At 39.8% G+C, this 121,896-nt stretch overlaps 2 protein-coding genes and 1 long non-coding RNA gene across 3 annotated transcripts in view; 2 read left to right on the top strand and 1 right to left on the bottom strand.

The window, feature by feature from the left end:
- Positions 1-401: 401 nt before the first annotated feature.
- On the top strand, positions 402-81,824 carry CD226 (CD226 molecule). The gene is made up of 6 exons (XM_082641621.1): positions 402-471; positions 776-1,114; positions 56,371-56,718; positions 72,003-72,105; positions 77,633-77,690; positions 80,691-81,824. The coding sequence occupies exons 1-6, from the start codon at positions 426-428 to the stop codon at positions 80,802-80,804; spliced, it is 1,008 nt and encodes a 335-aa protein (XP_082497747.1). The 5' UTR covers positions 402-425; the 3' UTR covers positions 80,805-81,824.
- Positions 81,825-101,565: 19,741 nt separating this feature from the next.
- DOK6 (docking protein 6) overlaps positions 101,566-121,896 on the bottom strand; it is a 419,379-nt gene continuing 399,048 nt past the window's right edge. Inside the window, exon 8 of the mRNA XM_082641623.1 lies at positions 101,566-102,456. Coding sequence (XP_082497749.1) covers positions 102,317-102,456 — 140 coding nt within the window. The 3' untranslated portion in view covers positions 101,566-102,316. The remainder of the gene's footprint in view (positions 102,457-121,896) is intronic.
- Positions 102,396-121,896, top strand: part of LOC309815102 — a 48,331-nt gene continuing 28,830 nt past the window's right edge. The window contains exons 1-2 of the long non-coding RNA XR_014295801.1: positions 102,396-102,514; positions 103,444-103,530. This is a non-coding gene — a long non-coding RNA (uncharacterized lncRNA). The remainder of the gene's footprint in view (positions 102,515-103,443; positions 103,531-121,896) is intronic.

Raw genomic sequence — 121,896 nt, 5'->3', positions numbered from 1 at the left:
ACCACCTAACTCTATTTTGTCCTTCTTTATTTTATTTTCTGCCTCCTCCCACTAGAATGTAAGTTCCATTACGGCAAGGATTTTTTTTTTTTTTAATTTATTGCTGTATCCTCATCACCTAGAGCAGAGTTGGGCCCAGAGCACGCACTCAGAGAATGTTTGTTCAAATGAATGAATCTTTGTAGAAAAAGAAAGCTTGAAAAGAAGCTATTTCCCCGAGAGAGAAGTAACTCAAATCTGCCCATCTTCGTACGAGAGCAAACCTGACTTTGAAGCTAAGACCTTTTTCCTGTGTTCATACTTCAGATAAAGAAGACACTGCTGATAGGATCTGAGAGGAAGGAAACAGTGCATCGTGCTGGGGCTCTCAATGTGACATTATAAATTGTCTTTCTGTGGACTGGCCTCCCAAACAGGTTCCAGAGATGGATTGCCTTACTTTCCTCTTGGCTATTCTTTATGTATACAAAGGTAAAGATAATGTCTTCATTTAAAGAATTTACTCCTTTTTTAGTCTTATAGTGTGACATGTTCAGAATTTATAATGCCCTTAGTTGGTTTAGATAATTTCTTACTTGTTCAGAAAAACTACAAGTTGTAAATACCAATTATCAGCAGTGGAAACCTTTTTAGACTAAGGTAGAAACTGTTAGCCTTTACCATGATCTCAATTTACTATCTTGATAGGTCTAGAGTAAGCTTCAGATGTCTGTTTGGTGTTTCAATCATCATGTCTAATTGAATTCACATGATCACATGATGGTGTGTCTTTCAGCTCAATGTGAAGAGAGATTTTGGGACACAACTGTTAAACTTGCTAAGAATATGGCCCTAGAATGTGTGTATCCATCAAAGGACACTTTAACCCAGATGGAGTGGTTCAAGATCAAGACACTGGAGAGAGAGTCCATAGCCATTTTCAACCCTACTTACCGTGTGATCATAAGAGAGCCGTACGCTGATAGGGTTTACTTTTCAAATTCAACCATGGCCTCTAACGATATGACCTTGTCCTTCCATAATGCCTCTGAGGTGGACGTTGGCTTCTATTCCTGCTTTCTTCATACTTTCCCACATGGAACCTGGGAAAAGGTGATACAGGTGGTTCCATCAGGTAAGTGAAATTTTTATTTACCTTTTTACCCATCTACAATATTTGTTTCTGTAAAGACCAAGTAGAAACTGTGAAATGTTTTATCATATTTTTGTGCCATTTTCCAATTCCATTTCTAGGTTCTATATTATTGTTTCAAAGATATAATACAATTCCATTTTTCTTAATGTGCTATCATTTCTGAGTAGAAGAAGCATCTCATGAATTCGAATGTCATGGGAGAAAGCACAGGCTTTATCTTGTCTTAATGAGAACTTGAACCTAGATGAAGCTGATGTTGGCAATGTTTGGGTTCAGGGGTCAGACACCTCCTGTGACGTAGTCCCATTTCCTTTTGCTTCCAACCCTGCTTGTTCAGAGTCCTTTCTGTAACACCAAATCTGGGTTTATTAGTGAGTCCTAGGCAGAGTTCAAGCACTGGCTCTGTTTTTAGCTTCATCCAAGTTTCACTAGAGAAGATGCTTCAGAAATTGCAAGCTGTCATTTCAGAAAGAATCGAATGATCTCTTGAAGTATTTCCGGCCATGTCTACCAGTGATTGTGGTTTGATGCTTAGTTAGTCCTACAAGTAATAGCCACATGGATTGGGTGTGGTATGTTGGAAAAACTTGGGTTTTATAGCCTTTACTTCCTTTATAACCTTATATTAGCTGCTCAGTCCCTCTGAATCTCAGGTTCCTGAACAGTAAATTGAGTTAATAATACCATCCTCTTTGTTGAATGGTTTAGGGATCATATATGTAAGGAATTTGGCCCATGGTAGTCGGGGAATGGTAGGTAATATTATTACTGTCACTGTTATTATTTCCTAGGCTTTTGATACAAAATGACTAGTGATGAAATTTTTAGTTGTCACAGATAGATAGTCTAGAGAAGGAAATAATTTGGGACTGTGTGTTTCTTGTCTGGTGTCTCTCAAATTATATCCCAAATAGACCTCCAGCAGAGTACATCATATACCACCTGATATAGTGCTTTCTTTTTAAGAAATCCGTATTATAAAAGAACAATTTAAAGTGCTATATAAGGAATATCTAATGGTCAGGAAGTAAGAAAAATTCCCATGTGTAAGTTTTCCCTTTCTGTTTAGGTGTAGCTAAGCTCAATAATAATTCTGTGTATATGGGTGAGGCTTACAGAGTGTCAATTAGCAAAATCTCTTTAGTTAAATACTTACTTATTACAGACTCCATTTTGCCACTCAAGATCTCATTTGCTGTTGTGTGCAGCCACCTGTTAAATGCTGTTTGCAAGTCTGCAGTGTAGAGTCCACTCTGATTAGCCATGCAAGTGACGGAGAGGATGGGAAGGGTCTTAGGGGTGAGCTGTTTGACACATGGCCTGAGCCACCATGGCCAGAAATAGATGCCCTTCCCCACCCTGCCTCGTGTGGTGAGCTTTTGTAGTTTGGGTCCCAAATCAGGTTATTCCGATTTCTGTAAAGAACAACCAATTGAAAACAGGTACACCTGAAACTAACACAACATTGTAAACCAACTATACTCCAATAAAATTAAAATATTAAAAAAACAAAAATGTCCATCAACAGAGGAATGGCTAAAGAAGATATTGTACATATATACATATATACACTAATATGTATAAGATAGATAACTAATAAGAACCTGCTGTATAGCACAAGGAACTCCACTGTACAGTAGAAACTAACAAAACATTTTAAAACAACTATACCCCAATAAAAAAAAAAAGAAGGAAAAAAGAAAACAGGTAGAACGGTGGTTACCAGGGTGGGGAGGTGGGGAACGGGGGAGCTAGATGTTGGTCAGAGTACAGAGTTGAAGTTATGCAGGAGGAACAAGTCTAGAGACCCAATGTACAGCATGAAGACATTAATGATAGTTAATATCATTGTCTTGAACACTGGAAATTTGCTAAGAGAGTAGATTTCAGGTGCTCTTATCACCAAAAAATGGTAACTATATGGGGAGAAGATGTGTAAATTAGCTTGACTATAGTAATCATTCCACATATCATTTTGTTGTATGTGCCCTAAACATATGCAATTTTTATTAAAAGCAAAACAAAACAAAAACAGGTAGCTTGACCTCTTGTGAAGGTTTAGGATAGAGGGTAGCACTAAATTATTGAGAACTAAATTATGGTTGCCACACCAAAGTAGGATTTTTAGCATCATGTATGAATGATTTTGGCAATATTTTCTTAATTTTATCCAGATTTATTTCTCCTGTTATTATTTTGAGGACAGGAAAAGGGAGATCTCTGCCTTATGGGGCTTTTTCAAAAACAGTGGTGAGATTTTCAGTCAGTCACCAAGAAAGGGGCGGCCAACTCTCCGTCTAGTTCAGGTTAGAATCTGATGGTATTCTTAAACACATTTTGCTGTTGTTTTTGATCATTTATATTTTTAAAGAATAGATTGCATTAACCAGCCAGCGAGAGTATTTCATCCACTTTTGAGATTTGGAGAGCTTCGTATTTTTTTAAAACTAAGAGGGCTTCCCTGGTGGTGCAGTGGTTGAGAGTCCGCCTGCCGATGCAGGGGACATGGGTTTGTGCCCCAGTCCGGGAAGATCCCACATTGCCGCGGAGCGGCTGGGCCTGTGAGCCATGGCCGTTGAGCCTGCACGTCCGGAGCCTGTGCTCCGCAACAGGAAAGGCCGCAACCGTGAGAGGCCCACATACCGCAAAAAAAAAAAAAAAAAAAAAAAAAAAAAAAAACTAAGAAAGATAGTGAATTTATTAAAATATAGTAGCTGTATTTACATTAAATATACTTAAATATACTTAACCTTAAATATACTAAATTAACCTTAGATATACTTAAATTCTTCCATGTGTGCTTTATTAACAACATATCAGGATCTACAAATCTTACATGCTTGTATAACATAAAGGGGGAGTTGATGATCTATTTAACAGTGAAAGATTGGACTTGGAATCCGGAAATCTTAATCTGTATAATAGATCGTTAAGATCGTCAAAGAGGTGAAGGAATTGAGCCACATGCTCTCTAAACATACTGATTTCTTCTGTTCACTGGAGCTGATGATGTGTGAGAAACTTGATCAGTACCTTACCTAGGTCTCTCGTTTAACGCCCCCTACACACTTGGTTGTGGACGTAACCTTGCTTTTCGAGTGAGGACACTGAAGGGAAGTAAGGTCTAGTAATCTGTTCAAGTTCTCAGACTTCGTTTGTGTCCATTGGATAGAGTTGCAATTACAGGATGGAAAGTGCCAGCTTGGGGGGCATAGGAGCAGGCGGGGGCCCTTGAATGCGGAGACATCCATCATTGCTTGTCCTTTTGGCCTCCCTCCCCCTTGAGTTTTCAGCCCAGAGTTGAAGAGCACATTGGATGTCTTATTCTGGATAAATGATATTGTTAATGCAAAATTATGTTAAAACATGTGTTACCTTCAGAACAGGCCTTTCTTAATCAGTAACTGATTTAGAGCATTTAGTGGCAAGAATGGCTGCATTTATTTCACTGCCTCATGGAAAAATACGCTGAGGCGACTTGAGAGGTGACATTTCAAAGGCAGCCCTTTCACGGCAGAGTTTGCGGTGGAAGTGGGCTTGTGGAGAAAATTACCGTAACCCATGTGTCTCTGGCTTTACTAGTCACTTAAGGCAAATGTGGTTATATTTATGGAAATGTCCCCCCAAATGTATGATGCACCCCCAAAACTCTGCTAGCTAACTCTGATTAGGTGCCTACTGTGTGTGAAGTAAATGCCTGTCCTCTCGTTTAATGCCTGTGAAACAGCAGGCGGGAGATTAGCGTGCTCACATTAGACAGCTGAGGAAACTGAAGTTCAGGGTCATTAACCAACTGAAGGCTGCTGAGCTGCTGAGCCGCAGCACCAGGATGAAACCAGCTGGCATTTCCAAAGAGCCAGAAATGAGAGGGAGCGGAGCTTGACACCAGCAGAGTGAACGTGAACAATTAAAAAAAAAAAGGAAGTAGAGTTGCTGTGCAATATTATATAAGTTACGGGTGTACAATGTGGCGAGTCACAATTTTTAAAGCTTATACTCCATTTATGGTCATTATTGAATATTGGCTATATTCCCCTGTGTTGTACAATATATCCTTGTAGCTTATTTAATACATAATAGTTTGTATCAGGAATTTTTTAGCATAGAGAGACTGGTGTGAGGGAAGAAGAGAAAAGGGTGTCTCCGGGGGTACTGATGGTGTGGAGAAGGGATGAGGAAGTCTGGTTCACGCAGAGGACAGAGACTGGATGGTCTGCCTGGAGCACAGAGCTCCAGGAGAAGTAGGTCTCACCCGGGCTCCGGGGCCCCTCACTGCCTGAGAGGCAGCCTTGAGGGTGAGGAAGAAACTGTGACAGTGGGACCCTCTCTCTGCTCTTACAGCAGAGGTGCTCTGGGGCCCCAGGTAAGGTTTTATACAGTAGATCCTATGTTTAAAAAAGAAGCCGAAGCCCATGGGGCAGGAGAGTGTCGGAGAAGAACTTGGAAAGATGGGACGGCCCAATGTTGCTGAGCCTAATGGGGTTGGAACTCGACCCTGCAGTGTAGACTGTGGGAAGTCTCTGAATGTTTTCAGATGGAGACACATAATGACCACTTTTTTTCACCACCTAGAAGATTACACTAGTTGCATCCTTATAGAAGGGGGAGAGTTGAAGGGGCAGGGTGAGCAACTATTATTTTATGGATTGGAACGCTTATCCACGGCTAGTAGGAGTGTAAGTTGGTGGATCTACTGTACTATTGGTATTGGTACTATTCAGAGTCCTCCAGAGAAACAGAACCAATAGGATGTGTCTGCGTATAGAAAGACATTGATCATGAGGAATTGGCTCATGTGGTCATGGAGACTGCAGTGTGGGCCATCAGGCTGGAGACCCAGGAAAACCAGTGATGGTGTAGATGCAGGCGGAAAGGAGGCCAGGGAGGCCAGTCTTTTCGTTGTATTCAGACCTTCAGGTGATTGGACGAGGCCCACCCACATTATGTAGGCCAGTCTGCTTACTCAAAATTCACCAATTTAAATGTTAATCTTATCCAAAACCACCCTCCAAATTCATACCTAAAATTAGCCATCACATCTATTTTGGAAAATGATATTGCATTAGCTAGTTAAAGAACCCCATTCCTAAGACCTAATCATTCTTTCTATTGTATAGTCTGGGGATTGCCCACATGTAGGAGAAATGCCTGAGGATGTTTAAGGCAGCAGATCACCGTGATAGCCAACAAATGAATGACTGATCGTGAGGTTCATCAACAGGGATGAATTTTGGGAACATTGTGTGAAAGAAAAAAGCAAGTTTCAAAAAAAACACACGGGGGCTGATTCCTTTCCTTTAAAGTTTAGAGACATGCAACTAAACAATATGCTACTTATAGATACAAACGTATGGTAAAACTCTAAGGAAAGCAGATCTCTGAAGCACAGTCAGGAAGGAGATAGAACCAGGAAGGAATACAAGGGTCTTCCAAGTTCACTATCAGGTGTTTTTCTTATACAGGTGTTTTATTTCCCATCTGTCTTAAAAATGTTTTATGAAACTTCTCTCAAATCTATTGAATTTCTAATAAAAACAGTGAAGAAGGATACAATTGCAATTGTGAGCAGTTCACAGGTAATTATCTAAGTTAAGGGTAAGATCTTCATTCTGATTTGGCCTGGAGGTCTGGAAGAGGGAAAACAAGGATTCCAAATTTTTATGATTCAGGGACTGAAAAATGATGGTTTCACTTAAAAAGATGGAAAATTAAGAGACCGGTTTGGCTTGGAAGAGAGTAAATAAGTTCAGTTTCAGATGCATTGAGTTATAAGGTAGCCTTTGACCAGCTCACGGCTGAAATTATGGAATGACAAACCATAATGAAGTTCAGGATTGAAAATACCAATTTTGGAGTCATCTGGATGATCACCCAGCACACGTGAAGAAGATGGTTAACTAAGAACGTACTTGTACATGGGACAGAAGCTGAGGCCGTGGCATTGAAGGATGCTCACATCGAAGTGGGGGGACCATTCGTGTTAAAGACTGGAGAGGGCATAGCGAGGGGAGGGAGTGAAGAAGCAGGGGAGACTCGAGATGCAGGACAGACGCGTAACTGGTGTAGGGGCCAGATGGGTTTCCTCTTAGCTCATGTGTACAGGAGAGGGTTAGATGGTCCCCTCCACACATTCTGGTGCTCTGTGTTACTGTATCACATAGATTTCTCACTCTGTGATCTTCCACACTCCAACCCCCGCATCTCAACTTTGACACGGGATGTTCCTCACTGTCTCCTTTTTAAGGTTTCATTCTTTCCTGGGTGGGATGGGGCTCCCTGTGTGTCATCCATGCTCGGTCTTAGATGGGTCTTATCTCTATTCCCATCAACATCAGTATTTGCTTTTCTCTTGCCAGTTACTTTTTTTTTTTTTTTTGCGGTACGCGGGCCTCTCTCACTGCTGTGGCCTCTCCCGTTGCGGAGCACAGGCTCCGGACGCGCAGGCTCAGCGGCCATGGCTCATGGGCCCAGCCGCTCTGCAGCATGTGGGATCTTCCCGGACCGGGGCACAAACCCGTGTCCCCTGCATCGGCAGGCAGACTCTCAACCACTGCTCCACCAGAGAAGCCCTACTTTTTTTTTTTTCTAATGTTGGGGTGATCTCAGGATTTAAATTTTATTTAAATCTGGAAATGGGGGAGTGGCCCAGATCTGGCTGTAGAAATGGGTGTGCTGATTTGTGGGATCGAATTCACTTATCCATTAATTCACTCATCAAGTCTTATTGAGAACCTACTATATTCAAGATAATGTCTGTGGTGGGGAAGCTAGAAAGACATGATCTTAGCTCTAAACAGCATGCAGAGCATTAGGGGAGATAAAAGTTGTATATCACAAATTATAACGTAAAACAAAGAGTAAGTGCTATTGTAGTTCAGAGGATAGAATTTACTTTCAACCAGGAAACTGAGGATAGATTCCCTGAAAGGGGGGAATTTGAAGTTTACCTTGAAGGAGGTAAGTCAGAATATTTGGACATGGAGTTGGGCGGAGTAGCATTCAGGAGAATTCCTTTAAATATTATCTAAAAAATAGATAACTTTGGCTCTGCTTTAACCTACTTTGCAAGCCAACACATAGGATTGATCAACAATGAATGCAGTTTATTCTGGTTTAAAATTCATGGCTTGGTTTATTTCAATGTGTTGACTTAATGCTTCAAAAGGCATAGGAATCCAGATGTGTTATGCAATTATATTTTGCAGCGTATCTTGAGAATATTTTCATGCTCTCATTTCAGCTTGTGTGTTATCTATCCCAAATTCAGAAGGAAAGAAGAAAACTGCATTACCTTATATATTAGTGAAAGGTGCAAAATGATGGAGGGGAAGCCTTTGTCTAAAAGCCTTCTTTGCCTGTCAGTGGAAATTCCAAACAGGGCTAAGAGGCCATGGAAAAAGAGTCTTTCTTACTCTCCTGTTACATGGGTCACCAATACATACCAGCATGTTTCGTCCCTGCTGGATTCTTTCAGCTTTGCCTGTCAGATGCTTCTCTTTTGCTTTGGGGTTGGGTTTGTTTGTTTGTTTCTTTGTTTTTAAGTGAGGTAGAAGAATAAGAAAAAAATTCTTTCATATCTACTGTTTAAAGAATTAATAAATAATTATTAATAGATAACAATAGGTAATATTAATAAATAATAAACTCTCTTAAGGTCCATTCTTACAAGCTCAGAAATAAATCATGAAAGTTTCCCCATCTGTATAACTGTGTTATATACATACATATATGAGAATAAAAAAGGGTTCTGTGAAATGTTACATTTCAGCAGTTTTTCATTTAAGGAAGAGAAAAGATATTAAGTAGTATCAATAAGAAATAGCCAACTGATGAAAACAAAAACATTTTCAAGGCTGAGAAGTCTCACTCCTTAATGAAATAAAATAGTACATAGAGAAGGCAAATGGTGAAGAGCATTTTAAGATTCGTGGAAGGCAAGGTTATGGTCACTGCACTTCTCAAGGGTGAAATTTATGGGAATCTGAAAGTGAACTAGTTACCAGAACCCAGGCCAAGGTTGTTTTTATTGACTTGCTTTCCGTTTGCTAAGCCAGGGAGGAGATGCTTGAGAGCACATATCACCATGAGATTCAGCGCTCAGGCTTTGGGGTAAAGCTCTGTAATCAAAAATCAAAAAGGGAGACATAAAAAACAACTCTGAAACAAGGCAATACTGGATTTATATACAAAATTAGATTCAACAACTGAATGGCAGGTAAAGTTTAACGTACAGGAACAAATACACATTTGGGTTTGGTGAGAATAGTTTTTTCTGTTTGTCCACCTGAGGGCACAGGCCTATGTCCACTGTGCTACCTCCATGCCCTGCGAGGCCGCCCAGGCTTTCCCACTTCTCAGCCGGGTCAACATCCAGAAGAGAACATTTCCCCTAGACTTGTTGGGAAATCCACTCAGGCAGTCCAGAGCAGGGGAGGCACCTGGCTGTGATCTTTGCCTGTGGTTGTTTTGTTTACTTCCACAAGCCCTATCCTTCCTTGAGCAGCTATTGTTATTTCCAAGATGACCATAGCGTAAGGGTGGCTTTGGCTCGAGGATGAACTACAGCTGAAGCAGGAGCACTGGCTCCCCTGTGGCCCTTGGAGATGGTCTTCGTGCAGCAGAGACACACAGTTCTTGGGTTTTCCTCCTTCAACCCTCAGTGATCGAGACAACTTGCACCTCTTCTATCACTTGTGACCACAACCCCCCTCTCCCCAGCACTCGGGTGGCTGCGAACTGCGGGCTCTGGAACACGCTTCCTCTGAAGAGTGGGTGCTGCTGGCGTGTGGTGTGAGTGCAGGGTGGGGATTGTGGCTTTGTGAGTAAGAGCCCCTCAGGGTAATCGGAACCTGCTGGGCCCACGCACACTGAGACCCTCCCCTGGACCGTCTCGGCTTCTAGATTCTTTCTAAAAAATTCCTCTCATCAAAGGTTGAGAACAGCCCCGATGGAGGTGTGTTCACCGCATCTTCTCTCAGAAACTTCTCGTAGGATTAGGGGGAGGCGTCAGGGACCTTCAAAGAGACCTTACGGGGATGTGCATCCCGACAGATCACAGTCCTGACGGAGGGTAAAATGATAAAAAATTTTGTAAGATAAAAATGCTGGATTTGAGAAATTTAAAAACGAAGAAGTGAAAGGAAAAATAAATAACTGAAGAAAGAAGGAAAAGGGTCAAGCTCTCAGGACCAGAAGCTTAGGGCTGTGCAGCCCGCTTTCTCTTTGAGCCGATGCTGTCCAGGGGCAGCTGCTTTAGCGTTTATAGAAAGAAGAGTTGTCTCTAAGCTCTGCTCTTGGTTGCTGGTTTTTGTTTTTGTTTGGTTTTTATAGGGAGTGGAGGTTGCAAACAGGATAGCTTTTCTGTTCCTTTGGGAACATTTCTGAAGACATTTAAGATTTTGAAACCATTAAGAATTTTAAGACTATCAAGCCCATCCTTCAGGGATCAATGAGAAATTATTCCCCTACACACCATCTCTTCTACTTACTCCACAATAGTTTTAATTAAATAACTCAGCTGATGGGGCTTCTGGCACTTCCCTTGAGAGATTACTCACAATCCAATAAATCTCAATGTGAGAAAAATTCCCCTGACTTAAGCTATTTAACCAACTTACATTAAAAAAAAAAAAAGTCTTCTGCATAATCTGTCCAGAGAGAAAGACCCATGTTCCGTAGAAGATTGATATAGAAAGCTTTCTAAGGATGAAGATGCGAGATGCAATATTCACATTTAATAGCACTGTAAATAGCTATACACGTCATACCTGCTGGGTTTAGTAGGGCCAATAAGGGTGATGTCTGGGCATGAATTCTGTGAGCACTTATGTGCATTTATTAATGCACATTTATGTGCATTTAACTAGCAGAATACTTAAGAAACTTAATATTCTCATTTCAGCAAATTACCTCTTAAGAACATATTTGTTCCATTTCTTGGCAGGCTATGTGAAATCCTATATGCTACCAACACTGACATTTCCAGAATAGCTTACTGAAGGTGTATGCATATGTTTAGGATAACTTCCTTCTTGACATATAAAGAACCCAAAACTTCAGCAAATTTTAGGTCATCCACCTAATTCATTCCACTAATGGAGAGAGTACATTTATTTCTCTTTACAAACTGGGTGCTACAATTGAGAGTGTGTATACCATTTTTCATTTGAGAAACAGCCAGGGAATTCAATACTTGTCTCTGAGGCAGAGCTCAGTAACATTAGTGCATGTCCCCAAATGAGACCATTTTGTGTCCCATTAGCTTGTGACACCACAATTCTCAAATTATGTCCCTGTTATCTTTTTTTTTTTTTTTAGTTTCTGCTTTATAACAAAGTGAATCAGTCATACATATACATCTCTTCCCCCATCCCTTCCCTCTTGCGTCTCCCTCCCTCCCACCCTCCATATCCCACCCCTCCAGGCGGTCACAAAGCACTGAGATGATCTCCCTGTGCTATGCGGCTGCTTCCCACTAGCTATCTACCTTACGTTTGGTAGTGTATATATATCCATGCCTCTCTCTCGCTTTGTCACAGCTTACCCTTCCCCCTCCCCATATCCTCAAGTCCATTCTCAAGTAGGTCTGTGTCTTTATTCCTGTTTTACCCCTAGGTTCTTCATGACATTTTTTTTCTTAAATTCCATATATATGTGTTAGCATACGGTATTTGTCTTTCTCTTTCTCAGTTACTTCACTCTGCATAACAGACTCTAGGTCTATCCACCTCATTACAAATAGCTCAGTTTCATTTCTTTTTATGGCTGAGTAATATTCCATTGTATATATTGAATATATATATTCCATTGTATATATATTTATTGTATATAAAGAAGATATACATCTTCTTTATCCATTCATCCGATGATGGACACTTAGGTTGTTTCCATCTCCGGGCTATTGTGAATAGAGTTGCAATGAACATTTTGGTACATGTCTCTTTTTGAATTATGGTTTTCTCAGGGTATATGCCTAGTAGTGGGATTGCTGGGTCATAAGGTAGTTCTATTTTTAGTTTTTTAAGGAACCTCCATACTGTTCTCCATAGTGGCTGTACCAATTCACATTCCCACCAGCAGTGCAAGAGGGTTCCCTTTTCTCCACACCCTCTCCAGCATTTATTGTTTCTAGATTTCTTGATGATGGCCATTCTGACTGGTGTGAGATGATATCTCATTGTAGTTTTGATTTGCATTTCTCTAATGATTAATGATGTTGAGCATTCTTTCATGTGTTTGTTGGCAGTCTGTATATCTTCTTTGGAGAAATGCCTATTTAAGTCTTCTGCCCATTTTTGGGTTGGGTTGTTTGCTTTTTTGCTATTGAGCTGCATGAGCTGCTTATAAATTTGGAGATTAATCCTTTGTCAGTTGCTTCATTTGCAAATATTTTCTCCCATTCTGAGGGTTGTCTTTTGGTCTTGTTTATGGTTTCCTTTGCTGTGCAGAAGCTTTGAAGTTTCATTAGGTCCCATTTGTTTATTTTTGTTTTTATTTCCATTTCTCTAGGAGGTGGGTCCAAAAGGATCTTGCTGTGATTTATGTCATAGAGTGTTCTGCCTATGTTTTCCTCTAAGAGTTTTCTAGGGTTTGGCCTTACATTTAGGTCTATAATCCATTTTGAGCTTATTTTTGTGTATGGTGTTAGGGAATGATCTAAACTCATACTTTTACATGTCCCTGTCCAGTTTTCCCAGCACCACTTATTGAAGAGGCTGTCCTTTCTCCACTGTACATTCCTGCCTCCTTTATCAACGATAAGTTGACCATATGTGCGTGGGTTTATCTCTGGGCTTTCTATCCTGTTCCATTGATCTATCTTTCTGTTTTTGTGCCAGTACCACACTGTCTTGATTGCTGTAGCTTTGTAGTATAGTCTGAAGTCAGGGAGCCTGATTCCTCCAGCTCCGTTTTTCGTTCTCAAGATTGCTTTGGCTATTCGGGGTCTTTTGTTTTTCTAAACAAATTTTGAAATTTTTTGTTCTAGTTCTGTGAAAAATGCCAGTGGTAGTTTGATAGGGATTGCATTGAATCTGTAGATTGCTTTCGGTAGTAGAGTCATTTTCACAATATTGATTCTTCCAATCCAGGAACATGGTATATCTCTCCATCTATTTGTATCATCTTTAATTTCTTTCATCAGTGTCTTATAATTTTCTGCATACAGGTCTTTTGTCTCCTTAGGTAGGTTTATTCCTAGATATTTTATTCTTTTTGTTGCAGTGGTAAATGGGAGTGTTTCCTTGATTTCACTTTCAGATTTTTCATCATTAGTGTACAGGAATGCCAGAGATTTCTGTACATTAATTTTGTATCCTGCTAGTTTACCAAATGCATTGATTAGCTCTAGTAGTTTTCTGGTAGCATTTTTAGGATTCTCTATGTATAGTATCATGTCATCTGCAAACAGTGACAGCTTTACTTCTTCTTTTCCAATTTGGATTCCTTTTATTTCCTTTTCTTCTCTGATTGCTGTGGCTAAAACTTGCACAACTATGTTGAATAAGAGTGATGAGAGTGGGCAGCCTTGTCTTGTTCCTGATCTTAGTGGAAATGGTTTCAGTTTTTCACCATTGAGGATGATGTTGGCTGTGGGTTTGTCATATATGGCCTTTATTATGTTGAGGAAAGTTCCCTCTATGCCTACTTTCTGCAGGGTTTTTATCATAAATGGGTGTTGAATTTTGTCAAAAGCTTTCTCTGCATCTATTGAGATGATCATATGGTTTTTTTTCTTCAGTTTGTTAATATGGTGTATCACATTGATTGATTTGCATATATTGCAGAATGCTTGCATTCCTGGAATAAACCCCACTTGATCATGGTATATGATCCTTTTAATGTGCTGTTGGATTCTGTTTGCTAGTATTTTGTTGAGGATTTTTGCATCTATGTTCATCAGTGATATTGGCCTGTAGTTTTCTTTCTTTGTGACATCCTTGTCTGGTTTTGGTATCAAGGTGATGGTGGCCTCGTAGAATGAGTTTGGGAGTGCTCCTCCCTCTGCTATATTTTGGAAGAGTTTGAGAAGGATAGGTGTTAGCTCTTCTCTAAATATTTGATAGAATTCGCCTGTGAAGCCATCTGGTCCTGGGCTTTTGTTTGTTGGAAGATTTTTAATCACAGTTTCAATTTTAGTGCTTGTGATTGGTCTATTCATATTTTCTATTTCTTCCTGATTCAGTCTTGGTAGCTTGTGCATTTCTAAGAATTTGTCCATTTCTTCCAGGTTGTCCATTTTATTGGCATAGAGTTGCTTATAGTAATCTCTCATGATCTTTTGTATTTCTGCAGTGTCAGTTGTTACTTCTCCTTTTTCATTTCTAATTCTATTGATTTGAGTCTTATCCCTTTTTTTCTTGATGAGTCTGGCTAATGGTTTATCAATTTTGTTTATCTTCTCAAAGAACCAGCTTTTAGTTTTATTGATCTTTGCTATCATTTCCTTCATTTCTTTTTCATTTATTTCTGATCTGATCTTTATGATTTCTTTCCTTCTGCTAACTTTGGGGTTGTTTTGTTCTTTTTTCTCTAATTGCTTTAGGTGCAGGGTCAGGTTGTTTACTCAAGATGTTTCCTGTTTCTTAAGGTGGGATTGTATTGCTATAAACTTCCCCTGTAGAACTGCTTTTGCTGCGTCCCATAGGTTTTGGATCGTCGTGTCTCCATTGTCATTTGTTTCTAGGTATTTTTTTATTTCCTCTTTGATTTCTTCAGTGATCACTTCGTTATTGAGTAGTGTATTGTTTAGCCTCCATGTGTTTGTATTTTTTACAGATCTTTTCCTGTAATTGATGTCTAGTCTCATAGCATTGTGGTTGGAAAAGATACTTGATACAATTTCAATTTTCTTAAATTTACCAAGGCTTGATTTGGGACCCAAGATATGATCTCTCCTGGAGAATGTTCCATGAGCACTTGAGAAAAATGTGTATTCTGTTGTTTTTGGATGGAATGTCCTATAACTATCAATTAAGTCCATCTTGTTTAATGTATCATTTAAAGCTTGTGTTTCCTTATTTATTTTCATTTTGGATGATCTGTCCATTGGTGAAAGTGGGGTGTTAAAGTCCCCTACTATGATTGTGTTACTGTCATTTTCTCCTTTTATGGCTGTTAGTATTTGCCTTATGTATTGAGGTGCTCCTATGTTGGGTGCGTAAATATTTACAATTGTTATATCTTCTTCTTGGATCGGTCCCTTTATCATTATGTAGTGTCCTTCTTTGTCTCTTCTAATAGTCTTTATTTTAAAGTCTATTTTCTCTGATATAAGAATTTCTACTCCAGCTTTCTTTTGATTTCCATTTGCATGGAATATCTTTTTCCATCCCCTTACTTTCAATCTGTATGTGTCTCTAGGTCTGAAGTGGGTCTCTTGTAGACAGCATATATATGGGTCTTGTTTTTGTATCTATTCAGCCACTCTGTGTCTTTTGGTGGGAGCATTTAGTCCATTTACATTTAAGGTAATTATTGATATGTATGTTCCTATTCCCATTTCCTTAATTGTTTTGGGTTCGTTATTGTAGGTCTTTTCCTTCTTTTGTGTTTCTTGCCTAGAGAAGTTCCTTTAGCATGTGTTGTAAAGCTGGTTTGGTGGTGCTGAACTCTCAGCTTTTGCTTGTCTGTAAAGGTTTTAATTTCTCCATCAAATCTGAATGAGATCCTTGCTGGGTAGAGTAGTCTTGGTTGCAGGTTTTTCTCCTTCATCACTTTAATTATGTCCTGCCACTCCCTTCTGGCTTGTAGAGTTTCTGCTGAGAGATCAGCTGTTAACCTGATGGGGATTCCCTTGTGTGTTATTTGTTGTTTTTCCCTTGCTGCTTTTAATATGATTTCTTTGTGTTTAATTTTTGACAGTTTGATTAATATGTGTCTTGGTGTATTTCTCCTTGGATTTATTCTGTATGGGACTCTCTGTGCCTCCTGGACTTGATTAACTATTTCCTTTCCCACATTAGGGAAGTTTTCAACTATAATCTCTTCAAATATTTTCTCAGTCCCTTTCTTTTTCTCTTCTTCTTCTGGAACCCCTATAATTCGATTGTTGGTGCGTTTAATGTTGTCCCAGAGGTCTCTGAGACTGTCCTCTGTTCTTTTCATTCTTTTTTCTTTATTTTGCTCTGCAGCAGTTATTTCCACTATTTTATCTTCCACCTCACTTATCCATTCTTCTGCCTCAGTTATTGTGCTATTGATCCCATCTAGAGTATTTTTCATTTCATTTATTGTGTTTTTAATTGATGCTTGATTCCTCTTTAGTTCTTCTAGGTCCTTGTTAACTGTTTCTTGCATTTTGTCTATTCTATTTCCAAGATTTCGGATCTTGGAAATAGAATCTTGGATCATCTTTACTATCATTATTCTGAATTCTTTTTCAGGTAGACTGCCTATTTCCTCTTCATTTGTTAGGTCTGGTGGGTTTTTATCTTGTTCCTTCTCCTGCTGTGTGTTTTTCTGTCTTCTCATTTTGCTTATCTTACTGTGTTTGGGGTCTCCTTTTTGCAGGCTGCAGGTTCGTAGTTCCCGTTGTTTTTGGTGTCTGTCCCCAGTGGCTAAGGTTGGTTCAGTGGGTTGTGTAGGCTTCCTGGTGGAGGGGACTAGTGCCTGTGTTCTGGTGGATGAGGCTGGATCTTGTGTTTCTGGTGGACAGGTCCACGTCTGGTGGTGTATTTTGGGGTGTCTGTGGACTTTTTATGATTTTAGGCAGCCTCTCTGCTAATGGGTTGCATTGTGTTCCTGCCTTGCTAGTTGTTTGGCATAGGGTGTCCAGCACTGTAGCTTGCTGGTCGTTTAGTGAAGCTGAGTGCTGGTGTTGAGATGGAGATCTCTGGAAGATTTTCGCCGTTTGATATTATGTGGAGCTGGGAGGTCTCTTGTGGACCAGTGTCCTGAAGTTGGCTCTCCCACCTCAGAGGCACAGCACTGACTCCTGGCTCCTCAGTTTGGGATGATTTGTTGTCTATTCATGTATTCCACAGATGCAGGATACATCAAGTTGATTGTGGAGCTTTAATCCGCTGCTTCTGAGGCTGCTGGGAGAGATTTCTCTTTGTCTTCTTTGTTCTCACAGCTCCCGGGTCTCAGCTTTGGATTTGGCCCCACCTCTCCGTGTAGGTCGCCGGAGGGCGTCTGTTCTTCGCTCAGACAGGACAGGGTTAAAGGAGCTGCCACTTAGGGGCCTCTGGCTCAATCAGGCAGGGAGGGAGGGAGGGGCACAGAGTGCGGGTGGAGCCTGCAGCAGCAGAGGCCGGCGTGACGTTGCACCAGCCCGAGGCGCGCCGTGCGCTCTCCCAGGGAAGCCGTCCCTGGTTCCCGGGACCCCGGCGGTGACGGGCTGCACAGGCTCCCCGGAAGGGGGGCGTGGACAGTGACCTGCGCTCGCACACAGGCCTCGCGGTGGCGGCAGCAGCCCCAGCATCCCACGCTCGTCTCTGGGGTCCACGCTTACAGACGTGGCTCGCGCCCGCCTCTGGAGCTCCTCCAAACAGCTCTCCTAATCCCCTGTCCTTGCGCACCAGTCCCTGTTATCTTTTAAGAAGCATAGTTGCTCATTTAAATAAGTCAGTAAATATAAATAAAGAATATTTATTGAACATAGGACTTGTTACTTCTTCCTCTTATTTTCCTTAAATCCTACAAATGGTTCCTAAAATAATGAACATTTAATAAGATGGAAACATTTCCAATTACTGGTATTGTGTTTCTTTGAGCTGACAGTGTTTGAATTTTTATTCTTAACACAGTCTGACTATTATGTTTTCAGTGAAAATAGCAGAACTGAACCAAAGTATTATACCTTATTGTTCAAATGACACTTTCAGATGTTCTAGTCTTTTATTGGATGAATGTTGATAACAGTAATTTAAAGAATTGTAAGCCCTTTCTAAGTACATTGAATAGACATTTACATGTCTATTTACAAACTACTCACAGTTTGCTGTGAGGAGAAGAAGAAATGAGTAAGAAGGTCACTGTTTTTGAGACGTTTATAATCTAAGAGGGGAGGTATGTACTATACATTATGTAAACAGGAGGACTGAGTAACCATGCTGTACAGTGGAACTCGATAAGTAGCATAGAACAATGTCTGGAGAGTTGAGAGTGGCAGAGGTTACTTCCGGTTTGGGGGACCTTGAAAGGTGCCTGCACCAGGCTGGAAATCTAGGTAGGATTCCAGAAAAAAAATGCATCATGGAAAAAATCCCATGAAAGGGCAATGCTCTTTGCATTTGGGGCAAATGAAAAATACATTTGGTCACAAGCTTCGAGGAAGGGCAGTGGTGGAAGGTCTAGTTTTGAACTCCCTTGGTGGTTAGTAAAGTTTTCAAACAGCGGAAGTCACATGGGTCATGTTTGCAGCCATTATTTGGAGCCATTACTCTAGCAGCTGCGTGTGGGATGATTTAGAGGTGGGGAAAAAGAAAGATGGGAGAGTAGGAAACAAGGGAGAGGGAGCCTGCAACCCTGTAATACAGCAGGGGCACTGCCTCCAGGGCATGGCCCACCAATGCAATCTTCACAAAGTCTCTGCTTACCTTGCTAAATCACAGCCAAATGAAGCTTCCCCCTCCTCAAGGGCTTCCTTCCCATCCACTCCTAGCTTTCAGTCAATAAATAGTTAATGAATGCTGGCTGTGTGCCAGGGGGCTGTGTGAGGTTGCGGGTACATAGACACATCCCAGTCTCTGATCTCAAGCTGAGGACTCATTTATAATGCCAGTCGATGTATGGGACAGGTGCTGGTTGCAATAGGATGGTGGTGGCGGCAGTGCGTGTGTGCGCGCGCCTATACGTGTGTGTTGGAAGAATGATTGTTTGGAGCGGGGGGAGTAATTACGGAAGCTTCAGAGAACAAAAAATGCTTGAGCTTACTCATAGAGGGAGATGCCAAACCTCCTGGGTTGAAGGATGATCATGCCATTAGCGGGATGGCATGCCTGCTAGAGGGAACTCATGCTAATGCTACAGAAGCAAAGTGAGTCTGATGTGCTTAGGAGCCAGCCTGCTGGGTAAAGCCTGAATGTAAATTAGTTTAAGTGGCTAGTGGTGCCAGGTGGCGAATCTGGAGGGTGGAGAGCAGAAAAGAACTTTGTTATGCTTTCTACAGGGGCTCCAGATTTTTGCTTGGGAGGGGTGGGTTCAGTTTTCGGAATACTCGACTTGGAATTGTGTTTGCGTAGCAAGGCCTTATTCTGACTTAGATCGCATTTTCTTTGCAGTGGGGTGGGAGCTAATGTTCCCTCTAGTTCCATTTTGTGTCACAACCGTACACCATTCTAAGGTGATTTTACTTTATTTTAGGCAATGGGAAGCCATTAAGAATTTGTATTAGGTGAATGTTTTGCAATTTAGAAAGAGCAGCCAGACAAGACTCTACAAGGGGATTAGAGGTGAGGGGCAAGTGAGCGAAGTCCAGAGGCTGTTATGGGCTGAGGTGTGTCCTTCCAAAATTCATATGTTGAAGTCCTAGCCCCCAGTACCTCAGAATGTGACTGTATTTGGAAATAGTCTTTAAAGATATAACTGAGTTAAGATGAGGTCATTAGAGTGGACCTTAATCCAATATGACTGGTGTCCTTATGAGAAGAGGACATAAGGACACAGACATACACAAAGGTAAGACCATGTGAAGACACCAGGAAGAGGTGGCCATCCAGAAGCCAAGGAGAGCGGCCTCAGAAGGAATCAACCCTGCTGGCACCCTGACTGCAGACTTTCTGCCTCCAGAATTGTGAGAACATAAATTTCTGTTGTTTAAGCCACCCAGTCTATGGTACTTTGCTATGCCAGCCCTAGCAAAGTAATACAAAGGCTGTAGTAGTGGGTCAGACAAGAGAGGCAAAAGAATTATACTGAGGCAGCACAGTGGAGATAAAGTAGAGAGGGGGTATATTCAAGATAGAGTCTCTTTCTAGTGTACTTTTCATTATTTTGATTTCTTCCCCTCCCACGGATTCAGAACTTATATAAAAAACCATTACAGCTGCCAGCACTTTGGCTCAGAAATTGCTGGAGCACTGCTCCCCCTGCCTTCCTGCTTTGTTGGGACTTTGATCACAGCCACTCCTGGTTCTCATTGTCTCTCTATCCTAATTTATTCTTTTCAATGCACACCCTCTCCTCTCCCCAGACTAGGTACACATAGTTGTTTTATCATCTATGTCTGACATTCTAATATCAAAAGGCTCATTTCTAATATCTGTTTTCCCCCTGCTGCTGACTCTTCCTCTTACTGCTTTATTTCCTTATGTTCTTGGCTATTTTTGACTGTATGCTGCACATCACCCTTCATAAAGCATTTCTGGTTGTTCTTTGAGGCCCAGAATAAATGGGTCTTCATTCACAGAGGCGTTGTCTTGGATTACTTTAAAAGGCTTTATGGAGCACCCCTGCTCTGGGAATTTACACTGTAAATTCACATGAGAACTGACTTGTGCTTACAGCTACTCAAGGATTTTCTTTCTTTCCATGGTCTCCTAGGGATGTGAATGAGGGCAGGTTTACTTCCATTTCATCCTTACCATGAAGGTGTACCCCCAGATGTCTCAACAGGAAGAGGGTCTTCTCCTCCATTACCTATCGTGGGGAGGCCCTGGGCCTTGACACCCGTGTCACTTGTGCTGTGTGAGGCTCAGAATCAGAGTTCAAGTTTGCTGAGATTGGCCAGGCGTGCTCAGGGCAAAAATGGCTTCCTTCCATGTTCTCACCTCCCTAGTTTGTCACTTTCTCTTAGATTTCTCCTGGTGACTCCTATGTTGTCTGAAATTTGATGCTTTTAAATTGCTTTTAAGATATTTTAAATTGTTTAACATACATATTTAGTTGTTTTTTTTAACATCTTTATTGGAGTATAATTGCTTTAAAAAGGTGTGTTAGTTTCTGCTGTACAACAAAGTGAATCAGCTATACATATACATATATCCCCATATCCCCTCCCTCTTGCATCTCCCTCCCACCCTCCCTATCTCACCCCTCTAGGTGGTCACAAAACACCGAGCTGATCTCCCTGTGCTACGTGGCTGCTTCCCACTAGCTAGCTATTTTATGTTTGGTAGTATATATGGCCATGCCACTCTCTCACTTCATCCCAGCATATTTAGTTTTTAATAGGAGGTTTAGTGCTAATAATGGAGCCTGGTATTTTACTAGAAATGCAAATATCTACATTTCTAAACAATAAATCCACCCCCGCACACAATCTGTTCTGCGCCCAGTCTCTCTCATTTGAGTCAATATCCCTGCTTCTCAAAACCATAGAAGTCATTCTTTATACCTTATTTTCTCTCATTCTCCCCATTTCAGTGGCTAGACTTTCAAAATAAATATCTCATCCATGTTATCTCAGCCTATATTGCAAAGCACTGTTGTTTCTTACCTCTATGTATTTTTTTTAAGTTTATTCATACTCTAGATGCTTTTACGTGAAAGTTTGATCTGAGTAACATAGTCCATCAACCACCCAGAAAGACAACATCTGTTGCCCCAGTTTTTGGACTCTGGACCTGGTAGGACTATGTTTCTAGTTGTCTGTGTTCTACGTGCCTATAAGGGGTACCTGATTTCCTTCATTGTTGATCATCCCCTGATAAGGCAGGCAGTCTGCTCAGCTTCCACATTTCTGGGAATGGGCTCCGACCGTGATTATACAGCAGGAGAGTTGAGAGAGAAGATTTCACTTTGTATTGGGTGTTGGGTGTGACGTAGAAGGAGGATTCAAGAGTGAGATCAGGTTTGTACCTGGGATCCCGGGCAGATGGTGCTGTCGTTTCCTGAACTGGGGGGTATGAGGTGAGAGGAAGGTCCAGGGTGGGGCTGAGTGGTTTAGTTCAAGACACCCACATGGAGCTCTCTTATAGGCAGGAGGATTTTCGAGTCTGAGCCCAAGAGAGAAATTGGGGTGGAGTGTAAACGTGCAGTCGTGAGTGTGCACGAGTGTGCACGCAGAGCTTGGGCTGGTGATCTTTTGCATCAATAACTATGGCTTATTGAATGTTTATTATGTGGCAGCCTCTGGGCAGGGTCTTAAAGGCTTTACATGGATTCTTTTATTTATTCCTCGCAATACCCATATGAAGTAGTCTTATTAATACAGAATTTTGAAAATGCATTCACACAGAAAGTGAAGGACAAACCATGAGAGTGGAGGGAGAAAAAGAACTTAGCACATAAGGGTGACTTGGTAAAACAGTGTTTAGTGGACATGAAAAAACCAAGATGAAAGAGCTGTTACTGGACCAGGAGAAGCCTCACTATCTAAACCAGCATTTGCAGGCCGGTTCTGGCCCCTAAGAACCACTCCATTTGACCAGCACATTTTCAGAAAATTGGAGACACTCATAAACATCTGGAAGGATGGTCGATATTGACGTGACTTTTCTGTTTGGCAGCCTTTTCTAGGCTGAGTAGCAGCTGCTTTTTCGTGAATGATACATTCGTAAGTTCTCCACAGTTCCCACTATCCCCTCTCATTCTACCTTCTGGCTTCTGTAATTTCTGTTATCTTCCTGGAACCTCTGGGAATCTGACATTTCAATCCTTATCTACTCAATTAAGCCTAAATCTTGAAAAGTGCTATTCAAGGCCTTCTAAGATTTGGTCCTTGTGTACATTCCTGCTCGTCCCTTTGTACACCCTTCTTTCAGCCAAAGTGGGTTAAGTTTTAATTCCCTAAGCATCCTCTGTATTTCTGAATTTCATGTCTTTGTGCCTTTTCTTTCCCTTAAATATTCTTTCACTCCATATACTACTCACCCTTCAGGGCACGGCTAAAGAAACGTTGGCCCATCCCTAAAATGGAAAACAGTGTCTCCTTCTCCGCTCCCCAGATGTTGTTTGTGACTACTTTTAGATTGACTATAGGCTGGGACTTACCTGGTGGTGCAGTGGTTAAGAATCCGCCTGCCATTTCACAGGACACGGGTTCGAGCCCTGGTCTGGGAAGATCCCACATGCCATGGAGCAACTAAGCCCATGCATCACAACTACTGAGGCTGTGCTCTAGAGCCCGTGAGCCACAACTACTGGGCCCCTGTGCCCCAATTACTGAAGCCCGCGCACCCTAGAGCCCATGCTCTGCAACAGGAGAAGCCACTGCAATGAGAAGCCCACACACCGCAACTGAAGGGTGGCCCCCGCTCGCCACAACTAGAGGAAGCCCGTGCGCAGCAACAAAGACCCAACACAGCCAAAAATAAAAATAAATAATTTTTTTAAAAAAGAAAAGAAACTTAAAAAAAATTGACTACATGTCATTTTCTTTGTATTCCACCTAGCGGGTACCATGCCAGTTTCTTCACTGCCTCCCCCATCAAAACCCTCAGAACCCTCCATTGAGGGCCATACCCCCTCCCCCTCCCCATGATCCCAACACACTTGGACACTGTGCTTTGCACTTAGGAGACATGACTCAATAAAACAGCAAAAAGGTGGGGGTGAAGGGAGGGGAGTGAATCTTCCATAGAAAATCGTCAGCATCAACCCCTGATCAGTACATAGGAAAGGTGTTTATTCCAAACACAATTAAGTGGAACAGAACAGCCTCTTCTGATACCTTCCAGGAAGTGTAAAGTACTTTCCTGGGTGGTAAACCGAGATTTATAGCACATTATATATAAAATATAGTTTGAAGTCTTTTTTGGTATAGTTTTTTCCCCTAAATAATTTAATTATTTATACCTAACTTCATTCTAAAAGATAAGTAGAGGAGTTTTTTTTATACCCTAAATATATTCTTTCCATTGGGCATTTATTAAAATGTACCTAACCACTTTTCTGCATATTTCACAGGTTGCTGAGATACCTTGGTAATCCACCCCACTGGTCTGTTATTTCACCACACAGAATGGTTTAGTGTCATTTGCAAGGTTTTGCTATGGATGTCTATTAGCACATTACTTGTGAATATATTGTGAGTTTAGTACCCCAAGTTCACAGAAGCATTGTTCATAACAGCCACAAAGATGGAAGCAATGCAGGTCTCCACTGAGGGATGAATGGGTAAACAAAATGTGGTAAAGACACAATAAATACTATTCAGCCTTAAAAAAGGAAGGAAATTCTTACACATGATATATGGATGAACCTTGAGGACATGATTCTAAGTGAAATAAGCCAGTCACAAAAGGACAAATACTGCACGATTCCTCTTATATGAGGTCCCTAGAGCAGTCAAATTCGTAGAAACAGAAAGTAAAATGTTGGTTGTCTTGGGGTGAGGCCCAAGACAATGTTGGGTTGAGGCCAGGGGATGGAGGGTGTTTAATGGGTATAGTATAGAGTTTCAATTTTGCAAGATGAAAAGTTTTGAGGATTGGTTGCACAATGATGTGGCTGTACTAAAACTACAGAACTGTACACTTAAAAATGGTGAAGGTGGGCTTCCTTGGTGGCGCAGTGGTTGGGAGTCCACCTGCCGATGCAGGGGACATGGGTTCGTGCCCAGGTCTGGGAAGATCCCACATGCCGCGGAGCGGCTGGGCCCGTGAGCCATGGCCGCTGAGCCTGTGCGTCCGGAGCCTGTGCTCCGCAACGGGAGAGGCCACAGCAGTGAGAGGCCCGCGTACGGAAAAAAAAAAAAATGGTGAAGGTGGTCAATTGTATGTTACATAAATTCTTCCACAATTAAATATAAATATAGAAAAAATATATATTAAATATATAATAGTGAGCTTAGTTACAGGATTAATTCATGGGAGATTTACACTGTTAACAAGTTTCTTTTCAGAGAAGTTCTTGCTATCTATTGTGTTGCTTTTTGTCTTCATGACACTGAGAACAAAAATGAATTTGTTGGCAGAGAACTGTGGGTTCAGGTTCTGCCCTTGTTCCTAGTAGTCTTGTGACATTTGGAAAGTTCCTTCATTTTTATCGAGCTTCAGTTTGCTCATCTATAGAATGGGAATAATAATATACACTTTATGGGCAGGCTTGAGGATTAATGAGATAATGTATTCAAGACCCTATGAGGTCATAGCAGGTGCTGGGTACATGGTGGCTGCATTGGATTCCCTTTCCACGCTCCCTAAAAAATTGGATCTTCTTGTTCTGTGTCAAGAGTATTTCCACAGACACCAAGTAAGCAGTTACTAGTTGCCAGGCAGTCCTTCAGGAACCTGAGATATTATGATGAGTGAGAAGATAGAGCTCCTGCCCTCATCCCTGTTACATACTAGTAGGGGAGAGAAATAGGTGGTACTATATCACAGTATGATAGGTGCTCTGATGGGGATAAATGCCAAAGGGGGCTATCAGAGCCCTTAGGGTGACCCTTGTCTTTCCTTATTGTGCAAGTTGTGGGCAGGGTGTCTGACAACAAAAGGAGGGCTAAGAGTTGGCCAAAGAAGGAGCCAAGTAGATGTATCCTCCACAGTAGGACCAGCATGTGCAGAGGTCCAGAGAACAAAGAGAGTGTGAGGTGCTTGAGGTGGGAGCCCATGAACCTGGAAGGTAAAATATGAGGTAGGGATGGGGACAGGTAAAAGGGAGAGACAAGCAGGGGCCATACACTAAGTGGTTCTATGTGCCGTGCCAGGGACGGGGAGGTGATTGAAGGGTTTGGCCAGAGGAGAGAGAGTAGACTGTGTCGTGGAGAGTAGTTTGCATGGGACCAAGACTGGAGGGAGCTTGGGCTGGAGGCTATTTCAGGAACACAGGCTGGAGGGGGTGGGACTGGACTAGAACAGGGCAATGGGGATGGAGAGCAGGAGACATGTTTGACAGATATTTAGAAGGTACAACTGACAGGATCCAGCCACTGATTGCGTGAGCGTGTAAGGGAAGAGAAATTCAGCATGTCACCGGGGCTCTGAACAGTGGGGAGAGTGGGATGGAGCCATCTTGGAAAGGGGAACGTGGCTTTGCAATATCTGAATAGAAAGTGGAGAAAGAAGTTCTGGAAATCTAAATAAGTGTATCCATTGGCTCTCCTTTTCCACATCACTGCCTACTTAGGAAATTCTAGGAGGTGAGTTGGGTGTTGTTTCTCTTTGCAGATACCATGATGCAGTGTCCTTTCTCGTTTATAGCTGGTTATGAACTAAGTGCTGTTCCAGCATATCCTCCCAGTTTTCTGGACAAGAGTGAGCCTCAGTGTAGTTAATTTTGTGACCTATCTAGAGCTCCCTTGTTGGATGGTGCCCACTGGAAAGATACTTGTTCTGAAGCATGGCCACCATTCGTAAATATCAGATGCACATTTTGTCAAACAAGCCTTCATCGAGCATCTGCAGAGAAACTTGAGTGGAGTTTCCCTATTCCTGGGGAGGTCATTTTTGTCCAGTTCCTGAGTTAGGTCAAGTGCTCATAATTTCTTTAGAGTAACATGTTACCTCTCTGTTCTAATGGGAAAATTTGGAAATTCCCTAATAGCTTCCATAAAGATGGAATCAGATCAGATAATTCCTTAAGTGTCCTTATTGTCATTCTCTTTTTGTTCTCTGAAAAACTTGTTGGGGGTGCTATTTTCAAATGCTGTCAAGTTTCTCTCACTCACTTTCTCTCTGATGTATTTAAAAACTTTTTGGCATTTATTTTGCAGTCTTTTGCAGGATGTTTTTCAAATACCCTTTTGGCCTCATTTGTGCCTCTGGGCTTCGGCACTCTCTCAGTTGAATGATCTTTTGTTTTTTGGTGAGACCTTCATCCTACTGTGGCACTTTCGCTTTGCCAGTCTAACCATGAGTGGTTTTGTTTTAAACACCCAGACCTTTAGATCTGCAGCACTTACTTTCCCTGGACTTTCAAAAAGGTGTTTTTCAGTAGGTTTGGGGTTTCTTCTGGGATTTTTACTCTTTCAACAATATCTTTTATTTTTTTAACCAGAAAACATGCATTTTATTATCCTTTCTACCTGTCATTATACAAAATTTCCAATTTTATTTTTTTACTTTGATTTCTAGTTAGAATTGCCTTTAGTCATTTTGATCATGACAGGTGCTTCAAAGCACATAACATGTATCTATTCCATTTCACAATGTGATATAAATTTCAATGTATCTTTATTTCCTGTGGACTCACGGAACAGTTACATGTAAAACCAAAATGCAGGGGGTCAATAGTGTTTTCAGAGGGGGAATTCAAGATAGAGCGTAGATAAATTTGAGTTCACCAGTTTAATTTTTCAGTCTGCTCCATTTTGCATAATATTTTCCTCAAAGTTTTATAATGTTGGCTAGAAGGTCTAAAGAACAACCCAAGCTAGTGCCCACTTTGTAAAACTTTTAAGTTTCTATAGCACTTGTCTATTTAGACAGTTTCTGTGTATGCTGTCCTTTTATACATGATGCTGTATCTATCTTCTAGAAACATTTTCTTTTGTCCAAAGGCACAATACTCCATTAATTTTTATTGATTAACCTATTTCCACCCTGAATCAGATGTTTCACTTATATCAAGCTTGTCACTTTCTTGAAAGTTTCCCATTAACCCATTTAATTTTTTTAGGCCTCCAGGATACATGGAGATAAAGTGATGGATTCCTATTGGTCAGTTCCCAGATAAGAAGGATAGAGATTTCACTAGGGAACAGCACATTTTAAGAAAGGCCAGAGCTGATGGGGCAAGGCAGGGATAAAGGAGAACATGTTGGCAGTTGCTGCTAAGAGACTTGAAAAATCAAGTGTTTGGTGGGGTTCGAATCAGTCAAAGCCGAGGTCCTCCTGTATCTACCAGCCCCTCATCCTCCAATCTTGTCTTCCTGCAACTTGACCCAGCCTCTCCGACATTATGCTGTATTTTGCCATTTTGTTACCATATTTCTGCTTCAAAACTACTCTCAATGCCTCTAACTTAAAACTGCTTGGAGGTGGAGGTGGAGCTGGGGGACGGGGCCGAGAGGGGCTCCCTTCCCAGGCTTTGGTTTTCAGCACTGCGTGTCCTCAGTTTGGCCTGGGTCTGAGTTTTCTGACTTTATGAGATTAGTGCAGAGAAGAGTGGGAGGTTCTGTTGAAGTCTAACATTTCTATGTTGGGTCTTGGGCTCTTCAACACCAATTGTTCCTTTGACCCTAGTCTATGTTTAGTGTAAAAACATGATAGACGCTCAGCAAACACGCAAGGCCTTTCATCTTGACAATGAAATGATTTCTCAATCAAATGATCCTTATTAGACCTCTATTAATATTTGAAAAAGACTATCCTTTTTAGTTAGAACAAATGTTAAATTTTGCAGTATATTTGCAGCATCTCCAATGTTGTTATTAAAAACCTTCTGAATGTTTACTTTTCCAGCTTCGTATACACCTTAGTGCTTCATTTAGTAAATGATAACTTGTTATTTTTCATGGGGAATTTCTTATGTTTGATGGACCTGGTAATGATGGGTAATAAAAACAGTAAGGGTTCTTAGTACTCTCTTAAGTGTAGTCATCCAAAGACGGAAATAGGATCTTGTTTTCAATTTACACACACACACACACACACACACACACACACACACACACACACCACCCAAACCAAACCAAAACCAAAAACCTGAAGGAAAGAAGTCTCTAGGGTAATAAGAATAAAGAACATCATGGAGACAAATTATTCCAAATGGCACTGGGTACAATTTAGAGTGTGCAGGACATCTAATGTTTGTGTCCTTCACTTTGATGTACAGTTATATTGCCTAATGAGCAGACGGGTCATGTGAGGTCATATTCAAAGATAAGGTAAAGCGAGGAAGACCTCATGAGTCTCCCCACCAGGCACACATTGACCTTGACGTTTTCACAGGGGCTCAGCCTGGAGGGCGGGGTCACTGGCGTATTAAGGAGATTGGGTGGGTCGGTGAAAAGGCTGGTGCCCTCTGGTCTCACTGGACCAGAGTGGCTGAGGCCACTCTTGCCCTGGAGGTGCTCACAGTCTAGTGCACAAGAAGGTGTGTTAATTTCTGATGGCAATGTCTAGACGGGAGAGATACCAAGGTGAAAACTACCTGTGCAGTGAAGGCGGAGAAGGCTTTACAGAAGATCACCTTGGAAGAGGTATTCAGGAGGATTCCAGCGGACAGAGCAGCCTGCACAAGGTCGCGGGGGAGTGGCTGAGAGCGTGGGCACGTGAGGCCTCGAGTGGCATGGTGAGCACGGAGATTACAGCCGCGGGTGGACTTTGGTGACGAGGCGATGAGGGCAGAAGAGGGACGACAGACTCTGCTGGCCCAGGGGGGCTGAAACTGTGGGTTCGTGTGGAGGAGATGGTCGCGATCAGACTGACAATCGGGAAAGACTGCGCTCTTGGGAGAAAGATGCATGTACGCCTCCATAGCCTCCGCGTGAAAAGCAAATGCATCTGAAGATGACGGTGACTGAAGATAGGAGGAGGGCACGTACAGCTGATTTACACTGTGCACGGGGGTTGACGTTTTTATTTAAAAGAGCTCCAGAATCAGTAGTTTGTATAGGTCAAAGGAGGAGCTACAGGACTCCCCTGGCGGTCCAGTGGTTAGGACTCAGTGCCTCCACTGCAGGGGGCACGGGTTCAATTCCTGGTGGGGGAACTAAAATCCCACAGGCCGCACAGCCTGGCCAAAAATAAAAAAAAAAGTAAGAGCTATGATGTGCTGTAAGATACACACCTACTATTCTGGTCCATAATGAGCCTTTGGTTCTTTCTGTTAAGAAATTGAATCACGTTTCAGATTCAAATACTGACTGTAGCTTCAGTAGCCACGACTTTGTTACCATACCTTTAAAATGAGAAGGATAATAATAGTACCTTTAAAATGTAGGGTGGCTTTGAGATTCAATGAAACACTCCCCAGAAAGTGTCACGTCTCAGGTCAAATTGTAAGTACTGAGTACATGGTAAATATTATTATCATTAATTAGCCAAAATTACCACATCAAAAAGAATGCACCAAAGTTGTTTTCTTTTGAAGAAGAGTTATGAGTAGTGCTGTGTAGAGTGAGAGATACAGAGAACATATGTGCATGAAAGTAAAAGAGAGAAGGGTCAAGATTTTTCAAATAATATAATAAAAAAAGAAAGGGATGCATTCGTAGGGCATGCATAAGGGCTGATATAGTACATGCTGCACGGGGCATTCTTTTATCTCCTATCTGAATTGACATTTGAAAGTAACGGGTGTGTTTTCTGTGGGAAATTCCTGTGTTTCAAAACACATGAAGTGAGGGTTCATAAATATGAAGGACAAAGAGACTAGGCCACCTTTAATCAGAACCAGTGGAGGGAGAGCAATAAGCTCATTTGCTGTATGTTTCCTGAGGTAAGGGAGACAGTTAAGGTCATATTCCATGTTTGCCAGTTTGGGGTTTGAGTCTATGAGGAAAGAGTGAGAACAGAGCAGCTGAAGGTGAGGGGATAGTTCCTGGGCCTCAGGGTAACTAGTTGGATCTTTTTTTTGAAAGAACTTCATTTTTAAAATCCTCACGCAGTGTCTGCTACTACTCTGCAAATTACACATCTTGTTACTAGTACTTACCTATCAGTCATGATAAAACAGTTCTTTGTTGTTAGACTTGATGGTCCTGCCTTGCATTGTTCAGCAAAATAAGATAAACATATGCTTTGCAGAATGCCATTTACTTCACACAGAGATAATATGCTTTGTTTCTTCACCATCTATTTATTCTTAAAATTTAACCTTCTTGCCTTCAGTTCTTTCAAAAAGTAGAGTCATGACTTTTCTTTTGCTACCAGACATTGGTTGAAGGGTTTTATCTACCTTCCAAATGACCCTTTCGATTATTGTGGTGAAAATGAAATGTTTTTTCCTATGTGATAAAATTTCCTGGTTCATGGCTTCTTTTGAAAGATTTTAGATATTCTACTTTAGTCATATAAAAGGTCAAGTTTTTTTTCTTCTGTGTTTGAAAAACTTTCCCCAGCAGCTTTTCTGGAATGTTTGAATTACTCAAGTTTCTCCAGTATTCTTTCTCACCTTGAGCATCATGGAAGCAGAGAGGCCACAGCCAGTGTTGGGTCATCCCTGAGAAATGAAGCAGCAGATTGGCTGAGATAATATCCAGTACTCATTTGGTGCAGTGGTCGCAGCCTCTCCCGTCAAAACATTTACTATGTAAAGTTTCAACCTTTCTGTGTGTTTGACATTTCTCTTCCCATTGCGCTTTTCTCTCGTTCCGGCTGCCAGATCTTCCTGGAGCTACATGATTCCCAAGTCCTCCTCCATCTTTCCATTTCTAGGCCCTGGACAGGCTCTCCACCACCTCCTGCCCCCTCTGATGGCTTCCTGTGTCCAGAGAACAGCGTCCAGCTCACTCTCCTGCAGTATCACTACTTTGCCCCAAACATTCCATCTACAAAATTCAGCGTAAGCACACATCCGACATTCCAGGCCATTTTCAAGGTTTGAATCCAGGGCCTCCCGGCAATTATCAAGCTCTTTTGCTCCTTTTCAGCGTGAATCCAAACTACTCTTTTTTTTTTTTTTTTCTTTCACTAAACCTTCCCCCTGTGATCTCAAAACATAGTGAGGAATGGATGAATTATTACACTGGAGCCTCAGCCTTGGATAATTTTCAGTGACTTTTTTTTTTGCCAACAAGCTGTATAAGGAATCAAAGATGTTTATACGCAAAACTCAGGGCTTACCTGATGTTCTGAATGATGATAGAGAGGTAAAAGCAACAATTTGGGGAAGTGTACTCAAGCTATCAAGACAAAATTGGGTGAGAAAACATGTAAGTCCTTCTGTTTTATTTTTAAAAGCCAACAGCTACAGCAGAAGCATATCTTAGAAGCAGCACTGTGAATAGAGAGATAAATATAGGTTAAACTATGGGCATAAGTTGAGGGAGGGTGGTCTAATCTAGCGGGAGGAGGAGGAGTGATACAGAAAAGCTTAACGGAAGGCTCCACACCTGACTCCCAAGGCGGAGGCACAGGCAGGGCAGGAGGGGAAGGAAGGATGGAGCTGAGGGAGGGACTGACCTCGTGTGGGGGGGTGGGGATGGGAGGACCCAGAGCGAGCTCAGGGACAGGTGGGCAGTGGACCAAAGTTGAAGGTTGGCAAAACCAGGCCCATAAAGACTTTGGGGATGCATTCAAGACTTTTAAACTGGGATCTACGGGGCCAGCTTTGTGTTTTACCAAGGTTGCTCTGACTCTATGATAAGGGATGGATGGATAGGAGTGGGCATGAATGGGGAGAGTTAGTATCAGGCTATTGCTGCAACCCAGGGCAGTGGGGACGATAAGAACATGCAAGACTGGGATGCAGGGAAGGGGCAGACTGAAGGCTGTTAGGGAGCATGAGTGACTGAACTTGCAGGTGAGTTAGATGAGAGGAGTAGGTGGGGGATATTAAGGCTGGCTTCTACTCAGGTAACATGGCATGTGGTGATGCATGTACTGAGACAGAGACCATCAGGAGGATACCATGTCACAAAGGTTCAGAAGTTACGTGCAGGAAGTAGGACTGCTCTTTTAACATCTCTTAAAGCAAAACTGAGACTATAATGAATGGTCATTAGGTACACATATTGAGTATAAAACTCTTCCCTGGTGTTCTCTTATACACAGATGGCATACACAAGGTTCATGCCCTTAGGAGGTTTATACTTCCGTTGATGAACCATTTATTCATTACGGAAGATGAAGCTAGAGCTCTAGTTCCCTGGGAATGACTCATTACGAAATATTATTTTGTGGTTTGACTTTTGTCTAAAAGTCAAGAAAATATACTTTTTGTCTTATGCAATGAATCAAACATATGATGACTGTTTCTGGTTGAGATGATAAATGCTTCAAGTCATAGCTTTCTGGAAAACATTTTATTTCATACAGATTAGTCTGACAACCTAATTTTTTACCTTCTATTTTTAATTTTTTCAGAAGATATATTTCATTTTCAGAGTTGAAATAATATTTGGGGAGAGGGCAAGTGGAGATGGTCAATGCCATACTAAATTATTCCCTAGGACTAGCATATTCTTAAATTCTATTATTTAAAATTGGTTTTGGTTTACTTATCATATATGATTTTATAAGTAACTATGCACTAAATTAATCTTTTCCTGAAATCTGCAGCGAGGTTTTTGGTTTTATTTGTGGTGTATCGCAAATAGGTCACAGATCATCGTCTTGGTGATTATTTCTAGTTGCTTAAGCCACCAGCAATTTACTTATATGCACCACTTAGATGCCTAATTTAAGCCCATGAGTAAATTATTTTTGCGGCTGAATACTACTGAATCTATTGACAGGCAAAAAAGATGCTTTATTCTCCTATCTGTTACTCTACATGGTATACCTGTGAAATGAAATAACATGACTGTGATAAACCTCACCTTGATTGCAACACATTAGGGTATATTAGTAATCACCACTACTGGCTCTGACACATCCTGTGATTAGACTCAGACCCCCCGATTTTACAGCTTTTTGTTTTGTTTTTAAAAGGCAAACCCGTAAATGTGATAAATGTAATTCCAAGATAATGGAGTTAGGAAGCCATCACTGAAGGCAATTTTAGAGGAAAATGGAAAGTGTAAAATGATGACTTTAAAATCTTTAAAATTACGGAAGTAGAAACTAAATTGCAGACTTTGGAGGGAAGTGTGTACTGTGTGGGGAAAATGGAAGTCACCCCTAACTTAGAGGAAGAGTTTACAGCAAGATAGAAAAGCCAGGGAGATGGCAAACATGGGGTTCAGATATAACCATTTCAATTAGTTTCTGCTTTTAAAAAGTGACACGTAGCAATAGGACATTCACGTTCATAAGAGGCATATTTATATGAGCTCTTTATGACCTTGTTTCAAACAATGTGTTTGACAACTAATGGTAATCTGAAAAAGAATTCTGTTTTTTTTTTCTAGTTCATCTTTGCTTCCAGTGTTTACAAGTTTAATGTGGCTTTTAGATGAATTCTAGTAAGTGGAGAGCCACAGCACAACAGAAGGCACCCAGGGTCTTTGGTTAGTGACATTAACAGTAGATTCACTTATTAGACTGAAAAATACATCACACAGGCTCTTTGGTCACTTACTAACATGGCTATATGTGTCTATATATTTCCACTTATTCTACTAATAAATTAAAGCAAGTAGCAGTGATTCTAAGCCCTATTAGAGCCAATCTTCTCTTTCATAATCAATACTTTATAAATCCCTTTAACTATTTTGAAGTCATATCACAGATAATAAAACCTACCTACACATACAATTTCAAAAGAATAAACCTAATGCTTTAAGTATAATTTCAAGGAGAAGTAACAAAAAATTAATTTATTATAAGTCTACATTTAAACATGTAAGTGTTCAGGCTTTATTATGTGAAAAGACAAAAAGTGGTCAAATGTGTCCACTCCATCTAGAATCACTGTGAACCATGACTACACATGCCGTTGAAGATGCAATTACCCTGAGTGGTATTGTCACCAATGATGCTGTTTTCAAAATGAACAGCTCCTGGTGACATTTTGATACTTCAAGGTGAAATCCTCCCCCATTTAAACTGACCAGGAATAGAATTCCTAAAAAAAGTCAGGATATGCTAAAAGAGTTCAGAAATATTTTGTGGGCTTTTTCTTGTACGAATTTACTTTTCAGATGAGTCAGGACCTCTTGCATTATTAATTGTAATTCCTTTGAAGGTTGTTAGGTTTTGCCTCAGAACTCAAAAAACATTGTATTAAATATACTAAGTCCTCAATTGATGGTTATTTGTGTGTTAGTTACTTTAGAGCGTGAACATTCCTATTTTATTGGGAGTAACAATGACAGCTGAACACAACTGAAATGGTTTTGGTTGTCATTCTCAATTAGAAGAAGGGCCAAAAGTCTGTTCTGTCTTGCCCTTCCTTCTTTTTCCAATTTCTTTGAGTAGAAATATTTTTCTAAAAGAGCAATGTATAGGACCTGGAAAAATATTGGACTCTACAGCTCTTCAACGAGAAAATTGGAGACTGAAAGAGCCATTGCAAGGAATTGCCAACCACATGTTCAAAGCAAAATTGGAAAAGAAATATTTTGCCCTGGGTCCATGGACACGGTGAATATATTGATATAGGATGTACCTTGTGAGTTTCATTTCTTGTAGTGGTAATGAACTTGAACTAAGCTCCACTGGTTCTTCCTCTCATTGCCAATGGCACTAATATGAGGTGGTCGGAAACAGTTCAGGAAGATCTCATCAGACTCCTCGGAAGGCTCAGCAATGCAGTTGCTCTCAAGACTTCTTAGCACGTGCTCACCTAACATACTAAGGGCCACAGAGCTGTTTGAAATGTGTTGTATGGAATGTTTTTGTGGAAAGGTAGGATTTCAGAGCCAGAAAAATTCTACTTCCTGATATATTTACAAACCCAACTCTTGGACAGTATTATAAATAATAGATGCTTTTGATCATTGCTCTGAAATAACACTAAGAAAATATGATCACCATAAGACAGCTTTCCAAATTTTGGAAATGTCTCTAATAACAGTGATGTATTTTCCCCAACTTACTTTGTTTTCGGAAGCTTCATTATGAACACTAGGGATTGTAGAGAAGGCCTGGGATACCAGTCTTTTCCTCACACACTTTGATAAGAAGCATCTTCTCTCCTTCCCTCTCCTTCCTACGGGAGGTCTATAACCCTCAGTTCACTTAGCCTGTCTGAGGTTTCTCCTGTGTCCCTGGGGCCGGTTCTTTGTTCAATGACAAGCATTTGACTAGGACACCTGAGCCATGGGAGAAGCATTCTCTATCCACAGTGCCTCCTTCTGCCTCTGAGACCTGAGCTGGCAAAGGGACCATAACCACAGAGCAAGACAGGTAGAGGTTTACCAGTTTAGCTCTAAGGTGATCTTTTTTTTTTGAATATTTACACTTTAATGCATAAGCATAGATTAATGAAATTCTGAATTTGCTTCTGGCAGTTTTCCATTTTAGAAAATAAAAAAAATTTTGTTTGTTTTCCAGTTGTGGCCAAGCTAGTCCTTCTTCCACTTTGAGAAATGAGAAACTTAAATGGCAAAATAATCTTATCTGTGATCTATGACAATATCAAATCCTTTACACATATTTATCTCAATTAAGGACTTGTTTTGTGGTCAAAACTCTGCCACTCTACTTTCTAAAACGTCCTTATGTTCCTTTTTCTTTCTGTGATATCCTTGATATTCTCCATCTCTCTCTCTCTCTCTCTCATTTCTCCACTGCTTTTGAAAAGGTCATGAGGTGGAGGCAGGGAAGATGACTCTATGGATCCAGGTAAGATATTAGTGGTGAAGCTGGGCCAATCTTAAAGGCACATCTTCAGAGACAGCATGTACCACCTGCTGTGTGAGGGGCCTTTGCCCATCAGATGTGATCTTTTCTACTGCTTCTCTTAAGAAGCAGAGTGTCACTGAAGCCTGGGAGTACCTTACTCTAGTTATAAGAAGCCAGTGAATGTGACTCTTTGTTGAGATTGGTTTCTGAGATGCTCTCCATCTCCTAGCTTCTTCTTGTGCTCTATGTGGTGACTTGGAAATATATTGCATTTATTACGAGTGATAAGTTCAAATCCTGCCTCTTTCCCTTACTTCTCTGGCCTTAGTTTCATCATCTATAAGATGATGCTAATAATAAGGTATGTATATACCTTATTGGATTACTGTAAACACTAAAATGAAATACTATATGAAAAGCATTTAGCATAGTGACAAGCAAATAAGAGGTACTCTAGAAAGTATGGCTATTATTATTATTATTAGCTCAGATCCAGAGATTACATTATTATCATCCTTCTTGACAGGCATCAGGAAACATAGCTGACAAGCTCAGCAAATCAGGGTGACAATTGTAGCTCCAGTGGGGAGGATTTTTTATCCCAAATTTTAAACAATTTTATACTCTAGGTATCTCAGTTTCAAATTTTATAGAGTTTTATTTACCCTTTCTCCAGACTAAGAAAGAAAGAGACATGTGGATAGAAACAAAGAAAAAGTATAGAATGGGCACCATTTTAAAAGTAGGCAGTTATGTCACATCATGGTAACACCTCTTATTTTTGGGGGTCTGCTGGGTTTGCACAATATCCTTCCCATAGCAGGGCTTGGCCATTTTATGTTGAAACAAAGAAGCTAAAAAAACACTTTGAATAAGTATAAGGAAATGAAGAATTTACTGCATTCAACTGAACAAAAACTTAAGAAGTTCACAGCTAAGAAATATGATTAAGAGATATCTTAATTAATATACTGGGCAAAAATTATTTGTTCAGTATATTCCTGAATAATTTCTATTTTATTTTGAGAAAGGAATAAAAGACACAGAATTTTTTAAATGTATGCCAAAGTAGTTACCTCTTTATCTTGATCTAGTGATTTGGAAATAAATGAAAAACCAGACTGAGCAGTATGAGGAGTAGGTGAGGAAGGCGTGAAGAGCAGATGCCCAGGAGGAGATGGATCTGAGGCTCATGGCTGCACTTCGAGTGGCAGCGGGTGATTTCCCAAACCTGGGTGGATGTCCTCATCTATGATATTGGAGACACAGTGACTTGAAGGAATACCTGTGATCATGACTGTTGGGCTGACAGCTTCGCCTCTCTACAAGCACTGATTTTAAGGCTGTCCTGGCACTGGGTTGGGAGAGACAGTTATTTAGGGGTTATTTCCAATTTGTTTTGGTCCCAGCTTCCAAAAAGGGCAGGCTCTAGCACATGGTGAGCTAATTGGCTTCTAATAACTCATTATTTTAGTTAGATAAATGTCAGTATTTGGGCAAAAGATACTGGAGCTCAGCTGATTTCACTAATCTGCTCTGTCCTGCGGAGCCCAAACCTATCTCACTGAAGCTCTCTCTCTGAATTTTGACATTTATTACTTACTTTAAAAAATAGGACTAGCCCATCCTTCTCAATGTGGTCATGTCTCAGAAGAAACAGAGAAATTTGTATTCTTAGTTAACAAAATGTTGGGCAGTTTTATTTTTTTAATTTTTATTTTTTATCGGGGTATAGTTGATTTACAATGTTGTGTTAGTTTCAGGTGTACAGCAAAGTGATTCAGTTATACATAAACAAATATCCATTCTTTTTCAGATTCTTTCCCCATTTAGGTTATTACAGAATACTGAGTAGAGTTCCCTGTGCTATACAATAGGTCCTTTTAATATAACGTTGCTTTGTGTATTCCAGCTTCCTGTGCTGACTCACTTCACCAACACCCAGTTTATTCCTGTCTGTGGGTCCACCCGTATCTCGTCATCATCCCTCTTTCTGAACCCCCTGAAGTGCAGCCCCAGTGCTCCCACTGTATTTACTCGGTTTTCCTTGTGTCACTCTAGATGATACTGGAAAAATATTCCTCTGCTCCACCATCAGTCTTGTCTCCCTTTCCTCTTCTAGATTCCCAAATCCCACACCTCTCTTTCTAATAAACTTTGATTTTGGAGTACTTTGGGGTTTACAGGAAAGTTGCAAAATAGTCCAGAGAGTTCCCATGTGCTCCTTACCCAGTTTCTCCTTGCTAACATCTTACATTACTGTGATATATTTGTTAAAAGAAAGAAAATGAAATTAGTCTATTACTGTTAACAACGCTCCAGATTTTACTGGGGTTTCCTCACTTTCACATCAAAGTCCTCCTCCTGTTCCAGGGTCCAATCCAGGGCACCATACTGCATTTAGCCATCACGTCTCCCCAGCCTACTCTGCTCTATGGCAATTTCTGTCTCTCCTTGGTTTTCATGACCTTGACAGTCTTGAGGAGTACTAGCCATGTATCCTGCAGAGTGTCCCCCATTTGGGCTTTGATGTTTTTCTCATAATTATCCTGGGATTTTTGGATTTTGGAAAGAATACACAGAGGTGAGGTGCCCTTCACATCAGATCATATCAGGGGTGTCTGATATCCACACACCACTGGGAATGTTACCCCCATCCCTTGGCTAAGGTGTGTTTGCCGGGTTTCTCCACAAAAAAGTTACTCTTCTTCCTTTCTATGTTCTAGTCTTTGGACATGAGTCACCAAGTTTAGCCCACCTTCAAAAGGGCTCCCCTTCCTTTGAAAATAAAAGTGAATCAGCTACACGTATACATATATCTCCACCCTCTTGCATCTCCCTTCCACCCTCCCTATCCCACCCATCTAGGTGGTCATAAAACACCGAGCTGATCTCCCCGTGCGATGCAGCTGTTTCCCACTAGCTATCTATTTTACATTTGGTAGTGTATATATGTCCATGCCACTCCCTCACTTTGTCCCAGATTCTCCTTCCCCGTGCCCATGTCCTCAAGTCCATTCTCTACGACTGCGTCTTTATTTCTGTTGTGCCTCTAGGTTCATCAGAACGATTTTTTTTTGATTCCATATATATGTGTTAGCATACGGTATTTGTTTTCCTCCTTCTGACCTACTTCACTATGTAAGACAGACTCTATGTCCATCCACCTCACTACAAATAACTCAATTTTGTTTCTTTTTATGGCTGAGTAATATTCCATTGTATATATGTGCCACATCTTCTTTACCCGTTCATCTGTCGATGGACACTTAGGTTGCTTCCATGTCCTGGCTATTGTAAATAGAACTGCAATGGACATTGTGGTACATGACTCTTTTTGAATTACAGTTTTCTCAGGGTATATTCCCAGTAGTGGGATTGCTGGGTCGTATTTAGTTTTTTAAGGAACTTCTATACTGTTCTCCATAGTGGCTGTATCAATTTACATTCCCACCAACAGTGCAAGAGGGTTCCCTTTTCTCCACACCCTCTCCAGCATTTATTGTTTGTAGATTTTTTGATGATGGCCATTCTGACTGCTGTGAGGTGATACCTCATTGTAGTTTTGATTTGCATTTCTCCAATGATTAGTGATGTTGAGCATTCTTTCATGTATTTGTTGGCAATCTGTATATCTTCTTTGGAGAAATGTCTATTTAGGTCTTCTGCCCATTTTTGGATTGGGTTGTTTTCTTTCTTTCTTTCTTTCTTTTTTTTTTTTTTTGTGGTACGCGGGCCTCTCACTGTTGTGACCTCTCCCATTGCAGAGCACAGGCTCTGGACGCGCAGGCTCAGCAGCCATGGCTCACGGGCCCAGCTGCTCCGTGGCATGTGGGATCTTCCCGGACCGGGGCATGAACCCGTGTCCCCTGCATCGGCAGGCGGACTCTCAACCACTGCGCCTCCAGGGAAGCCCATTGCCTCCCATTTGTAATCTGTCTCCCTGCTTACGTCTCCACTCACCCCTTCCCTGCACTCACAGGTGCTCCCTCTCTGCTGCCCTTTGCCCCCCCGGGAGCATCATGGCCTGTGCCAGGCTGGCTCCTACCTCTTCTCAGTGTCCTTTGCTACAGCCTGTCTGTTCCAGGCCACTCACCTGCGGGAACCTGCCTCCTTTCCTTCCACTCAGAAAGCAATCTAATGGACGATTTCACACCAGTGTGTTGGCGCCTGCCAAGAGCTGAGGTTGTTATGTGCATTTTAACAAGGACAAGTAAAGAAACATTTCTAATTATAGGGTTTAAGGCATCGTAAAATAAGATATTTAGAAAGAAGGGCTTCCTGGGAGCCTATTTTGCGTCTGTGCAGTCTAGTCCAGTTGCAGGGTGGAGAGGAAAACTCTGAGTATCACATGTAGACCCTTCCCAGAGATGAGGGCCAGGGCGGCTCCATAAACCCCTGCCCGGGGGTCGGGGGGGACTCCCTTCTGTGCTGTCAGCCAGCTGGGAGACTCACCTCTGATGGCTGCTCTGAGGATTAAATGTGTGAGCACATGTCATGCATTTAGTGCAGGCACATAATAAGGACTCATTCAAGGTTTATTATTTTGCTTTTAAAATATGTTAAAAATGTTTAAAGTATCTGAGACCAAATGCTTCAATGTAGTCTAGACAATTCACTAATGTGATATATTCTCTAGTAGGGGATGATTAGGGTTAGTGTTAATCTCTGATTTTTTTTCTGTGAAACCCTGCCATGCAGAAACTCTACATTAAATTTCCAAATCTGGGAGGTCAATTGCTAACATTTTAGCAGAAAACAAGCCAATGCTCTTGGGCAGTATTGTCATCTATTGGTTTTATAAGACCTTAGAACTAGACCATTTAAAATTCTTATATCCCGTGAGTCATTTCTTTTTGTAGTCGGGAGAAATTGCAGAGTTGCCCAAAAGTTAAACTTTTTCAACAAACCTTGTGCTACTGACTGGTATAAAAAGCATCATTTTCATTGTACCATGACAGAGAGATTGCAGTGTTGTTCTTTCAACAATTAAAACCCATGAGGGTTAATTGGGAGATTGGGATTGACATATACACACTATTATATATAAACTAGATAACTAAGAACCTACTGTATAGCTCAGGGAATTCTACTAAGTGTTCTGTAATGGCCTCTGTGGGAAAAGACTCTAAAAAAAAAAAAAGAGTGGACATATGTATATGTATAACTGATTCACTTTGCTATATACCTGAAACAACACATTGCAAGTCAAGTATACTCCCAATTAAAAAAAAAAGAAAAAAAACATGAGGAAAGTTTACAGTGTGAGAAGGCATGGGTGCTCTATTTCTGTTCTGCTTGAAGCTGCTCGACACCTCAGTTCTGTCTCCCTCAGTGCCTGTCACAGGCGGAGCTGCGGGGAGGCAAAGTCATACGCGGCAATTCGGCCTTCGAGTCTGTGCTCTTCCTTCCACCCGCAGCTTCCTCCCCACGCTGCCTGTGCCCTTTGAGCCCCACAAGGGCCACTGCTCTTCTTTCTGAACCTTGCTGCCTGCTTGTGATCAGGAATTTGTGTTTCTATTTCTTTTGCTTGCCTTTTTTCCCTTTAATGAATTGATTTAGTATTGAGGTATAATTGACATATAGCATTGTTAACTTCAGGTGTACAGCATAATGGTTTGATATTTGTATGCATTGCAAAATGGTCACCACTGTAAATCTAGTTCACATCCATCACCCTATGTATATAGATATAGAATATTAAATTTTCTTGTGCTGAGAAATTTTAAGATCTACTCTCTTAGCAATTGCTTGCTATTTTTGAGAGCTTCATCTCAGGTCACTTTAGAATACTTCCACAGTCCCATGCAGCCAACATTTTATTTTGCATTTGTAGAGAACACTTTATATTAACGAGTTTTTAGGAAAGTTCTCAACTGAGCACATACATAGTCTAGGCACAGCTGGGAGTATGCAAAGCTCCTGCTCTGATCACTTCTCATTAGCTGGTGTAAAAGCAGTGCTCCTGCAGAAAGCTTCAGGCAACTCTGGCTGTTTAAGTTTTAGCCTGTTTTAAACATCAGAAGTAGAAGGTATTGTCTCAGGCTTTACCCTGGGGAGAGATCTCACTGAGCAGGGGCTATTGACTTGGCCTTCCTCAGGAGAGCAGGTGGGATGACCAGGGATGGTGAGTGGAGTGGGCGGGAGCAGTGGAGTCCTGGGGGGGCGATGGCATTTTAAAAGACCAGCAAAGAAAGAGGGACCCCTAAAGGAGACCGGGGCAGGTCAGGAGGGACAGGGGACAAGCAGGAAGGTGCAGTGTCACAGAAGCCAAGGCATTGCCAGGAGGGCAAGGATCCAGTACCGAATGTCAAGCACGTTGGTGACGTCTGCAGTGCTGGATTTGGTGGAAAAGGTGCTCATTGCACTGAAGCTCACGTAAGAATTGATTAGGCACGTTCAGAGGAGCAAGAGGTTCCCTGCAGAATTATGAACGGATGGGGAAGAAGAGAGAGCCAGTGCCTGAAGTTGGTTTGCAGGCCTGGGAGAGATCCTATTCAGTGCTGAGGCGTTTTGAGTCTTCCGTACCCCCAGGGACTGCTTGCCAGGGTGTCATCAGACATATTTCTCTGCTCTTTGTACTTCTGCAGATTGGTCATTAGATTTTGAGGCTTGATCAGAGTCAGGTTTGATGATTTGGGCAAGGCTACTACTTCCAAGGTGGTGTTGTGGAGACATGAGTGCCTTTTTTTGTGAATTTGCTGGCATTGATGATTGTTGCCCGGAAACATTAATTCGTTTAGGCATTACAAATGTGATTCTAAATACATTTCTTAATATTATCAATGGATACACATTGCATATTGTCTGCCAAGTGAAACTGCAAATTAATTTTTTATTAGAAAAATAGTGATTGATGTTTTACTATATAGAGCCAATGACCAGTGAGGACTATGAAGGAGGAAGGGTGAGCAGCTGGGATGTGATGGTGGCTGGGGCAGTGGCGTGTTGCACAGGGTACCCAGGAATGTTTGTAGTAACCAGGGACTGAATGGTGCTTGGAGAAGGTGATGAAGCACTGAAATAATTTTCAAAAATGATCTATTATCTTGCCAGAAAAATCACATTCAAAGTACAGAGGATTTCATCATGTTATTCTACAACAAAATATCATGTGAAAACAACACACAGACAAACCTATTAGAATGGCCAAAATCCAGAACACTGACAACACCCAATGCTGCTGAGAAAGGGGAGTGACAGGAATCCTCATTCATTGCTGGTGGGAATGCAGAGTGGCGCAGCCACTTTGGAAGACGGTTTGTCAGTTCCTTACACAACTAAACAACCTCTTGCCATTCAATCCAACAATCATGCTTCTTGGCATTTGCCCAAAGGAATTGAAAACTTATATCCACATGAAAACCTGCACATGGTTGTTTATAGCAGCTTTATTCGTAAGTTCCCAAACTTGGAAGCAACTAAGATGTCCTTCAGTAGGTGAATGGTACTGTGGTACATCCAGATGATGAAATATTATTTAGTGCTAAAAAGAAACAAGCTATCAAACATGCAAACACAGGGGAATCTTAAATCTATATTACTAAGTGAAAGAAGACAATATGAAAAGGCTACGTACTGTATGATTCCAACTATATGACACTCTGGAAAAGGTAAAACTATGGAGGCAATAAAAAAATCAGTGGTTGCCAGGGATTGAGCGGAGGGGAGGATGATTAGGCAGGGCCCAGAGGATTTTAGGGTAGGGAAACTCCTCTGTATGACATTGTAGTGATGGATACATGTCATTGTACATCTGTCCAAACTCATAGAATGTACAACACCAAGGGTAAACCTTAAGGTAAATTATGAATTTTGTGTGGTTATGATGTGTTAGTTCACCCTTGGTAAAAAATGTATCATTTTGGCGTATGATGTTGATAACGGGAGAGGCTGTGTGTGTGTGCATGTGTGTGTGCATAAGGGCAGGGACGTATTAAGTAAATTTCTGTACCTTCCTCTTAGCTTTGTTGTAAAACCTGAAACTGTTCTAAAAAATAGTCTTTCAAACAAAACACAACACAGACTCTTCTATGTGTATGCTGCGAATTAATATATAACTAAATAGAAATATAAAATTAACTGGTTTTTATTATGTTTGTTTCTATTTTTACAATTAAATCCTAATCAAACTTTTCCCTCCCTATTAACGATGACATTTTGATCCCTATTTTAAGTAGATTCCCTTTCCAAATCCAAGCACCTCCAGATGCCAGGTCTTCTTGTGACGTGGGGTCTCTCTGGTTGTTGTTTTCGGGGTCATTTCATGTCACTTTACACGTGCCCAGCAGGGGGATCAGGTGGCCTGAGCATCAACAAACATGCAAGGCGAGGCAGGTTCTGCAGACCTCAGCTGGGTCTGGATTTTCCTCTGACACCAGTCAGCTATTCTGTTCATCAGGAGAGGTTAAGTGGGGTTACTCTGTGATTCTCAACCACCTGCCCCTGGGGCAGGGCCTGTGGCCTTCAGGTCCAGTCTTCATCTATTGACAGGTGGCTCGGGTCCTTACACAGACCCTGTGCTGTGAAAGCCTCCCTGTACCTGCTCCCCAAGGGACAGCTCCACCTGAGACGCCCGAGCAAGACCCACAGAGGAAAACCAAACCAAACAAAACGAAACAGGTGCGTTGGCCCTGAAGACAGACAGCAAAACTGTGGCAAGGGCAAGCCTGCCTCTTATTTTCCAGGGTCCAGCATGGCTCACAGAAAATTTTGTTTCTCCTTCTTGTTAAAATTTTGTTTATGTTCTTTCATTTTCCCAACACAGTGTCCCGTATCTGACTTAGCCTTTTATTTATATTGTCCCACAGTTTCCTTCTCTTTTCTCATACCTTCCTTTCCCTGTATGAATTTTAATTTCTCATTCATTTCCTTTAAGCTTTTATTTTCTTACTTTTTCCATTTCTTATGAGTGTTCTCCCTTTTCTTCTTTTTTTGCCCCCGTCTTGTCTCACCTTACTTAGAGATGAAATGTTTTCTGTGTGCTTGTTATGTGGGTGAAGTGTTAACTTTGGTAAATAGCTGTATGGTTTCAGGTTGTCAGCCGGAGGGCTGTGGTTTCTCTTTCCAACATTTTGTCACATGGAACCACTTGCTGAAGAAAGGAAGCTAGTTTTTGGTAGATATGAGACTCATAGACACAATATTGTAGTTTAACACAGATAGCACATCTTATCGTATTTTAAAATAAATTTCTTTTTTTCAAGGGTGGTTTCCCTTCTCTTCTCCTCTTCTCTCCTGTCCTCTCTTCTCTACTCGTTTTTTTTCTTTTTTTTGAAGTATAGTTTACAAGCAACATTATATTAGTTTCAGGTGTACGACATAGTGGTTCAACATTTATATTCATTATGAATTGATCACTATGATAAGTCTAGTTCATCTGTCACCATACAAAATTAATACAATATTATTATTATTATTTTTTTGACCACACCACATGGCTTGCAGGGATCTTAGTTCCCAACCAGGGATTAAACCTGGACCCACGGCAGTGAAAGTGCTGCGTCCTAACCCCTGGACCACCAGGGAATTCCCAGTACAGTATTATTAACTATAGTCCCCATGCTGTACATTACATCCCCGATATTTATTTTATAACTGGAAATTTGTATTTCTTAATCCCTTTCACCTATTTCACCTAACCTCCCATTCCCTTCCCCCCCCCGGTAACCGCCAGTTTGTTCTCTGTATCTATAAGTCTGCTTCTGTTTTGTTTGTTTGTTTCTTCATTTGTTTTATTTTTTTAGATTACTCACACAAATGAAATCATATGGTATTTATCTTTCTCTATCTGACTTATTTCACTTAGCATAATACCCTCTAGGTCCATCCATGATGTTTCAAAGAGCAAGATTTCATTATCTTTTAATGGCTGAGTAATAGTCCATTGTGTATATATATACCACATCTTCTTTATCCATTCATCTGTTGACGGACACTTAGGTTGCTTCCATATCTTGGCCATTGTAAATAATGCTGCAGTGAATATAGGGGTGCATGTATCTTTTCAAATTAGTGTTTTCATTTTCTTTAGATAAATATCCAAAAGTGAAATTGCTGGATCATATTGTAGTTACATTTTTAATTTTTTGAGGAACCTCCATACTGTTTTCCACAGTGGCTGCACCAATTTATTATGTTCCCACCAATAGTGCACCAGGGTTCCCTTCTTCTCCTTGTCCTCGCCAGAACTTGTTATGTCTTGTCTTTTTGATAATAGCCGTTCTGACAAGTGTGAAGTGGTATCTTATTGTGGTTTTGATTTGCATTTCCCTGATGATTAGTGATGTTGAGCATCTTTTCATGTGTCTGTTGGCCATCTGTGTATGTCTTCTTCAGAAAAATGTCTATTCAGGTCCTCTGCCCATTTTTTAATTGAGTTATTTGCTTTTGCGAAATTGAGTTGCGTGAGTTCTTTAAATATTTTGGATATCAACCCCTTATCAAGTATATCACTTGCAAATATCTTCTCCCACTCAGTGGTTGCCTTTTTGTTTTGTTGATGGCTCCCTTTGCTGTGCAAAAGCTTTTTAGTTTAATATGGTCCCATTGTTTATATTTGCTTTTGTTGCCCTTCTTTGCTTTTTTAATTGGAAGACAAGAAAGTGGCTCCCAGACAAGCCCTGAGCAAATCTGTGACCAGGTAGAGGCTGTGACAGAAGCTCTCACCTTCCTGCATTTCTTATCTGGAGTCTGTGTGCTTTGTGACACTGTTACTCTTCTTTTTACTTGAACAATAGGTCAGAATTCCTTGTTGGCAACTGTGAAGCTATCAAATTAAAAACGTGGTAATAACTACTAAATAGATAGACATGTTACCATTCTGGGCTATTGTAATTTTGAAAAATAATTCCTGAAGTTTATTCTCTAGATCAAGTTCTTAAACTGCTTGCTCTCAGGATCCCTTTAAACTCTTAAAATTTTTTTTATTGTGGTAAGACCATTTAATATGTGATCTAAATTCTTAACAGTTTTTTTTAGTATACAAGCAGTATTGTTACCTACATGCACTATGTTGTACAGCACGTCTTGAGAGCTTATGTATCTTGCATAACTGAAATTTAATACCCATTGATTAGCAACTCCTCATTTCTTCCTTCTCCCAGACCCTGGAAACCACTGTTCTATTCTTTGCTTCTATGACTTGACTATTTTAGATACTTCATATAAGTGAAATCATGCAGTATTTGTCCTTCCGTGATGGGCTTATTTCACTTAGCATAGAGTCCTCCAGGTTCATCCCTGTTGTCTCATATTGCACAGTTTTCTTCTCTTTAAGGCTGAATAATATCTCATTGTATGTATATTCCACATTTTCTTTATCCACTTATCCATCGATGGACATTTAGGTTGCTTCCATGTCTTGGCTGTTTGAATAGTGCTGCAATGAATATAGGAGTGCTGCTTCTGGATGAATACCCATAAGTGGTATTGCTGAATCACATGGTAGTCCTATTTTTAATTTTTTAAAGTAATCTCCATACTGTTTTCCATAGAGGCTGTACCATTTTACATTCCTACCAACAATATACAAAATTTCCAATTTCTCCACATCTTCACCAACAACTAATTTCTTTCTTCCTTCCTCTCCCTCCCCTCTCTCCTTCCATTCCTTCCTTCCTTCCTTTTATATTAGTCATCCTAACAGGTGTAAGGTGATATCTCATTGTGGTTTTGGTTTGCCTTTCCCCAGTGATTAGTGACATTGAGCATCTTTTCATGTATCTGTTGACCATTTATATGTCTTATTATGTAAATCAAGTATTTAGTCCATTTTTTAAATTGGGCAATTAGTTTATTTTGCTGTTGAGCTATAGGCATTCCTTATATATTTTGGAACTTAACCCTTATCAGATATAAGGTTTACAAATATTTCTCCTGCTCTTTAGGTGTTTTTTTCTCTCTGTTGATTTTTTCCTTTGCAGTTCAGAAGCCTTTTAGTTTGATGTAGTCCCACTGGCCTATTTTTGCTCTATTGCCTGTGCTTTTGGTGTCATATCCAGGAGATCATTGCCAAGGCCAATGACATAATATGTTTTCTTCAGGAGTTCTGGAGTATCAGATCCTACGTTTAAGTCTTTAATCCATTTTGAGTTGATTTTTATGTATGGTATAAGTGTTTGAGTCGCCAGCCCAGCATTACCACAGAACAGTACTGTGAAATTCAGCCTCTTGATATGATCACTACCAAGAAAAGCTCCAGGAGTTTCAGTTATGTTTCTTATTATATGGTTAACAGAGTAAAACTTGAAGGAACATGTGTAAACAGTCATATCCTCTTTTCTATTTATGTTCTAGCCTCTTTCAAAAGCCTTTTTCTTACATAAAATGTGGTATAAAGATATTTACAATTAGTGAAACTATGTAAAATAACATCACCAATCATTTTTTTAATTAATTTATTTATTTTTTAACATCTTTATTGGAGTATAATTGCTTTACAATGGTGTGTTACTTTCTGCTTTATAACAAAGTGAATCAGCTATACATATACATATATCCCCATATCTCCTCCCTCTTGCTTCTCCCTCCCACCCTCCCTATCCCACCCCTCTAGGTGGTCACAAAGCACCGAGCTGATCTCCCTGTGCTATGTGGCTACCTCCTACTAGCTATCTGTTTTACATTTGGTAGTATATATAAGTCCATGCCACTATCTCACTTCGTCCCAGCTAACCCTTCCCCCTCCCTGTGTCCTCAAGTCCATTCTCTGTGTCTGCATCTTTATTCCTGTCCTGCCCCTAGGTTCTTCAGAACGTTTTTTTTTTTTTTTGGTTTGTTTTTTTGTTTTTAGATTCCATATATATGTGTTAGCATATGGTATTTGTTTTTGTCTTTCTGACTTACTTCACTCTGTATGAAAGACTCTAGGTCCATCCACCTCACTACAAATAACTCAATTTCGTTTCTTTTTATGGCTGAGTAATATTCCATTGTATATATGTGCCACATCTTCCTTATCCATTGATCTGTCGATGGACACTTAGGTTGCTTCCATGCCCTGGCTATTGTAAATAGAGCTGCAATGTACATTATGGTACATGACTCTTTTTAAATTATGGTTTTCTCAGGGTATATGTCCGGGAGTGGTATTGCTGGGTTGTAGGGTAGTTCTATTTTTAGTTTGTTAAGGAACCTCCATACTGTTCTCCATAGTGGATGTATCAATTTACATTCCCACCAACAGTGAAAGAGGGTTCCCTTTTCTCCACACACTCCACACACATTTATTGTTTGTAGATTTTTTGATGATGGCCATTCTGACTGCTGTGAGGTGATACCTCATTGTAGTTTTGATTTGCATTTCTCTAATGATTAGTGATGTTCAGCATCCTTTCATGTGTTTGTTGGCAATCTGTATATCTTCTTTGGAGAAATGGCTATTTAGGTCTTCTGCTCATTTTTGGATAGGCTTCTCTTTTTTATTGATATTGAGCTGTATGAGCTGCTTGTAAATTTTGGAGATTAATCCTTTGTCAGTTGCTTCATTTGCAAATATTTTCTCCCATTCTGAAGGTTGTCTTTTCATCTTGTTTATGTTTTCCTTTGCTGTGCGAAAGCTTTTAAGTTTCATTAGGTCCCATTTGTTTATTTTTGTTTTTATTTCCATTTCTCTAGGAGGTGGGTCAAAAGGATCTTGCTGTGATTTATGTCATAGAGTGTTCTGCCTATGTTTTCCTCTAAGACTTTTCTAGTGTCTGGCCTTACATTTAGGTCTTTAATCCATTTTGAGTTTATTTTTGTCTATGGTGTTAGGGAGTATTCTAATTTCATTCTTTTTACACGTAGCTGTCCAGTTTTTCCAGCACCACTTATTGAAGGGGCTGTTTTTCTCCATTGTATATTCTTGCCTCCTTTATCAAAAATAAGTTGACCATACATGCTTGGTTTATCTCTGGGCTTTCTATCCTGTTCCATTGATCTATATTTCTGTTTTTGTGCCAGTACCATACTGTCTTGATTACTGTAGCTTTGTTGTATAGTGTGAAGTCCAAGAGCCTGATTCCTCCAGCTCCGTTTTTCTTTCTCCGGATTGCTTTGGCTATTCGGGGTCTTTTGTGTTTCCATACAAATTGTGAACTTTTTTCTTCCAGTTCTGTGAAAAAAAGCCATTGGTAGTTTGATAGGGATTGAATTGAATCTGTAGATTGCTTAGGGTAGTATAGTCATTTTCACAATGTTGATTCTTCCAATCCAAGAACCTGGTGTATCTCTCCATCTGTTTCTATCATCTTTACTTTCTTTCATCAGTGTCTTATAGTTTTCTGCATACAGGTCTTTTGTCTCCTTAGGTAGGTTTATTCCTAGGTATTTTATTCTTCTTGTTGCAGTGGTAGATGGGAGTGTTTCCTTGATTTATCTTTCAGATTTTTCATCATTAGTGTATAGGAATGCAAGAGACTTCTGTGCCTTAATTTTGTATCCTGCTACTTTGCCAAATTCATTGATTACTTCTAATAGTTTTCTGGTAGCATCTTTAGGATTCTCTATATATAGTATCATGTCATCTGTAAACAGCAACAGCTTAACTTCTTTTTTTTCCGATTTGGATTCCTTTTATTTCTTTTTCTTCTGTGATTTCTGTGGCTAGGACTTCCAAAGCTATGTTGAATAAGAGTGATGAGAGTGGACATCCTTGTCTTGTTCCTGAACTTAGAACAATGCTTTCAGTTTTTTACCATTGAGAATGATGTTTGCTGTGTGTTTTTCGTATATGGCCTTTATTATGTTGAAATAGGTTCCCTCTATGCCCACTTTCTAGAGAGTTTTTATCATAAATGGGTGTTGTATTTTGTCAAAAGCTTTTTCTGCATCTACTGAGATGATCGTATGGTTTTTATTCTTCAGTTTGTTAATATGGTGTATCACATTGATTGATTTGCATATATTGAAGAAACCTTGTATCTCCAGGATAAATCACACTTGATCATGGTGTATGATCCTTTTAATGTGTTGTTGGATTCTGTTTGCCACTATTTTGTTGAGGAATTTTGCACCTATATTCATCAGTGATATTGGTCTGTAATTTTCTTTTTTTGTAGTATCTTTGTCTGGTTTTGGTATCAGGGTGATGGGGGCCTCATAGAATGAGTTTGGGAGTTTTCCTTCCTCTGCAATTTTTTGGAAGAGTTTGAGAATGATGGGTGTTAACTCTTCTCTAAATGTTTGATAGAAGTCACCTGTGAAGCCATCTGGTCCTGGATTTTGTTTCTTGGACGATTTTTAATTACATTTTCAATTTCATTACTTGTGATTGGTGTGTTCGTATTTTCTCTTTCTTCCTGGTTTAGTCTTGGAGGGTTATACCTTTCTAAGAACTTGTCCATTTCTTCCAGGTTGTCCATTTTATTGCCATAGGCTTGCTTGTAGTACTTTCTTAAGATGTTTCACATTTCTGTGGTGTCTGTTGTAACTTCTCCTTTTTCATTTCTAATTTTATTGATTTGAGTCCTCTCCCTCTTTTTCTTGATGAGTCTGGCTAATGGTTTATCAACTTTTTTTATGTTCTCAGAGAACCAGCTTTTAGTTTTATTGATCTTTGCTGTTGTTTTCTTTGTTTCTATTTCATTTATTTCTGCTCTGATCTTTATGATTTCTTTCCTTCTGCTATCTTTGGGTTTTGTTTGTTCTTCTTTCTCTAGTTCCTTTAGATGTAACCTTAGATTGTTTATTTGAGATTTTTCTTTTTTCTTGAGGTAGGCTTGTATAGCCATAAACTTCCCTCTTAGAGCTGCTTTTGCTGCATCCCATAGGTTTTGGATCGTTGTGTTTTCATTGTCATTTGTCTCTAGGTGTTTTTTGACTTCGTCTTTGATTTCTTCAGTGATCTCTTGGTTATTTAGTATCGTATTGTTTGGCCTTCATGTGTTTGTGTTTTTTACGTTTTTTTCCCCTGTAATTGATTTCTAATCTCATAGCGTTGTGGTTAGAAAAGATGCTTGATATGATTTCAATTTTCTTAAATTTACTGAGGCTTGATTTGTGACCCAAGATGTGATCTATCCTATAAAATGTTCCATGTGCACTTGAGAAGAAAGTGTAATCTGCTGTTTTTGGATCAAATGTCCTATAAATATCAATGAAATCTATCTGATCTGTTGTGTCATTTAAAGCTTGTGTTTCCTTATTAATTTTCTGTTTGGATGATCTCTCCATAGGTATAAGTGAATTGTTAAAGTCCCCCACTATTTTTGTGTTACTGTCAATTTCCTCTTGTATAGCTGTTAGCAGCTGCCTTATGTATTGAGGTGCTCCTATGTTGGGTGCATGTATATTTATAATTGTTATATCTTCTTCTTGGATTGATCCCTTGATCACTATGTAGTGTGCTTCCTTGTCTCTTGTAACATTCTTTATTTTAAAGTCTGTTTTATCTGATATGAGTATTGCTAGTCCAGCTTTCTTTTTTTTTTTTTTTTTTTTTTTTTGCAGTACACAGGCCTCTCACTGTTGTGGCCTCTCCCGTTGCAGAGCACAGGCTCTGGACACACAGGCTCAGCGGCCATGGCTCACAGGCCTACCCACCCCATGGCATGTGGGATCTTCCCAGACTGGGGCATGAACCTGTGTCCCCTGCATTGGCAGGCGGGCTCTCAACCACTGCGCCATCAGGGAAGCCCTCCAGCTTTCTTTTGATTTCCATTTGTGTGGAATATCATCTTCCATCCCCTCACTTTCAGTCTGTATGTGTCCCTAGGTCTGAAGTAGGTCTCTTGTAGACAGCATATATATGGATCTTTTTTTATATCCATTCAGCCAGTCTATGTCTTTTGGTTGGAGCATTTAATCCATTTACATTTAAGGTAATTATCGATATGTATATTCCTATTACCATTTTCTTAGTGGTTTTGGGTTTGTTATTGTAGGTCTTTTCCTTCTCTTGTATTTCCTGCCTAGAGAAGTTCCTTTAATATTTGTTGTAAAGCTGGTTTGGTGATGCTGAATTCTCTTAGCTTTTGCTTGTCTGTAAAGGTTTTAATTTCTCTGTCATATCTGAATGAGATCCTTGCTGGGTAGAGTAATCTTGGTTGTAGGATTTTCCCCTTCATCACTTTAAATATGTCCTGCCACTCCCTTCTGGCCTATAGAGTTTCTGCTGAAAGATCAGCTGTTAACCTTATGGGGATTTCCTTGTATGTTATTTGTTGTTTTTCCCTTGCTGCTTTTAATAATTTTTCTTTATATTTAATTTTTGGCAGTTTGATTAATATGTGTCTTGCGTGTTTCTCCTTGCATTTACCCTGTATGGGACTCCCTGTGCTTCCTGGACTTGATTAACTATTTCCTTTCCCATATTAGGGAAGCTTTCAACTATAATCTCTTCAAATATTTTCTCAGTCCCTTTCTTTTTCTCTTCTTTTTCTGGGTCCCCTTTAAATCAAATGTTGGTGAGTTTAATATTGTCCCAGAGGTCTCTGAGACTGTCCTCAATTCTTTTCATTCTTTTTTCTTTATTCTGCTCTGCAGTAGTTATTTTCACTATTTTATCTTCCTGGTCACTTATCTGTTCTTCTCTGTCAGTTATTCTGCTATTGATCCCTTCTAGAGAGTTTTTAATTTCATTTATTGTGCTGTTCATCACTGTTTGTTTGCTCTTTGGTTCTTCTAGGTCCTTGTTAAACCTTTCTTGTATTTTCTCCATTCTATTTCCAAGATTTTGGATCATCTTTACTATCATTATTCAGAATTCTTTTTCAGGTAGACTGCCTATTTTCTCTTCATTTGTTTGGTGTGGTGGGTTTTTACCTTGCTCCTTCATCTGCTGTGTGTTTCTCAGTCTTCTCATTTTGCTTAAGTTACTGTGTTTGGGGTCTCCTTTTCGTAGGCTGGAGGTTCGTAGTTCCCGTTGTTTTTGGTGTCTGCCCCCAGTGGCTAAGGTTGGTTCAGTGGGTTGTGTAGGCTTCCTGGTGGAGGGGACTAGTGCCTATTTTCTGGTGGATGAGGCTGGATCTTGTCTTTCTGGTGGGCAGGACCATGTCTGGTGGTGTGTTTTGGAGTGTCTGTGACCTTGTTATGATATTAGGCAGCCTCTCTGATAATGGGTGGGATTGTGTTCCTGTCTTGCTGGTTGTTTGGTTAGGGTGTCCAGCACTGTAGGTTGCTGGTTGTTGAGTAGAGCTGGGTCTTATCATTGAGATGGAGATCTCTGGGAGAGCTTTCGCTGTTTGATGTTATGTGGAGCCAGGAGGTCTCTGGTGGACCAATGTCCTGAACTTGGCTCTCCCACCTCAGAGGCACAGGCCTGACACCTGGGCAGAGCACCAAGACCGTGTCAGCCACCAGTCTCAGAGAAAAGGGAGAAAAGAAAGAAAGAAAGAAAGAAAGAAAGGAAGGAAGGAAGGAAGGGAGAGAGAGAGAGAGAAAGAAAGGAAGGAAAGAAGGAAGGAAGGGAGAAAGGAAGGGAGGAAGGAAGAAAGAAAAAAATAAAATAAAATGAAGTTATTAAAATAAAAAATAATTATTAAAAAGTAATTAATAAAAGAAAGTAAAAAGAGAGCAACGAAACCAAAAAACAAATCTACCAATGATAACAAGCGCTAAAAACTATACTAAACAAACAAACAAACAAAAAATGGACAGACAGAATCCTAGGACAAATGGTAAAAACAAAGCTATACCAACAAAAGCACAAAGAAGCATACATATACACACTCACAAAAACAGAAGGAAAAAAATATATCTATATATTTAAAAAAAAGGAGGAAGAGAGCAACCAAATCAACAAACAAATCTACCAATTATAATAGGCTCTAAATACTAAGCTAAGATAAACATAAAACCAGAAACAAGTTAGATGCAGAAAGCAAACCCTAAGTCTACATTTGCTCTCAAAGTCCACCGCCTCAATTTTGGGATGATTTGTTATCTATTCAGGTGTTCCATAGATGCAGGGTACATCAAGTTGATTGTGGAGATTTAATCTGCTGCTCCTGAGGCTGCTGGGAGATATTTCCCTTTCTCTTCTTTGTTCACACATCTCCCGGGGTTCAGCTTTGGATTTGGCCCCGCCTCTGCGTGTAGGTCACCTGAGGGCATCTGTTCTTTGCTCAGACAGGACGGGGTTAAAATAGCAGCTGATTAGGGGGCTCTGGCACACTCAGGCCAGAGGGAGGGAGGGGCTCGCTCGTTGCGTGTTCTCCTGGGGAAGTTGTCCCTGGATCACGGGACCCTGGCGGCAGTAGGCTGCACAGGCTCCCGGGAGGGGAGATGTAGATAGTGACCTGGGCTGGCACAGAGGCCTCTTGGTGGTGGCAGCAGCAGCCTTAGCGTCTCATGCCCGTTTCTGGGGTCCGCACTGATAGCCGTGGCTTGCGCCCGTCACTGGAGCTCATTTAGGCAGTGCTCTGAATCCCGTCTCCTCGCGCACGCCAAAATAATGGTCTCCTACCTCTTAGGCAAGTCCAGACCTTTTCCCGGACTCCCTCCTGGCCAGCCGTGGCACACTAACCACTTCAGGCTGTGTTCACACCGCCAACCCCAGTCCTCTCCCTGCGCTCCGAACTCAGAAGCCCGAGCCTCAGCTCCCAGCCCCCGCCCACCCCGGCGGGTGAGCAGACAAGCCTCTCGGGGTGGTGAGTGCTGGTTGGCACGGATCCTCTGTGCGGGAATCTCTCCGCTTTGCCCTCCGCACCCCTGTGGCTGCGCTCTCCTCCGCTACTCCGAAGCTTTCCCCCTCTGCCACCCGCAGTCTCCGCCCGCGAAGGGGCTTCTAGTGTGTGGAAACCTTTCCTCCTTCACGGCTCCCTCCCACTGGTGCAGGTCCTGTCCCTATCCTTTTGTCTCTGTTTATTCTTTTTTCTTTTGCCCTACCCAGGTACTTTAGGAGTCTCTTGCCTTTTGGGGGGTCTGAGGTCTTCTGCCAGCGTCCAGTAGGTGTTCTGTAGGAGTTGTTCCACGTGCAGATGTATTTGTGATGTATTTGTGGGGAGGAAGGTGATCTCTACGTCTTACTCTTTCTCCATCTTGAAGGTCTCCTCTCCATCACCAATCAGCGCCCAGAACTTTCTGGGTGCTTCCGCCTTAGCATCCAAGAGTTCGAGGACCAAAGTATAATCATTTGCTTCTTCTTTTCAGACGGTTTTGAGACATCTGTGCCATCAAATAGCCAGACAGTCTCAGAACCTGGAAAAAATGTCACACTCACCTGCCAGCCTCAAATGAAATGGCTGTTAGAAGAAGTTACATGGGAAAAGATCCAGCCCCATCAGATTGACCTCTTAACTATCTGCAACTTGTCCCAAGCAAGAAGTTACACTTCAAAGTACCCAAGACAGATACTGAGCAACTGCACCCAGGGAATGAGGAGGGCCTTCATCACCATGCCCCACATTATGGCCTCTGACTCAGGACTCTACCGCTGTGGCTTCAAAGCCAGCACAGGAGAAACTGAAACCTTCGTGATGAGACTGATCGTAACCGATGGTGAGTAGGTGACAGTTGCCTTAATGTGTCAAAAATGGAAAAAGCCAGCCACTGTGGATTGGTTTCTTTTGTCTTTTTCATGACTTTATTATTCAAAATATCTTTAATGATTGAATTTGGTAAGTTGTCAGTTATCGCTGTTAGTGTTTATCTTGCTAATCCATCAATCACAGATTTAACAGATTTAATGTTTCCCATTTTTTTGATCTGCCACTTTCCTAAAATTAAAAAAAAAAGATTCAGTCAGTCTGAAAAATACATGGTATCAACAGCCTATTAGTTTCAGCTGTATAATTTCTTTTTTTTTCAGCTGTATAATTTTTAATTTTCCAATTACTTTAAAACTTTTTGATGGTGGTAACTAGGTTTTATAATCCTCGTGTATCCTCAGCAATAATAAGGTGTTAGATTGGTATTTGCTGAGTCAGTGATGAGTAAAGTGTAATAAATGTTTAATAATGTGGTTGCTACTTTGCCAGATCAGAGCTTTGGTTCCCTCAGTTATTTTCAGAGCTGGAAGCAGGAATAGACTGGCCTTGAAGCTTTGAAACTGACCTTCAGGGCCTCTCACCTGAGCTGGCTCCTTCCAAGGCCTGGTACTTATTTTGTATTAGTTATTTGTCTCCTGTGTCATGATGAAGCCCTAAATTGTGTAAGCTTCAGGCTCCACAAAACCTATGTGAGTGTAAGGAAAAGCGGTATTTCACCGACTGATGGGCAGATACAGAGAGGCCTGTGTAGACCCGCATTCCAGTTGAGTGGGAGGAAGTCTGTCTCAGACTGCCAGCTCTGCTTCCAGGCAAGTTTTCTCACTGCAGAGAAAATAATTTCTATTTACTGATGACAGAAATTTCATTTCACTTTATTCTCACCCTCTTCTTCCCTCCCTCTTCCTTCCTCCCATCCTCCCATGTATCTGCCCATCCATCCGTCTTTCTTTCTGCCTTTCTTCCATATGCTTCTAGCCAACTCATGTGCCTTGGCCTGTGTGTAGACTTTTAGAGCCAAGGCTTCCTAGGATGTGGCTGCCCGTTCATAGACTCTGCTTATAGTGCAGGCTGAGATTCCCTCCTGCATCAGGAAGGAAGAAGAGGAGGTTCTGTATGTAGAGCAGCCTCCACTGCTGCCACTGTAGCAGCTGTGTGTGCTAAGGAGGCCCTTTGCCAGAGGTCAGCAGCTTTTGTACACAGTCACCTTGCACAGCATCAAAGCTTTCTCTACTCCTCTTAATGACAGAGGGAGCTTAGAACTTGATGAAAAAGAGGGTTGATGGAATATTTGGGGGAGAAATATTGAGGTTCTTCATGTTGACTCCATTCCTTCAGAGATATTGAGAAAATATTTCTCACCTTAAAAAAAATACTCTTGCATTATAGAAGTGTTCTTAAAACCTGGACAGAAAAAAAGAAAGAATAAAGGTAGTCGCTAATCTTCTCTCAGAGACCAAGGCAAGAAAAAGTTCTATTCAGAAAATGTCATAAAGAACCATTTTCAAACACTTCTGAAATAAAATCTTGTCCATTATATGTTGAAAAACTTATTAAAAACACCTTAAATCATAGGGAAAATGGATTCTTGGAGGTATAATTATTTAACTCTTACTAATTAATAAAAATGTCTTTCAGTTACCCAAACATGGCTAAGTTCCTTGCACAAAGCTGTTTCTTTTCTTTGTACATAAGCTATAAACAGTGTTGAAAATGAAGGTGACAGTGTAATGGTCAGCATTGTTAGTGTTGAAGTGTTTTGAATTCTTGAAAAATGGCTTTTTGACATTCAACTGACAGGTTGAAAGAATATCAACTCGGCCCATTAGTAAAAAGTTATATTTGATAGAAGATGATACCTGTTTACTGTATGTTTTGGTTTAATTCCTTTTTGTTGTTGTTGTTTTTTTGTTTTGTTTTTTGTTTTGTTTTTTGCGGTACGCGGGCCTCTCACTGCTGTGGCCTCTCCCGTCGTGGAGCACAGGCTCCGGACGCGCAGGATCAGTGGCCACAGCTCACAGGCCCAGCCGCTCCGCGGCATGTGGGATCTTCCTGGACCGGGGCACGAACCCGCATCTCCTGCATCGGCAGGCAGACTCTCAACCACTGCGCCACCAGGGAAGCCCTAATTGCTTTTAAAAATAATTATAAGTAAAGATTGAAGATAAAAAATCAGATGGAAAGCAAAAATATGCACACACGCGCACACACACACACACACACACGTTCTTCCCCTGATTTTGCCTGCCTGTGTTCATCTTCAGACAAGTACCAGGTACTGAGAGGCCACTGAAAAGATGATACGATGTCAACCAATACATTGTATATCCAGGCCTTGACTTACTTTGAACAGAGGGAGAAAGTGGCAGAAGCATGAGTTGAACCCAAATTGACTTTCTTTGCTGAATGAAAAGAAATACTTGACTCCCCCTGTTTGCACTCAAGACCTGGGAAGTAGTGTAAAATGCTTCCAGACTGAGTTTTCTGAATTTGAAGCTTGTCTAGACCACAGGGGCCAGGAACAAGGGAAAAATGCATGCATACTGACAGTGACCAAAATTACTTTTGGCCCTTAATATCCTCTGGATTTTCATTAGTTATGAGAAAAGTATTTTAAGTTCTACCAAAATAATTTGTGAAGTCTTTTAATATTAATTTAATGATGTGCAAACTACAATTGTTTCAACTGAGCTTATTAATTATAAAAATAATGAGGATCAGAGAAATGAAATCAGACCCTCAGAAAGTTTCTGGAAAAGACTAGTTTTTAACTATATTAAGAAGTATAGTTACTCATGTCTTTCTCCAATCATCTTCCACCAACGAGGCCACTCCTCTGAACCATCAAGTTTCACATAAAGCTTTGATGATCAGAGCAGAACAAAGAGACAAAACAGAGTCCGGGGATGTACACAGTATGCATGGGGTGGGGCGGGGGAGTTGTGCGTGGGTGATTACACTCAAATGACTAGGTTGGTACAGAGGTTCTGAGTTATGGGTTAATATAGAAGGAGGTAGACTCAATTAAGTGATAACTTGGTGAAATACTAGATCTCATGTAAGAGCAATGAAAGCCACTATCAATTCTTGATCAAAGAGGGCACAAAGTAGTATTTAAGGAAGTGTAAGTCAAATCGTAGAAAAAGAGAAATTTGAGGCAGAGGAAATTAGCTAAGAGTCAGTTGCAATAATCAGTACATGAATGACTGAGCTCTCAAACTAGGCTACCACTGTCACATACTGGGTCTTTGGGACACAAAAAAGGAGCCCACTTCAGGTAGACAAATTACAAATGGCAGATAAATTAGAAAAAAGGTGCCCCTTCCTCCACACTGATGAAGACCCAAGCTGATGCACAGGCTTGGTGATGGGCCACAGGTCCCCTACCCACTTGGTGGGGCACACAGATGGCCTGGAGAAGGGGTAGGTGTCGTTGGTCAGATTGGAACGTCAGCTTGTGCTTGTCACCAGTGCCACGTTCCTACTTTCTCCTATTCCCAACCAATTTACTAATTTTCACTGCAGTTACCTCCTTTCCTTTAGGGTTTCAGTCTGATCTTACCATCTTCACGATCTTTTCACATTAGCTCAAACTGCTTCCCTGACATTGAACCATCAAGCATCTTGAATTTCTCAAACTTTTATAACTAGGAAACTGATACCCTTGAGTCATTTAATAACTGCGTCTATTTGCAATGGTCCCGACTCTTATATTAGAAATTACTTGAGATTAAGGATTATGACATCTCTGCTTAGAGCTGTCAATGTATCTTTCCAGAACGTGCTTAATAAGTGTTCTTGACCGATTCTGTGAATGTTGATATTTCTGTATGTTCTAGTAGGGACTGTGTCCATTTTATTTCCCAGTTTTCTAGCTGGATTATTTCTAGATTTTCTTCATCAACACAACATTTGAGGTTTAGTGATTGCTGATCAAAGAAACCTGAACTCTCAGAAGATCCACTGCAATGTTTGGGGAGAAAATTTTCATGAACTTTGTTCACATATATATCTTTCAAAAAGGTGATTTCCTTTTTTTAGTTCTCTTGTTTTGCATATTCTATATAAATGGTGTATAATGGCTAGTCAATAGACGTGGAGGATGGAAATTATAAATGGAGATTGAAGAAGTTTTCACTAGGAAGTCATGGGGCCACAGCCAAGGGAGTCTTCCCATATCTTTCTTCCGTGAGGTATGGGGTCGACCAAGGGGTAGCGTAGAGGAATAGATGCTATAGGTTCTAAATCTTGCCTGTGATGGCTTGGTGGAGATTACTGTCTCTGGACTCTGTGCTCCTGAGTGAGACCATGAGAATATTACAGAGGAGAAATAAACTTCATTTCTTTCTTTGGCCTTAGTTTCTGCTAAAATTCACTCATTTTTCTCCGAGGTGATTTGGATTCCTAAACAGTTTGAAGTTGTAGACAAAATGTATCTTTTTAGGGATTTATTAATCCAGTACCTTCTGTCCCACTCCTCTGAATTTATAATAGATGCAACTATTGTAGGCATGGCAGTTTTCTGAGCTGGTATGCGCTGGGCTGCCAGATACGTCCATTTCCGTGACCTGGTGTGATGAACCTCAGCCTTTTATCATCTCTTCCTACATAGAAAATAATGTCCATGACAGATAATTTATATGATAGAACCATAGGGCCAGAATCCCAGAGCACTGGTGTCATTGCCTGGAGGCTCAAATAGCCTCTACCAATACAGATCAAGTACAGTTTTTAGCCCAATTTAGTTATGTTATTAAAATTCTGGATGATAACTGGGTATCCAGATGAAACACACTGTTTCCAGCATCACAAGTGAGTTGATTACTCAATCAGGGCCTATTATGTCGTTGTAGCTTTACAGTTGCCTCTGCCCACATCAGTTCTTTTATGAGACATCTAATTAAAAAAAAAAAAAAGCAACCAGTCAGTCATTCAGTTTGTTTTGTGAGCCTACATGTTGATTTATTCATCTTTCCTAAGGCACACAATCCTGGAATGTTTGCCTGCAGTCATTGTTTATACGTACCATATTTGTGTAGATAAACAAGATATTGGATTGACAAGTTATTAACAGAGAGAAGGAAATGTTGAAAATCTAATGTTAAGTGGATTTGATGGTGCTCTTACATAAGGAACATTGATGAATGTGTATTGTTATCACTACTGTAAACAAAGTAAGTTGGTGGTATTAGAAAGCAGCTAATCCTAGGAACTGCTTTTCTTTAAGTGGATCCTTATCCTCAGCCTGAATTTCAAGTAATTTTCATGACACTTTCCTCTCCGTAGGAACTTAGAGTACAGGTAGGAATTCAAATTCAGAAAAATGTACTGATTTTCTTCCCACTTAAAATCCATGACCACACTTGTGTGAGAGACCTGCCTAATGACTCCCAAGGCAAAATAGCCATTTGGACTCCTTTGTCGTGTGTGTGCTTTTTTTATTTTAAAGCATCTGGGAATTGTTAACAGCTTGTAATTGTCTCTTAGAGCCTTATTAGAAACTGAACGTAGATGACTGTGTGAAGTTTTCCCCAAAGGCAAGTAGAAAATTACTTAAAATTTAAAAAAAAATTAGTTCTTCATATAAGATTAATGGCATTTCATTCTTAATAGCAATTCTAGTTTTAAGTATTGCAATTCAATTAGTCAGACAACCACTTCCAACTTCAACTGAGGTATTTCAAACATGTACTGGCCTGACCCTTGACAAATATTCAAAGGTGACCTAGTAGGTTTGCAGAGGGCTATGTTATTTAAAAGAACAAGAAATGAAGAATAAACACAGATCTGTCATTTGTAGAGATACATCTTTGAACCCCCATTTTTATCTTAAAGTTATTTACACTGAAACGATTCAGGGATTTTTAAGAGTTATTTATTTTACAGAGGAGTATGCTTGGATAATTTAATAAAAGAAATATTTTGTAACTCTCATTGGTCACTCTAAACTTCATTTCCAGAGTTAATTTGATGCATTTCACTTTGCCTAAAACTCAAAAATAACTATGATGTTCATAATCTTTTAAGTATAAGAGTAGTGTTTTATTTAATTAACCCACAGGAAGAGATTCTTCCTTTCACGGATGTAAGGTTGAACTGTTTAAAGCTCTCCACTGCACTGGTGGAGGAGTGAGAAATGGCTTTAGCTAAGGTGACTAGTGAGTGAAATGAAAAATCCTTATCAACACAGTGATGGACACGGGCAAGTAAAGAGTAAATATTGAGATGAGAAACTACGTTAACAAAGGATGGGATATTTTCTGTGGCTTCAAATCAAAGAAGCTGAAGGGCATGATGGATGTGCAAATGACCCCCAAACTGGGGCCACATAAGAGGTGAGTTTACAAATATAAAAAAATACAGGCTTGCAAAGTATAACCATTATTCTGATTTTTTCATGTTTTATATAGAGCACTGAGATAAATTCTTCACTCTTTTAATTTGTATGTGTATATACAGAAATGTTGTGAATTAAGATAACTGTGAATATTGTTAGGTGGAACAATCTGCCATATGGTAAACATTCAATAAATACATGTGCTTGTGTGGGCAACTTTACACTCACAAGAAACACACAAACCCCAAATACTTTAATCAAAACAGGTTGTTTTGCTTTTATGCTGGCTACTGTCTTCTCTTCCTGGTCTAATAAGTAAAGATATCAGCTTTGAAATCCAATCATGCAATTCCTTTTTTTTAATCACTGGCTATTTTAAAAATGGAGAGATCAGATGGATAATTAAACTCTAGAGCATAAAGCTGCAGATTTTGCAATTATTACCAGAGCACTTATTCCTTTAGTCAGGCATTAGCTTTCACATGTTTTGTAGAGCATTTAGTAAACAGTTTTTTAATTAAAATGTCTTAAGTTGGATAGAATATGTGGAGGTACATACTCAGCCCAAAGCTTTCTGTCTGTTTCATATTCTGAAAATATCTGGATGACATTTATACCACATTTATATATAGGCCTTTATAAATGCCATATAGTTTGAAGTCTAAAGTTTTCTAAGGACCCAAGGGAAAAGTTATAAATAGCAGTTATAAGAACTAAATGTCACAGGGCTTTGTCTTGGCCACTATATGACAAACTCACACATTATGCTTATGTTTGTGCCAGTCACTCTAAGAATCTACTGGCAATTACTCATTTAGTTGTCACTACAGCTCTATTATTATCTACATTTTATGGATGAGGAAAGTGAGGCATGGAGAGGTTAAGTGAGGCATGAAGCCTTATCCAAGACTTCACGGCTATTAGGGAGAGGGGCTGGGATTCAAAGCCATGCAGACGGGCTTCAGGGTTCTTTTTTCTTAACTGTGGCACTATCTTGCTTCTCCAAGTGGAAGGAAAAAATCATTACTGCCATCAAGAGCAGCATCACAAGGGAAGCTGGCTACTGTGGAGTTCCACAGCCTTGCGTCCATTCTTTTAGGAGGTTCGTAGGTGCAATGGGTTACCTACCGGACCAGCACATAGAGTATCTGTAGGCAAAGGAGCGGGAGTTTGATCGCCCGCTAGTTTCTTCCAGCTCCACCTGCTCAGGTCGCCCCAGGTGCTGTGTCTGTGGGTTCCCCGCTGACTCGTCCCCTTTCCTGGGGTTTGCAGGTATCCTGAAGTCACGTGAGGGAGGGTGTTCACACAGTCACATGAGGGACAAGCAAAACCAGGTAGTAGGTGTTAGGGTCTGGAGGGGAGTGCGGGTTGCTGATGAAGGCACGTCCACACCAGGAACAGGCTAGGGCAGCTTTAGGAGTAGCCTCCAGGCAAAGGCGAATTAAGGGCCTTGCTGGAGAGAACTGGTGAGAGCTCAGCTCTCACGTGACTCATTGGCTTTGCGAACACCTGCCCCCAAGGTCTTCACCAGACCCGCCCAGCAGAACCTCCCTGTGGGCAAGCTTGCTCCCTTGAGCGACCGCCCTGGAACCAGCTCAGAGTTCCCGAACACGGCCTCCTTCCGCCTTAAGTCCCTCCTCTTTCCTCTTGAATCCTGCTCTCTCTCCAGTTCTCGAGGTTGACTAATGACCATTGGACCCAGAGCTGCAGTTATTAGCCATCAGAGTAAGGACAGCAAGGACTTAGCCTTCACAATCTCCCACGAAAAAACAGAAGTCTATTTTCTATATTAAATATTCTGAAGAGTTATATTCTCTCACATGTATGGACCTTTATCTTGAACAGCTAAATAAATAAATAATTTAAATGGTATGTTATGCCTACTTATGTTTTATTGCATGGGTAAAATGTTCATCTTGATTTTAGTGGAGCATTTGAAAAATTTCCTATTATATCCTCATGGATAAGCATGATAGTGACACAGTAATGTAGAGTTACACTTGGTTAAACAACAGTAATAACAACAATGTTTTGGGGAATTAGAATTGGAAACAAAATCTCCTCCCTACCCAGAAAACTGCTCCACCAAGGAAGAAGGGAAAGAAAACAATTTTACTGTTGAATAAGCATGAAACTAGAATTGTGATACGCATCACAGGCAGTCCACTAAGAGACTGCAAAGACAGAAGGAAATCTTAACCTTTTGTAAAGCCTGGCAGATACAACCCATTATATGCATGTTCTCAAGGTAAACAGTAACTAGTCCTCAAGTAGGAGGACTTGATAGCCATCATTTGTCACACACAGCTCATCCTAAATTCACCTGGTATGATCATCTATGTTAGCTAATTGGCTTTATCCAAAGGAAAAATGAGCTTCTTACATCTTTACACCAGGAGGTAGTTTTGTACCTCGGAGCAAGGTGCCCTTGGAAGTTAGGCTTCTACCTTCCCACAGAATTGGAATATATGGGCTCTCCCTTCTTTGATGATTACATTCCAAAGATGTGGCTTTGATTTATTACAGCAAAAGGATACAAAGCAAAATCAGCAAAGGGAAAAGATGCGTGGGGCAAAGTCAGAAGGACTAATTCCCAGAAGGGAAGCAGGTGTTTAGCATAAACCACATTGTTTGTGTCAACAGTTTAGACTCAATAAACCACCCTAACAGTTAAGAAATGGTGAGAACACTCCCCAATTCCAAATTCCCACACACTAGCCAAGGGCCAACCTTGTAAGCAGGCCTTTCTAAGGCCAGCAGTCTTTGGGCTGCTACATTAATTCTTTTCTGCACACTAATTCACCACAGAAGTGAGCAGGAAGTGTGCAGGTCTTGACATTCTGACTTGTGATGCATAAATACAATCTCCTTTCATAAATAATATCTGTTTATGAAAATGGAGAAATATTTTAAGAAATATAACGTAAGACTAAGGAATACTTGGGTAGAAAGGTGAGACATCTAATATGATGGAGTCAGCCTTGAAAATTTTCTCAACAAATTACCAAATCAGAACGTTCACCATCCCTGTGCCGCATATGCTGACTTGGGTGCCCTTCCCGTCCTTCAGTCGCTGTAGAGCACTATGGCCCAGAGTACAGCCAGTGCACATATTGACACCAGAAAATGTAGCTACTGCAGTCAGCCTAGTCAGTAGTAGACTTTACAGCCTACCTTAGACTATGTGTTTCCCAACTGACGTAAAGTTTTGTTTTTTTTTTTTTGACGTAAAGTTTTAAAGTGTTTAAGTCACTTGGGAAACTATTTTCCATCAAGAGAGGCAAAACCATTGCAGCAAAACGTGTACATAAGATTAGAAACTCGCTTCCTCATTGGCTTGCTCTGTAATTACAGGACAATTATTTAGATTCTGTGCACCCTATGTTTCTCAGTTAAAATCTAATAATTTAGTTTTTTAATTTTATTGAAGTATAGTTGATTTACAATATTGTGTTAGTTTCTGCTGTACAGCAAAGTGATTCAGTTATACATGTATATATATACTTTTTTATATTCCTTTCCATTATGGTTTATTACAGAATACTGAATAGAGTTCCCTGTGCTATACAGTAGGACCTTGTTGTTTATCAATTCTGTACATAATAGCTTGCATCTGCTGACCCCAAACTCCCAACCCACCCCTCCCCCACCCCCCTCCCCCTTGGCAACCAGAAGTCTCCTCTATATCTGTGAATCTGTTTCTGTTTCATAGATAAGTTCATTTGTGTCATATTTTAGATTCCACATATACAATAATACTTTCATTTTGAGGAGGAATAGTTACTGTTCACTCAGAAGAAAAATTAGAGGTTGATGTCATGGCCCTTTAATTCTCTGAAAATAATTTATTCCCTAGGACCTTCTTGCTATAAAACAGGGAAAGATTTCTGAACTACAAAGAGTATAAAATCGGTCTGCACAAAGAAAGTTGACCTTTGAAAACTTGGAATCATATTACCATGCCTGTATTTCAGGCATACAGGAACGTTCAACAGACTTCAGACCACCATTTTTTCCAGTGGTCCTCCAAAGCTACAACCATTTTATACATGTTTATCAACACCACTTCTACCTTTCCGCAGGAAGGTGAATCTAGTTACAGGAACAAGCATCCTCTGTTATACATGACTAGTGCAACATGGAATGTCAACGTGAAAAGAATAGAAATTAGTTGTTTAAATCTAATTTTGAATGTGTGTGGACAAAACATAAGTTCACTCTTAATAGCTTACATTATGTGGTGCTTAAATATGTAAATATGTAAATAAAGCCCCCCTACATGTTTTATCTAGAGCCACCCCCATGGCCACCCTTGGATTGATTGCATCATCATTTTGCAGTTGCCAAAAAAGTGTCCAGAAGATCAAGTGATCTTACGCCGGGGTCTTCCAGGGAAAAGAATTAGAAGATAGGACTTAGAACCGAAGGCTTCCCTCCTCCATCTATTTTTTCAGCAAATCAGTGTCTAATGTGGGACGAAGATTGGATATTTGCATTGTACAGTGAGTCAAAAATTGGAATCAACCTGATAGTGCTGAGTCTGTCAACTAACACACATCTATCCTGTGGTAACATACACAGTGTGTATCCCATCTGTACATAGAGTGAAATCAAATATTTCTCTTCTTTTTAATGAGGTAAGACAGCAGGAATAACTTTTACTGGTATCTACCATGACCTGCCCAGGGCTGGGTAGAGGGTCAGGATCTCTTGAGTTTTTCTCAGCATGTTTTTTGGTCCAGATATTTAGGTTCTAAGTTGCTTGGTTTCCCCAGTCCCTAACCCCACCCCAGACTCTAATAAAAGATAAATAGTAAACATCAATGCCTGCTCTTACCCGCCTGGCTCTGAGGCAAGGACCTGGCAGCATTTATATCCCAAGCCTTTCTAAGGGTTTATAACTCAGCTGTAAATACTTGGCATTGGCAGAAACGTGGCCTGGAGGTTTGCAGTCCTCGAGTAAGTTACTCATTTATATATCTCACTGACGTGCTTTAAATTGTTTTAACTGTATTTACCTTTCTTTCCTTTTTTTAATAAATTTATTTATTTTATGTATTTATTTTTGGCTGCATTTGGTCTTCGTTGCTGCACGCAGGCTTTCTCTAGTTGCAGCAAGCGGGGGCTACTCTTCATTGCAGTGTGCGGGCTTCTCATTGCGGTGGCTTCTCTTGTTGTGGAGCACGGGCTCTAGGCGCACGGGCTCCAGTAGTTGTGGCACGTGGGCTTTGTAGTTGTGGCTTGCGGGCTCTAGAGCACAGGCTCAGTAGTTGTGCATGGGCTTTGTTGCTTCATGGCATGTGGGATCTTCCCAGACCAGGGCTCGAACCCGTGTCCCCTGCATTGGCAGGTGGATGCTTAACCACTGCGCCACCAGGGGAGTCCTATTTATCTTTCTTGATGGGAGGGAAAATAATGGCTTTATGGTTCACGATACTTTTGTCCTCTTATGAATCAACACTGCATTGGGATGAAGGTTGAAAAAAAAATCAGCAAAAAAGTGGCTGCCTAGAAGAGACAGTAATTCTTTCTTTAGGAGAGGGGCTTGAGGGCTGATGTTTCTCAAGCTAAGATCTGTTAGCAGAATTTAGGAAAAAGTGAACGTTGGGAACTGTTAACTCCCTAAAGCACCCACACCCATTTGCTTTTCCATTTTTTTTTTGGTTTTAGCCTCACAGGACCCAGCAAGTTGGGTGCTTACGCCAGCCTGATCCAAGTACTGCTGGTTCACAATAACGCAGCAGAGGGGTGGGAAGCTGAGAAGGAGGTAACAAGTAGGATTGGCTATAGGCTGGGATACTCTGGATTGTAAGTGAATCTCTACCAGACTTCCATGCTTTTTGTCGGTGCCCACCATTTCATCTCTAATGCCAGGTACACAGTCTGCCTTGAAACACTATGTGTTAAAAGATGAGCGAAGAAGATGGATCTGAGTCCAGCAGGTCACCCATTGCTAGAAGAGGTTAAAAAGAGGCAACATATTTCACATTAAGCAATGCATCTGAAGTTCAGATTTTGGCTTTATAAGTGAGCAGTGTGAAACAAATGAAGATACTATTCAGTGGTTTCTACTTAATTCATATAATTGAGAGCTTAGCAAAGAATGCCATCTTAATTCTTAAGGATTCTGAGTACACTTCTGCAAAGACACTCTCTATATCCTGCACTTTAAATATAACCACTAAAAATTGGCAGAGTATTCTGCTTTAAGCATGCAGGCCTTTAAATTTTTGTACTATTTTTTCTGATTATTAAAAGCAATACATCATTTAGTACATCTGAAAGATAGCAAGAAGCTTAAAGAAACCATTGCTTTTAATTCTATTCCCTGAAGATCATCACTTTAAAATTTTGGCATGTTGCTGCCTGGCAGGCATTTTCTCCTAAGTTCTATACTTGACTGAGATATCATAGCATGCGCAACTGTGAATTCTGGCTTTGAAATTTTACTTAACTTTCTATCTAGAGTCAGCAGTTTTCCATTTCATTGGGATTCTTTACACCCATGATCCTAATGTCTATAGCTGTGATTCTCTAGGAGGTGGCCTCAGACCAGCATCACACAGGAGCTGCAAATTCTGGGACCCACACAAACCTCCTGAGTCAGAAATTCTGAGGGGGGAGCTCAGCCATCTGTGGTTTAACGAGCCTCCCCCCACCCCCCTGCCCTGTGATTCTAATTACATTTGAGACCCTCAGCTGTGTAGTCTTACTTTAGAGTGCTGCTGGGAAATAAGGATTTTCTTTTTGCTGTTATAAATGTTCCACAAAACTCTTTGTTCACATTTCTGAGCATTTCTTTAGGAAAAAAGTAATTAATCAAATGTGCAAGAAGCTCGTGGAAGGGTCTGACGCACAGAGAGCGATTTCTTCCCAGAGGCAGGTTGCAGCAGATTTCTCTCCCCCAATGGAGCCTGAGGTAGTCCATCTTGCCACCTTCTTCCTTTCATGCAAACTTGCCTTTAAGCACTTTTGGTTAATAAGTTGTTTTTATCTTTCTTATTGTCTTAACATAGGTTTTTCTTGATAGCAAAGTGTGTTAAAGATACTAATTTTTTGCCTTTACATGTTGTTTGTGATTATTTTGACCTACAGATATTTTTCATTTTGACCCAGTCAGTCCCCTATGTATTTGGTTATCTGTATAAATTGGAAAGTCGTTTCTCATTACAGAGATTAAATAATACTCACTTATAGTTTCTTCTCATGTTTACATTTAAACATTTAGATCTCTGTAGTCCACCCAGATTGGCTTTTTTTTTTTTTTACTGTAATTAAGATCTAAATAGTATTTCAAAAAGCAGGTAAATAATTTTCCCAAAATACTGTCAATGAATTTTTTGATCATAACTTTCATTTTTTTTCCACCATGCCTATTTAATTTAACCTTAACATCTGCCGTATTCAAATTATGTCAGCATAGCAACTGCGGTCCTTTTATAGGCCTGTGTTATAATGCAAATACTTTCAGGTATTTTGTTTGCTTTTAATAATGTACCAAGAGCTTAAAATCATTAATTTCTTATTTGACGGGGAAAAAATATCCTTGTTCCTTTTGCAGTGGTGGTTCAGCGTATTTGTTGTTGTTTTTGTTCAATGTATTTTTGTTCTGAATAAATTTCGCTTTCCTTCTCCCCATCGTATTTAGACAAAACCCTATCTTAGACACTACATACAAGGTCTTTAAAAGTGTTCATATATTTTTTCTATCTTTATTCACCTTACAGGTTAACAAATTTAAAACATAAAAATAATGTTTATTTTTTGACTTAGTTTCTTTTTGCAGTAAAGCTTGCAAAAGAATGAGTGGAGTAGACTTTGAGCTCTTATCATGAAAAAAATCTCAGCTATAGTGGGTCAGGAAGGAAGAAATCATCTGAGTGAAGGATTGGGAAGAATGCTGTGAAAAGTATGGTTTACAGGTTGCTGTGGGATTCCAGATAGCCTGGGAGTCAGGGTACAAGTGTTCGAGCTTTTATTTCAAGAGAGAGGGAAGCTGTGCTGTTCTCTGCCATAGCTACCCCTTTTCTACAAATTTCCTGGAAAATTTGCTGCCTAAAGATATAGAGATGGCCATAAAGATGGCGCCTCGGTTTCAATTCAATCCTGTTTCCATCAACAACACATACTGACGAGTTTCTTCTCCTTTTAAGGAGCTCTGTGGGTGGCGGTGGGTGAGGTGTGCTGTGGGCAGGAGGACATTTGAAAGATGAAATGGTCTCTGACCTCATGGGGTCTGGCTCCAGAGGTGAGCAAATATTTGAATATTGCCTTATTAGCCTCTTATCACAACTCTGTGATGTAATTAGAAGTGTTGGCATCACTTGACAGTTGAAGGAAGGCTGGCAGAGAAGGTTAGGAATTTGCTGGAGGTCAAACAGCTAAACAGTGAAAGAACCAGGATGAGAATTTCAGATTCCCTGACCGTTGCTCTTTCCAGTTAATCGCTGAGTTGGAAAAGTAACATGCTTTTCCTGATTTTTTTTATCATTAACCATAATTGAGTAGACAATATTTCTTGAACAAAATTCCACTTATAAACATCAAAGTTACATACTGTTGTGTCTTGGATGTACTTAATGCAATGGAACTAAGAAGTAATCTTCATTTATATGCTATTTTGATGTGTTTTTTTTTCTACAAAAGATTTTGTGTATGTGATCAGGAGCTCATTAGAATGAAGTGATATCTGTCTTGAATGCTTTCTATTCTTGGTCTCATTAAGGTGTCAAACCCACCATTAGATCAAGGAACTAGTGAAAATCTGTGAGGATTCAGAAATATTTAGGAGACTGAAAGAAAAGTCTTTTTCCCCATCTCATCCTATTTTTTATTGGAATCTTTGTTTTACACTGTTACCCTATGATGATTAATATACCCTTTCCTAATTTTCCCACTTCCCTTTCTTTTCTGGCTTTAGCTGAATTCCTAATTCCTCCTATAATTTTGCTTCCTTCTAGGTAAAACCAATAACCAATCCATCCTCTTCATGGCTGCAGGGACAGCTTTGTTGTTGCTGTTGATTATCCTAATTACCACTGTCATCGCCATTCTTTATAAGAGGTGAGTATTGCAGCTCCTCCTGGATCTGGTTTTCCCTGAGTAATTCTGATGCTGGAGTTTCTCTATTAATAACCCAGTAGTTGGTTAAGCTGTCTTATGACTCAGGTACTGAGTCCATGTACTTTGAGCGCTGCTCTTGTACGTAGCGGAGAAGGAGTTCAAGTTGGAGGAGGAGGCTAGAGTGACTCATTTTGGAATTAGTAGGAGTGGGCAGTGCGCCCCTGCATTAACAAAGCCAGCCACCTGGAGCCTCTGCTCTGTCTGCTACCCCGTCTCTCCTCTCCTCCTGCAAAGGAAAACAGCTGTCAGGTGAGCGGGAGGTATGTGTGTGTGACAGAGAGAGAGATGGGTTCTGAGAGGAGATCAGGGTTGAACAGTAATAATGCCTTCATTTATTCATTCATTAAATATTTATTGTGACAGTGGTGACTGAGATATAGTGGCATGCATATTCTAATAAGCAAACAACGTGATTTTAAATGGTTATATATTCTCTGAAACAATCAGTGTAGGTGCCTTTATTACAAATTATTGAGAAGAAAGGAGTTGGGAGGGGCTGCCCTAGAGAGAGCAGGTGGCCATTTGGCCTCTTCTAAAGTTTCCTACTTTTTACTGCCTGTGGCACACTTGGCAATTTTCTAGGATGTTCCTGGTTAACTCTTCCCTTCTTAGCTGCCCCATGTTCATCAACTCACCAGTCTAGGTATTTGTTGCAGTCTTAGTTGTAGTCATATTGGGTTGGAATCATTCCTTATACTTGTGATCCAACTAAAGTATTAAATTCTTAAGGAAAGAAGGAACCAAACTTTTGATGTCTACATTTTGAATGTCCGACACATTGTAGGCACTTACTATATGTTTGTTGAGCGAAGGAATACAGCCATCTCCACTCTTCTCCCTCAGTAATATTACCACTGATGCATGTGTGCGCACACACACACACACACACAGTCCTGCGTGCTTATTGATAGGGTTTCCCATCGGTTTCTCCATCTCGTCGCCATATCCCAAAACTCCACCTCTTTGAAGGCTCTCCTCACTGCTCGCCTGACTTCCGTGGTACTCTCTTTCTTTTTAACCCATCTGTTATTTTCCTGGTTCCTCTTCTAAAAGCTAGACTTGGCCACGTCATCTCCCTGTTTAAGACCTGTTTATTGTCTTTCCACTGGCACCAGAATAATGCTAAGCTCATTAACCTTGTGGCACAGGTGCCCTTTGTTCTGACCCCAGCCCAATTAATCTGACCCCAATCTAATATTCATTCATATTTTCTACTTTACTTACTCCCCTGATATTGACAAATTGTATTGAAACTACAACTTTTATTCTGTGAACACGCCTGAATCTTCCCATTTGTTATGCCACCAAAATGCTGATTTCCCCCATATTTGGCCTTCAAATGATCTGGTCCTGCAGACCATTCAAGGTGTGGGATGCGTGTCCCCTCTGCGAGGGCTGTCCTGCTTCTCCCTCCCTACAAGTAGACATGATGTCACCATCCAGAATCATGTTGCCCTTCGTAACCACCACACCTCGCAGCCCGCTTTGTAGTTTAATCATTTCCATGCTTGTCTTCCCTTCTATTCATAATGGCAGGGGTTATGTTTTACTCATTTTTTAGTGTTTGATAGCATTTAGTGCTAATCTTTCCAAATAATGGATGGTCCATAAGCATTTGTCTAATTAAATTGAAACATGAAACCGTCGTCGTTCCTTTCTCTCCATCATGGGCTGCCCTCCAGTCTTTCCCTGGTCAGAAATTAGCAAATTGAGGTAAGGAACCCAGGATGTTAGTGACACTGAGGATGTCTCTACTGCTTCACCTTGGTTGATTAAAAAATGCACCGAGGGCAGATACGACAGGAGGAGCACATGGGAACTCAGGGAATATGGCTAGGAGAGAGTGAGTGACAGGACAGACCTCGAGAGGGTCACAGATACTGGACAGAAAGGATTTAGCTTCATGAAAATGCATCAATTTTACATGAATAGCTAAATTGAACTGTAGAATATCTTGTCCCACTTGGTTAAATGTGATAAAAAGAAGATCAGTGGACTTGAATGCATAACCATAGCCGAACACCACACAGCAAAAAGCACTTGTTCTTTCTACCTTGTCATTGGTATTGATTTGTGGTCATTACTTAGAATGGAAACGTCTTGAAAAATGACCCAAGGGACTAAACAATGACCTTCTGAACTCTGTCTTAGCAACTGTTTAAAATAATCCTGCTGCTTCAGCTTCAGATGTGCTGACCTGGAGAGAAGCCAAAATACATCACAGGGTGCCTGAAGGAAACTGAATTCTTCCTTCACGCCCAGCACTGGGGAGCCTGTGAGCACGAGGCATTTGGAGCACAGTTGGTTTCATTTCCAGTTAGAGACCAGAATAGTGACAATATTCAGTGAGCATGGCTAGGGGAAGGCATAGCACCAGTAAGCGTGACAGGAGCCGAGATACAGTCTAGAGATTGACAACTGAGTCTGTAGGAAGAAATTTAATATTTAGTGAGCAAATGTTAGGCACTTTCTTTTACCTTTGTTGTCAGCTTCGAGGTTCATAGCAAATAGGGTGTCTTGGTTTACCTGGGACTTTCCCGGTTTCAGCACTGATCATTCCTCATCCCAGGGAAACTCCTTAGAATCAAGCAAGCCAGAACAGGAATATGTTTATTGTCTTTATTCTACAGGCGAGAGCACTGACCTTTAGAGATGCAAATAACTAGTCAATTGCAGAGCACAAGTTAGACGCAGATCATCCAGCTCTAAACTTCATGTTCTCGTTGTATGATAAATAAGTGCTAGGGATGCAATCTACGACGTGGTAAATATAATTAACACGGCTCTACATTATGTATGTCTGTTGTTAAGAGAGCAAATTCTAAGGGTTCTCGTCACAAGGAAAATGTTTCTTCTATTTCTTTACTTTTGTGTCTATATGAGATGGTGGATGTTCACCAAACTTATTGTGGAAATTGTTTCATCATGTATGTAAGTCAGATTATTATGTTGTACACCTTAAACTTACACAGTGCTGTATTGTATCAATTGTATCTCAATAAAACTGGAGAAAAATATCATCTTCTCTTTTCCTCATCACATTGTATATGCTAAGCTTATGTTAAAAGTATATTTGTTGGGGTGGGATAGGGAGCGGGGGAGGGAGATGCAAGAGGGAGGAGATATGGGGATTATATGTATACATATAGCTGATTCACTTTGTTATAAAGCAGAAACTAACACACCATTATAAAGCAATTATACTCCAATAAAGATGTTAAAAAATAGATTTGTTTATATATATAACACACACACACACACACATATATATATATATATATTTGGACCTACTTGGGAAAGTTAACTCTATATGATTATATAACAAACCTTGTGAAGGATAATTTAACAAAGGATCAAAGGTCATAGATCTGTGTCTGTTTCCTCACTTGTGAAAAGAGGATAATAATAGTGTCTGTATCATAGATTTCTTATGAGGAATAAATAATTTATATAAAAGATCTTAGAAATATGACTTGCACATAGTAAATTTACACATAAAGTAAGTAAATAATTTGTTTAAATACCACTTAATAAGTAAATAAATAAATACACATAGTCTGTGATTCTGTTGACATGGTAGGAGGATTTCATAGCAACTAGAAGAGACCATCAGAGTCAACACTGATTATCTGAACAACCTTTCCTTGGAGAGAGACTATCTTGCCAGGTTTTCAAAATTCCTGTGAAGTAATTATAACCTCATCTTTTTTTTTTCTGCTTTATAACAAATTTAATCAATTATACATATACATATGTTCCCATATCCCCTCCCTTTTGCGTCTCCCTCCCACCCTCCCTATCCCACCCCTCCAGGTGGTCACAAAGCACTGAGATGATCTCCCTGTGCTATGCAGCTGCTTCCCACTAGCTATCTACCTTACGTTTGGTAGTGTATATATGTCCATGCCGCTCTTTCGCTTTGTCACAGCTTACCCTTCCCCCTCCCCATATCCTCAAGTCCATTCTCAAGTAGGTCTGTGTCTTTATTCCTCTCTTACCCCTATGTTCTTCATGACATTTTTTTCTTAAATTCCATATATATGTGTCAGCATACAGTATTTGTCTTTCTCTTTCTGACTTACTTCACTCTGTATGACAGACTGTAGGTCCATCCACCTCATTACAAATAGCTCAATTTCATTTCTTTTTATGGCTGAGTAATATTCCATTGTATATATGTGCCACATCTTCTTTATCCATTCATCCGATGATGGACACTTAGGTTGTTTCCATCTCTGGGCTATTGTAAATAGGGCTGCTATGAACATTTTGGTACATGACTCTTTTTGAATTATGGTTTTCTCAGGGTATATGCCCAGTAGTGGGATTGCTGGGTCATATGGTAGTTCTATTTGTAGTTTTTTAAGGAACCACCATACCGTTCTCCATAGTGGCTGTACCAATTCACATTCCCACCAGCAGTGCAAGAGGGTTCCCTTTTTTCCACACCCTCTCCAGCATTTATTGTTTCTAGATTTTTTGATGATGGCCATTCTGACTGGTGTGAGATGATATCTCATTGTAGTTTTGATTTGCATTTCTCTAATGAGTAAAGATGTATAACCTCATCTTTAAACAAAACTCTACACTTTTGTATCTGACCTGTCCCCTCTGTGGTTCAATAAGAATCTTTTCTGTAGGGGGATGAAAAGAAATAGTCACCATCTCCCCATGAGAACCATTTCCATACACTTGGATATAGTTATTTCATCTTTGCATTCAATTACATTACTCTCTTCTCTTGTATTTTCTTTTCAAAGATTCCTCCTGAAGTTAGGCTTTTATAAGTTTTGTTGAAACTGTGGAGAGTTTATGGAATAGTATGGTTTTGGATGGCCCATTTTCAGCTGCAGCAATGTGACTGTAGAAGCAGTGAGCCTGGTAGTCAGGAAGGAGGGCTCTGAATTCAAATCCCGATTCTACGGATAACCCACCATGGGATTTGGGGAAAATTACTCTTCCTCACAGTGCATCAGTTCCCCAGTTCATTAAATAGAGAGTTTTTGATGAAATCTGAATAAAATAATCCATACAGGTGGTTTAGTAAAACAGCCGGAAGATTCCATAAAGCTTAGTTATATTGTCATTGTCATCCAAGAAGTTGCACTGTTGGCATTTAAAAGGAAGTTTTAATTGTGGGAAATCTCTAAGTCATTTATGTATCATTAATAGTCCACTCTGCACCATTCTTTAGTAAACTCACTGAGATTAATTACTAAGGAAATGGCTGCATATCCATTTAGTTGCCTTCACCATCTGTGAGCACATTGGAGAAGGTACGAAAAAGAAAAAATTTAGGACAACGGAATTTTGGGTGAGTATGTATAAAACCGCTGTGGACAGCTGCTTTAACATAACTACTAAGGGCATGTGGGCTGCGGGCACAGGTGAGGTATTATAGAGCGTCTGAAATAATGCTGGTGCTGGAGTGTCATTCTTATTACCTCTCTTGTACGTGTTTTTCCAGAAGGAGAAGGAGACAGAAAAGAGGCCTATTTAAAAAGTACTGGGACACACAGAATAGGGTAAGTTTTCTCAGAATTGTCATTCCCCGCCCCCCTCCACATTTTGTGCATCATAAATGTAAAGTCAGTCCATTTAGCAGTTAGCAATCTTCTTTTTTATTCTCCTTTCAATAACCTAACCAATGCAGTTGCCTGTTGTTCCAGTATCAGCTATTTGATGAAATGGTTATTTTCTGAACTAGTCTCCTATTATTAATACCTTTTGAAACTGTTTGTTTTACATTCACATAAATAAAGGAGCAATTACACTAGATAATAATAATCAACATTGCACATTACCAAAATCTGTATTAGTTTCCTAGGGCTGCAGCAACAAAATTACCACAAAGAGGGTGACTAGAAACAACAGAAATCTAGTCTCTCACAGTTCTGGAGGGTTGGAATCCAAAATCAAGGTCTCAGGATCAGTTCCCTCTTGGGACGAGACTCTGTTCTGTGCTTCTCTCCTGGCTTCTGGTGGTTGTTGGCATTCCTTGGCTTGTAGACACATCACTCCAGTCTCTTCCTCTGTCTTCACATGGCGTTCTTCCGTGTGTGTGTGTGTGTGTGTGTGTGTGTGTGTGTGTGTGTTTGTGTGTATCTCTTCTCCTTTTATAAGGGAACCAGTCATATTGGACTAAGAGCCCACCTTACTTCAGTATGACCTCATCTTAACTAATTACATCTGCAGCAACCCTATTTCCAAATAAGGTCACATTAATGAAGGTCTGAGAAGGACAAAAATTTAGCGGGGGATGATATCTGACCCAGTACAGGACATGATAATATTTTTATGTCGTGAGGTTACTGTGAGGATTAAATTAAATTAAACTGAAAGCATAGCAAGCACATAGAAAGATGCAATGCAGGATATTCATTATTGTTACGATGTTTGGATTAATTTATTAATTAATGGATGTTCAGATTATAAAGCTAAAGACCTTCTTATTGGGCTGCAAGAATCGAGTGAACTTGACATTGTCCTCCTTTTTTTTTTTTTTTTTTTTTGCGGTACGCGGGCCTCTCACTGCTGTGGCCTCTCCCGCTGTGGAACACAGGCTCCGGACACGCAGGCTCAGCGGCCATGGCTCACAGGCCCAGCCGCTCCGCGGCATGTGGGATCTTCCCGGACCGGGGCATGAACCTGTGTCCCCTGCATTGGCAGGCAGACTCTCAACCACTGTGCCACCAGGGAAGCCCTGTCCTCCTTATTCTACGTGCCCCTGCCCCCTAATGTTTAATTGACAGAGGAGAAATTTCCTTCTGGGTTTGAAGATAAGAGGGACACTTATTTTCGTGCTTATTGTCTCCACTATAGGTCAGATAGTCTCTTTAACACATACTATTGTGTTTACAAAATTTTACAACAAAACGTTTCCCTGACTGTTATCTAAAATTACATCCATATCTCTTCAATTTACTTATTTGCCATTGAATGCTACATGGCCAAAACCTCAAGTACTAAAAAGTTTCTGACAATCCAGTGTGTGTGCTTCAAACTTCTTAATAATCTATCAGGTTAACTTTCTTCTTTCTGTTAGGTAGTTACTTTTTTGCAAAACAAAAAAAAATTTTTTCCAAATATCTCATGGTTTGCTTTTGGGCACCAAGTGCGAAGCCTGGAGAAGTCTGGCCTTGTCTGACCTGCCATGCCTGCACTCAAGGAAACCGTGTTCTGTCACATACAATTTCCGGATCCCTTCTCTGTCCTTAGCTGTTGTCCATTCAAGCCAATCCAAAGCCACATTTATTGCTGTGAATTTCAGAGGAGGAAAGGTGCTTTGCAACTTCCTCACTAGGTATTCAACTCTTCCAGGCTTTTGCAGAATAATGATAATTTGGATGGTGATTAGAAAGTTAGACAGTAAGCTGGTCTGTGAAGTTAGACCCACTTGATTCTTTCAGGGTTTTTTTTTAGACAAACTACGTAGGAAACAATAGCACTTGAATTTTCCTTTTACTTTCTCCTGGCAAACACCGAAACCACACTAAATTTTCAGACTACTCACCAAAAGACCCCTCTCTCTCCCTCTCTTCTCCTCCCTTCAATTCTGCCCCACCCCCGCTCTCTCTCCCCCTCTGTCACTTATGCTTACATATTTTCTCTCACACACATACATACAGGTGGTCAAAGTGACCCAATTAAGGTAGAGAAGATTAATGATAGTATAACATCATCTTGAAAGTGAATCTCCATTTATTTTTGTAATTTTAAAAAAATTTATTTATTTTATTTTATTGTTTATATTTGGCTGTGTTGGTTCTTCGTTGCGGGCTTTCTCTAGTTGCAGCGAGCGGGGGCCATTCTTCGTTGTGGTGTGCGGGCTTCTCATTGTGGTGGCTTCTCTTGTTGCAGAGCACGGGCTCTAGGCATGCGGGCTTCAGTAGCTGTGGCATGCGGGCTCAGTAGTTGTGGCTCGCGGACTGTAGAGCGCAGGCTCAGTAGTTGTGGCACACGGGCTTAGTTGCTCCGCGGCATGTGGGATCTTCCCGGACCAGGGCTCAAACCTGTTTCCCCTCCATTGGCAGGTGGATTCTTAACCACTGTGCCACCAGGGGAGTCCCTGTAATTTTTAAATTGTGTTCAGTTGCTTATTTTTAAGCCAGCATACTGTGTACTTTAAAAGTATTTATTTTTCCATTCAACAGAAATTAATGATTATCCACTATGGGAAAATACTGTACTAGACTTTCCATATAAAAAATGCAAATAATGGTTCTCTTCGCAATAGCCTAACATCAGGAGAGGGAGTTTTACATTTAAACAGGTAATTTATATCACAATATATCAAGTGATAATCAAGGATAGGTCTCTGTTGTATCTCACTCACCACCCTGCCAGTCAAGAATGTAATTTCTCACAGAAGTTCCATACAGTAAAGAGAATGTTTTATGAAATTAACTGTAATAGAAATTTGACCTATTTCATGGTTGAACTAAGAAGAGATTTATGTTTTGAGTGTCTTTATTAAGTGCTGAAATGCAGTGAATTATTAACATCCTTTGTGTTTGTCTTTCTAGGCAACCAACAACTACAGAAGTCCTGTCCCTGCCAATCAACCTTCAGATGGTGCAGGAGAGGATATTTATGTCAACTACCCAACCTTTTCTCGTAGACCAAAGACTAGAGTCTAAGCTTTTCCCTTAATCTGAGCATATTAATGATGACTATTATGCACATGGATCTTTATACAATTTCTTCCCACTATTTAGTGTCTACCTTGGATACTAGTTGACCAAATTTATTTCATTTGACAGGAAAAATACTGCCTAACTAGAGAGCGTTCTTAACAGAAATGTTTTAGAAAACCTGACTCTAATTAGCTTACACATAAAAGGAAACTTATTGAATCATGTAATGGAACAATCAAGGGGGGATCAAGCTTCAGGCAAGGGTTATTTACCAGGGCTTAAATATTATGTCTAGAATTAAGTATGGATATAAGACAGTTTCTGCATGCCCTTTCACAGTGTTGGATCCACTTCCTTGGTGTTAGCCTAACTCTCATTCAGGCTTTTCCCTTGTGTTTCCAAGATGACTGCCAACAACTCTTGGCAATTCATAATCCTTGTTTCTGTCTGGTAAAGAGTTTGCTCTGATAGAGCAAACACATTTGGTTACTTGTCCATCATAAAACAGTCATTATGGCCAGAAAGGATGAAATGGCTTAAGTCAGTTAAGGGCTCACCTCTAGAGCTAAGTAGGAGTGGGACCAAAGCACACTACTGGGAAATTCAGAGTTTTATTAGAAGAAGTAAAGGGGAGCCTGGAAGCTGGGCTGGTTGCCAACAAATGAGGACTGTAATGACCTTCCAAGACATCTTCTGTTCGCCAGCTAAAAAGAGTAGAAGGGCAGGTCTAGGTTAGCTCTCTCTCTCTTCCCACTTCTCGAACCTACTCTGTCAGCTTGGTCCAGAAGAGTACTTGGCAGTAGAATGACTAAATGGTCAAGAGGAAGATAAATGTGACAGGGAAATCTCTTCGTGTTCTACTCTCAAATAAATTCATTTCTGATTTCATATAGAATTTCACTATCCCTTGTTTAGCCTTATGAGCAAGAGTAGTAGATGATCCAATAATAACTTAATTTTTTATATTGAATTTTTTATACTTTTGAGAATTATTTTTAATATAAATTTCTCTCAAAAGGGTCAGATACCTAGACATTATTAGTTTTAAAAAAATAATTATGTGAAATTTAAATATGAGAAAAAGAATGATAGTTGGAGGTGGTGGTATAGGGTGGTAGGGTAGAAAAGAGAGGGGGAAGAGCACTGGGAGGGTTAGGGAAGGAGGAAAAGGGACCAAAGAATAGGAGGGTACAAAGAAACTTCTGTTGCTTCAGAGTTTGGCCAAAGACACAGTTTGGCCTAATGTTATGACTGACACGGCAATTAGAGACCATGCCTGCCATTGTCCAAATTCTAGATGCAGGCAACAATAAAAAGTATTTGTGAAACTCAGTAATGGTCATGGTCACCTTGAAACCACAATGGTTTGGTAATGACTAAATATAATGATCATTCGTGTCTCTAATACTCATCTTTAAAAGATTCTTATTTCTAGGCAGTTCCCTGGTGGCCTAATGGTTAGGATTCTGGGCTTTTACTGCCATAGCACAGTTTCAACCCCTACTTGGTGAACTGAGAACCTGCAAGCTGTGTGGCACAGCCAAAAAAAAAAAAAAAGAAAGAAAGAAAGAAAAAAAAGATCCTCATTTCTAAAAGGTTCATCACAATAGCTGCATTTAGATTTCAAAGTTGGAGACTTTTCATGATAATCTTAAGCAATCCCAAACCAAATTCTCATATTGTCTAGACAGATGCTCAAGCTGTAATTGACAGTTTTAGCAGGCCAGTGGATGTTTTATGGTTTTATCTTTAAATACATGCATGCCACATAGTGCAATTACCTGTGAATTACAGAAATTGTGAATGCCCCTACCTATTTCAGAAGGGAAAAAGTAAAACCGACCACTCCCTGTTGTACTTACATACATGCAATGAGAGTTAGCTCTCATTTTTATTTTGTTTGCTGATAGATCTTCATATCTGGATTCAAGAAATGTTTCCACAAGTATAGTTGTAACAAAGTTGGAAGGCAGTTTTACAAGAAAACCATCTACTGTTTTGTTGACTATATCAGATCAATGAAAGTTTCCATGGCTGAATCTATCAATTTGCATGGTGAAGCAAACTTAACATCCTTTAAAAGATAAATGACTTCTTTTCCCTAAAAGTTAATAAAAATATTACTTTCTGGAAGATTCTGATAACCAAATCCTCTATGACTAATGTAGGTGAGAAGTAAAATATTTCTACCATTACAATATGGTTTCAGGGAAGATTTTTGTGGCAAACCCCTTATGTGTTGCAAAGCCTCCAGAACACTTGAAACTCATCTCTTTTTCCATGGGTGTTTTAACGTTCTATAAAAATCTCTCACTCAAAATACTTATGAGAACTATTTACTCTTTCCCTTCTTTTCTATAAATTATTCCTCTGCAGGGCTCAGAATATTTTCGGGGATTTGGAACCTTCCTAAGTCCTGCTGAAATTTCTCTGATCTCCTCTACTGATCCTGCTACACTGTCAGCTGTTATGCTGATGAAATTCCGTTCATTCATTTTCTTTCTTTGGATATTCTACTTAACAAATCACTTTCATTGTAGTCTCTTTAATATTATACCTAACTTGCTGGAGTTGTGAACTCTACCTATAGAGTAGAGTTTTTATATATATAAAAAACTATGCTTGATATATATATATATATATATATATATATATATATATATACACACACACACACACACACACATCCTATATATGGTATCTATAGTAGGTATATAGTATATATATAGTATGTGTGTATATATATATTTACATACAAACACACATGTATATATTTTTCCCCTGATCTGTTGTACCTACTATTCCAGTTGTTACTAAGGAAACAGATCAAAACAGATCCATGGAATGAAAGGTCAGACTTGAATTAAATTATGTTTTAAATCTTTTCTGCAAGGTGTTATTTAGGAAACAAGATGCTTCCTAAGATTCTTTTTTACATATATAATTTATACTGATACATAATACATTAAATAATAATCTGTGTTTCCTTTGAGTGCCCTTATTTTAGTATTTACATTAAAGTAACCAGTTACAAGGAATTGCTGTGTGATGACAAGGTAGGTAAGTTTGTTAAATGTCATTATAGAGTACACAGTTTTGTCAGGGAAAGAATACATCTTATTAACCTACAATGATTAGGGTATTGATTATATTATCATCAGAGAGACCTTGGAACATTATTTAAAAGCCTTTATGCATGCTGAGAAAATCGCATAGGAATTTCATTAGCTTGTAATCATGCTTATATGGGTGGGAGGCAGGTGGATGAGGTTAGCGTTTTCAGTTAGTAAATATTCACGTTTATAGAAAGTTTTAAGTAATTCAGTTTATTACTAAAATATTATACATATACATTTAAAATACTTTGACTATCAATTTACAAGATAAAGTAAAATAAAAATAATTTTAGTAGGTTTACTTTTATTGTAAACATCCAAGTTATGTTTGTTTGTATAGAACTATGTTAAAAAATAACTACAGCTACATTACAGTAATTTTCCAAATTGGTATAGTCCACATCGTAATTAGAAATCACTGTAATCAAAATGCTTCTCCTTGATTTTTAATAACGTTCTGTATTTTGTACTGCTGGTGTGAATTGTCAACAAGATTGAAGATACTGTAGAATACAGATGCTTATATAGTGAGAATGAAGGTGCTAAACAGTGAGTACAAAGTTTAGCTTCTTTCCACATTAGACATAAGAAAATATCTTTGAAAAATATAAAACAATATGAACATGTAATACCATTATTTTATTATCATCAGTAGTTAGGCCACTATTAGAATGTAGTGTCTAGAAAGTATTGACCTTCACTTGCAGGTTTTTGCATAAATTAATACACTTTTCCACTGGTCTGTTCATTGGATTATTCTAAGTCATGTCTCTAGGCTCTTATACATTTATGAAGTAAAAATAAGCTTTTTAAAAAACTTTTCTATTGCTAGTGATCCGATAGGTAGAACTATGGTTTCTAGAATTAACTGCAATGCTTTCTTAAAAATTTTTACAAGTCTTCAAGGTTGGATTACATATTATGTTTTTCGAGATTTAAAGCACTATGTTGTAAGGTGTTGTAAGAAAAGATCTAATTTGGGGGTATGGGTGATAAATGTCTGGAATAATCCCCATTTATTGCCTATTGTCCCCGTTTGAATGATAAGTAACATAGTGACCCTCTTTAGAACATTTTTTTTCCCAGTTTTATGTGTAATTTCAGACTTGGGTTTTGTAAGGCATACAAATGTTTACCTTGATATACGGTATTCTGTTGTTTGAATGAATAAAATGTAGAGCTCCACGATCCTTAGTTTCACTTGCTATCAAAGAATATTAGGGGAAAATTCCTACAGAATAATATTAACACGAAGAGTTAAATGCAGAAAAAAATCAAACCAGTGATACTTTGTAGCTTCTATCTCAGTGCAACATTCAGTTCATTTTATAAAGGCATGTAGTTCAGAGAGTCAAAGTGTGCTGTTCAAGGGTCTTTTTTTTTTTGCAAAAATATAGTTCCCTGTTCTTCACATTTTCCCACCATTGAGACAACAAATTTCACTTCTGATTATTTTTTCTACTTTTCTGAATAGTATACATATATTATTACTAGATTTTTAAAAATTTTAGACATTCTTTATTGATTTAGGTGTCTTATTCTCCACGAACTCACCACACATGTGTACCTTTCCCAAGTACCCATCCTTCCAAAATATTTATATTAAAATATTGATTATTTCAATATTTGGTGTTTATTTTTAATGATCTTGCCAATACTCTTTTTAGTTGAATCCCATGGTAAAAATGATTATGCATTCTCTCATACATAACTTTTTTTCCTACCTAGAGTTAATTATTGTCTCTCTTTGTAGTTTACTATTTTTGTATTTACCATAAATTTATCTCAGACTCTTCACCAATGGTCCAAGGGATCTTTCCAGATCCTCTGCCATGCAATAGATATTTAGGCAATCTCCTCCTCCTAAAAAATTACCCTAGAACGTTGACTTGGGCTGATAAACAGTGATTCTTTCTGCAAAGCTGTCATCCTGATGTCTCTCTTCATCCAGAAAAAAGTAGAGAGAGGACAGTACAACCTGGAGTCAATTCGAGAAAATTTCCCAGTATAAAAGGATATGAGGTGCCAGATTACAAGTATTTAAGCAGTACCCAGGAAACGGCACAATAAGAAGCCTGTTATATTTGGATTTGTGTCTGTAAAAGTTGAGGGTACTGGTTTTAAGCATTAGAAGCAGACGCTGACCGTGTTATAGATAAAACAGTTAATTTATTTGAGTGATATGGGTGGCTCATAGTAGTTCCAGGACACTGATGGAACAAATTTAGAAAACAGAGAAAAAGTGGCAACTCCAGTGGTCCACAAGCAGGAAACCACTTTGAGCTCTGAAAACTTTCTTCACTCTTCAAAACTTAACCTCAGCTGATTTTATATTTTTCTGCTAGTTCATTCTTAAGATTATCTCCTTCTTATTTAATTGCTTATTCATGACAACCTTTATTCCCGGTATTTAAAAATACTTATAGTGAATAAGACCATTATCCTTTAATCTGATGATTGGGTAAGACTGAAGTCTCCAATTTACTCTCAATGTTATTAAAATTTCTTGCTACAGCTTTTGATGTGGCTTCAGTTGCACTAATTTATCTCGCCTTTAAATTTTATCATTTCTAATGAAGATCATCAGAAGCAAATTTTGATTTTTTTTAGCTCACATGATAAACGTACAAAGAAATGTAATAGCTCAGTAGCTTCTAGAGACATACAAAACTCTTCTAGCCTTTCTGTAATCTTAGATGTCTGTTTGGTCATAATTTCAATGGCTAATGAATAGCTAACTATTATAAATTTGGGCTCCTGACAAAAATATTATTATATGTTTTTACTATGCACTATAATTCCTCAAAGAAATTTCTTACATTATCCCATTTAATTTTTAATACAACTCTAAGATATAGGCAAGTTAAATATGATTATCCAAATTGACAATTGAGGCAAAAAGATCCAGAGAAACTATGTGCCAGATTGTGTTTTGTCCATTGGGTTAACAAGGAACTGTAAGTCCTGGAATCTCCTTTTTTTTTATGTGGTTATGGGTTATAGTTGGTTAAAATGGAACTTGCATGAGATGTGGGGCACTGGGTATTGCTCTGTGTAGGTTATTTAGGACAATGTTGATGGACAGATGGAGAGGGTCTGGCACATTCAAGCTTGTCTTTACCCCCCTCTGTTGCATGTCCAGCTCTTCCTGACTGCTGACCCTGTAGACCAAAAATCACTCCAGATATTGCTACATGTTTGGCTGCAGAACCACAGAGGCAATAGGTATTCAGTGGTAGCAGCTTCACAGACACCTCTTAAAAGCTTCCCATTTATAGCAAGGTAACAGGATAAAAGGCCAATATATTATTTTTAAAGTCAATTGCTTTCCTACATACCAACAATGAACAATCAGAATTATATATTTAAAAATCAACATCATTTACCGCAGCACCAAAAATATACATATAAAGTACTTAGGTGTATTTTTAACTAAATATGTACAGGACCTGTATGCTTTGTATCCTATTGTTGTATTCGCTTGTTAGTTTCAGGGTTTTTTTTGGTGGATTCTTTGGAGTTCTCTGCATAGACAACTATGTCTTCTGCAAATAAAGATAGTTTCATTTATTGCTTCCCAATCTTTATGCATTTTATTTCTTTTCCTTGTCTTATTGTGGCAGCTTGGACTTCTAGCAAAATGTTGAATAGGAGTGATGAGATAGTCCATTCCTGCCTTCTCTCACCATTAAGTATGATGTTAGCTGTGGGTGTTCTGTAGATGTTCTTTATCAAGTTGAGAAAGTTTTTCTCTGAATTTGCTGAGAGTTTTTAAAAAATCATGAATGCACGTGGTATTTTGTCAAATGCCTTTTCTGCTTCAATTGATATGATTATATCACTTTTCTTTGTTAGCCTGTTGATGTGGTAGATTACATTTATGAATTTTGAATGCTGAACCAGTCTTGCATAACTGTAATAAATCCTAGCTGATAACAAAAATTATTTTTAGACATTGTTGGATTTGTTTTGCTAATATTTTGTTGATTTTTTTTCATCTAAGTTTATGGGAGATATTTATCTTTTTTTTGGCAATGTTTTATCTGGTTTGATATTAGGATAATTCTGACTTCATAGAATGAGTTAGACATGATTTCTCTTCTTCTGTTTTTTTGGAAGAGCTGTAGAGAATTAATTGGTATTATTTTTTCCATAAATGTTTGGTAGGATGGTACTTTCACTTTGGAAGGTTATTAATTTTTGATTCAGTTTCTTTAATAGGGCTATATAGTTCATCTATTTTTCCTTGTGTGAGGTTTGGTAGTTTATGCCTTTCAAGGAATTAGCCCATTTTATCTGTTATCAAGTTGTTAGCATAGAGTTGTTCCCAATATTCCCTTATTACCCTTTAACATCCAATTGTTTCTTCAGTTGGCTATCCGTAATGATGATCCTTCTTTATTTATGATAATGGTAATTTTTGTCTTCTCTCTTTTTTTCTTGACTACCCTCACTTGACCTTACTAATTTTTTTTTTCAAAGAATCAGATTTTGGTTTCATTGATTTTATTCTGTTATTTTCAATTTCATTGATTTCTGCTCTAATTTTTATTATTTTCTTTCTTCTGCTTGCTTTAGATTTATTTTGCCCTTCTTTTTCTAGTTACCTAAGGTGTAAGCTTTGGCTATTGATTTTAGATTTCTCTTCCTTTCCATTCTTGGCATTTAACGCTTTAAATATCACTGCATCCCACAAATTCTGGTAAGCTGTATTTTTATTTTTATCTAATTAAAATATTTTTGGATTTTTCTTGAAGCTTCTTTGACTCATGGGTTATTTTAAAATGCTTTTTAAACCTCTCTATATTTTTGGATTTCTCTACTATATTTCTCTTACAGAGTTCTAATTTAATTTTTTTGTAGTCTGAAAACATTATTTGTATGATTTCTATTCTTTTAAATTTATTAAGGTGTGCTTTGTGGCCCAGAATATAGTCTACCTCGGAGAATATTTCATGTGAGCTTGAGAAGAATGTGCATTCTGCTGCTGGATGTAATATCCTATAAATGTTCAGCAGATCAAACTGACTGATAGTGCTGTTCAGGTCACCCATGTTCTTTCTGATTTTCTCCCTGCTTAACCTATCACATGCTGATAGAGACGTGTTGCAGTCTCCAGCTACAGTTATGGAATTGTCTATGTCACCTTGCAGTTTTATCAGCTTTTGCCTCGTGGATTTTGATATTCTATTATTAGGAACATACACTTTTAGGATTGTCAGTGTTTCTTGGAGAATTGACCACTTTGTCACATGTAATGCCCTTTTTATCCCTGATAACATTCCTTGTCCTGAAGTCTGCTTTGTCTAAAATTAAACAGGTGCTCCAGCTTTCTTTTTAATTGTGGTAGCATGTCCTATATATCTCCAGCTATGGGCTTGGACCATGGCAGACATTGGATTGGCTCCCAGGAGTCCTCACTGTGGCCCAGAATGCTTGGAAGTGTACACACTCTTGGCCCACACATGTGCAGTACATACCCCCGCCCTGGCTTTGGTCAGTCCTGCCTCTGCATGTCCTTTGGCCCAGAGCCTGGTCCCTACAGCTGGCTGTGCCTTTGGGGTGAGACTTCAGCGCACTGTGATTCTGATTGAGGGTTGGGAAGCCTTGACAATGATTGGGGTTTGCTTGAAAGATGGCATGGACCAGACTGCATACTGAGAAGTCTGGAATAATGGCCTCTGGCAACTGGGGCGCCCAGGTGTTTCCCATACAAGGACTCTCCATCCTCTCCCCCACCCCTCCCCCCACCTCAGGAACTCCTGAGATCAGGAGACATGGGGCTCGTCCTGGGATGAATGCTCCTGGCAGAGTCTTGGGCATCTTCTGCTGTCCTCTTAGCTGCTCCTGACACTGAGCACATCCCAGCCTGTTCTCTGCCTGAGCCTCTACCTGGACCTGCACTTTACTCCCCACCCGTACACAGCCACAGTCACAAAGTGCATCCTGAGAGCTTCACATGTGCCCCCTTCCCTTCCTGGGAGACTTCACAAAGAAGAAAAAAGAAAAAAATGTACCAAGTACTCCTAGGTACTCCTCAGAGAGATTTGCCCTCTTGCAGCTCTTTTGTCTGCAGTCTGCTGTGATTATACTGGACCCCTACTGGTGTGATGGCAAGTGGCGGGGGAGGAGGGTGTTCTACTACTGTATGATTCATTCTCAGCCTATGACTTTGTTAAGTTCACAGATGGTTCCCTGGCGGAATTGCTTTCCCTCTTGCCCTCTACCCCAATCCCTAGCTGCAGAGTTTCCAGTCTACTTCCATGACAGCCTGGCCACTGTCAACTATGTTATGATGGTTATGATTTTTATTTTTCTTTCTTAGGTGAGACAGGAAGGCTGCAGGAGCTGCGACTAGGTGTGAGAACTGTGCTCTGACAGAGTCCCGTCCTGCGGAGTGTAGGTCTTTGTTACTGAGAAGGCGCTTGGCTTATTTCACAGTGGTGATGCTGCCCCTTCCCTGGCCAGATCCATGAGGGAATCTTTCTTGGATCCTCATGGTGAGACTCTGGTGGCTTTCGGGGTCCCTCTTAGACTATGGTTCCCATGAGTTTCTCACACTTAGTCCACAATTACGTTCAGCAATTCGTCCAGCTCACCATTTAGGTGTTCCTATTAGTTGATGGCCTCAGAGCTTCTGCTCCAGGTGAGGAGATATTGGTTGTGGTAGCTGTCTGGATGTGTCCGTCTGCAGATTTTGCAGTGGAGGTTTGCCTTGTGACCTCAGTTCTCTGATAGATCCAAGGAAAGTCACTGATTTTTAGTCTGTTCAGTTTTTTCTTGTTGTAGTCATGGCCACTGCCAAGCTCTTTCTATGTTGGCATTAAACCTGGAAGTCCTTCCCCACGTACTTTTAGTATATGTATTTTCTACTGTCTTGGTTTCTGGCCTGTTTCTTCATCCTGATTTTGTGATGCTTCACTAGGGTGGCCTGACACTGGATTCTGACCCATCTGACTCCCTCTATTCCATACTTATTTTTGTCCCACTTTCATGGGCCACAGATCCACGTGACAAAATATCTATTGTCTATGAAAATTGAGCACAAATAAAATGTAGAATACAATCTGAAGATTCGTATGAGATCATATGATCGTACTCAGTTTCCCTGACTGTTCAGATCAACATCAGGCCTTATAAAATTTTTAGTCCAAAAAGAAGCAAAAGGTAGTAAAGAGACATACCATCTCAAGCCACAAGAAGATAATAATGTGTCAAGTCTACACAGTCAACAAAAACTAAGTCAGGGGAACTGTCAGTAACACCCATCCATCCCAGAATACAGTCTGAGGCACCAGACTTCATGACTTTTTTTGGATGCTGCTAAAATGGAATAAATGCAAGTCAAAGGAAAGTGTTTCCCTGGTTACATGTATTCAGTATAAATTTATTTTAAGGATTAGTTGCACAGAAGGTAAATGAGAGTCAGAAGAATGCATGGGTAAGAGGAAACAAGGCACTAACAGCATGATCAGGGTGTATATATACATATGAATGTTAGGTTTCAATGGAAGAAAACACACAATGCAAAGCAAGATAAACAAAACAGAATGGCAACTTGAGAAAGGAGGTCCACATATCCTGAGGGCCCGTTACACAGTGCTAGTTAGTTATATGCTTTCATAAATGTGTGAAAGAGTCACTTTAACATGAACAATGGACCCAAGTCAGAGTGGCCCTATAGCTTCTTCACTCCATATGGCCATAAACCAAAACATTGCAAAGCTTTTCTAAATAGATCATTGAACAATTTCTTCTAAAACTCTAAACTCTTTCTCTTTACCTGTTAGTAGAAGCAGTGTTGAAGTTGAACATTTCTATTAAGTTAGACTAAGAAACAACCCATTACTGCCCAAGACCTGTTACCATCACTTCCAGATTAGGGAACAACATTAATAATAACCACCAGTTATTATTGTAAGAATCCCATGTCATTTAAGCTTCAAGAAAAGATGGTGTCTAGACAGGAACCAAAAAAGACAGAGATGATCTCTTTTACTTGAGTTCTCAGCAGTGACCTGAATTATTTGAGAGCTCATAATGTTCTGATACATTAAAAATAATGCCCCAAACTCTACAACACACAGTTAAGTATAGCATATAAATGTTATTGTTTAAAATGTCAAACATCATAATATAACATCTCTTTTGGGGAATAGTGCCTCTTGGATATGTATACATTTTAAATCTCTATTGAAGAGTTGGAAAGGACAAATGTCACACGAAGGATGGAATAATTACATTTTGTTCACATATGTAGTGAAATAGTTTGCACTATATGCAATGTTGATTTTACCTGAGATATCAAATATCACCACCAATCAGTCTAAGTTGTGCACAATATTAAAAGTAGCAGTGGACAATCTTTCCTACATAGTACCTAGTCATCCCACTTACAATTTCTAAATTTATGATGATTCATTTTAGTTACATTTCTTAGCGCTCTCAATGGTCCATGCAATTTAGAATTTAGAATGCCAGCCTCTCTCAGTATTGAGAAAGAAGGCCAGATGGTGGGGAAGGAGGGTGGGGTGCGGAGCTGAGCAGAACATTCACAGTATATCCTTTCCGGCATTTTTACTTTAGATTATTTTGCTGACAGTGAGGTGGCTGTAGTTAGAGTGAGTGAAATGGATTAGTTCTGCTAATGGCCTTAATATTTATTGTTTTGGACATGAAGCTCTATCTATTTAGGTCTCTGAAATAGAATTACATTTGTTAAAACACTATAAATTTCAGAAACAGCAGGCTACCTAAAACATATTCTTTAATGGATATTGGAACAAGAAAGGAATTTATTAAGTCAAGCGACATTGGCTGAACAGCGCTAGACTGGATATACCTACTTCATGACTTGAAATGCATACTTGTCCTTAAATGGTGAGTTCCTTAAAGGAGAATCCAAGTCTTACTCACTTTTGAATTCCCAGCTCTTAGAAGGTTCAATTAATGTTTTTTAAATTGAATTTTGAAATAGTATTTTTTTTCTTTTGGCTACCTTATAATCAAAGTTTGCAAATATTCAGAAGAGTATAAGACATGTAGAACAGATTTCTGTAATTCATACATACATAGACAGTGATGGCGAGTGTGTATTCGTCTTATGTACACGTTTGTGTCGAGAGGAATAGGGAATTTTAGAAAAACTAGTTTAACAAAATTTATACAATAGAAATAGCAAGAGGTAATTTTGGAGTTATGTTAGACTATGCTGCCTAATAATTTCCTGTGATTAAAAAAAGCGAGGCCTAGCTATTCAGAGAGAGAGAGAGAAAAAGCGAGGGATTGAGAAAGAAGAAGGGAGGAGGAAGGGAAGGGGTGGGAAGGGGGGGAGGAGGAAGAGAGAAATGCAGAGACAGCTTTGAGAAAGGGATTTAGGAAGCTGATGAGGCTGGTCTCTCTTCCCTCCCTTACTCCTTTATTTTTGCCATCTCAGGTCTTCTGTGGAAAGCCACATAGCCTTTTGCCATCAGAGTGCCCTCCTGGCACTGCTGTGTATCAAAAGTAATTAAAAGGAGGCAAGAACAAGAGCCAAGAGATACCGGTGCCCTGTACTCATGTTTTGTCAATATCAAGCATTCAGTAAGTATTCAGCCACTGACTAGTCTTTGAGATCATATAAATCAGCAGCATATGGATATCAAAATTAGGTATATTTGCCTAATATTTTTCTTGAATAACTTGGAAATAAAGATAGCAGTTTTGCCATTTTGGGGAGTTATTTGATTTTGCTTTTCTTTGTATATTACAAAAATAGCATAGTAATTGCTATTGGGCCATGCCCTCTGACATGCATTTATTAAATATCTTCTCTTATGTCAGCTCTAAACTTACACAAACCTTGCACTTTTCATAAAGACCCTTTCCCCGATAAATATAATCCCTGTGATTTTAATAGTGACAGGAAGGGAAAGAAAAATCCATCAAGTTCACATCACCAATTTGTTATGAAATTAGCACAAAAAAGTCATATCCAGAATAAGGTGTATTTCATTCAGCAGTTAGAAAGAATGAGTGTTTGCATCATCATTGCCACTCCCTAAGTATTTTCCAACCTTCTACCTTCTGCACAGAATTGAAAGCACTCATACATTTTTCATTGCTTTCTTCAAATTCTTGACCTTGTCCAGACCTGGTTGGAGCAGGACATTTTAGCACTAGGACTGACCTCTTGACCCTCACCCATTTTGATTTCTCTGATATTATGGAAGCCTCACCCTTTCTTTAAAGACATGACTCTCTAAAAGGAACAATACTCCCAACTAATTTGATAAAGTAATAAGATATATCCAGCTAATATTTAAAGATTAAGTTTCAGGAACAGATTCTGTGGTCTAAATCCAAGTGACAAAGGTTCTATATCATGGGATGGAAAATAATAAAGAAGCCACTGGTGTCTAGTAGAGTCATGACCACACACATTTCACTTTGGATATTAAACCTTTGTCTACCAAATGTTCATTTTTAATAATTTTCTTTTTTTTATTAAAGGGTGAGCATAGTTCTGGAGGAAGAACTTTTTTCTAGTTGTGTGACACTGAGAAGGCCACTTAAAAACTTTGGGTATGACTTCACTAGAAAATGTGTTGACCACCAATATCATTTTCAATATTAATATTCTATGATTCCACCAAACCAGAGTCAACCTAATAAAAATTATATTCTATTATAACATAGGGTGAGGAAAACACTGGAAATATATAATAAATTCTCAGTAACCTTACATTTAATAAAGGGCCTTCTTTTACTTTATTTTAAAAATAGCAAGCCAATAAGTAAAGGAATAATTGACATTTTAAAGGTTAGCAGAATATGATTGCCAGAATTCTGTTTAATTACATAGTTACAGTTCATCATTCAATAACAAAAATTAAGGAAATCATATAATATTACAGTGCCAACAATATTAAACAATTCTTGAGTAAAAACCATCAAGTTAGATATTCAAAATCTCAGTCATGCAAAGTTGTGGTGTAAAGTATATTTTTGAACTGCTTTACCTTTTTTTAAGTGATGGGGGAAACTTAATCTTGCACAGTATAAATTTTCCTCTTGGTAACAATATCATTTGTAAATTTCTTAGAATAATGAGTAAGACATTAATAAGTTTTATCTATTAAGGATTGAGATATAGAAACTATGAATTCAGAAAAAGGTAATTCTTGAACTATGCATTTCATGTATTTTACCAAGGGGAAAAATCACACAGACAGATTTTAAAATAATTTAATTTCCTAATTTTATTATTGCCACATTATAATAATATTTTCTGTTCTACCAGAAATTCACATTTAGTTTCCAGGGACAGCTATTTCTTTGCATCCCCTTCCCAAAGGTGGCCCAACAAGTATTTAAGTCCAGACATCCCCAAACTATTATTTATCTGGGATAGATTGTGATTAAAAATAAAGAATGTCAACTCACATATTTTCCAATAGAAGCAAATTTGCAATGGGTATTTTATTACTTAACAGGGGCCTAGCATCCAAAGTTATTTTTATCAAAGTACTCATAAACAATAAATTTAATCAATGACAAATGACATTTGTTTACAATGTACAGTATAACACTTCACAAATTATATATAAATTAATTTAAAAGAATTTATGGAAAGTAGACATACAGCACATAATTTTAATATATTTTGAAGATTCATAGGGATAAAGATTTTACAAGATGGGATAATTCTGTGTGGACCTAGGAAAAAGAGTATTACAGTAGAATATATAGTGTAGGTAAATAGTCAAAAGTGTGTGTGTGTTCATGTGTATGTGTGTGTGTTAGGGCTTGTGTGGAGAGAGTAACTGGGGCCCCTGCAGACCCTGGGAGGTCTCCTGTCATCTGCAGTAAAGATGATTCTGGCTTTCATGTTCATTTATTGTCAAGGGGTAGACTGATTTGTTGCTGTGATTTATACAGTGCTTGCTATAACTAAAATTAGAGTGTCTTATACTGGGAAAGAATCTTCTACTTCATGTCATCACAAAAATTTGGAGCTCCATCTCCCCCAACTCCACCCACTTATATATATATTTTCTTTTTGATAATAAAAAGCATTGTTCTTTGAATTATGCAATATATATGTAAATCTCAATTTTATTAATCAAATTATTTCATATTGACCTTTATCATATTAATTTCTGATTCATACTTAATATCAAGATACTTCTGTCATTTTCTTCTTCATTTTTCATGCCTTTCAGCCTCAGTCAAAGAGTTAATGATATTGAAACACCATAAAAACCCTCTCATAATGTTTTCTTTGAGAGAAATCATGTGGTGACTTAAAATTTTTTTTTTTAAACCATCATCTCAATTTTCTTTTTCTCCTTAATTTGGGTTTTAAATTTCTGATTCCTGAAAATAAGCAACTCTTATGAGGCTGTGGATCACTTGAGTGTTAAGATAACAATCAAATTCCAACATGAACACAACTACAGGGACAGTGTGGAGAGCTTGCTCCATTTGACCCATGATTCTGTGTCTACAAAAAGGATTGATTTTATGTTCTCTTTAAGTCTAAAATTGTCCTAAAATCAGGGAGCAGTCTGAGGAAGTTAACTGCATCAACTACTAAACTTACCAAAATAACTATTAGAAAATTTTAATCCACTCATTCTTCTTAAAACCAGAATCTGGAATATGGACTAGGGTAGCAGACATAGAAGATGAGGTAAAATAAAAACTTATTAAGCTGAATTTGTAGAAGGAAGTTGGTATAATTCAATTAAAAATGTATTTTTCCTCTCCTTTAAATCTTAACAAGATGTTAAAATCTTCAACTGGGAAAAAAGTACTAAAATCACAAGTAAAATGTGGTTTTCATATTATTTAGTAATTTTAACTTATTTATCTAAAGTTAATTTAAATAATTGTCTACTGAAGTGTGTCAGAAAAAACTTGATGTGTAAGCTATTTTAATGTAAAAAATGCCATTCCCCAAATTTCAATTGAAAATGAAAGCTTTTTGAGTTCACATGAAAAAAAATGTAGCTTGGATATTATTATCTAAGTTGTGACAAATGCCATAAATAATTAAACGAAAGTGCTACAGAATGATAAAGATCCTCAAAATAATAATCACAATTATAATATGATGAACTAGCAGGAATACAAAACATAGACATCTACTTAATTTTTTTATAGTTGTTCAACTATCGCTTCAGGATAAATAAATTTGAATTTCCAACAAAGAACTCGAAGACAGTGTAGGAGGAATAAAACTTATCCTAATCATTCATGACCTACAACCAGTCTAATGAATTGCCTCATCCAGCCTTTCTATTGATGTAGTGGTGATGAATCCAGGAAGCGTGAGGAACATCTAAAAAATTGGAAGAAACCCTTAAGTGTACAAGGGCCTATTTATTTAGAGGCCACGTGGTATTTCTCGGCTCCCACCATGCCTAACTGGGAGATGACATGGAGTCAAGGAAACATTCCTGGATTAGAAGCCTGGAGTGAGGCAAAACTATTCCTGACCATTTCTTTGCCTTTGAATAAATTACAATAACCACGGGTTTTGGTTTTCTCCTGAGCAGAACATAAAGCCGAAATTTTCTTCTACGTGATTGCTTTCCAAGCTAGCTAGCATTCCATCTATTTAGAAAATGTGTCCAACATCTCATGATACTTCCCCGAGAGTCTATGAACTATCCCATGCCTCACCTAGTTGTAATAATTGTAGAAATGATACAACAAAAATTCACATTCTCGAGTAAAAAAGGAAGCATTTGTGGTCATGTCAGAGAAGAAAAGTGGGTGAATCTTTCGAGTACATTGATAGAGAATTCACATGTGAGGCTGTTGACCTCTTATTTAGTCCCCAGCCAGTGTCACAGCTAATACATCTTCGTGCTGAAACTCAGATGAGGTTGACCATACGAAACTGATGCTCATGTCACTGAAGAGACATTTAACCATGGGTGTTTTGTGATGATACATTCTTTTGTGTGCAATAATTTTCACTAAACTGAAGGAAGCATACTTGATATGTGTTGTCTTTCTGTGGTAACTTCAAAACCTGATACAACCGATGTCTTCTTTCAATTGCATACTTAGTACGAGGTGAAACTAGTAAAGAAGGCCACGTCTGTGACATAGAACTGAGGTCAGAATATGAAGACAGCAGAGTCCCAGTGTGACACTGGACACTTCATTGGAGTTTTTGTAATTTTACCTAAACTGTTGCCCTCCTGACTAGTCCCCCTCCTCTTGTTCTACCCCCTCCATGGGAAATTGCACTCCATAAATTTCATAGGCTAGAAGTTCATTTGTGTGGTGTATCACCTACTATAATTATTAACACAGGTCTAGTGGCAAAGTTCTATCTATTTTGAGAAGGCCAAGCTTCCGGGATTATAAAGTATAGTTAATGATTGATAAAGCAGTTTGAAATTACGAGGTATTGACAGACATGATAGATTTGGAGAAAATGTATAATTTTCACTTTGAGCAGTTTTTAGTATAATGTTTGCTATAAAACACAAAGTGTTAAAGGCCTAAGCTCGGCCCCACTGAGTGTATACTGCCCATTTATTGTGCTGTATGTATTGTAAAAATCAAATCTGGACTACAATGTTTTTACAAGAATATCATTTTCTTAGCTTGTTTTCACTGTAGCATTAATGGTCCATTTTAGTAAGTGGCTCACATAATCAAGGGAGTAGTGTAATCATGCTTTTTTACAGAGTTTTCTGAGATATTGGCCAAAGAATGAGGGGCAGACGTCAATTTTTATGATGTTTTTAATATCTACTATAAAGATACCACATGCAATAAATTGGATTTATAGAAACTACTAACAGTGTAAAGTTATTTATCAGTCCACTGCTTCTATACTGGACAGAAAGAATAAGTGGTTAACCATTTTATAAGTGATAAATTATTTTCAAACATAATTGCCCAATGAAGACAGAGGAAAATTGTACAAGATACCAGGACTAGTACTATAGTTACTACTTGTTGGAAAAGGTGAGGTTTACTTTTAATAAATACATTTCACTTTATTTCACATGCTCTATCAAACCACATCTTCCTTAATATATAAGTAAATATATATATTTCTTATTTCATTAAGTTCAAATTGTGGCAGTGGCTAAAACCTATTGATTCATAAATATTTATTGCATAAACAAATTAGTTCTGAGTGCCTATTATTTGTTTGATGACTAAGAGAAAGAAGTGTTTTCTTTTCCCTCCCACCAGAATAGTAAACCATTGGGTCAAAGTTATTTTGTACTTTTCTACATAAATATAATGTCACGTGTACAACAATTAATATTATCAGAACAAAAAATTGGGGACATAAAAAATAAATCCCTTCAGGTAATCTTTCCATGAAATGTGTATGTCTTCCAGGCTTTCTCTGCTCTCAGAAGATCCTTTATGACTTGTGTTGGGGTCCTTGACCACTGCTTTCTTCCAACCCGATATGGAAGCTGTGACCATCTTCGTCCACCGGTCTAAATCTGGACGGAAAGCTGACTGAGTCAGTTTCAGAAGGAGCCGAAAGATGTCTTTGGTTCATAGCAGTCACTCCCTCACAATGAAAAATCACATGTATATTAAAAAAGAACACAATTTCTGAAGGGAGAAAAATGCTTGCAAAGCATAGAGGCATCTTCAGTCAAAAACCTACAAGCTTGAGTGAGTTGGATACATGCCTATAACTCTACTTATGCCACTGGTGCTGGTTTTATGACCTTCCAGCAGACTGGTTCAGTAAGTTTTCATCTTTGGTTTTTGCAGAATATTTATCTGCTTGTCAGTGATTACAGTGTGCATTGCCTTATGCCAAGTATATTAGGTTAATATAAATTCTCCTATCTGTTCATTTAGCAATTTTGACTTAGCTGCAATTTTAAGTATAGTTATAGGAGTATGCTAGAATAAATTTCCAAAAATTTATCATGAAATCTTTTACAGCATTATTCTCATTGTGATGAGATTGGGTTAAGGACATGGGAAGGAAATTTCTGACTCTTTTTTTATGACATTATTTTGAACTGGCCCAAGGTTATGCCTGATCTTTGGGACCCCCTCAGTTACACTCACTGGTAATGGTCACAAGCAAACAGTGTTCTGGAAACTACTTCATGCAGGAATCGTGTCTCCCATCCAACGTACACAAGAGCAGACTCGTCTAATTAGCAGAATCCCCCCGGACCCGCTGTCTGTGCTTCTGGCACATTAATAAAGCTGAGACATATACCAGGACCCCTGAGGATCTGTCCCCCTAAGTTCCATGTAGAAACGTGTGGTCTGTAAGCAACAACTCGACCGAGTGAGCCGCGAGAGGCTTGCTTTGAGCGCGGCACCACTGGGAGCTGTGCTCAGCTGGTCTCAGCTGGGAGTTGCTCTGGTGTGTTTCACTAGCGGCATTTCAAAAGCAAATGCCATGTGCTAAAGTAATTCAGAGGTGTTCAACCCTGAAAGCTGGGATTTCAGGGAAGGCTGTATCATCGTCAGGAACCAGTCATCCGCTCTTCTGCTGTGTCATCAAAATTCACAGTGCAGAGCATTTGAGTAATTTTCTTTTTATCCCTGAAAGCTTAGGATAATTATTTTTCACAGCCACATTAACTCTTATGATTAGCATCTTGAGGGCATTTTCAGACTTATCTGAGAGATGTGCAAAATCTAGGCAGTTGCTGTAAGTGCACATTTATCACGGAGGGACTGAATACCGCTTTTACCACTAGTAACTCTCCACAATGAATTGTGACTCTGCATTTCAAGCTATGGACATGGATGAAAAAAAAAGTCTTATCACAGATCAGCAAAAAAGGTACCCTTTCAACAGACTAACTTTGAAAGCTTAAAAAAAATTTGATATTGAAAACAAAATCAGGTTTTCATCTTACATGACCTGGGCTCACTGTTCTTTAAATCCACCTTTGGAGTATTTATGAGCTGACCATCTTAGGCACGTGGCATCAGATAATTCGGGCAGAATGATTTTTATTTTTACTTGAGTAAACTCCAAAACTAAGGGCAAAAATATCTATGTTGACCCAAATTAGCCAAACTTCCCCAGTTCACATGGAAATCACCACGTCCCTTTAAATCTACTAGGTTTGTCATTAGTCTCAGGAATGAAAAAAACTTTTTTTTTTTGATCCATTTTCTCTTATAATCCCAGCCAACCCATATCCAGTAAAAGGAACGTAAAGCCCAGCCAATTCTGGTTACACAGTAAATTACAAGCCCCTGATGGCTCTCTGAGAACAGCATCTGTGACACATAAAATGATACCTACAGTCCTGTCCCTATTGTTGGTCTCCTGACTGCAAAATGTCTGATTTCATTTAAAGTGTATTTTTATCTCTTTCTTAAACAGATTGTCATTTACAGTCCTTCTTTTTCTCGAGGTTAAATGAAAGCCAGTCGAGGATCACACCCAATCTTCCCCACGTAGCTCAGAGGGGGCCAAAGGGAGAAACATCGTCACCAACAAGGGATTACTGAACAGAAAGACAGTGCAGTGACGTGACGTGCAGGACAGCCAGACTGGTTCCTTTGCTTCCAAAGTGGTCCCCCTTTTCACATCGTCACCTATGTTTGTCACAGGAGCAGACATGACTACATAAATACTTTGCTAATAAGAAGCCTTTTTTTTTCTTACAGCACTATTTTAAAAATAGCTCTTCAACATAACAATCTTAATCTTAATGCACCAAATAACGGTTTTCGACAATTTAAGTGAGCATATGCTGCCACTCTCAGCACACGTTGATATATACTTGTTAGATATAGATGGATACAGCAATATCCATATCTCTATTTGTCTACAGACACACACACACAACACACACACACACAGAGCACACACACGGAATAGAGCTACAAGGCCCTGCTTAAGAGTGTGTTCTAAATTTCGTGGGCGTGTTCCCTTGTCACTGGGCTTATTTATATGGAAAGTTGTGATGCCATTTGTAGAGTTTACTGGATTCGTCCCTGTCGAAACCCTCCAAGCCACAGAGCTTGTGGTGGGTCACCTTTCTGTCTAAGGACAGACCTCTCCTCAGGTGGGAGGACTGAGCCAGGAGGACAGGGGCAATGCCTTCACCCAGGTACAGTCCAGCGTGGGCGACTTCTCACCCTGCCCAGGCTTCTGCTACTGTCAGACTCAAAGGACTTTATTTAAATGACTGTTCAGACGATTTGGATTCTATTTTTGTAAAACATAGACTCCCCCGCAAGAAACTCAATAAATAAAGGACTTAGCCACGGAATCAAGGAAGCGGAACTCCAGTTTTTAACCTTCCACTGGGAGCGGGGATAGACCCGACCCATTTCAATGTTCCCTGCAATTGGTCCTCCGCGAGGCAGAGGGCGCGATGGCCCCCAGGCAGGTCCGGACAGACTGTCTCTCTGGTCTCAGCATCTCTCTGGGTGTCATTGGATAAAGCTGGAGCTGTAGCTGAAGCCGTAGCTGCTTGACCGGGACAAAGGCGGCTGTGTCTCTTCGCTCTGCTCCGAGGCGTAGCTGGGAAACGTCTGTGCTCGTGACATCTTCGAGGACCCGAACCCGTGACCTGGAGAGAGAAAAAGGAAGGAGAGCTGTACCAAGAAACTGACTCCGAAAAGCGCGAGGTGAGTAGGTAAAAATGGAGAAACGGCGCCTGGTTCCTTGGTGAGTTACAAATGTTGTATGCAGGGCTCAATAGTTTCCTTAGTGTGTCTTCTCAGAAATTCTGGATGCCAGAGAGCTAGGGATCTCAGACGTGTACTCTCCTTCAACCTCTGGAACAAAAGCAAGAAAAGCTTTTCCAAAAAAAAAAAGCTGTTTTTGCCGGAGAGCCTGTAAGCGCTTTCTTTTCTTTGATACTCACTTTTCAGCGTACAGAAGCAAATGACATACTTCTTAAAACCTTTTGAGCAGGCAGACTACACTTTATCCTAACCCGTCACCATCAATTATCAGGAGAAAGCTTTCACAGTGATTGCGTTCCAGGCCCTGGCTTCTCCTGGCGGGTTTGTGAGTAACCGAGCCCACTTCATGATGGTTAACCCAAACGATAAACCTTCACGGTTACTAAAATGGCCTCAGAGTTAAGTCTTAGAGGAAATTTATTTCTATGATTTTATAGTTCAGATGCACCCCTGCAACGAGAAATTTGTTTAATGCAAAATCCAGAAAGGATTACTGGAAAACTAGCAGAATGCTAACAACGTAGGGAGACAGGATGCGTTCTAGGGCCTCAGGTGAACTTCCCAGGGCTCTCTCCCCATCCTCCTCAATCAGTCAGTAATTGTTCTTCACACGTGAGAATGGTGATTATCTGATGGATGAGCTCAGTGGGGAGAGAAGGAAACATAGATACAGTGTGCACTGCCCTCTCGGAGCTATTTGACTCAAAGCAAGAGATGTATTGAGTTTGGTTTATATTTTTTCTCGTCTCTATGGTGAGGAATCCAGGGAAGATGATCTGTTAACACAGAAACATCAAACATCTCATCAGGCTCCTCAGGTGGGGCTGGCGTTCGCAAGGTCACGCACTAAAAGCCAGTTTCATCCTCAGGTGTGTTTGGTGACTCAGAATCGATCCGTGTCGAGTCTGAAGCTTGGGATCCAGGGAGGAAATGCAAACGCATTGGGCAATAAAAAGGTAATTAAAGTGGTAGAAGCTCTTAATGTTAAAAAGTCGTGAGAGCAAAATCTTGCTTTCGAGATAGAAAGCATTTTAGTTTCATTGTTGGCCTGGTTCTCTCATTAAGGCTCAGCAGCAGGTCAGGGAGGAGAGGCCTGGGCATTTCCTACCGAGGCCGTCCTGTCTGCTCCTGTGCTTCTTCTGCCACCCAGCCTCCTGCTTCTGAGTTTCCAGACCTTTCTGCTCCCTTCCCTGCCTCTCCCAGGGTCCTGAAACCCCATTTCCTTTCTGTGCTCCTTCAGGCCTGAGGCGGGCAGGGCTGCCTTGCCGTCTCTCACATCTCCTTACTGGTTCAGTAATTGGACCGACAGCTGACTCAAGGGTCCAATTAAATTCCATCATCAAATTCTCATAAAATCTCAGCCAAGTGTGTCTTCCCTTTGCTGTAGGACCCTGAGGAGGCAATGAGGAAGATGAAGCTGGGGGTAGGCAGGAGGGTTCGGCCGTTAGAGGCGAGATCAGCTTGGGGACTTAGGAGTCAGAGCTCTGGGCACACGTGCTGCCCCTGTGGCTAACTCGTTGTAACTGATCTTGAGAGAGTTACTTGGTCTCTGGGTTTCGCAGTTTCCTTATCTGCACATTCTGGATGACAATAATGGTATAATATGGTGCTTTTGAGTATTAAATCAATGTGTATCAATTAAATTCATACATGTTAAATGCATCCACACAGCAAGAGACAGATGCCGTGAGGGACTCTATCCAGCACGGCCATCCATAGGGGGCAGTCCGTGAAGGCTTCCCTGAGGAGGTGGCCTTTTGACATGATGCTTATACGACAAGGTTGTGATACACTAGTCCAATATGGGGAACATCACTTAAAATTTTAACAGTTTGCCTCCTTATCTCACCATTGACTTGCTGGATGATAGTTCAGTTCCCGTAAGAGGAGAGACTGGCGTTCATGAGCACGAACCAGTTGGAAATCCTAATATTAAGACCATGTTCCTGGCCTTGGTTTTATCCTGTTATTTTTAAAAATGTAAGGAATATCTGAAAGAGAGCAGTGCGAGAGCACACCTTTAATTCCCATTACTTGTGGTCAAAGGCTAAGGTTTAAGTCGTGAATATAGAAGAGTCTTTGCCTATGTACACAGAATCTAGAATCTTGGGGGTAAAACTTCAATCGTGCAACTAAAATTTGCCAAGCATCTACTAAAACAGATCAGGACTCTACAGGGAAGACAACGTAATGGAAGCCATGGTTCCTGAGTTTCCAGAGTTCACAAGCTGCTTTGGGAATGATCATCAGACAAGGATAGATAACAGTAAACATCAAATGAAGGGTCCGCTCAGCCAGTGCTGTACGGGATCGGAGCAGGACGCCAGCGGAGCTTAGAAGGGCTGGTTACGGAACTGTGCACTTCAGTTCAACAATCACCAGAGACCTCCGCTCCACGGAGTGTGTAGACACCACCCCCACGGACTCTGACATTGCTGAGTCCAAAGTCCAGCTCTGCCATCCCTCTCTGAGCCTCAGTTTTTTGCATGGAAAGAACATACTTTCCTAAGGTATTTTGAGGGTTAAACAAAACAACATACAGGAAGACACCTGGGATGATAGGTACCTAATGAATGTTAGTTTTGATCCCTTCTTTCTATGCTGAATGTGTCCACGCTCTTGTCCGTTTTCTTGTTCAATGTCTATACTTTGTCTACCCTTGCAGTATGCTGTTCTCACTGTGACAGGTTTGGAATATTATTTTCCTTCAAGGTCATCTTGAAGATTTCTTCTTCTCCTCTACAAACAATTTCTAGTCTAATGGGAGATTAAATGATGTTTTTTCTTACCTCAACCATTTCTTTATGGACCGTTCACAAATGATGCTGTTTCTGCTTATCACAAAAATAACATACCTCAATCAGAGCTGAACATATGAAGGCTTAATAAGTGCTGTTTGATTTTGGCAACAATGAGTATGAGAACAAAAGAGAGAAGTAATTAATCATTTTCTCAACATTTATTTGAATTGTGCCCTTAGGCACTGTTGATGAAAACAAAACAAAACAAAACAACTTTGTGGCTTAAATGAAAAACTTGCTGGACTAGATCTGGTCACTCCACTCAACAGAGACCCTATTTAAATCCTTCCTAAACTTTCCCCTCCGGACCATCCACTGAAAGACAGACTCTGGGCATCTGGGGGATGCTGCAATTTAAAAGTGACAAATTTGTTCATAGCTATCAGTCTATCTTAAAAGTCCTTTTGAATTTTCATTTCTACTCCATTGTATATTCATGTTTGTTTTAATAGAAAATAATATTTTCTACCCATATATTCAGGTAACATTGACAATCTGGGAGAGAAACATATCATATTTACCTGGTGGTTTGAAGTATACTCTGAAATGACACTCCATACCATCCCCTACCCCCTTCCCTCCATGGCAAGTATATGAGCCCCAGATGGAGAAACATGGGTCCACTCCAAAAGGAAGGACATATATTGGATACAGAGGCATTTAAGACATTTGTTTATTCTAACAAAATTACATGACTTCTGGAAACTGAAGAGTACCACGTGACAAGAGAGGTGAAGTGACTCTAGCCATAGAAGGAAAACTTCCTACCGCATCATGAAAGATTCAAACCAGGAATAAACTAGATGGAACACAATGCAGTAGAAAATAACTACCAAATCGGAATGCAGGAGCAGAGATTCACGTATCACCTAGGAGAAAAAGGGAAGAATGGCCGGCTCTTGTAAATATCTTCTCTTTCCTGAGGGATTAAGTAGTACTTTGCTGCCTGGTACAGAGTTACCACTGCTCATTCTCTTTCTGCTAGCTTCTAGTTTTCCATACTTACTAATACCGATTCTATTCTTTACATAAAATATAAAGGAAATTGTTTTGGAAGGAAGTCAGAAGATTCCCAAAGCATAAAACTTGTGGTTATTAATTGGTAAGAGGCGATGCCCCAGTAATGCTACGTGCTGACGTGAATTTGTGTGTTTTATTAGTCTGTTAGAATCTGGGGGAGAGGAAAGAGTGTTGTCCCTTTAAATAATAAAACAAACAAAACAAAGCAGGAAAAAACCCCAAATAAAACAGTTGCCTCCTGAGGAAGGGAGCAGCCTGGAATCAAGGCATCAGCAGCAATCAGGACTAGGTGGACACAGGGGAGATGCTGATTTCTGTGGCTAGAAACCCCTTGTTAGGAGAGGGCACACGGCAGATCAGGCCCGGATGCTGGAGGAGGGAATGGAAGAATAAGTTGGGGTGCAAAGCAGAGGGCTTAAGGGCTCTCACTGCAGTGAATCTGGGGCCAGCAGGTTTCTATGGGATGTTTAAAACTTGTATGTTTACCTTGCAGCCAGGTAAAAGGTGAAACCAGACAGGAGGTAGAAGCAACAAGGGCCATCTCCAGTCTCTTAGTAAAAACCTACCATGTATTTATTAGTCATGCTTAGAAATGCTCAGGACCTTTAGTCGGTGGCTCTTCTATAAGCTGTATTTGAATTTTCCTCAGTTCTAATTACAGTTCAAAGTGGACTATGTTTTGGTCGATCTTTGTGCTCTCCTAGGGGGGTGCTCCAGAAATGCCTGTGGGGATTCCAGGGTCCCAGGAGCTCCATGACCCTTGAATAGATTTGCTGGGGGGAATTGAGGCTCGGTTCAGTGCATCTGAGCCACCGGGGAATGAAGATCATGGGTTTCAATGCAGACAGAAAGTGATTTGGAAACGAAAAGCCATGATGGAATAACTACTGTTCATTGAGCACATATTTCTATGCTAACTATGTTTGAAATATTATTTTTAAAAATCCTCATATCAATTCTGTAAGACTGGGTAGCTTAAACAACAGATATGTATTTTCTCATAGTCCCAGAGGCCAGTCTGAGATCACGGTGCTGGCAGGGTTGGTTCCTGGTGAGAACTCTCTCCTGGGCTGGCAGGGGGTCCTCACTGGTGCTTTTCTCTGTGTGCACTTTCCTGGGGTCTCTTCCTCTTATAAGGACACTAATCCTGTTAGACCTGGGTCCAACCCATATGATATTATTTAACCTTAATTGCCTCCTTAAAGGCCCTATTTCCAATACAGTCATATTTGGAGTTAGGGCTCCAGCCTATGAACTTTGGGGGACACAGTTCAGTCCATAGTCCATTCATTTTATGATAAATAAAATTAATCAGGAGACATTAATCTGAGAAAATGTAGGTGACACCTTTTCTTTTGTTAGGGATTATTATTTTCTTGACCTTTTCTCTGGGAGGTATTTGTACTTGCTAGTGAAATTATGTAATTTGGTTTAAGATTACATAAAATGATTAAATATGACATGTAATTTTTCATCCTTCAAATTGTCAAAAAAAGAAAAATTTTAATGGTTGTTTTATGCCATTGTTTCTGATATAAACTGTCAATTTGCATTGCACTAGTTTACATTCCCACTTGGAGGGTATAAGAGTACTTTTTATCTTAACATTAGATGATCTGGATATTAATTAGATTAAAAATTTTGCCAGGTTGAAGGATGAAAAATTACATCATATTGTTTAATTTCCTTTTGCTACATAAAGTATTTAAATTTTATAGTCAAGTGTTGGTGGTTTCTGATTTTGTGTCTTGAAATAAGTCTTTCTTCATCACAAGATTATTAAAATATTTTCTTATAAGTTCTTTTTATATTTTCATAAATTTCTTTTGCTATCTTCAGCTTTTTAATTTATTGGGAATCTCTCTTGGTTCATGCCCTAAGTTAAGGATCCTGTATTGTGTGATGGTTAATTGTGCTGTCTCTGAAGGAAGACGACTTGTGTTTGAGTTCCCACTCTATCCCTTTACTGTTCTGTCCTTCGAGTTCCTCAAGTGTAAAATGGCAATTATAATAGTTTCTACCAATAGGATCATGTGTTAAAAGAGTTATTTCATAATAGCACAGTCTAATGGTGTATTACATTAGTGTTTATATAATACAATATTAACACTAAGAGCAGGGGTACTATATCGTGGTATATGCACACGAGCGTGCGAGCACTACACACACACAGCCCACTAGTTCATTTAATCTTCACAACCTGCTACTGTAGTAGAAACAAAGCGTTTGCAATAGTGCCTGGCATTGATCCTTTGTTATGAGGTTCATAATGATGTGTCATGGTGTTAGTATTTTTCCAAATACTTTATGAGATTTTTTTTCAATCAAGGAACCAAGGTGTCTCATTTCTGGGAAATACTTCTGGATTATTATTATAATTTTTGTTAATTATTTCCCTTCCACCATTTTTCTCTGCTCTCTTTCTCCCACTTCTGTTCTCTTTCTCTAACCATCTATTAGTTATATATTCCACTGCTGTTCTGATCTTACAATTTTCCAATCTTTTTTATTTTCACTCTCTTTTTTGCTGCTTTATTTTGTGGGAGATTTGAGGTTTGCTTAACCTTCTCTTCCAAGTTTACTAAATTATAAAAAAGATTTTACTGCTCTAATTTTAATTTGCAAAAGCTTTCTTTTCCCTTTTACTTTCCCTCTCTTGTTCTCCTTTCTTTAATATACATTCATACATTTATGTTATTAATAATGGCACTTTTGGGCTTCCCTGGTGGCGCAGTGGTTGAGAGTCCGCCTGCCGATGCAGGGGACATGGGTTTGTGCCCCGGTCCGGGAAGATCCCACATGCCGCAGAGCGGCTGGGCCCGTGAGCCATGGCCGCTGAGCCTGTGCGTCCGGAGCCTGTGCTCTGCAACGGGAGAGGCCACAACAGTGAGAGGCCCACATACAGCCAAAAAAAAAAAAAAAAAAAGCTATAAAAAAATAATGGCACTTTTACCCCTAAAACTATGGACCTTTTTTGCTTGTTTCATAAGTGGACATCTAAATATCCTTTACTCATATCTTTAAAAATTAGAAATTTTTGAATGGGAAAATGCATATTATTTAATTCTATGTAATACCCAGCCTCCAGTTATAAAGGGACTGGTGGGTTAGCAACCGCATTCTAATACTGAAAAATATCCAACACAATATAGTTTATAATAGTTTAATTTGTTTTAAAGATGGTTTAATTTGATTCATACAGAATTACATTTTTAATACCCATTTCATAAATTCTCTGGACTAAAAATAGTTTTCTATCTATCATTCTGGTTGATGTAGCATTCATTTTTCCCTGTTGCTTGCATTTCATTTCTCATGTATTTTAATTACCCATTGGTATATTAATTTTCTACAGCTGTGATATTAATTTTCTATAACTGTGATCTCTTCACAAGACTTAGCTGAACTCTTCACTGTTAGCAGAATGCATTTGAATAGTTGTGGAAGGTATAAGCAATCTGTGGCAGCTACTAAAATGGTAAATATTAACATGGGATAATCTAAGTTGAAACTGAGTAGAGAATACATGAAATAAAAATACATCAGTGTTGCTCAACAAGAGGAATGGGAAAATATAAAAATTCAGTTTTTTGAGGAATGGGAAAATATAAAATAAAAATTCAGTTTTTTATTTAGTTTTTGAGCTATAAATTTTTCATTGCTATTTTCAAGGGTTTAGGTATACATTTTTGAATATAATGTTAATAAAAATAAGTTATATATTGATACATCTTTGTTTCCATTTATGAATATATTATTTATAGAAAGTTTTAGCAATCAAGGAACTATTCAGGATCATGAAGTAGGGTGTGCCCAGTTCAGGTTGAGATCTCCAGAACTATAATCTGAGGTATTTTAACAAGTTTACTGAAAAGTCACATTAATCTCCTGCAAATCAATAACAAGAGTACTTTCCAGCTGATCGTCCTCAAGATGATATCTTAGGGAGAAAATGGAAATTTTTATTTGATATAATTCTTTTCTAAAGATTTTAAATGAATGCATAGAAACACTTTTCCAAGAGCATGGGACTTCCCTACATAATGTATAGTTAGAGATTTGAGTTACGACAGAAATGTTATAGAAAAAATATTGAATGTCACATAAGTTCACATAGGAGGAATTTTGCAAAAAAGACTAAATATGAGGAAGATTAACAAAATTATTGAAAATTTACTGTCAGGTTTTCATAGAATGTAGCACAGTTTTATTCTGCGGTAGATACCAGGTTAAGCTTGCATTTAGTCTGAGGACCTCTGAAATGAGTTTGAGGATAAGTGTCCAAAAATCTGCTTAGCACTCGACACATCTGATTTCATCTCATTCTCTCTAGAACTTTACCTAGAGTTTTTCCTTCTAGTAATGACTAGGTTGATTTTTTCAGAGATCTGGGAAACATTCTGATAATCACAAACAAAATTTTGTCTTCTTAGATTTGTAAATATTTTGTTTGTCAGTATAAGACCACAGTGCCCAAATGGTCATGGCTTTCAGACTCTGTATCTCACCATTAGGAATTAGGCCCTCATGATGCTAATAATGAAAGCTAAAATTCCAGATGGTGAGTTGCAGCAGATGAGATATGGATGTGGGGAGGGGACACAGCCCGGAGAGTCTGTTATATCTTATGAAGCCAATTGGATACTTTTTAAATGGATGATAGAAAACTTTTGAATGATTTAAAGATGAGTGATTGGATCGGATTTGCGGTTCAAAAGCTCGCTCATTCAATGAGACGACAGAGGAGCTGTAATCAATCTTTTCCCACCGTCACACATCTGATAGATTAAATTTAGCCCCAGATAGAACAATTTCTCACGGAAGGCAGTGCCAATATAAAAAGAAGCCTCTGGTTTTATGTGCATTTCCTAGGGTTTACTTATAATTCTTCCTGATTTTCTCCAACTCATCAGCATTCTTCCAGGTCCAGTGGGAGCGTTGGAAACTGCTGGTACCGACCTAGAGAAGAATGAGGCCAGATGGATGGGGGTGCTGAGGAGTTGAGGACATTGGTTGTCATTGAGAGAGACCTACAGACATTTCTTACTATAGTTAAATTCAGTATTCTGCGTTCTCATTATACAATCAATAAACTGCAGTCATTTCAGAACCTGGAAATCTGAAGCCTAGATAGTTTCTGGTTAGTAGCACTTCCTGGAAAGTCAATATTGCAGTGTCTGTATTGATATTGAAAATATCCAGATAAATAGAGTAGGAGATCTGAGATTCATGAAAATGGAGTCAAGGAGTACAGGACAAAGGACGTGTTCTGTGGACATTTCTTCTGTTTTATGAGAAACTGCTGCAAAAAATCCAAATTACTTTTCTAGGCAGGTTGAGAAATCCTTATTAGGCATTTTTTCACCATTGTACCCAGAGACAGCAGGGAAAATCATTTTAACCCCTGATTAGCTTTTAATTTTTATTTAGTTATCTTTATTTTATTTTTACTCTGTGAGAGATTGAAATATATTTTCATCAGTTATTGTTTAATATTAAGTACTAATGTCAAAAGGCTAGAAAATGTTTGTAGAATTATTGCCATTTTACAATGTCACGTTACCTGTAATGATTTCACTGAAAACAGGCCAGGACAGGGAAGGGTTGAGAGCACAGGCTCTAAGGCTGGTCCTAGCCTCACCGGGTGACCTCGGGTGCGATACAATCATACATCAAGTATCCGAGTGCTTGACTCATGATATTACTGGTCACTAATCCTGAGCACTAACAGTGTACCAGGAAGTGTCAGATGCTTCACTTACGTTGATTTACTTAATCCACCTGGCAGCCCTATAGGATCAGTCCTCTTATACGCTCTCTCCTGGGTGCACAGACACCAGTGCTGGAATCCAGGCTGCTGGCTTGAAACTCTTCACTCACCCCAGAAGGTTAAGGCTACCCCACAGTTAGCACAACAGAGAAAAGGGCACGATTTGGCAAACAAAAACATATTTTAGAGGCAAGGGAGCAAGCAGGCCTCATAACTTTTTTTTCTTTTAATTCCCTCAGTTATATTGATTTTCAGAAGAGCACAGGATAATCTGAATTACTTTATTTCATGTTACTTGACTGTGAGAATATGGATATTCACTGTTTTTTCCAAGAGTCTTTCTTTCTTTATATGTTTTACTTTGATTTTATAATTGTGAAAGTCAGAAATGTTAGTTTCTATCGTTTATTTTTTTAAATATTTAACAATCACTTAATAGAATAAAATGCTAAATCTTAGAAAGTTATGATCAATAATCCATCTGGATTGTTCTTGGATTATGTCCATGACAGTGAGTTGGCCAGTGTTACTAAATTCACTCAATTTCACTACTGCTGTAGAGCGTAATATTTTTATGGAAACCATTTATGTTTACATAATTAATAACATTGACTTAAATTGGTAAATCATATAAAAATTAAAATTTCCTAATTAACTAAGTCAAAGACAGAAAAGCTTTATGTTTCCTTGAGTCTTTATGCCTCTACATAAGTCTCTAATTCTATCAAATTTTAAAACTTTCTAGTACTGGGAAATTTGGCCAGCTCTTTAAGGAAACATATTAGTTTCTATTCTTTCCTACACTATATATAAAAATAAATTACAAAGACCTTGAAAAGCAAGTGAAAAAATAAGCATTAAAAATCACTAGAAATAAATCTAGGAAAGTAGTTTGAATTGGGAGATTTTTCTAAGTATGAAAGCAGCTGAAGTTAAAATAAAGGGTCATTTGTCATTTTTTGACACCAAGTCGAAAAGAATCAAATTCTGAGTTTTAACTCCTCTAAAGCTGGACAATATTCAGTCCTGTGGAGCCTCGATTTTAATGTGACCCTGTCAGGAAAGTGTTTATTAGCTACCATTTACATGTTAGAGAACATTTCAGCCTGGACTGATTCAGTGAGGGGTCATGACAGTGGTGGTGAGTGGGCTTGAAGTGGTCAGAAAACTAGTTTTGTTAAAAATTTTAAAGGAAATTATATTTTTACTTAAGACAAGTCTGCCCAATGTGAGTACATTTTCTGTGTGCTTTGGTTGGATATATCATATATATACGTATGAATACACACATACATATATACACACACATACATATGTATATACACACATACGTATACATATATTTCAGGCTGGTAGTACTATCATCTAATGATTGCAACTTGTGATCTTCAGTCATATGTCATACTTAAAACATTTTTTTTTGGTAGACAAGTCATTCCAAACATAAATCCAATGAAATGATAATGAAAGAATCTCTCAGGGCTTCCCTGGTGGCGCAGTGGTTGAGAGTCCACCTGCTGATGCAGGGGACATGGGTTCGTGCCCCAGTCCGGGAAGATCCCACATGCCATGGAGCGGCTGGGCCCGTGAGCCATGACCGCTGAGCCTGCGCATCTAGAGCCTGTGCTCTGCAACGGGAGAGGCCACAACAGTGAGAGGCCCGCGTACCGCAAAAAAAGAAAAAAAAAAAATCTCTCAGTGAAGATGAGTGTAACAACTAAGACAAAGAACAGGCATCTCTCAGGAGCTAGAAATATGGAATTCTAGAGAAAGGACCAGGAGGGTGCTGAGAAAGGAGAGCATTTTTGCTTGACCTGAGAATTTGATACCAGTATTATATGAATTCGGCCATAGCATGTAGGCCCTCCTGTTCCTTTCAATCAGGAGATTAGAAATGTAATTCTCACAAAGAAAACTGCAGAAGTTTAGCTGCGTAAGAAATGTATTCCTCTCAGTTGTGAAAGAAGTGCCTGGTAGACCAGAGATGGGACCTTGAGAACTGCTGATTCTGCCAGACTCGCAGACTTTACTAGCCTTAAGCCTTGAGCAGAGTTATAGTACAGATAATTTAAATGGTTTCAGCAGGTTTAGAAACAAGACTGAGATGGCAAAATACTACACCTTTTAGAAACTTTGAAGCGAAATTGTATGGGGAACACAGGAAAGTTAAAGAATATAATTCAGGGTGTGATGGACTTGAGTTATAGAGTCCTGACTGTAGCTGAAACCTGAGGTTCCTCTTTATCTGTGAAATGAGAACAACCCTAGGGACTCCACCTGAGCAGTGGAGATGAAGTGGGACAGTGGAACTAAACCAGTGCTGGGAGGAGATCCCAGTATGTTCTAGTGATGCCTTGGTTTTGCTTCCCTTTTATTTGAAATGGGTTTCTGGATATTGTTGGCTTTACTAAATAACTAGGCTCTGATAAATGGAAGAGAGAATTGATTTCTAAAAATGGAGGAGGGAAAGGTGAGTTGTTTTGGGGTTCCCGTTTGGGAAAGCCCAGCAGCTGGAGATCTGATCGCTGCAATGTTCTCTATCACCTACAGACAAAGAATGAGAGGCTTTTATAATGGGGGAAACCCTTGTGCCTCTTCAAGTTGGCATTCATCAATTAAACAGGAGAGCATGGCCAGAAAACAAAAACTTGTCCATTACTGACAGGTGGTATTCCAACACTGAACCCATCATTCTTCCCTGCCTGATTTCCTGTCCTCCTGTACTTACTATTTCAGTGAATGGCACCCATCAGCCCAGCCCAGGTCAGAGAACTGGGAGCCATCCTGGTCTCCGTGCTTTGCTGTCATCTCCCCTCCTGCCATCAGCCACTAAGTCCTGCAGGTTCTACCTCTTCAGAACCTCTTGAATCCACGTATTTTCTTCATGCTCCCTACCTGTGCCCTAAACTTCTCATCAGGCTTATGGCCATAGCCAGCCAGCTGACCAGTGGTGTCCACCCCGCTGCACACCTGTTCAGGGTAAATGCAAACTCTCCCGCATCGTACTTAAGTACTTAAGGTTCTCAATGGTGGTGACAAGGGTATGATTTGGGGGTTCTTTACTCGACCCTCATGTACAAAATCCATCAGTTCCACTCCTTTCCAGTAAAAAGCCATGTAAAAACATTGCTTTGCTTACAAATACGGTTTCAAGACAAATCCTCCAGGGCTTCCTTTTAACCACATTGTTACCCTTAAACACCTTCCTATATATATGTGTATGAATATATTGGAACTGCCCCTAAGGACTCTGATTTGAACTGTGCTCACTTCTCCAGCTTCAGCTTTTTCCAGCCTCCACCTCCACGTCTGCTTTCACGGCCTCTTTCTAAAGGACACACAGTTCCCAGCTAAAGAGGCTCCCTGACCCGTGGCATGGGCTTCTTTCTCTGCTTGGAATGTCCACCCTCACATTCCTTTGTGCTCAGCTCTTTCAGGCTAATTCCTATTTTTCTTGAAGAATCCATCTTGGAAGCCTGGTACCATATCACCCAGCCTGAGTCTGCTGCGCTTTTTTTCCATTTTTATTTATTTTTGGCGGCGTTGGGTGTTTGTTGCTGCGCGCGGGCTTTCTCTAGTTGTGGCGGGGGGGGGGCTACTCTTCGTTGCGGTGCGTGGACTTATTGCGGTGGCTTCTCTTGTTGAGGAGCACGGGCTCTAGGGACTTCAGTAGTTGTGGCTCGCGGGCTCTAGAGCCCAGGCTCAGTAGCTGTGGCGCACGGGCTTAGTTGCTCCGTGGCACGTGGGATCTTCCTGGACCAGGGCTTGAACCCCTGTTGCCGGCATTGTCAGGTGGATTCTTAACCACTGTGCCACCAGGGAAGCCCCTGCTACACTTTCTTAGCACCTCTTGCTCATCTCTTAACGCTTCACCTTGGTGTCTCTTCTGTGAGCTCTTACCCTGAACTTGAGGAAAGGAAGCTTATTTACCTTTGTCTTTGGAACCTTGTAAAATGCCAGTCTCACAGCAGGCACTCAATAAATATTAATGAATAAAACTATGAAAAATGCATGCAGCAGCTCACTCTGTGCAGATAGAAGATAGAAGGACTGATATCTCATCGATTGCCTCGCACGTCTTTGATGGTCAGTAATTATTTTGTTGAATCAAAATAATTTAATGATGTCACCTGGTCCTGGCTAATGGGGAAATGACAATCCTTTTTAAAATTAGAATTTTAGTAATAATGTAAGGCTAAATGTGATTGTCAAATGTATGCTATAGGTACAAATAGGAGAATAAGGAAATGATTATTTTTAGCTTCATTATAATACACTGACCCCAACAAATGTACAAATTTAAAACGTTTTAAAAGATCTGAACACATGCGAGTTTAGTGAAAAAATGAGGAAGTGAAAGTTTGTTGGTAGACGATCCTCCATGATCCTCTTGCATCTCTGCATGTTTTGTGGCAAAGGCACGGATGGCCTTCTTCTGAAAACTGGAGCAAGTGTCTCCCTCTGGAGAAAAGGGAAGATTTGCTTATGTCCCACGAAGTAAGGATAATGTCTCCGTCTGGGACAAAGTTCAGGCTGGATAATCGCCCACTATAAAATACTGGGGTTCCCTGTGCTTGTGGTTCCTCTCCTGTAACACAGCCTACTTCATACTTCATACTTCATATGTGGGTGTCACCTGACCCTCTCTTCATCTCCCTGTAAGAAATGGGACTCAGGAAACCAACGTAAATGCTGATTCTCTGGCCAGTGCTATTGCTGTGAGTAATAAAGGGTCCTTAGTCTCTGATCCACGGGTCTCTTGTTTTCTGCCAGCATCCACAAAACTGCGGCAGGCTTACTGGCTAGCTGGCATGTGGGGTGAAATCTTAAGACTGTCCACAGTTCTTGACAATGTTAATAAATACTGATATTTAATGATTCTCATGATAATGGCAGTGACTTCCAGTTTTTGTTGGATTTTTACAATGACTTATTATTTAGTAAGACTCTGCTAAGTTTCAGTGAAATTCTTCATCATCTGAAATACACATCATATCTTAATGAAATAATTTCATGATAGTGACCAATAGGACAGTTTCATAGAGAGAGCTGAGTAACTCCATGATATGTGAGAAAGAAAGAATGAATACGGATATTCTGGAATTCTTACTAGAAAACAGAAAATTAGGTAAGCAGTTCTTTTACCACTCAAATTCATAGGATGGATATACTTATTAATCAAAATTAATTTCCAGTAAAGACAGTCCAGTCACCTGAGAATTATCCAAATTATTTCTTATAAGGCATATAGATTTTTGTTGCTGCTATTGTTTTGATGGGGAGAGTCTCTTCTTCAGATGATTTTTTTTTAACAATAGCATGCTGTCAACATAAAAATAAAATGGAGAAAAAAAATCAGAGAGTTCATTTAATTGTCACAGGGAAGAAAGAAACATTTATTTTAGGACAAACACAACACAGAGAAGATGAATGATTCCTGCGGTTTTAGAATGAAGCTTTCATTCTGTTAGAGCCTTTGTTAAAAACAGTGAAGCATGTTTTAATTCTGAATATGGAAGACTGTGCTTGAAGATTTGCTGCCACTTAAAATTGCTCTAGAGACGATTGTTGTACCGCAATAGGGTACTTTAAAGATAGAAAATAAAGAGATTATAGGGTAAATAGCTTACAAGCTGTGATGGTTAACATTCAGGGGATGATTAACTGGTGAATATATCTCTTATCAGAGTTCTTTTGTTAAGATAGTTTCTTTTTGTCTCCTGTGAGACAGTTAAACTGAACTGAGAAGATGCAGTCTTAGTGTATTTTAGAATATCCTATTACTGCTGTTAGAACGTGGGACGGAAAGCAGAGAAACGTGGCTGACACAGGAAGTATGGTGGGGGGGGTTGATAAGCCAGTTGACAATCGGACACGCGCTGTCTTATTGATAACTTTCAATTACCGACTTGCCTCAGTATTCTCAAGCATTTTAACCACTACGTGTAATTTTCACAGGATGGTTGACACGTGAGTCTATTGGAAAAAAAAATGTGTATAGAAAATGAATGGCCAATGATTATTATTCTGATATTTACAAACTTCTGAATGGTTTGCCTTTTTACTTTAATAACAGTAGGTTCTGGCAGTGTTTACATATTGCAGCTGTATTTTTAAATAAGTGGAAAGAGATAGGATATAAAAACAGTAAATCGGAGGTTTAACATCCCTCCTAATCTTCACTGTCTGTGCTAACCTGTGCCCGGTGGAGCTAATCCATGCACAGAGGCAGCTCCCTTATTGCTTGGTGTGTGCTGAAGTGTGTACTGTTGGGAAAAATTCATCAGTGACTTGCATCATTACACATGTATTCTGCCTTTTGCTTGCTACTGACAATCACAACTTTAGATAGATTCATTAAGTCTGCATCTATCTATCTATCTATATAAATAATATATGTATATATGCTATATTTTAAAAATATTATATGTGTTTTCCTTTGTGGCAGAAACTACAAAGCACAATAATTTTTGTCCATTCAGGTACTTGAGACTTGGGAGCTTAGTGTGGGGATGCGTGTGGGACACAGCTGGTGGTTAAGATCGTTGTCTGAAATCGCGTTCAGTCTCTGGATATATGGGATGCACTGGAATGAGAACTGGTCTTGGACAAGCTGCAGAGCTCCTGGGGAAGGGATAGCTCACACGGTCTCACAGCCAGGATCACAGGGTGGTCGGGAGCTGCTCGCTGCTTTGCGGGGCAGCAGGTGGACTGTAGACAGTGTGGAAACCTGCATCAGTGGGGTAGTTCTGTCTAGACGTTTTTCTTCACTTCATGCATACTCTTCACTCATTGAGAAAAATACATGCTGAAGTAGACGGCTATTCTCCTAAGACTAAGATAATGATACAGATTAGATTGAGTGACACTGGCTAAAATTAAGAAACACGGAACTCAACAAAAGTAGCAGAGATGCAAGAGTTCATTCCTGGTGAGATGGTACTGCCCGATGCCCCTGTGTACTTGTAAGAATATTTTTTTTTGCTTTTAGAATAACAGGCAGACATTCTCTGATACCAAGTGCTAAAACTAAGACTGTTACATGTGTGCAAAAATTTTCTTTTTAGTATTTTTTACATGCATTGTTTCATGAAGCCCTCGCAGTAGAGAACTACACTCAGATTTCCCTGGGGGTAACGCCGTGGTGCCCGACAGCCCTCTATAGGGTGGAGGGGACGCCTGCAGGCTGGGGGGTCTTTCCTGTGTGAACCTGGCTGGGCCACAGACCCGGTTTTAATCAAACACTAACTGAGATGCTGCTCTGAGGTGTTTCGTAGATGTGGTTAGAGTCCAGAAGTAGGGAGATGATCCCAGAGAATCTGGGTGGAGCTGATTCCATTAGGTGAAAGAACAGCACTGAGGATTTCCTGGTGAAGGAGCAATGCTGCCTGTGGATGGCAGCTTCACGTCCTGTCCCGGAGTCCCCGCCTGTGATCTTGAACTTGCCCAGTGAGCCCCCAGAAGTACGTAAGCCGATGCCTTGCATTGTCTCCATGTGTCTCTTCAACTGCCTCTGCTTCTCTGCCTGCACCCTGATGGATGGATGCATGCACCGGGGTGTCTGCTGTAACTAAGTTCTGGTCTCGGAGCACATCCCTCCTGCTTGAGATGCCCTGGGGTACAGGAAACTCTGTTGGAAGTGGCTCCACAAACTACAGCGGGTCTGGGAAAGCTGTAGCTGCAAAAATGGCCAGTTCACAGGCTGGAAATGCTCCATAATGTGATGGCATTTCAGGATTCAGGAGGCTCCAAGGTCCTCATAGTTCATTGGTTCTCATTTTGAAGGGGGGTCTTCAGTAGGTATTTGTGGGGGAGGGCTGTATATGGTATGGTGTTTGGTTTTGGATCCCAAGGACTCTTTCTGAGTTCTCAGTTGTCTAAAAAACTCCAAACCTCAGAATTCTGATTTTGGCGGCCTTTCTTAGCTTAAATATGCTCTTGCTTCGGTCTGGATCTAGAACTCATAATTGAGGTGAGGGTACCCACTGAGTTTCCCTGAGATGCTGACATTGGTGTGGACCAGAGGCGGGATTCTCATGGTGCATCTAGCCTGTGATGGTTGGGATCCTGGACTGAACCCAACGGTTGCAGGACTGCTGTGGACTGAACTGTGTCCCCCCCAGATGCACTTGTTGAAGCTGTAATCCTCAATGTGACTGACTTGGAGATAAGGCTTTTAGGATATAATTAAGTTAAATGAGGTCATAAGGGTGACCTAATCAGTGAGCATTGGTGACTTTATAAGAAGAAGAAGAAGAGAGAGATCTCTCTCTTTCCACACTCACTGAGGAAAGGTATGTGAGCTCACAGCAAGAGGGCAGCCATTTGCAGGCCAGGAAGAAAGCTCTCTCCAATATCTGACCATGCTGATGCCCTGACCTTGGACTTCCAGCCTCCAGAAGTGTGAGAAAATAAATCTCTCTTGTTTAAGCCACTCGGTCTACGGTGTTTGGTTATGACAGCATCAGTAGATTCTGGAGTGATTGATTTTAGGGCCAAAGGTCCTTAAGGACCATTTTTATTATTGTCTTATTTCTTTTCTTTTCTTTTTTAAACTTATTTATTTATTTTTGCTGCATTGTGTCTTTGTTGCTGCACGCCGGCTTTCTGTGAGCTGGGGCTACTCTTCGTTGTGGTACGCGCCTGGGCTTCTCATTGCAGTAACTTCTCTTGTTGCGGAGCACGGGCTCTAGGTGCGGGGGCTTCAGTAGTTGTGGCTCGCGGGCCCTAGAGCGCAGGCTCGGTAGTTGTGGCGCACGGGCTTAGTTGCTCCGCGGCATGTGGGATCTTCCTGGACCAGGGATCGAACCCGTGACCCCTGCTTTGGCAGGCAGATTCCTATCCACTGCGCCACCAGGGAAGCCCCTCTTATTTCTTAATTAAGAAGAAAAATGAAGCTTTTTCACTTAATAAAGATGGAACACATCTGAAATGATCAGCAGTAGTGATCACCGATGATCAGTTCAAGACAAACATTCACTGAATGGAATTGTATAAGGCATTTCATGAAAGAATAAGAAAGAAATAGATGAGTTGGGCTCATATTCAAAGAAGGAAAACCTACTAGGCAGCACCGGTTGAAGTGTAGCACTTTTAAAAGTTTAGTTTGCACATCCTTTGGTGTTTGTCGAAGCTGTGAGTCTACTGACTACCTCATGGGCAACAGGGACGCGTGAGAAGTCTGCTCTCCTCCGTAAATACGGTGCCCGATGCACAATGTTTTCCCTTTGGGGTTTTCTTCAGGAGTGTACTGGTGGACGCAGCTGTAACTTTTGCTGCGATGCGACCCTGCAGCTCTTGCTCAGGGCCTCTGCTGTGGCCCTGGCCTTCTCTGCCCCTCCCCGGTCCTCCTGGCATAGCGTTCAAAGGTCAGGAACGGTTCCTAAACCAGCAGCTACAAAGCTGACCTCCTCCAATGTGGACAAGTTCTCAGACCGAGTACAGGATTTGCATGTCGACTGATCTGGATTTAAATCCTGTTTGCCCTTAATTGGAAGTCACTTAAAGGCCCCAGGTTTTGCATTTTTCAAGCGGGGGGGGGTGGTGGTGGTGGTGGTGGTGGTGGTGGTGGTGGTGATAATATCTACCTCATGTTTCAGGCTAAGTAGAAAGTATTTTAAACAGGGTAACACATGTGAAGTTCTTTGCACAGCACTTACTCCTGTAAATGTTCCATACATATTAGCTGTTTATGTTTATGACCATGGAAAAAGATACCCCAGAACAACAAA

This window comes from Mesoplodon mirus (assembly GCF_964341445.2).
Source record: "Mesoplodon mirus genome assembly, chromosome: 13".
Classification (NCBI taxonomy): Eukaryota; Metazoa; Chordata; class Mammalia; order Artiodactyla; family Ziphiidae; genus Mesoplodon; species Mesoplodon mirus.
This window is presented reverse-complemented; position numbering and strand designations above follow the sequence as displayed.

Bases quoted from the DNA above. Each gene is read 5' to 3' on its own strand.
- CD226 (XM_082641621.1), top strand. From the start codon at position 426: ATGGATTGCCTTACTTTCCTCTTGGCTATTCTTTATGTATACAAAG. The intron at 56,719-72,002 runs GTGAGTAGGTGA...GCTTCCTTCTAG, and splicing joins GAGACTGATCGTAACCGATG to GTAAAACCAATAACCAATCC. The intron at 72,106-77,632 runs GTGAGTATTGCA...GTGTTTTTCCAG, and splicing joins ATCGCCATTCTTTATAAGAG to AAGGAGAAGGAGACAGAAAA.